The sequence below is a fragment of the Juglans microcarpa x Juglans regia genome, chromosome 2S, assembly GCF_004785595.1.
Source record: "Juglans microcarpa x Juglans regia isolate MS1-56 chromosome 2S, Jm3101_v1.0, whole genome shotgun sequence".
NCBI lineage: Eukaryota > Viridiplantae > Streptophyta > Magnoliopsida > Fagales > Juglandaceae > Juglans > Juglans microcarpa x Juglans regia.
The window spans coordinates 29,216,481-29,360,659 of NC_054597.1; the positions used below are offsets into that span (position 1 = coordinate 29,216,481).

Below are 144,179 nucleotides of genomic sequence, written 5' to 3' on the forward strand. Positions count from 1 at the left end.
TTTGGTGACGGGCTCATGCCTACCACAGCGAGTCCCTCAAGATGGTGACAGAAAATGCTGACGAACTAGACGGTGGTCACTAGCAGCTTCATTCGGGTGTGGAGATCTCCATATTCTTTTGTGAGGAGGGACTAGCTAGCCCAAGGCTGCGGGTCAACCCCACGATGATAGGCAAGCACAATCCATGTGTGTGTGGCGATTTTGAGCTCGTTGTGGGGTGAGGACTCCATGGTGGCAACATAGAACACTAGAAGGTTAGACATCATGCTTGTCGGCTTCTTCACGAGGCCATAAGTGTGTATATAGCTGATGGGTTGTTTGCTTGCCAACTTCTATAGCTTCATCGATGGGGATAGAAACCACCACCAGTGATTTTTAGGATCTCTCATGGTGGGCCCCGCACCTACAGGTGTCCTTACTTGGCCACCGACGTGCATATAGTTGATGGGAGATCTACCCGCCCTGCTTTCATTGGCCGTGCATGTTGTGTGAAGTTAGGGAGGCAAGGTCTCGACCGTTGGTGGTTTCTGGAATGCCCTAAGGCCACCAGTGTCCTTACACCACCACTAGTGAGCTAGATGTCTAACTCACCCACTTTCATTGTGTAGCCAGCGAGTTGTTGGGCTGTTAGCCGGCCTTATTCCATCGCTCGCACATTGCCATGATGTAAAGCCATGACAAGTTTTGTCTTCTTTTTTTCTCTCTATGGTAACAATTCTAATGAAAAATAAATAATAATAGGCGAAAAGTTGTGGCATTCTTATATGTTTCCTTGAAAACGATCTCGTGAGCCAACAAATAACAGGCAAAAAGTTGATAGGATTTTATCTACTTCTTTGGAGATGATCTCGTGAGCCAATGAATCGTTCTTCGTTAATTCCTTTAATGAGAATAAGTCAATCCCACAGACGACGCCAATTGTTGATGCATTTTTTTGGTACAGGTCAAAAAGGAAGAATGGCCATCATCGACAATTAATCGGCCCATGATAGTGGCTTAAGCATCAATACGGTGTCCCTTCATGCATCCATGAAAGTAAATAACAAATGAAATATAAATGAGAGAGATATACATATTTATGTGGTTCAACATAAAGCTTACGTCCACGAGTGTTTGGAAGCAAATCTTCTATATTTGGTAATTTGTACAGTCTCTCATGGTATCTCTCAGTACAATATGAGTAGTACAATGGAGGATGATGGCCCTCTACCTAAAGGGAGAAGATGTCTCTGGAGTCCCCAAGATAAGGGTAGAAGAAGCCCTCCAAAAGTCGCTCTAGAAGTTGATGACCAAAATCCCCCTTCTTTCAATAGGAAATTTCTCTTTTTCTAGACCTCTTGAGAGTGCCTGTTAGTTTTATGTCCCTTTCACCTCTCGCTACAATAGCACGGTTGAGCAGGCCTTCTTCCTCAGCAATGTAGTTAAGTACATCTCCCATCGGAGCTGAGCGGTCGAGCACTGTCTCCTGCTGCAACAGCGCGATGGAGCACACATCTCAACATAATAGTGCAGTCGAGCATACCTCCTGTCGTAGCAACGCAGTCGATCATAACTCCAACCACCTCAGCAAAAGATGTTAATAAGGTGCATGCGATCAAGGGTGACACTCTTGCCATAACCACTGCCAGCGAGTTACCTCTGAGAATGGGCCTCCGAGCCCCACAACTCAACTCATGCGGGGTACCTCAAGAACGAGTCGACTAACTCAAGAACTACCTGAGATGTACTTAGAGAGTCGGCGAGCTCCCTAACTATTTAAGTGCAAGTTACAACAAACACATTCCAACCTTCAAATAATAAATCATCTCCAGAGGATAAAGAATCCATTAGCACTGGAAAAAATGAGAACAGAGATATACGACAAGGATTGTTGAACGTTCACACACAACCACCAATTCACTCAGTTATCCTATATACGTTCATACGAACAAGCATCCTATAGGCCCACCCACTACGACTCTTACCGGGATTTACATGTCTCCTCAAGGTTTGTCCTCGAAGACCCTCGTTGAACCACACAACAAGGAAAAAATGTTGACAAGTTGCTAGTATTTATCTTCTTAGGATGTCCACAAACTATCTTTATTTTGATTAATTGGAAGATTCCCAACGCTATCTTGTTAGACATGTTAGCGTTAAGAATCACAAGCATCTATGAGGGTACAAAATAAACTAGGCCTAGCCCATTATATGGCCATCATCAAAAGCAGGAGGGAAAATAAGGGAAAGACAAGACTAGACAAAACAAGACAGGACAAGAGCTGAAGTAGGAAGCCAAGTCAAACACTTAAAAGGAAAGGTGAAAAGGACATATAGGTTACAACCACTTCTAAGAGGCCTAGAATAAGTGAGTTTTCCTATAGATAGAAGGGGGATCATGGTCATCAACTTCTAGAGTGACTTCTGGAGGGGCTTATGTTACTCTCATCTTGGGGACACTAAACACAGCGTCTTCTCTAAGGGTGAGTAAAAACTCCGACCACTCCGAATCTGTTCGAGTTTCGACGGTACTCTGACTTCGATGGACTCAGAGTTTTTGAAAATCGGAGTCGGGGCCGGAGTTACTCCGGCTACTTTAGTTGGAGTAAGGGTCGGAGTTCGGGTCTAACACTTTTTTTAAAAAAAAATTGGCCTAACCAAAACGATGTTGTTCCCTTTAAAGTAGAACAACGTCATTTTATTCACAAGGGGGTCCAAAACGCAAGACCCCCTTCTTTTTGTTCTCACTTTTTCCCCCCTCATTCTCGCACAGGAACTCTCTCCTCTATGGTTCTCCTTCTCCAACATCTTCTCTCTCCATCTCTCTTTTCTCCCTGTTGTTTGCACCACCATGAGCCATCATAGAAGAAACTCCATCCGCCGTTCTTTCTTGTAAGCCTTGCATCTTAATATTTTATTATAAGGGTGTTAATTATTTGTTAAGAATGATTTAGGGTTAAAAAATTGTTGAAATTATTTGTGAAATTTGTTGTTTTGTGGTTATTTATTGTTTGAATTGGTGGATTTATATTTTTAGGGTTTTAGTAATGAGATTTGTGAGATTTTGTTTGGGAAAAATTGAATAGTGCTAGTCAGACAACGTCTATTGATATTCGCTCGAGTGTGGCTCGAGCAAACATCACAAAGATTGTTTGCTTGAGCCTTCGCTTGAGTGTGGCTAGAGCAAACTTCACATAGATTGTTTGCTCGAGCCGTCACTCGAGTGTGGCTAGAGCGAGATTCACATAAATTGTTCGCTCAAGTGTGTAGCTTGAGCGAGCTTCATACAGATTGTTCGTCCGAGCCTTCGCTTGAGTGTGACTCGAGCGGACATTCAATTTTTGTGTTTTATTTATTTTTAAAACCACAAACACGACTAGACACATTTGTTTTCCTTTTCAATGTATTTCCAATGTGCAGATAATTTTCATTGTATGTTAAATGACGGTTGTTTGTTAATTATTTTAGATTATTTGCATAGAGAATTATGGATGCTACACTATCTCTTCGCGATTCTCTACAAGAGGATGTCACACACCCGTTGGCGTCATCGACTGGTGCTTCAGGCCGCAGACTCCAATCTAGAGCAGCTATATCTTGTGCAAGTAGTCGAGTCCCAATAGATCTAGAAGTTATTGTTATGCTTAATGAGGAGGAGAAGTTGATAAATGTCAAGGCCGATCGACCAGCACGATCTAGTATAAAAGGTCGTAGACATGAGAACATTTTATCAAATTTCCTGGTTAGCATGAGAGCCCACAGGCTCGATGTCACTACTGTGGGCAACTATGCAGTTGTCATTTGAAGAAGTAAGGCATGTCAATTTTAATAGCACATCTTATAAGCTGCCAGCGGTATAAGATACACAAAGGGTTGGTGGCAACTGATTAGATGAAGTTAAGTTATGAGATTTCTATGGCCACTGATGGCATGCATATTAAGAAGTTATCAATCCCTTAGTACAGTGAGAAAATATTAAGAGATGTTCTTATGAAGATGATCATTACTGATGAGATGTCTTTTACCACGATTGACAAGACAGACTTGTGTGTGTTGAGATTTTATCCAAATTGGGGGGAACATATGGATGTAGTAAGGGCAAAGAAAAATTCACAGTCAAGTTTAAATATTTCAACTCCAAATTTAGTAAATTTAGGTGAATAAGAGGATTTGCATACAACATCTACAAATTTGGATCGACCAATTGGCTGTAAAGCTGAGAAAGCAAAACGAAAGAGAAAAGAAAGAACGGATTTGGATTATCTCATGATATTAAATGAGATGAAAGAACATAGAAAGAATAAATTAATATTTATGTAAAAAGCATGTGATCATGACAAACAGATACTTTGTCTTAAGCAAGAGGAATTGCATATTTGAAAAGAGAAGATGTTAGTTGATCAGTAGAAAGTATGGAATGAAGAAAATAAAGAAGAAAACGAATTATGATAATTAATACAAGTGTCATGTCTTCAATACTATAAGAATACTGTCTTCAACGACAAATGAAAATCCTTACAAGTCGTGCCAGGAGAAACTAGTATATTTTGGAATGTATTTTGGGTTAATTGTCATGTATTTTATGTGCTAATTTTTTGTTGGCTTGTTTTTCTTGTGGAGTGACTTTTATTTAATGTTTTGAACCATATATTTTATTTGATATTTTAGGAGTAATTTATGTTGGACATATGAGGTTCTTAATGATAGAACAAAAAAAAAAAAAAGAATATAAACAAAAATTATTACGATTTTGAATAATCATTAAAAAGGTCATTGCACGATTTGAGTAAATAAAAAAGAAGACATACTACATTCTTCTGCATGAGAGAAATGGTTACACATTCTTCTAAAAAAAGAGAAGGAAATGATAGTGCAAAGAAAAAATAAATCTTATCGCTGTATAGTTTCTATAAGTGGTCGACGAGGTATGTTTGGAGTTGATAATGGACATTCCTATCTCTAATATCATGATGGCGTTAAATGAACTTACTAAATTTAGTTGTAGGGCAGGGTGACACTTGCTCATGTGTGCTTTCTGCCAACTGTTCATATTCGAACTCTTCAGATCCATTGTCAACCCGTTCATCTTCAATGATCATATGAAGTAAAATTATGCATGCCATCATAAAATCGTTGAGTGTTTCAATGTTTCAGAACTATCTCATCTATGGACAAAATAAGTTTTATGAGTTTCTGTCTCAAATTGGATACAAAGAAAAAGAGAATGACTCATTCAAAACTTCATTCAAAAGTATTTGTGAGAATAGATTGACGAATCAACAAAATAGTTGTGAAAAAGATTTTGGTGGGCTTGCAATCGATCGCACCTGATAAATCTGCATGACTTTTTAGAACAACCACGTGAACTTGGTCATTTTTCTTCAATAAAAAGTTGTCTTGCTGCCTGAATTTCTTCGTCAGAATCTGAATCGAGAAGTACCATTTTCCAAAAAGATGAACGATCCATTGGGAGAAAATGAAAAAATTATTTTACAAAGAAACTTGAGTTGAACTGAATAAAATTGCTGAGTAAATGTTTTGTTTTGTAGTGAAAGAATATAACCATTGGAGAAATATTTTCGCTAAAAAAGATATCTGTTGGAAGAATAAGACTGTTGGAAGAGTATGATCGTTGGAAAAATAGGACGGTTAGAAAATTATGTCTTTGGAATAATATGAATGTTAGAGAATTAATGTTTGCTTTTTTTAATAAGGAATAAATATTCCAATTACCATTAGAAGTATAGAGTATAAATGAAAATTGTAAATAGATATTTTAATAGAATAGAGATAGATTTAGAGAGTATGTTATTTTTTTTTATATAAGAAACATAATTCATTCATGTAAAATGAGACATGTACAACATACTACAATTACACTGCAACATCTAATAATACTCGAGACATGAAATTGAGGACATTGATGCCACCATTGAATTGTATCTTCCACAAGCCTAGCATTACAGGCAAACAAATGAGCAGCTTCATTACCCTGTCTACCAACATTGAGTCTCGTAATCTTGAAATATTCTAAGCAGAATTTGAATTTCCAAAATCAAAGGGTCCTACATAGTGAGGTTCAATTCTCTAGAATTTACAGATTTAGTAATAGAGAAAGAGTCACCTTCCGATATTAAACTAGATATACCAAGATGAAGAATCATTTGCAAACACCATAAAGCAACTAGAGCTTCAATCTCATTCACTTCAAACTCTCCCATTTCCCTCCTACTCAATGACATCAACACTCCACTTTTAGCATCCCCTAAGATATCTACAATTCCAGCAAATGAAGAATGTTTAAATAAGGCCCCATCAAAATTTAATTTAACCGAGCTTTCAAGAAAGTACCCACTCCACATGCACAATAATTGATTAGACTTTATGGTAATAAAACTGTCAACATATCCAATGCAATTATTTACCATCCCTTGAATAGCACAATTTGAATTTTCAAATAACAACATATTCCTATACTTCCAAATACCCCAAGAAATATAATGATGAAATGGGAAACCATATACTTAGTTGTCACCAATCACATTAGATAGAACACCTTTATGCTATAAAAAAAATTTTGGTGGGCAAGCTATTAATACATGCTCTCCAAGCAAAAGTTTTCACTTTATTTGGTAAATTCAAATTTTATAACCTTCGCCAAAAATCAGAATTTACTGATGCAAGGGAACTTTTTGCTCTATTCTCATTAGTCAGCAAATTAATGACAAAGTGGTAACTTGACTTCACTGAATACACACCATTTTTATTCCCACCCCACACCAACTGATCATCAATTCTCTAAGTTAAAGGAATATTTACTATCTGGTCAGCAACATATGGAGGAAACACAATTTGGATTAGGGTCTCATTCCAAGTACAAAACTCACTATCAAACAAGGCATTAACAATGGAATCTTCTTGTAAATTTTGTTCAACAATTGGAAGATAAGATACTAAGTTTATTGTAAGCCATATGTCATGCCAAATATTAATTGAATAACCTCACCCGACTTTCCAAATACATCCTTGTGAGAAAATGTTCTTGGCTAGAAAATACTTCTCCAAATAAAGGAAGGATTATTGCCCAAAGTCGACTTTAAAAATGTAGAATGAGAGAAATACTTCACCTAAAAAACTCAAAAAAATAATGAAGTAGAATCATGCGTAAGCCTCCATTCTTGTTTTGTTAACAATGCTAAATTAAAGATTTTCAAATTTTTAAAACTCATACCACCTTTAAAATTGGAGGTACACAATTTCTCCCAACCTACCCAATACATCTTTCACTCCATACCATGTTGACCCCACCAAAACTGAGCAAACATCTTCTCCACTTCCTGACAAAATGATTTAGGTAACTGAAAACAACTCATTATGTAAGTTGGTAATTCCTGCACAACTGCCTCGATTAGGATTTCCCTACTAGCTTGTGAAAGTAACTTCTCTTTCCAGCCTTGCAATTTATTCCAAACTCATGTCTTCGGGTCCCTGAAAGTATTATTTCTGTTTCGACCAACAAATGACAGAAGACTCAAATACTTTGCATGATGTTGGACAGATTGTACATCCCAACTCCGTTTTCTCTAAATTCAGTTGCTAGTTGGAAGTATATTCATATGTGCATAACAGTTGCCAGAGGCATTCACTTTTAGACTTTGTGGCTTGACAAAAACTATCATGAGCCAAAAACCGATGACTAGTGATTGGTGCACTATTACAAATCTTTATACCTCTAAGTAAACGTCGTCGTTCAATATCTTTAATTAACAAAGATAACACTTCAGCACATAGTACAAATAAATAGGGAGATAATGGATCCCCTTGTCACAATCCTTTCGATGCACCAAAAAAAGAAGTAGGAGTACTATTAAGTAGAACTTTATATGAAACTGAATTAATACAAGATAAGACCATATCCATCCATTTTGCATCAAAACCCAATTTAAGCATGACTTTTTCAAAGAAACGCCATTCTACCTTATCAAAAGCCTTGCTCATATCAAGTTTCAAAGACATAATACCCTTTTTATCTCTCGTTCGCTTTCGAATAGAATGTACAACCTCAAACATGACGAAAACATTTTTAGTAGTAAGCCTACCTGGGATAAAAGCACATTGATTTTCACTAATCACTTTTGGCAAAATAAGCTTCAACCTATTAACAATAAATTTGGTTATGATCTTTTAAACCACATTATGCAAACTAATTAGTCCAAAATCAGTAACCTTTATAGGCTTTTCCTTCTTTGGAATTAAAACAAGAAAAGTCTCATTTAATTCTTGAGGTATTTTACTTGAATGAAGATAAACCAACGTGCTTTGACAACAATAACCTCCACTATAGACCAATATTTTTTAAAAAAGACAGGAGGCCCTTGGATTAAATGTAGTAAACAGTCCTGAGAAATAAGAGCTTATAACTTCTTCCAATTCTCGTCCCTCTTTCCACAAACCCATATCATCTTGAAGTTGAGTTATAGTATTTCTAGTCCTTCTATGTGAAGCTTTGAAATGAAAGAACTTAGAGTTTCGATTCCCCAAGTGTAACCATAATTCTCTAGAGTCCTGTTTCCACATTAACTCTTCTTTTTATAACAATAAATTGATATCATATTTTAAGGCTTGCACATCAGATATAAAAGTCAATAAATGATTATCAACGATTAAATTGTTCAACTCTCTCCTTTTATTTCTCAACTGGGTCTGAATATTATCAAAGTGGGTATGCTTCCATTCATCTAAGTTACGACTATAAAGGCTCAATGCAGATTTCAATGTCTTAACAGTATCAGATTCAACTCTATCAGACCAAGACTCAGATATAACATCAGCACAACCATTAGCCTCTATCCACATTGCTTCAAATCTAAAAGGTTTCTTACCTTGCCTTGAATCTTCAACTAAAACAATTATGTTGAGTATTAAGCAATTATGATCAGAATAAGAGGTTGGCAAACTTAAAACTTGTGGTGATGGGAATAAAGTTAGCCAATCTGTAGTTGCAAAAACTCAATCAAGCCTCTAGTGAATATTTGTGTCCCCTTTCCGCATATTAGACTTTGTAAAATTTGAATCGTCCGTAAGTAATTGTTGAATGAGGCAATAATCAATTACCTCTCTAAAAGCTTGCATATGTCCTTCATGTCGAACCCAACCACCCTTTTTCTCTGAGTTAGACACTATCTCATTATAGTCACCAAAACATAGCCAAGGGCAATCAAAGAATTCAAATAAATACTTCATTAAGGACCATACTTCCACCCTACACCCTGCCTCTAAATGACCATCAATCCCAATATTTCTCCATCTTCACAACTTATCCATATCATGAATCCATGCGTCAATATGATGCTTCGAATATGATAGGACTTCTAAACCAACTTCTTTCTTTCAAAATAGTGCCAAGCCTCCACTCCTTCTAAATTAACAGTCAAACAAGCAGAAAACCCGAAATAAAATTTCAAAGTGGACATACAACGGATTGTGCTCTTGGTTTCCACAATGAAAACCACATCAGGATCTTGTCTCAGAATTAAATCCCGAATAACCTAAACTCCCCATGGGTTCTCAAGCCCACGAGAGTTTCAACTTATGATTTTCATGGTGTTTAGCGGGGTTGAAAGTCAGCCTTCGCCAATAACACTTCCACATCCACCAAATCAGTATCATCTGATTCTTTAACCCGTTTGAAAATATACAAATAAGATGAAAAGTCAAGAGCACTTACCTCTGGTAGGCATTTAGATGGAGTTAAAGAGACAGCTTTACCCTTGAACCACCAACTTGCTTAACCATATCGCAGCCCAATGAAACATCCCACAATTGTTAGAGGGGGATGACGAAAAACCGATAGTTTGAGAAACATCTTCAATTTGAGAAACAACTACCTTGCATCGCTAGGATCACTTCTTCACCCGTGGGACAAGTTGTTGCTTCCGCGAACCATACAATAATTTCTTTGCACTGAAATTAGGCAAAGAAGCCCTAGAGTGAATGCTGAAATCTAGAGCGGGCCTAGGAATATCAGACTTATCAGAAGGACTAAGGCCTTTCATCACCTCCCTTGTCCCTAATGATCCTACCCACCATCAAGGGTCTGGCCCACAATGATAATCTTTTTCTTCCTCTCCTGCCCTTTACCTTCAATTGACTGTACTGTCATTAAATTCGATTCCATAATCAGATTCTCAAGAATCTTATCAGAAATTCTTTTAGTTGCATCAAGCGGTTTTGAATTGAGTTCTTTATCCCCTATCTGAGACTCAACCCTTCGTGTAGTCCCAGAAACATCCTTGGAATGATTTGGGAAAGTAGTCTTATGGTTCCAAGTAAAAAAATCCCCTTCGTCAACTCTTATCCATGCCTCGTAAGGAAGGCATTCTTTCTAAATATCTCTCATTTCTCCACCCATAAAATAATCTCTATCAGAATGACCCAATTTACTGCAACAGTAGCAGAAATTGGGTAATTTTTCATATCTCAGACTTGCCCAAACTATCTCTCCATTTAACTCATGGCAGTGGATTTATGATATCCAGTCTAACACGAATTCTTGAGAAAACACCTCAACTAGGAGACTCAGCAGGCAAATCAATATCCTCTACTATACCCATGGAATCCCCAATACCCCAGATTGTCTCACCATTCATCCCATTCAGAGGAAGATCATATATCCTTACCCAAAAAGAGACAAAGTACATAGAAATATTAGACTGTTGCATATTCCCATCATATTCCTTAAGAAACACCATACTCTTATCGAACGACTATGGGCTATGACGTTACATGTGCTCTTTATCCCCTTCGTCAATGAATTGGGCCAAGAACCGATTTTATCCTAAATAAAAAAATTTCACATCCTTGATCGGATTCCACACAGTATGCATCATAGTCTTAAACGCTTCATTGTTGAAGAATTTTCTAGTGTGAAGTTTGAATAAAAGGCACTGAGAGGAATAATGCAACATAGAATCCTTATTCATGCAGGGTAAAGAAACCTCAGACTTCTCCACTTCAAACAGAGACATTTTTTTTTTGGTAAGTCACTTCAAATAGAGACATTTTCTTCCATCTGTCTATAATATCTTTAGCCAACCCTATAAAGGACAAAATTACGCATAAAATCACATTAAGCCAACTCCCAAGTATCAAAATCACTGAAAATCGTCTACTGAGAGAAAGCAAAACTGACAATAGAATAGAAAAATAAGAATAGTTAAAAAAATTCCATAATTGTCGAAGGGGTTTTAGTGAGTTTGTTATTTGATATCAATAAAAAGTAGCTAGCTAAAGTGGAAAAAAAAAGTGTGGATTTTCCGGCCAAAGTTTACACAGCCTGTTACTAATGCTCTAATGCTAGATACAGTCTTAATGTGTATAAGTCTCGCACACTCTCTTTGAAAAAGGTAGAGTCTACTAATAAAAAATAATTTTTTATGTAAGTCCCAATTTTATCTACTTTTTTTCAAAGAGAGTGTTCAAGATTTGCACACTCTAAGACTGCAAATATCATTTTCAAACAAGATTATAAGTGAGTGATCTCATTGATCTAAATAAGCCATTTACACTTACAACTCTTCCTACAATCTATATGAATAAATTCATGGGCCTAACTTATCCAATAAAATCGATTCTATAAGAGATGATTGTTCATTCCTTATAAATATACCCAAGACCTTATCCACAGGCAATGTGAGATTATTCCTCAACACCCTCCCTTATGTGCAAACCAGTATTTTTCCGGGTCCTTGTCATGGGATAAGTAGTGTAAACTCTCATTCGTCCTATGGCAGGCTCTGATACCACGAAGAAATTCATGAGCTTAATTCATCTCATAAAACCGGTTCTACAAGAGATGATTGTTCATTCCTTATAAACATGTCCAAGACCTTATACACAGGCAATGTGAGATTATTTCTTAACACTATATAACTAGAATTTGTGTTCAAATGAGTCAAAGGTAAGGATTTGAATAATATGAAATTCTTGATCAAATTTTATTACTTTATCAAGGAAAGTAAATCCTATAACATTCATAATTGTCTGAATGAATTTTCCAAACACCATTAAATACTTAATAAATATCATAAGTCACTTTATATATTTATTTTTCTTAATCCAACTTTAAGGGAATGCTTGAGAATTGAGATGAGATGAGAAATTTGTGAATAGTAATGAAATGGTTTGTGAATAGTAGTAAAATAGTTTAAGTTATAATGTTTTATGAGGTTTTGAAAAATAAGAGAAAAAACTAAATAAAAATACTATAAAGTTAAAATATTGTTATAATATAATTTTTTAATATTATATTTGTTTAGGGATTTGAAAATTTTAAATTATTTTTTGTATTTTATTTGAAAGTTTAAAAAGTTGTAATGATTAGTAGGGGTGCAAATGGTCTGGTCTGGCGATGGACTGAATATTTTCGGATCATCATTTTTCCGAACCGAACACCCATAGAGACCGGACCAGACTGATAGCTATCGATCCGGTCGGGTCGGGTCGGTCCATTTGGTCCGGCCTAATTTTTTTCTTTTTTTAAATAATTAATAAAAAAGATTTATTTAAAATACTAAATTAAATTAAATGACTTATTAATGTGGATTATGTAACAAACTCAATAAAAAAAATATTTTATTTGGTCAATGATAATAAATTAGATGAAAATTAAATTATTAATTTATATAATTACTATATAATTAACTAATTGATATTATATATTAGTTAATTCATAGAATATTAATAAGTGTTAATAACATATTTAAAATTTTATATTGTTAATAGTGATAGGTTAGATGAAAAAATATATAAAATATTGTTAATTTATAGAATATTAACAAGTATTAATAACATATTTAAAATTTTATATTGTTAATTGTACAATTATTATATAAATAATATATATAAAATATATATTTTTTGTAATTTTTCATTCAGTCCGGTCCGGTCTAGAAAAACATTGGAGCGTGGACCGGACCGAAACTTTTCTGTCCTCTAAAAGGTAGACCAGGACCGACCGGTCTCAGTCTTAGTCTAGTCCAGTCAGGACCGAAACGGTCGGTCTACCGGACCGTTTATCACGCCTAATTATTAGTTTAAAAAAATTATAATGATTAGTGTGAAAATATTTATGTTTGAGTGATGTTACACCTAAGTAGCAGAAACAAGTAAAATGCTCACTTAAGATGAGTGTCCTCTAAGGGTGTGCAATCGGACCCTTTTTTTTACCAGTCCGGTCTATAACCCAGAAATCTAGGTATATTCGAGTGTATCTGTCTGGATTACACTCGGGTTGTAGGAAGAATCTGAATCTGAATCCGGTTGTTTAAGTTAGATACGTAACCGTTTGTTTTCTTTATCGAATTAAAAATTAGAGGACATTTTCTTTTTCTGCACAAAGACTAGGCCGGAAAAGGATCAAAATAGATATCAATAAATTAATTAAGTTGGATTTCATGTAAGTAATGAGCTTAATGCACTTTTACACAAAGAGTGCCCTCTTAGATGAGGAAGGAAAGAAAGAGAGAGAATAGAGGAATAATTCAGTTGTATTGATTTTGCATGAAATGGGAAAATCCTTTACACCGACGCTTTATCCTTCTGACTTGTAACAACCAAAAGAAGAGAGAGTTAGTGTGCTCAATACCAAGGAAAATGACAGACGCCCAGCATGGGCTTAACTAAAGTTACTCAACTGGAGAATCTGATGGGCCTATACAGATACAAAGAATAACCCATATCCTTTTTATTGGACTCAAAGCTATAATTAATCCCCCAACTGCAGCTCGCCGTTTATAGCATTGACAATGATTTATGTATTTTTATATTTATCTTTATATTTATATAATATCTCTTTAAATTGATTTATATTAGATTATTTATTTTTAAAATTTTGTATAATTATGAATAATATTTCTTTATTATTCACTCTCCAAACATTATTTTACTATTTTTTTTTGCATACCGATTAAAATTAATTTTATGAAATTTATATTAAATTGATGATACAAAATATTTTTTAGTACATATTAATATTTATTGATAAAATTAGTCGATATATGAAATTGATAATATTTAGATATACAGAATTGGTACGGTATTAATTGTAAAATATATAAAAATAATAATTTAAAAATAATATATAAAAGATACTAATATTTTATATTTATTATTTAATATTTATATATAAAAATATAATTTTAAAGATGTATCTTTGAGTAAATGAGATGAGATTAGCAATCACCAACCCGTCCGCAAAAAACGGTAATAATAAAACGACATTTATCAATGCACCAAAACGCTTCGTTTCGTTGCGCGTGTTAGTGCCTACCGGGAACACCCCGCGTATCATAGCAGAATCGAAACAAAACCTTACCCACAACGCAAACCCTAGGACCTCACTCGACGCCTCTCTATAAGTAGCAGCAGCAGCAAGCGTGACTGTCATCTAGCCTCCAAGCTACGGGCTGCATTTCATGGGATTTCGGATGCGATAGCTATCTCTGTACTCTTGTAGTCGTTAATCCTCGATTCAGAACGTCTCTGTTTTTCCCTAATCTTTTTGTGTTCTTGTGATCTCGTGTTTGATAGCTCAGGGGACGATGATGATTCTTTGTGATTTAAGGTCTCGTTCGTCGTAATTGGCTCTTTGGGCCTTGCCGACCATCCTGATATATCACCACCCATATTCTGAGCCCCTTTATATAGCAAAAGATTTTGTTTTTCCTCTTTTTATTTCCTGGTATCTTAGTATTTGAAAGTTGTTGATCTGATTGGTTTTGTCTTGTTTCTGTGTTTGATTTTATTTTGCATACTGGGTCGGCCGATGATTAAATAGATATTTTAAAGACAAGCATATGTCTGAATCAATCTATGTTGATCAATCTAATCTTCTCTCTGAGGCCTTCTTTGTTTAACTGTTCTTTTTTTTTTCGCGTAAATTTACATGTTGTTTGGTTACCGAGAAATCTCTGGAAGAGACATCCAGTTTTTGCTTTTATTATCATGGGTTTGTAATGCGTAAAGTTCACAGCTGCAGTGAACTAAAAGCTGATTCTTTTTTATTAAGATTTATTTCTTTTGGTGTCTCAACTTTTACCGTCCTCTTTATACAATCAAAAGAAACTAATTGTTGGTCAAATGAACTGCTGCCGATGATGAAACAAACGGTATTTGCGCAATGTATGAAAGTTCGTGATTACATTTACAACTACTGCCTTCCTTCTGAGGCGTTCATATTATTCCTTGCATGATTAATAGTTCAGTTTTTTGTTTAAATGAAGGTTGATTAGTCGGTTTCTAGTTTTCTATGTTGTATACGGGTCGTGTGATGAACAGTAGCATAGTTCAGATGATACTCTGTGATTATCACATCTCAAGTCTTTCGCTCCTATCTGATGACCCAGTTCATACTTTATATTCTTATAGCATGGTTATGTGCTACTTTTGTCTCCGTGGTGTGTTGTTGTGCTAGTCTCCTCAGGAATTTAGGTTCCCGGAGGTAGGTTTTATGTGCGAGTCCTAAGGGCTCTGTCTTGTGGTGGTTCCTGCCATAAAAATTCTATTTTCGCCTCAGGACAAGAATATCAGTTGTGTATATTCCAGTACCATTTAGAAATTTCGTGCTTTATGCTTTTTTCTGAAAGGTAACTGTGTTTAATGTTTATCTGATGCCCTTAATCATATGTAAGGTAAAGGAAACCGTGATTTGCATTTGCCTTAAAAACAACAATTTATTTTTTATGGACGAATTTTGATTGATGCTATGTTCATATGAGGGTTGCTCTGCCTATGTTTATTTGGTTGATGTCAGCCCTTCAACAATTTGTCAAGAACGCTAGCTGGACATGGCTGTGTATATATTTTTCTTTTAAAATGTGTTCTAATGATTTTGTAAGTTATTTTTTAAATGTTATGGGGTATACCTGTGGGACTGTGACGATTTGTGTGAAAGGTCTCGTTCGTCGTAATTGGCTCTTTGGGCCTTGCCGACCATCCTGATATATCACCACCCATATTCTGAGTCCCATTAAATTGTAAATTGAACAGCATATCGAATTAAATAAATGTAATCCGTCTCTGCATTCTTTGTGAATAACATTTTTCTATCTCCTTTCCTTATTATTATTTTATTTTGCTCCTAAGCAGTGAGAGTTTGCCGCAAGCTGTTATCTTCGCCATGTGAGGGCTCTTTGTAGTTTGATATGGTATCGTGGTGGTCTGTTGCATGTGTGGACACAGGTGGAAGCACCCCTCATAGTCACTAATTTTGGGGGCCTGTCTTGTGTTTTGGGTCTGTGGAAGATGATGTTTACCTTTTTCTGTGGGATGGCATAATGTGCACCAAATTTTTCTTAAAAGAAAATGCCATTGTCTCTGCGTTCTTGGAAATATAGAAAGTCGAGCTTATGGCTTGAACAAAATGTATAGATGATGATGATGATTTTAGGTAGCTTGGTGCGGTAATAAGTGAGTGAGTTGAACTCGTAGTGTGATAAATTAGAGAGCTTTTGTAGTTTAGTTTTTGAATGGTATAAATTATAATCTCTAAACTCGCAGTGTTTGCGATGGCTGTGCATGCAGTTGTAGAAATGAAATACAACTGGCCCTTCCTCAGATTTGAAATTAGTGGTTTGGAGGGCACTTGTTGGGTTGAAGAAATTTTATGAAATATGGATCTAGTTGTTCGGATGCCAAAATGCCGAGGAGCGTCCTCATGAGTTCATTCATCATTGATTTTACAAGTCTAAACTGGAATGTAAACATCTTTTCTTATAAGATTTTTCTAGCATCTTAAATTATTTTCCGAATGTTGTGATTCTTTAGACAGCACGTGACATTAATTGATTGTCTGAAGTATCAACGAGGGTTGATACTCAATGTTCACGACACATACATCACTGATCTCGGCTTCTAGCTATTACACGTTTCGACTCCGTTCTGGAAATGACCAAACAGACACCAACTTGTGTAGACTTCTCGATTCCAACTTCAACAAAACAGAATCGGAGTCAGTTTTTTTTAATTTTTCAATAGAATCGGAGTTTACACAAGTTGGAATAACTCCGACTCTCATTTTGCACCCCTAATTAATCTCACACATTAACATTTTCTTGTCGTTCATCGAAATATAATTGTTTCAACATGCATTTAGATATATATACTCACATTTTACATAATTTTTTTTTTATTTTTTCTCGTCAAATATAGTGTATAAGTGATAAGCAGAAAAATTTTAAAAAAAGTTTGGTGTGTAGTGTGTACTCTTCAGATAATCTCTTGAAATTCACAACTTGATATCCTCAATTTTGGAATCGATTTGATGTAAAATTCCAAACCACAAGATGAAAAAATGATTTTGGTTATAGCTTGACTGCATAATTTTTACCTGAATTTCAGTCTAATTATAGGGAATTACAAGGAATCCTAAGGAGGAAGGATCAGACTCCGTCCCGACGCCCGCCAATCTTATGTAAATTAATAGTTTCCGGTAGCAAAATTATCTGCCTGTCAACGCAAACTGACAAGTGCTCATTACTCCCAAGTCATAACCCCTCCAGCTATTTGTTCTACCCTTTCTATCAGGCAAACACATTACTTAGGTTCATCACTTGTGTTGATCTGAGCAAGTCAGCAATTTATATCAATATTGAAATTTAAGATGCACATCGATTCAATGTGGTTTTACATCATCTACGATTGAGATCTGGAGCTTTTGACAAAAAAATAAGCCCATCTAATAAAAATATTACCCTTTCTTTTTAAGGAAAGAATGTGCTAGTGCACAATGAAAGGAGATATTAAGAGGGTGAAAAGATAGGATAATCACAAGAGTCATAATCCAATCGTAGAGGTTCCTTGCAGTGGGTGTGATCCTTAGGTTGGATTTCATTCGGTCGCTGGACCGCTCTCCTGCATGTCAACAGCGCAGCCAGCCTCAAGGACCGTGCCACCAATCCTGTTCGGGGGCCAATACCGAAGTACTGATCTTCCTATTATATTCTTGGCTGGCAAGGGACCCCTATCAAAATATCATTCATAAAACAAGCAAGAATTTAGAAGAGAAGAAAATAAATCCAGGGGTGTCGAAAGTAATGATTTAGAAGTTGAGATTAAAATATATTACCATACGTGTGAATCGTAGCTATTATTACGGTTGTCACCCATCACAAAGACATAGTTCTCAGGTACACGCTGCAAAACAAACTCACAACTTCAATAAGTGTTTTTGAAATCAACGGTGCCGGCAAAAATTTAAGAATTTAAGACTCAAAATATAAGAAACCACCAATTTCTTGCTCAAATGGCTATTTACTGGGGGCTTATAATTAAGTTTGATTCAAATCATAGTTATGGATCCATGTTGTATGTGTAAAAAAGTGGAGAGTCGGTTGACCATCTACTATACTTCATTGTGAGATTGCTAGGACATTGTGGAATGATGTTTTGCTTGGGTGGGATTAGCTTGGGTGTTGCCCAGATGGGTAATAGACCTTCTAACTTCTTGGAAAGCCATGTAGGGCAACTCTCAAATAGCCTCAATTTAGAAGATGGTTACAACATGTTTATGGTGTTATATTTAGAGGGAGAGGAACGAAAGAAGTTTTGAAGAGCAGGTGCGGCCAATGGATTGGCTTAGAAGTCTATTTTTCAACACTTAACTCCATTGGTCGTTTGTAATTGATTTTATGGCTTGTCATTTCATGAATTCCTTGTATCTCTAAACTAAGCACACTTAGATGTTGCTCTTGTATATGTCTCGTATACTTGGGCTATTGCCTATTCTTTCGATCAATAAAATCTTGTTTACCGATAAAAACAAAGATTGGTTCAAAATTTCCAAAACTGGAGATATTATAGTAATATGATTTTGTAGATCCAATCAGACCAGGAAAAGAAGTGGGTGGAGGGGTGGGGGCAGGAGGCAAAACGTGAAGGGGGGTACTTACAATTGGTGCCATGTCATAAGAAGGCGGTTCATTGATGAAATTTTCTTGTCTCTCGATTCCATTAACTATAAGCTTCCCTTTACAAACCTGCAAGCAGACAATTACCCATGGTTAGATTCTTCCGATCAAGATATCAAAAGACAGTAGTGCCTGATTTAATAAGGACTCGTTCTAAATATTCTCCTGAGTACATTAACATTCAAGATTAAAGTCAGAGCTAAGGCCTGACTGATGACAAGCTTTATGTGCAGGCTAAAGGGGTTCCCTAATTTTCTTATCAACAGCAAGATCTAAGCTACAGGTACATGCAGAGACACAGATACACACATACACAAGAACATGGAGACAATGTACGGAAGTAAGGCTTCACATGTGGATTCATTAATATACAAAAATAGCAAAAAGGAAACAGGCAAACAAAAGTAACATGTGATTATTTAAACATGTCCACAAATACACACACTGCAAGAGATAGAAGCATATGTGCAACTTCTAATACTTAAGATATCCTGTGGACCTAAGGTAAGATGAAATATTCTGAAAAAAAGGATGAAAGACATACTCTGCACTTGCTTTCTGATTTCGTTAGTTTCTTTATTTTCTAGCATAACAAATTGCTATACACAACAACAATTTTTCAGAGTGATGTGAATTGCAGTAGCAAAATTTATTAAACAAAGAAGAAAACTACAGAATGTTATGCATAAAAGGCCTTGTCCCTTGATCTCACCTCCACCATGTCACCTTCCTTGGCAACAACTCGTTTAATAAATACATCATCATCAGTATATCCCACTTCTTGAAGGACTGGTGGACTTTTAAATATAACTATATCATTTGCACATGGCTTTCTGAAATAATATGAAACCTGTGAATGCCAAGACATATATTTTCATTAGGTGAATGTACTTCAAAATTAAATATCTCATCAATAGTCAAAGTACCACTATAATTAACAGCATATTGAGTACAATGTTTGAAATAAAGATGGAAATTTACAATCTACATAGTACTTTCACTTTTAGGCCTGGTTTGGATAGCAAAGTCCTCTCAACTCATCTCACATCCCATCTCATCTCATCTCAATATCCAAACACCATAAACACAAACACTTTTCAATTTATTTTTCATCTAATCATTGCAACTTATCCAAACTTCCAAACAAAATACAAAAAACAATTCAACTTTTTCAAATTCTAAAACAAAAATAATATTCTAATAATATTTCAACTTTATAACATTTTTATTCAACTTTTTTTCTCTCATTTTCCAAAATCCCATAAAACAAATTAACTCAAATCATTTCACTATTATTCACAGATTATCTTATCTCATCTCATTATCCAAACGAGATGAGATAAGATTCTCATAAAACAATTCTACACTCAATCAATTCTTTGCTTCTTCTTCCAAGAGCATCCCCCAAACTCAACTTTCATACATCCCATCACCTTAATCGATTTCCTACTCCAGAAACTAGACGACTAAACTATGTCAGCGGAGCCTATCCGTTCATCGCAACTTCAAAACTCCAAGATTATTTTTTTTCAGCGAAAGTATCAAGCTAACATTACCGTCGTCAAACATAAACTTCACATTAGACTTCTAAATTGTAATATTGCAATCCAAATCTCAATCCAATCACACGCATGAATATAATCGAAACCTCGTCACCAAACATAAAGTCCAAAAAAATAAACGAAGCTTCACCATATTAACAAACCACGCCTACCTTTTCTGCCACAATTCGATCTCCGACGTCAAATGTAGGATACATGGACAACGAAGGAATGTACCTCGGCTCGGCCACGAAAGACCGGAACGCTAGAGATACCGCCAGTGCCGCAAACACCGTCTTCGCATCGTCAGAAGTGAGATTCAACCAGTCTGGCAAAGGCCCAGAACCCCCACTCTTCTTCTCCACCTGCCCATCATCCCCACCTTCCCCACCACCCCCATCTCCTTCACCCCCTCCTCCTCCTGCTCCTCCTCCACTTCCAGACTCCAACACAGCATTTGTATCCTCTGCAGAGTCCTTAAAAGCATAGCAGTGGAGACTTTGGAAGTGGGTTCTGTGGTTTTGGAGCCTAAACCCCAGGAAATTTGGGGTTTTGGAAATAGAGGCGAAGTAGGTGGGTGAAAGTGGGCGGAGGTTGAAAATTGGAAAATAAAGACATTTACTGGGTTTGAGGAAACCGGTTGAGGGGAAATTAGGGTTTTCAACGGAAGGTGATGGAGGGAGGACATGAAGACATTGAAGAGATAGCATGCCTTTCTGTCAGGCAATACAGTCGGATTTCTGTTTGGGATAATTGAAGTCACAGAATTTATATTGTTGGGTTGGATTTCAATGTTTTGAATATCCCACGGGTAACCGTTTCGGTCTAGGTATTAAAATGTGATATTTTGATATGAGATTGAGTGTACACCAGCGTACACTCTTCACACATTTTAAGTGGCATCACTCTTTTTTTTTTTTTAACCTACATACTGCGGCTGCAGCACACAATAGACTGTTGTAAATATTTTCTCTTTTAATATTGATATCGTTTTAGATATTATTTCGAAAGACTTTATATATGAATAAATTATATATAATCTGATTTGAATTGAGGGTCAAAAAATTAGCTTGTAAATTGAAGAAATAATTAAAAAAAAAGTAAAGACCGAAATATTGACCAGTACGGGCCTCAACGGTTGAAATTCTTATCGACGTGAAACTATATCCTTCTTTGTACCGGCTACTCTACAGAAACGAAATATTTCGACTGTACTGACCGATACGAGATGAGATTCAAAACATTGGTGTATCTCCTGCGTCAGATGTGGTGGCGACTTTTACTTTTTCAAGACGAAGCTAATCACCGTGACAAATGCCTTTTGGTAAACTCAAGAACCCAGGTGCTGCCCACTCGCTGCCCTGCCCGCATTTGCAGCCACCAGCAGAGGCAAGGGATGGAGGGGGCCCAGTTCCACTCCGGGTTTCTCCCGCCCCGCACCCATATATCTATAGAAAAATGCTAGAACGCACAAACAGGAGAGGCATGAAAAGTAGAAAACCATGTCAGCAGTTGAAAACTCCCTTTTACCCTTGCATAAAACAACAGTACTCCATTTTACCCATGTCAGCAGTCTCATTACCTATCGTTGTCATCGACCAGCAGCCCCTTAATCACGTCAATTCGGACTTTAACTCCTTAGAAAAAGACTTTCTACAATTTTTCACTAATCACATCTCTTGCCCGTAGAATAGCAAATGTAATCACGTCCCTATGCAAAGGTATGTTGCCCAAGAGTCCCATTATTTTTCTTTTTTTTTTTTTCATTTATCTTTTAATCATCATACACATTTTAAAAAAAATCTCACAACATCATTAAAAAATACTTTCTTAATCATTAAGTAAAAAAAAAATTAAAAACAGTATCGAGAGAAATGCTCGGGACCTATTGTTGTGATCCCAAGCATTTCTGTTTATTTTATGTTTGTACTGCTATTAATTTCAATTAATTTTTGACAGGAACATTCTTCATTTTTGCAAGCATCTCTAGCTTAACCAATTGTGTTCGTGGCCATCCATACACTTTGGCCATGGCTGCTCTCATTTATATTATGATTGCACCTGATACTTGGCCATCCATACACTTTAACCACGCTCGGCCATCCATACACTTTGGCCATGGCTGCTCTACATTTTTTTTTCAATTTTTTTTAAGCTATAGAAGGTCTAAAGTATACACATATAAATGAAAATAAAATGGATGCTATCAATTTAGTTAAAAATCATCAAGTACATATACAAGTGAAGATAAAATGCAAAGAGGGTAATCTCGGATTTTTCAAAAAAAAATGTTTACAGATCACTTACACACGTATTTTATCCAAGAGAAGAGAAATGCTACAAGCCTACAATGTTGTGGATGGAAGAATCGACATTAGTGCAGGAGCAGAGAAGTTTTATTTATTTGTTTTTTTGAAACTCTACGGGAGATGAACTAGCGATACAGAGAGGGAGAAAAGCAAAAAGTATAGAAGCTTCCGTGACTTTTTTGACTTTTTAATTGTTTTAGGCTTCGTTTGTATCCTCAACTCTTCTTAATTCATCTCAATTCATTATTATAATTTTTTTAAATTTCAACACAAAATATAATAAATCATTTAACTTTTTCAAATCTCAAAATAATAATAATATTAAAAAATAATATTTTAACAATATTTTATCTTTTCAACTCAACTCAACTCACTTCAACATCCAAACGTAACCTTAATTTATTTTTTTATTTACTTTCCTGTACTTATCCAACTTAGCACATTTATGCATTTCGTGCTATAAGGGGGCTTCCCAAGCTCTCATATATGTGTGTGTATATATATATATATATATATATATATATTTATATCTCCTTATTCTTAAAATAGCCTATCGGCAAGTGAATTGGAATGAGCAATAACTTTTATTTGACACATTTCATTCTGTTTATATCCCTGTGTGAATAGAACTTTACAGAATAGATGGAGAAGTCGATCTGACCTGTCGTCGAATCTCTCAACAAACAAATACCACTTCTTTTAACGATAGGTTGCCAAAGCAATAGAAAAATCGGCACTTTGATTTCGCTACCGATGCATGATGGAGAAAGAGACAGAGAGAGAATATGAGGAACCGTGAGAGAGAGAGGTCTGGTTCCAACGAATGCAGAGAGAGAGAGAGAGAGAGAGAGAGAGGAAACAATATGAAAGATAGACATGGAGAGAGTGGGTTTGAGGGGGAGGGTAGAAAGAGAGAGCAGAAAGTGAGGGACCGGTTTGTGAAATTTCAAGATGAGAAAGAGAGAATCAGATGAAGAGAAGAAGGTTCGGGAAGGGATGAAAATGGGGAAGAAAAAAAAAAAAAAAAAAGAGAGTGAGATGGGCTGGTAGTACTAGAACAGTAGGCTTGCATTATGAATCTTTTTATACTTAATACACAAAATCTTGACAAGGACCCAAAAAAGAAAAAAGAAAAAAGAACTGATGCAAATAAAGACTTATGATATATTATTAACTCTGTTAATGTCTCCCCAAGCTATGATGCATTACTGTTTTCATACAATGCTTCTGCACACCTAAAATTTTAGTTCATGCATTTATTGTCACGTTTCAAAATAAAAAATAAAAAATGCATTTGTTGTCACGTGGCAGCAAAACAAAATCTGAAAGTACGTTAGTATGACCAAATAATTTGGTAAGGATAATGATAGGCTTACTACCATTCTATTATCTATATATTTTTTTTGAAAGATTTTTTGTTTTATTTAATAGTTAAGAAAGTGACTATTAGTGATCGGTTTAGAAGGATAACCAATAATCAATTTATAGCTGACTTCTAAATTTATTTTTTGGGATTTCTCATTTATTATGCTCTTCATCTACTTTACATTCATCTTTTAAGGTATGAAGAGATTATACTATTCATCCTTTTTTTGATAAATCTAAAATAGTAATAATGATAATTAAACTTATGGCTCTATGGGAGACAAAAACCGTATAGATTCGATTATTATCATAACAATACATAAGTGGTTTCCTCATTAACTTATGTGCAGGTGATAACTATGGTGTCTTCAAAAGTGCTATTTATCAGCAGCGTAACAATCAAAACTACTTTTTGTCATATGTATTTGTGTTTCGCTCTATCATTATTGTATTCTCCTTTATTTCATTGACCAACAAATGAACTGTGGCCTACTTGATTACCTTCCTATGATGTTTTCTATGATGTTCTTGTTGCATGTGGCATCCCAACATATATGATTTGGTTGTTCATTAGAAGTAGTTAATGGTGTCTATGTGTTGGCCCATCAGGTTGATTATCTGTAAACTAACTCTAGATATGGTCAATCTATTTTGTTTGGAAATATTTATCACTTGAAGAAATCCATATATATATATATATATATATATATATATATATTTCTTTCAACCGGACAAATGTGCCTTGCACGTTGGTCCCACTGCTAGTATATATATATATATATATATATATATATATAATTATATAAGAAAGAATTCATAGACAAAACATCATCGTTTTTTCTATGGAGTTTTTTTAAAAAACAGTCCAAACCAAACAAAAACGGGATGTTTAAGTCCTCCACCTCCCGCGACTCCCCCCCCCTCCCCTTCTCGAATCTCACTTCTCTCTCTTTGTTGCTCTTTGTCATTGTATCTGTGACTCCGTCACAGCGTCGCTCATCTCCATCGCTCTCTGTGTTCGTCGCCATCACCGTCGCAATTGTCTTCATCATTGTCGCTGAAGGTGAGCCCCAAATCCGAAAGCTCTTTTAGTATTTTATGTTTTTTTTTTTTTTTTTTTGAGTTGTAAAGATTGGAGGAAGGTTGGGATTAAATGAAGATAGAGGATGAGATTTGTGAACTGTGCTGTGGAGATTTGATTGTACATGTGTTTGATGTTGTGATTTTGTGTGTATTTTGATTTTCGGATTGGAACCCTAAGCTAATTTAGGGTTAGGATTGGAAATTCAGCATTTTCAATTGGAAGATAGAGTATAATCAAGGTTGAACTTAAGGGTCATTGCTATAATACCATGCTTAGACATCAGCTGTCTCAAAAAGCTTAACTGGCTGGTGATTTTTAGGGTTCGTTTGTTTCTTAAACCCCTCTCAACTCATCTCAACTCATCATTACAACGTTTTCAAATTTTAATACAAAATATAATAAACAATTCAACTTTTTTAAATTCTAAAATAATAATAATATTAAAAATTAATATTCTAACAATATTTTTCATCTAAACTCAACTCAACTCAACTCAATTCAACATCCAAACGCAGCCTTAACCTTTTTCCAACCAAAAAGAAGTTCTTAATTTGCTTTCTAATAAACTGGCATTCCAACTTCGATTCTAGCTTACCTGGCCATACGATGGTTTACAACCACTAAAACCATTCAAGCAAAAGCTGCACCATCAAACAGGAATAGACAATGCAGGTACCATAAGAAGATGCCATTCAAAGAAACAAATAAATTACAACTAGCTACATTCCCATCATCGCGGAACTTAGTACATATGTCAACAAGCATTATTGAAGCACTGTAATGGAAAATTACAGGTGACTACAAGCTGCCAGACTAAGGGAGATTAGCAACTTGAAGAACCAACCACAAAGGCCAAAACTATATGGCTACCAGGTCCCAAACTAAATAGGACTGAGCTTAGCAAGAAATATGAGGATATGCAGAGTGTAATTGCATGAAGAGGTCCAGTAGAAAACAGAGACAGAAACACTAAATAAATTCTTTTTTTTTTTTTTTTTTTTTTGTTTAAAGGGTTTTTAATGTACTATTTTTTTTATATGTTTTTCTTTTAGGTTTTTTGTTTGTGCCTTTGTTTAGATCTTGTGTACTATTTGAATGATTTTTTTTGTTTTTTTATCCTTTCTAATACTATTCTGTTTTTTTTAATGTTTTACACTTGCGTCCACTCAAAGAAAGTGTGTTCAGTGATGAATCATAATCGGTGCTAATGTAATATTTGTTAAAAAATTATATTCAACATCTTCATACCACACATTACACATAATTTTTTATTTTTTCACTTATCAAATGTGTAGTGTATGAATTATGCGTAGAAGAACTCGATTAATTTATAAAGAATAAAAAAAAAAATAAGTGTTGTATGTTAGACGATGAGTAGCAAATCTTATATTTTTAACCAAATTTAATGAAGAGATGCATTTAATCATTTTTACAACCACAATAAATAAATAATTTAATTGAGAGGCATATAAACAAATTTGACATTGAGTCAAACCTCCCAAATATGGGTGTACACCAAATATGAATAGGTACTCCAAATATGCCTATTAGTGTAAATATTTTTTTAAAAATATTTTTTAAATATCTTTAATAATTAAAAAAATAAAATATAAGAATAGAATAGGCAAGTTTAAAAATCGTACTAGCATTTTTCATTAATTTTCTTTTTTTTTTTTTGAATTTTTGTTTATTTTTTTTAAAAAAAAAAATTGAGGGTTTTGTGGAAGTTCATTAGGCTCATAAAACACGTCAACGCTGCTTTCTAGATTCAAGGACCAACCGACGACACTTTTTTATAGTGAGCCCACCACAGACCAACGGTCACAAACGAAAAAAAAAAAAAAAAAACAGAAAGAATTATGACAGACACATCACTCATGTGCAGGAGAAGGAAGACGAAAGTTGCATGAGCTGGCGACCACTTTTTCTTCCCCAGCCTGGCCATGAACTCTTATCTTTCCAATATTATAAAGAATAATCATAGCTGTAATAGTTTGAGATTAAGGCTTCGTTTGTAAGTTAAGGGCAGGTTTGGGGAATGGGATGAGATATAAAATTCTCATCTCATCTCATCTCATTATTATATCTTTTTTAAATCTTTATATAAAATATAATAAATAATTCAACTTTTTTAAATCTCAATTCACATTTTTCAAATCTCAATACAATAATAATATTAAAACACAATATTTTAAACTCTCAAACAAAACACAAAATTCTCATCTTACCCCCCAAACCCGCATTTCAATTCATCATTATAATTTTTTTAAATTTTAATATAAAATATAATAAACAATTCAAATTTTTCAAATTTTAAAATAATAATAATATTAAAAAATAATATTCTAACAATATTTTATCATCTCAACTCAACTAAACTCAACTCAATTTAACATCCAAACGCAGCCTAATACTCAATGTAGTATACTTGACTTTATACACAATCAAATTAATTATTTTTATTTAATACAGTAGACAAATAATTCTTAAGACTCATTTGGATGATGAGATGAGATGAGATGAGTTGAATAAAATATTATTATAATATTATTTTTTAATATTATTATTATTTTAGAATTTGAAAAAATTGAATTGTTTATTATATTTTATATGAATTTTTTAAATATTATTATTGTTTTGTAACTTGAAAAAATTGAATTATTTATTATATTTTGTATGAAAATTTGAAAAAATTATAATAATAAGATGAAATGGGTTTAGAGTGTTTCTGTATCCAACTATAAGGTTAATCAGATTAGAAGATTTTTTCTTTAAATTACTTGAAATGCGCTTACGAGAAACTTTTTATCATGTAGGATTAGTCAGATGCTGTTTTTGAACACTCGGTGCTTATAAAAAAAAAATACACCAGTAAAAAAAAAATAATAATACTAAGCACAAACTCCAAATAGAAAAGTCGCATACAAACACTTTGTAAAAAAGTGAATCCTACTAACAAAAAATAACTTTTTTTACACTTTCAAAAAGTATGATCTATTTTTTTTACAATAACTTATATAAAACTTATATATTTGAGATTTATACAAATTATTTCCCCTGCTATAATCTGAATGATGAGTGAAGCCCAAGGGAAGGAACCTATCCCGAGCTAAGAGATGTTGTCAATTGTCACCAATCAGCATGATACATAATGAGACCAACCCAAGTAATGTCATATGACAGCCATAACACAGTTGAAGACAGAATAAATTGAAAAAATATATATATAGAAATAGCTTACAGTGCTTTGCCAACACCTCTTCAATAACCCACCTAATTGTCGTTACTTTTCAATACAAGCATAACCGACACAACAACAAATTAAGGTGAGCACCAACCATACCTGGTCAACACACTGAAGCAACGAATTAAAGAATTGAACAAGTTTCTGCGTCATTTTCTCGTATAAGCACTATCGATACATACACCAAATAGAAAAAGAAAATGTGTTAAAACTCGTACAGAACATGGCATCCTGCAATCAATTTCACACGTGTAAAAAATACTTTGGTCGGTTTTTACACGAGAAAAAAAAGGGTGGTGTCGTCGGTTGTCAAGAGCTTCCACTGAAACCTTGGCTGCTTTTCTTCATCTTTCTCATCTCCGTTTCTCGGGTGGTTTGCCCTTCGCTGCTTGAGCCAGAAGGGTACAAACCATACTCACTAGTTGCTCCACTGTATTCGTTACTGGCACCGTACTCCTGGCTTCCCAATGCCATCTTCCTGAATTTTTTCATGTCCTCATTGTATTGGCTGGTGTCATAGTCTGAGCTTCCATGAGAATTGTATAGAGTGCTGTGTCCAGGTCTGATTCCTTCATTAAGATCTGATAAAGATGCATCCCCTTCCAAAGCACGAACAATCTGTATAGTTTTGAGTGATACTTACTGGTTAGAAAACTTCCAATAAATAGCAAATACACGGTGAACTTAATAATCTTGCTGACGAGCACAAGATCCCACTGGCATGGCTTTCACAAGTACAATCTGCTCCAAGTACAAATACTATCTGCTTGCTTCAACAGATTTAACCACTGCATTCAGTAAGCAAAGGAATAGGGCAAGCAAACATGAAAATGTAAACTCTACCTGGCTCATTCGTGGCCGACGCCGTGCTGAATGTCGCACACAAGCTGCCGCACAAGCAACCATGCTGGCCATCTCATTGGGGTCAAAATCATTTTGCAGCTTTGGATCAATAAGTGCATCAAAGTTTCTTTCTTCCAGAGCTCGTGCGAGCAAAGGCCTTGCCTGTAAAGTCAATAGAAGTTTAGTTTTTCTATATGACATTTGAGATTTTAAAAATTGTGTTCGGTAATTACATTCCTCTGCCCCCAACAACTTGAAAGGAACCAGGAAAAATGTAAATAGAAATACAAGACTCCTCTCTCTCTCCCCCTCTGTGCACGCGTGCACACTGATAGCTGTCAGCCCTTATAAGCAACAATATATAACTCACCCAGTCTACCAAACTATCCTCGATGTAAGAATGGGTTGTGTCAACAGGTCGGCGTCCGGTGATCAACTCCAGAAGCATGATCCCATAGGAGAAAACATCTGATTTGTCTGTGAGTTTCCCACTTGAAGCATATTCGGGAGCCATATAACTGCCACAAGAGAGCATGTGAGAACTCGAGGAGCATGTGAGAACTCGAGGAATATAACTTGACTTGGATACATAACAACGTCAATCCATAATAAATATGGCGATGAGCATAAAAGTTGACTATCACGACAATTTTGAGAACCACAGACTAGACAGAAGAGCATCAGGCAAACTTGACATGAAGATAAATGGCTATCAAAACCCCGAAGCAGGATTCACATAAAACTTTCTGTAACATAAATTGCATGCAAAAACAGCTCATGCATCCAGGCTCATTTTTTTGTAACAAGGAATCTCAGAGACCGTGCAAACACAACATGTCTCTAAACCAGTTAATCCCCAGACCCGTGTAGCACGTCCCTATCACATGGATTAGGTAAATCATTGGCTTTCACCGATGGGACGTGGCCCCTAGAAATTGTTTGTACCCAAGGGTTCGAACCTTAGACGTGGAGGAAGCATACCACCAAGACCAAGGCCTTTACCACTTGAGCCAACCTTTAAGGGTTTGCATCCACGCTTATTAATTTATAAAGAGTTAACCGTCAAAAGCAAAAAAATAATTAGAATATGAAAAAAGTTAGTCTCACCCAAAAGTTCCCATCACCCGAGTGGAGACATGAGTATTGGTATCAGAAGAAAACTTTGCAAGTCCAAAATCTGCAACCTGAGCAACAAAATCGTCAAATTTTCCTTATTAGTAATAACTAAAACTAATCAATCGTAATGATCAAAATCATAGAAGTATGCGATCTTCCATTTATATAAGGCACAACTTCAATTTATTACAATGCAAAAGGAGACAGGTGTCAAGAAATCAATATTGAGATTGATACCTTTGCTTCAAACTTGAAATCTATAAGTATATTAGCAGCTTTGATGTCACGATGGATAATCTTAGGATGACCTACACAAATAATTTTAGGACGTTAATTGAATAAACCAGTAATTGCTCAAACAATCTGTGAGGGTGAGGGGGAGAGAGAGAGAGAGAGAGAGAGAGAGAACTTACAATCCTCATGAAGATATGCCAGTCCTTTTGCAGATCCTAAAGCAATTTTATGTCTGGTGGGCCAATCCATTGTTGGTCGCCCCTTCCCTGCAATAAGCATTCTCTATCAGGATCTCGGCTCCAGCAAACAATGAACACCTCAACAGTGTGTAAATGCATGAAGAATCTAGTGTCCAGGCTGGTTGATATTTGAATTGAAATAGCGTTTCTAAAAGATTCAATGTTGAGACAAAAAGCCAACAAAAGAATCAGCAACGAAATTTTATTCGTACCAAAATAAGCAACACTCGATTAAGCCAAATGCAAGAAAAGCTAGGAAAGAGAAAAACATTTGGTGCTTAACAATGAAGCTTTATATATTAACATCCAGAAAAAAGTGCTGAAGAAACAAACTTACCGTGTAAGTGGAACTCTAAAGTATTGTTTGGAACAAACTCATACACCAGTAGTCTCTTGGAACCAGTGATACAGTACCCAACCAAAGAAACAAGATGTTTGTGATGTACTCGGCTAATAATCTCAACCTCTGCCTGAAACTCGCGCTCCCCCTGCCCACTTCCAGCTTTCAACTGCTTGATAGCTACTTCCTTCCCATTTGGGAGGACTCCCCTATGCACATATCCAAATCCACCTTGTCCAAGGAGGTTGGCATCTGCAAAGCCATCCGTTGCCATAGCTAATTCATCATAGGTAAAAGTGCTCTTTGAGAAACCTAAGACCATTCCTGGATGAGGTGGTGGCAGTGGATTTTCTGACCCTGAATAATTGGAACCGGAACCTCCACTGCTGTTCAGGAAAGGTGGTGGTGGTGGTGGTGGCGATGGGGCCTGTGGTGTCGTAGGAGCTGGTGAGTACGGTGGTCGTGATGCAACTGCTGGTGGAGGAGAGGGGTTTGGAAAAGCTCCAACAACTTGATCCGCAGGTGCCGGAGCATTGTGTTGCCATTGCTGTGGTGGACCACCGTAAGGGCCACCTGGCAATTTCAACAAAAACTACAAATGAGCTCACTATATTTTTAGGCCTTTTTATTTCACTCAAATGCTAATCAAAATTGAGTTAATCATTTCATTTTACTATTTCCAGAAGGTCCATGACCCTAAGAGATTGCATAGAAAACATAGTAGTAGAGAGGCATTGGTATTGCTCCAAATAGTCAGGTATGGTCATGAAAAGCAATACGGAAGAAAAAAAACTCAACGATAACCAAAAACCAACACGAAAAAGCAAAATCATTTTACTAGAGTAAAAGCTTATATTTCAAAAATAGGACAATAAAACAGCTTCCTCTATGATAGCTGAAGAATCGTCCAAATGATATAACATAACTATCTTCATCACATTCACCAGATCTTCATCCAAACCCAAGAAAGCGAACATGCATGACCGTCTCGGAAACGAAAGATAAACCACATTAGATCCTCTAGTTTTTTTCAACAAAACGTTTTTCAGGCCTGTGACCGGACACATTATTTAGCAAACATAAAAAAATAAACAAAAAGTAATAGGTAACTTCTTTTTTACCAAAAAGGGAAGCAAGAAAAACTGTGATTCATAGACGAAACAGAGAATATCGAGTCGAAACTAAAAATTTTCCCCAAAAACAAAAAAATGATAAACTTCCAATTGATGGAGTTAAGTCAGACCCCACAAGATCGAAAATGAAATCAAAGCACATTTACGAAGACATGATTAATTTAAAAAGAAAAAAAGAAGAAGAAAAGCCTTTACCTTTAGGAGGTGGAGGCGGATAGTAGTCCTCCTCGTCACGGCGCTTCCTCTTCTTCTTGGTGCAACACAAGCACAATATACTCAGCACCGCCAGAACCAACACGCCACCGATCGCTATGCCGACCACGACCCCAGTAGACATACCACTCGGCGATGACGCCGGAGGAGACGAAGATTTAGAAGGCGGCGGCGGCGGGCTCCTAACGGACGGGGTGTTGCCAGAACTCGACGGAGGAGGCGGGCTTCTCGTCGAGGAGGGTGGCGGCGGGGACCCAGTGGTGATCGGTGGCGTAGATGACGACGGAGGTGAAGGAGAAGAGGTAGGTGGCGGGGAAGAGACCGTGGACGGTGGTGGAGGAGACGGCGTGGAAGGTGGGGGTGCAGAGGGAGTTGCTGGAGGCGGCGAGGTGGTTGTTGCGGGAGGCAAAGCAGAAGGAGGGGTGGGCGAAGGCGGAGAGGTGGTTGGAGACTGAGACATGGCTAATAAAAAAGAATGCTTCCACTTCAGCGCGAGAGAGAGAGAGTAATTGTGGCAAGTAAAAGCGGGTTGGAAGAAGGTTTGGAGAGGATCTTGTATTCGAAGAATGTGAATCAACCCTCTCAACTCTTTCTTTGTGAAGGAAGGATCGTCTCCGGGACAGAATTACTACTTTACTACAGCACAGAGACAGACAAACCGAGACAGAAAGACGCAGATAGCTGGGGCTTGAGTGTGGGACCAACGCGTCTGGACAGTGGACCCTCCCCTTATTCGTTTTCTGTTGTGGTTTGATCATTTTTTATTCTTTAATTAAATAATTGATTTTTTTTTTTAATATAACTCTTGTGTGCTGTTTGTGTTTGGCGTTTGGCAGACGAAATGAAGATGATTTGTTCTTTTAATACCCCGTTACTTGCGGTGTCTTGGACTGACGTAAGGTACGTTTACATAATCCATTCATCTCAATTTATTATTATAATTTTTTAAAATTTTAATATAAAATATAATAAATAATTTAATTTTTTTAAATTTTAAAATAATAATATTAAAAAATAATATTTTAACAATATTTTATAATCTCAACTCAACTCAGTTCAACATCCAAACATAACCTTAAAATTTCTTTTATAGAAATGATTTGTATAAATTTTAATAGACAAGTCTCATGTAGATTTTTTTATAAAACAGTAGATTCTATTATAAAAAAGAGTAAGTTTTTTTTTTTCTTTTTTAGTGGGACCTATATTTTTATAAAAGACCTGCATAAGACTTGTCTATTTAAAATTAAGTAATGATACTCATCATCTCAACTTCCATCATCCTTCCATCATCCTATGATATGGTATTAAGTGATTAGAAATTATTTATTATATTTCACTTATAAACATATCATCTAATATCAAATCATGAGATGATAGGAGTTAGGATGATGAATAAATTTTTCTTTAAAATTTATACTTAGCATTACTCTTTTTTATAATTTTTTAATTTTCAAATTTAAAGGGCTATAGATTTTAATATAAAAAAATTAAACAGGGTGAGATGTACCTATTAAATTTAAAATAACGTTACACACATACAGGTTTCAAGAATGTAAATCCAAAGCATGTTTTTTTTTAAAAAAAAAAAAAGTAGTCGCATTTTTTTAAAAGATATATACGAGACTTATACAAATAGACTGATATAAATCATTGTTTTTATATTATAAAAACTATTACATACTAAACTCTTATTTCTACACTCTTATTTCAAGAAATGAAATTGCTTATCAATTTTTAATTTTTTTTTTAAAATAAATTAGATGATGAAAAGTACATCATTTATATAGTATGATATGTAGCATCAGCGATGGAAGCAATCGTCCCTACCGACGTAAAATAAGAGCATCTAACTATGCCCATTCACAAGAACTCGATTTTCTGTCTAAATATCACATGCCAGCTCATGTAGTCACAATCATATGTTCAAGACTTTGGGTATGGAACCACCGTCGAATATGGTATAGCTGTGAAGGATGTCATCGGCCTATAGGGGGCCACCACGACGGATCCGATGTCCCTTAAATTATAGTAAGTATTTGGGTTATAAATTAGAGTAAATCTTAATGGATCTTGGTAAACGCTTCCATTTTCATTTTCTCTTTTTTTTATCAACTTGACTTTTGGAGTTTGGTTCGTTATTATCATCAAACGCTATTGGGTTTGATTTTGGTGCCGATGGAAAGGAAGGGAAAGGAAAGGAAAGGCCACTCACTTTAGATGATTGGCTGAAAGCGAAGTTAAAATCGTGAAATTCCAAAATAAATGTTGGTAATCTGACTATTTCTTCTCTTATTGGTACACCAATCTTTCCAAATGCCTTGGCTTTTCTTTATTCTTCTTTTTTTTTTTAAATAATAATAAATTAGATGGTTTAATTTAAAAAAGATAAACACAATACATGGACAATATTCTACTTAATATTAAGACAAACTGCACGTGAAGATAGTAATTACTGTTATATATTTATTTCTAAATTAAACCAAAATCAGACAAATAATTCTAGAGGATGCAATTATAGCCACTCCTCACGTAAAGATTAAATTCCATTTAAAATGTATTAATAGGCAAAACCATGAAAAGTTTCTTCAATGTGAAAGGGGTCCCTATATATCCTTTTCAGAAGGATCATTTTTTAATCAAGAAATAAGGGAAAAAAAAAAAAAAATTCCCAGCGGGAGCTGGAAAGATTAGTATTATCCTTTTCAGAAATAACAAAAGAAAAAGCATTTTTTCATTTGTGAATGGCCAGTCGAAGAGTTGGTACTATAGGGATAGTAGGCTGTAGCTGTTACTCTAACTAAAGGGAGATCGGCCGGATCTTAACACCTCGGTAAATGATGTCGACGTGTAATTAATCTAAATAAATGGTGAGACTAAAGTAACCTTGATAGGTAAAAAGTCAAGACAAAAATATGAGAAAAATCTAGTTTGATATTTTATATATTTTTATTTTTTTATTTAATAATTAAGAAAGTAATTATTAGTATATTAATTTTTTTTATATTTTTTAAAAATATTTTAAAATATAAATAATATAAATAAAAAAATTTTAAAAATAAATAAATTTATACTAAGCAGCACGAACCATCAATGATGGGTAGCTGCCTAACACTACTCAAAATATAAATATATATATATATATATTATATTGCTATTGGTAAGATAATAATACAATTTATGATTCTATCACAGCTTATATTCTCTTTATGAGAAACGATTTGTCGTAAATAATTCCTACAAAAATAAATTTACATATGATGTGGTGTAATATGATATGTTAAGATGTAAAGTTATTTTTTGTAAAGTAGATACATATCATATAAAATAACTTTAGGTATGATTTTATTTTAATGAGATTTTTGTAGTTATAACATTTATCTATTTTAATATAAAAATAATTAATTATTTAATTAATTTTGAATTATATATATTTTTATTTAAATAAAAGTATAAAAATAAAAATAATATATGTATCATCAACAAGATTACTTGGTTTGTTTTCATAAATATTTAAAATCATCTCATCTCAATATATAAATATCATTCAAATACAAATATTTTTTAATTTTAAATTTTTAACTTTTTAATTTAATCATTATATAATTATTACAACTTTTCCAAACTTTCAAATAAAACATAAAAAAATAATTTAATTTTTTTAAATTTTAAAACAAAAATTATATTATAATACCCTTTTAATTTTATAATTTTTTTTAATTTTTTATTTCTTATATTTTAAAATTTTATAAAAATCTTAACTCAAACTATTTCTTTATTATTTATATATTTCTCGCCAAACCAAAATCTCGCAAGGGAGGGATTTGAGTTTGCAGCTTCTGCCGGCAATCGGCATGAATATCCATAATATGTAGCTATCCATGAGCGGCGGGGCAGGCCGTTTCGAACACGGGCGCATTTGACTTGACGGTGTCATCCTTCAATAATTTTTTGCCGTTTTGGCCACCAATTTAGTAATATATATGTTTGATTGGGAAATTATTGAGAAGAAAACAAACTCATTTTTCATCCACGTAAATTGAGGTAGCAGCCTTTGATACTACGCAAAGCATAAGATTTTAATTGATTTATTAGGTAAGACCAAACACGGAATATAATTAATCAATGCGGCTTAATTCTCTTACACATTTTCAAGATGTTGCCCGGATTTGCCGCAATATATTTTGATAAATGCAAAATTTTCCATACACATACACTTGTGCTTTTAATAGAGCCCAACTTCTATGCTGGCAATTCTATGGTTTCTTGGTGTGAAATCTCGTTTGAGGTCATTTTTGCTAATATTATTACATGCATATATTTCCATTCTAAGAATTTCATCTTGTGTTACTCTCGTGAAAGTTCTTCATATCTTTATGTCCAGTCTATCATTTTTGAAAAGAATAACATCTCTTATTCATAAATAATCACAAATGGTGAATATAGTGAGGAATGTCCTCCAAAGTAATGCTCTCCTCCGAGAGTTTCAAAGCATCCCGAGCAAGATTATGTGCCATACAAGATCTAGGAATAAAATTAACAGACCAACTAGACATCTTTGTTAGTAGCTCCTTGATGTCTCTAACAATCATACCAACTGAACTCCAATTCTCTTGACTGCTTTGGATATCCTTGACCACATGTTGAGCATCACTTTCAAGGATAATATGTGTTAGGCTAAGCTCCTGACAAAGAATTACTACTTTAAGGGCTGCCATTGTCTCGGCCAAATAAGCATCTGGAAATGAATCCTTTGGAGACTTTAATGATCTATCCACTCGAGTTTCTGAGCACAACTCCTATCCCAATTCTACAGTTGACCTTATCCATAGCTGTATCTCAGTTTGCTTTGATGAAATTGGACGGAGGGGCTATCCAATGAAGTTCTGTAGTGGTGACTTGTGCTAAGCCAGCCTCAGGTCTCATATTGGCTTCCTTAAACTCATTAACTGTCTGTTGGGCCAATCTTACCACTACTTCAGGAGACCAAAACCTTTCCTCAAAAACTAGCTGATTTCTCCTCTTCCAGACTTGATAGACAGTAGCAGCTACTTCATCCATTGTTTCTTCATCCAAGATTGAAAACATATCAAATAAGACATCAAAGAAAGAGGTTTCTGACAGTTTAAATTTTTATAATCTCCTAGAGCAAACCCCCCAGACATCTTGCACTGATTTGCAAAATCAAAGCGCATGTGAAACAGTTTCCACCTCAGTCAAACAAACTAGACAGAAACGGGAATCCACAATTTTCTTTTTGAACAAATTATGCTTGGTGGGGAGGGACTCATGACAAGCCCTCCAAAGCATCATCTTGGTAGCATTGGATACTCCCAATTTCTAGATCTTAGGCCATAATTCCTTTTGATAATTGCCCAATGAAGTCTGCCCCTGGACCTACTTTCAACCTCTTGAATAAGAGAGTAGGCACTCTTGACAGAAAATTTTCCATCCTTAGTACACCTCCATATGAGCTTGTCAGGGGCACTATGAATACTTAAAGGAATTCTACAAATCAAATCAACTTCCTCTTGCTCAAAAATCTCAGAAATCCTAGCAATCTTCCATGAGCAACTCTGTCTAGTCTATCATTTGAGTTAACTTTTGATAGTTTTTGTTTGAATTCTTGGCACTAAAATAGACTATAATCATATTTACATTATTAGAGTGTGCAAGTCTTACACAGTCCATTGATTTATTTCAAAGAAAAGTGAGACGTATCTGATACCTATATGAAAAAATCTATTTTTTTCTGATGGACTCTACTTTTTATTTTTTTTTATTTTTTTCAAATGAAATGTACGAGACTTATATACCTTAAGATTGTGTCTAATATTATTCGAGATATATTTATAAAATTTATTATGATACTTATGAGTACTAGATAAAAAAAAATGATATCTATTTTATGTAAAGTTTATTGTATTTAATATATATTTTATCTTTCTATCTTTCCCTTATTTTAAAATCCTAGATTTTAAGGAGACATTCTAAAAAATATTAAACCCGTTGAATATCTATTATCCATCGAGTGCAATGTTTATTCAGGAGGAATAACAAAAAAGTGAGCTGCTAGTTAGGGTGATAAAGTAATCTCATGATACTCCATTATTATTTATTATTATTTTTTACTTATTTTTTATAATTATTTACTATTATTTAATATTTAATTATTATTATTTTATTACTATTTATAAAATATCTCACTTCATTATCAAAGACAACCTTAATCTCATATTCTTTAGCACCAAAAATGATATGCTTGGATATTGTAGGCCCCAGGAATCTTTTTGTTGTTTTGGTTAGTGTTCCTTTGATCATTTGTGTATGTGATTGTTGACACTGAATTCGGATATCTATTAGAATCAAAGATTTGGGAATAAAATACAGAGAAAAGCTATTCTGCTACCTCAATCGTATCATTCAAGTGTACTGTTTGAAATTTTTTTTTTCATTTAATAATTAAGAAAGTGATTTTAAACTTTTAGTATATTTTTTTATTTTTTTAAAATTTTTAAGTATATTAAAAAAATATGAATAAAAAAAAAAAAAACTCAAATGAAATGTGGACAACATGGTAGCCCGACTCTAAAATATATAGATAATAGATGTCGTATTGGTTTGTAGATTAACAGAGGTGAGGGGCCACTAAACCTCTCATCACATGGTAATTATAATATTCTTCCGCATAATTAGGGGCATGACATTCGGTGCTTCACCACCACAGCCAAATGTCCCAATCAATCCAGCTATCAAAGTCCAATTTTTAATTTCTATTAATTCAGAGGCCCGGTTAAAAAATAAAAGAAAAATAAGACTTCCCATCTCTTTTATTTTTCTTCTTTCTTTTTTTTTTTTTTTTTTTTGTGGGATTGGTCCAATTTAATAAATTGATATAATTTTATATAATATTTTAAATCTATTTTATAATAAAAATAAATTTATAATCTAATATATCACATTAAATCATATCAATTTATAAATTTATTTTTATAAAATTTATTTATGATTAAAATATCTATCTTTGCTGTATAATAGAGGGACCAAACCGCGTTCATCCAGAAAACGGTCTAATTTGTCATTTGGTCCTTTTTTGGCCTTTTTAGGCTTGGCCTTATATGGGAGTAGATCATCGTAGTTAGTCGCCAGTTGTCTTGAAGATCCAATCTGAAACCAAAAAAAAAAAAAAAAGGCAGTGGACATATATTGTCACTAAAGTAAAGGAGTGAAATTTAATGGTTTATTCACCTTTAGTCGACCATGACCCTGTTGCATTGTCTCGACCCTCTTTGATTGCCACAGGCCATTGGATCGAATGGAGGAGCTCCGGCTCCTCTCTTTCATCCATCACTCAAGCCATACACGTAGGGGCAGAATTAGGATTTGGCATTTAGGAGAATGATTGACAAAATTTATAGTATTTGTGAGTATAAGTAATATACGTTTTTTACACGTGATTATATAAAAAATAATAATCACATATCATAAAATTGTATATAAAAAATACATGTCCATAAGTCATCTAATAAGATAATTTTTTTTAGAATTTGCATAGTTTGCTAGAGATCATTACAAAAAGAAAAGAAAATGAAATATCAACTTAGGATTTCCCTTTCAAATTAAGCTCGACGACGATCTTTCATGGAATAAAATTCATTTATTATCATCTCTGAAGTGAAATTTTTGGCAATTTATTTTTAATATAAACTAGCAAATTATCTACAAGAAACTCATCTTCTATTCGAGTACGCATTCTAGTTTTTTTAAGTTTTATGGCAGAAAATTCTCGCTTAGTAGTAGCAGTAAAAATTGGAAGAGTTAATACTAGATGAATGAACTTGTCAATCAAATAATAAATCTTTGACTTTTCTGAAATTGCTAGTCCTCTGCATAGCTCGGATAATGTAGACATATCTTGAAAATCTAGATGCGTCAACACATCAAGCTCATAATGCTGCAATTGAATTCTCAAAAGGAATATTTCTTGCTGCAGTAAAATCATGTGGATAAAACTACTCAACCAATTTGCATATATCATCAATTTTAAATGATTTATATATAGCTTTAAGGTTTAAAGCAGCACTAAGAATGAGAAGTTCCATTTTATGGTCGTTAAATCTATTGGTCAATTCTTGCAATTGGAAGTTTATTGTAGCAGTAAATATATCAATCTTAAAATGATGCTCCATTGTTGTCAATGACTTGTCAACTTGACAACAAGATTTGTCTCGAGCTCTAGTATATTGGCCATTCATATCAGGAATATCAATTTGGTAGTTTTCACAAAATGATTTAACATCAATAAGTAAAAACTCCCACCCATCATCTCTCAACTTTTGAATGAGTACTTTTTGTGGTTGAAACTAGGCTCACAACATTCACAATATCTTGCAAATTTTGTTGCAAAGATTGGCAAAGTGCATTAGTGATTCCCATGTTTTTTTCATCATATGTAATATCAGAATAAATTCAAAAGATATTAATACCATTTAAGCCGCTTCAGCATCACCACGTTGTGAATAATTTGATCCCTCATTTGAGATAGTATTGATAACTGAGTAAGTAGCATTGAACATCCTGATCAAGCTACAAACAAATTGAAAATGAAATCTCTATCTAGTATCTCCAGCTCGTTGTAACGTACCAATTTGATTTGCCCATTTTCCAATCTCAATCTCATTGGGAGCAATTAAACTTTCAATTTTAGTAGCTTGAGTAGATTGTAATTCAACATTACATTTAGAAGAACCAACAACAATATTTATAATGAATGTCAAATGAACAAAGAATTGATGAACATGTTTGGATTCTCTAGAGGCTGCAACTAAAGCTAATTGTAGTTTATGAGCACAACAATGCACATAATATGCATAAAGACAATTTTTAAGAAATAAAGCTTGTAATCCATTCCAATCACTACACATATTACTTCCTCTATCATATCCTTGACCTCGAATATTCTCAATTTGAAGGTCATAACGATAAATAATAACAAATCTCATTTTTTAGAGTTAGAGCCATAGTATCTTTGACATGTACAATATGAAAAAACTGCTCTCTAATAAAACCGTCTTTATCAACAAATCTCAAAATGATAACCATTTTGTCTTTTATACTCATCCCAAGCTTCGTCAGCAAGAATACAAAATTTGACATCCCTGATTTCTTCCCGAATCACATTTCATACTTTATTTGCAAATATATACAAAATTTCCTTTTGAATTTTGGGTAATGTATATTTAGCATTCTGTGGAGCATTTTCCATGACAACTCCATTAATTTGATCATTATAACTTGTCAGAAGTTTTATCAGTTCAATGAAGTTACCTTATTTTTTGAGTCAGAGCTTTCATCATGACCTCTAAAGGCACAAGTTTGGAATGTAAGCCATCGAACATTATCTATCGAAGTTTTGAGCCGCAACCGATTATTCTTCATCTCTTGTGATACTTATTTTTCAACTAACTTGTCAATATGTCTTTACTGATTTATTAGATCTTCATAACATTTTACAGTATTTTTATGTGGTGAATTTGAATCTTTTCCACATATCCTATTAAAGGACAATTTATTTTATCAATCATTTTTTTCCAATTGTCAAAACATTTTATTAAAGTGATTTAGAAATTTGAGTTTAGCCAGACATTGTTTTTCATAAAACCTAGATGCATTTGAAATAAAAAGGAAGCAGTGTTTTTAGTTACAACGATGTGGAACTAGTTTATATAATACTAACCCTAAATGTTGTGTATAAGTCATATTTTATAGGCATGCTACCCGGTCCCTAGCGGATGGGCAGCCGACCACCCTGCCCCGTGCACCTGCATGGGCAGGTGGCCGCATATGGACCTCGACACTCGGTCTCGTCCAGCTACCAGGCAGACAGATGACCATGCAAACCGTCCAAAATCCTCTAAACAATCAAGATTTCACAAATCCCTTCACCAAATCCACAAATCTATCCCTCAAATATGCTGATCAATCATCAAAACCCAAATACACAAGCACAAATCTAGAAAATATCACCTTAAACAAAAAAAAAACATTGCAGCAACGCAAGACCACGATGTAGCTTTGGGTTTGCGCAGAGACTCACGTCTTGTAGTGGCCATGGTCCTCTGAGCAAACCCATGGCCATGTCGTGGCCTATTGCTAGAGAAAAAGAACCACAACCACAAATGGTTGCGAGTCTCTTCACAAACCCACAACCATTCATGGCCTTATACCCACAACCACGTTATTGCCCGTAGGTATCTCGCAACCTTTAAGAAGAAAAAGTGAAGGAAGAGAAGGAGAAGGAGAAGGAGAAGGAAGAGGAGGAGGAGGAGGAGGAGGAGGAGGAGTAAATGTTATGCCTGATGGGGGGATGGGGCGGTGACATAGGAGAATATGAAGAAGAGAGAAGAGATTGAGAGGGGGTGAAGAAGAAGAAGAATAAGAGGAAGAAGAAGAAATAGATGTTATGCCTGCTGGGGGTTGGGATGGCGACAGAGGAGGAGATGAATAAGAGAGAAGAGGTTGAGAGAGGGGGGAGGGGTCGAAGTTGAACGGCAGAGGAAGAGAGAGAGGAGAGAAAAGAATGAAATTTGACTTTTTTTATTCTTTCTTTTATACTAGGGTACCTTAGGTGGGCAGGTGAAATCTAGGCTGGTGGGTAGTCCCACTTACATACCCTTTCTATTTAAATGCTTGTCTGCTTGGGTTGGGCTGATTGCCTACTTGGATGTAGGGCACGTCCAGCAACCCTTATATTTTATGTGAGACTTCCATATTTTATGCAGCTATGGTAACAAAATGCTTACAGAAATAACAAAAAGTAGGCTTTTACTTGGCTTAACAACTTAGCGTACCAATATTTAATTTTACATTAAAGAACCAAAATAATGAAATGTAATAATTTTAAAATTAACAGTAAAATGATAGAAAACCATATATTTAATTGCATGATGGACGAAATGAATAAAAATGTATATGTATAAGAAATAAATGTAAGGAGTAGAAGCTAATTGAAAGCATGAGTGCAGCAAAACATGTTTTGACGAAAACATGTTTTGATGAATAAGATGTTGGAGCTTCATTGTATTAGACTGATTATAGTTAGGCTATACACATCGTACAAAATCTTAGCATTTTGGAACGATGTAAAAAGAATTTTATAATCTAGAATTTTATAATCTAGCTTGTCATATCAAGTTACTTCAATTTACGAATTTATTTTTATAAGATTTGTTTTGTGGATTGATTATTTCTCAACTAGAATAAATTTAAAGAGTAAGTAACAATAACGCGCTAACTAATCAAAACCACCCGTTGAAATGATCCTGAGCACGTGTCAACATTTTTAAAAACACTGGATTGGAATTTAGAACACTCTATAATTGTGTTAAATCAACCGTATTTATTTTGCAACGTTCACTTTAAACTACCAAAAGTTATAATAATGTGCATTGTGAATTATTATTAAATATATATACACATATCATTAGAATCAAATAATTAAATTATCTCCTTTAACTTATTATTATTTGAGCTTAAGGTCCCGTTTAGATGTTGAGCTGAGTTGAGTTCTGAGTTTCGCGTGTAAAGTTGAAAAAGGTTTTGGGTCCCACATGTAAAGAGATTTTGAATTGAAATGAGTTTAGTAATTTGAAAGTTGGATATTTATATGTTAGACTCAACTTAAAATTAGATTGAATTGATCTCAGTTTAATCCAAGTTCTAAACAAACAGCTGAATCTTAAATAAGAGTACTCAATATTATTTTGTGATACAAAGCCTAATTTCGTCTAATTAATCTTATAACAAGAAGTAAGGTGTGAAGAGTTTATAAGCTAAATTCAAAATACATAATTTTACGTTTTGAGTACTTGCTATTTGTAATTACAATTTTACATATATGAATCATTTTGTTAGTTTTCTTTTAAAATTTAAAATTTTATTATAGTTATTATGTGGAGAAATAAGTTTTTTGTAAGTTTTTCTTAAATATAGTTAGTATTTTTCTTTATCTTTTTATTTTTATTTTTCTAAATGTGGGTTTTTTAATCAATTTACAAGAAAAAAAGAAATGCCGCCATTCTCTCCGTTGTTCAATTTCCGCTTATAACACTGTTTATTTTAAAATATTTTTTTAAAATAAAACACCGTTTATAGCCGTTCTTTTCTTCCCATTTTCCAATTTGAATTTGAACGATAAAGATTTTGAAAAATAAAGCGCAAAACATTCCAGCAACGGTAAAACAGAAAACCCCAAAGTATCCAGATGGTGAAATCGTTCGCCATTTGAATGGAGAGAGAGACTTCCGGTGGAATTCCTCTTTATACCTGCGTCGGTAGTTTTTGCCCTCGATTTTGCTCAATCGGTGTACGTCTGGTGCGAAACATTGCCTCTTGATTAATAGTTTTCAATGGTAGCGATGAGTTCTAGTATGAGCTAAGGTCGTGAGAATCATTTAAATTAGACAAGCTCGAGCACGAAGTCATTTGTCTGCTCGAATTAAATATTAACGGTATGCACGCCTTTTTCTCTCCACTTTGTCTGCTCGGGATTAAAGATTTGCGATATGCTCGCCCCTTTCTCTTCTCCTTTTCGAATTGGGCATATGCTTCTTGTTCTTTTGCTAGCTATGTTTTTCTTGCCCGGTTCTTTCTCTTAGTTATGAGTATTCAGCCCACACCCTTGTTTGTGAACGTATTCCTTTAAGTCTACACTATTTTAATGTTTCTTTGTCATCTCACCAGGTCCTCAGCTATCCGGCAGTGAGAAGCACCTCAAAGATTTCTCACGGCAAGGCAGACCTACTGCGATCGTTGGCCTCCAAGGCCTGTGCGGTTTATATGTAAGTGAAGGTGATAGGGGGGAAATTTTAACACTAATGATTTGCAAGTATCTTTAGTTTTGTTTTTTTGTTTTTTTTTTCCTCTATATCTTCAAATAAATTCGTATCTGAAACGAATGCAATCATTATTTTACCTTTTCTTTTCCCCCGATCTTTCTACTGAAAATTGATTCATATAAGTTTATAATTCTCCACGGGGTTATCTTGATTTTGCAGTTTTAATGCAGATCCACTTCTAATTCTTTTCTGGTTTGGCTTATCCTCTTGGCTAGGAATATTCAGCTCATCTACACCCTTCAATGAGAACGTATACGTTGAGTCCATACGATTTTGAATTTTTCTTTGTGATCCTACCTGGTCCTCAGCTATCACGCGGTGGGACTCACACCGAGATTATTGAACATCATGTGCGTGATTTGGCCACTGTTGTGTATCCAGTTAAGAGTGTGAAACAACCATGCTTCAGTGGCTTCCATCATGCTTGTTACTGAAATTGCGTACAACCTTGTAAGTGAAAGTAATGGGATGCTTATTTTGGCATTAATGATTTGCCATAGTTCCTTTCCTTCGCCACCCCCAACCTGTGTGTTCGTATGTGAAATGAATGCAGCCATTGTTTTAATTTTTTTCCCCCGATCAGTCTGGTGAAGATTGATTTATTGTATGCTTATAACTCTCCTCATGGGAAGATTCCAATTGGTAAGCTTCTTTGCAACAGAGTCCTTTTTGCCTCATTTGGTATGTTATTTTCCATATAGTAGTAGTGTTTTTATGGTGACTAAATATTTCAATTACTTAAGACAAAATTATTCGTTCAAATCAGTCTATTTTTGTAACGCCCCAATGGAAGGCTCAAACCACATGGCCTATACTCCAAAAGGACTAGTCAATGATACAATTGGAGTTCCACTAGAACCTTATAAAGAGCAAGAACTTCTCATTCCCAAGCAATGTGGGATCCCATACACCACCTACCCTTATCCATATCATATGGGGTATCACAATCTACCCCCCTTAAATTCCCGACGTCCTCGTCGGGCCTGTCCATTGTAGGTGGCACGGCTCAAGTCCCACATTTCTGGTTGGGATAGTCTCTGATACCATTTGTAACGCCCCAATGGAAGGCCCAAACCACATGGCCTATACTCCAAAAGGACTAGTCAATGATACAATTGGAGTTCTACTAGAACCTTATAAAGAGCAAGAACTTCTCATTCCCAAGCAATGTGGGATCCCATACACCACCTACCCTTATCCATATCATATGGGGTATCACAATTTTATCAGAATATTTGCTTTGATCTGGATTCATAGAAAAGTAGATGTTGAAAATGTGGTAGGTAACCAATATATTGCCCGCAGAGTTTAGCAATCCTTAAGCTATATTGTGCCACCTGTTGTGTACTAGAATGTTGTAGATGATGTCATTCCTGATTGTACTGCTATGACTTTTTATATGGGTTTAAACTTTAAAAAAAGTCTTAAGAACCAATTATCATAATTTGTTTCATGTTTGGTGATTCTCTATCACGGAATAGCTCTTGCTAGTTCCTTTTTGTTTGTTGTTGAGGTACAGGGGTTGTTTCTTTATTGCTTTTCTTGTTTAAACAAGAAAGTTTTCATGTTTCATTTACATGGAGATGACACTATTAAGAATTTTTTCAACCGATTTCTTGTTTGGATTGATGGGTTGTTCCCCCCTCTATCTCTTTATGTTTTTTATTAGTGAAAAATTAAAATTTTCTTTTGTTCTTCAGAGAATCACCTTCAAAAACTCTCGAGCGGTACCTGGATATAATCAAAGAATTGCATAATCAATACTTCTATGATTTTTTTTTTATATTCATTTTGATTCAGCTACTTCTTTTCCCTTTTCATCTGACTCTTTTATTTTTAAAATTTTTGTACATGTTGCAAAGTAAGAGATCCTTGATTGACGAAGCCTTACTAGATACTGAACAGAGATGAGTTAAGGTCCGAAGTCTAGGACTTCTAAACCAGGAAAAGAAATCCAATCTTCCAATATTAAGGTATCTGTTCAAAAAACAAGGCTACAAATTTATAGAAGATGAATACAATATGTTCTTTTTGTCTCATTGAATACAATATGTTCTTAACAGTTCAATAAAAGTGTTTTTTGTTACGATGTGGTGTTTGCCATTATAACTGCAGTACTTGGGAGTTAAATTACAAAGAGCAAAGACTTTGAGTTTGAATACTATTCTTATTTTTCAAACTTATATTCCTTGGACTTTGCATGAACCAAAACTTGGAAAGCTATAAATGGAACCAAAACTTATATTAGATTATTGAGAGCAAAGGCTTTGTTATTATATGTGTGAGTGCGTTGTGACTTTGGCAGTGAACCCTCCTAATGATATGTAGAGCTACTAGTTATATTATTCATCAGTTCATCTTTCTACCTTGAGTTATATAATCTTTTAGGGTATGAAGATAGGAAAATTGAAAATTGAGTCAAAAGTTAATTATAGCTGTACTAAATCAGTGTGCATGGTTTTGGTATCCTGGAGAATCAAACTTTTAGGACTATCAAAAGCTGAATGCTTTGTTTAACTGTTGTATTTAATTTATTTTTAAGCAATTTGTTTACACGTGGATTTATCATGAACTCATGCCTATGAACTTTATTTTTGTTTGTCTATCTGACATATACATTTTTAGAGGCTTATCCCTGCAGTACTAGGGATTTAGATTACTGGGAGCAATGACCATGGGTTTGAATATTATTTCAAACTCATGTAATTTGGAATTTGCATGAACCAAAACTTGGAAAACTATAAATTAAACCAAGACTTATGTTAGATTACTGAGAGCAATGACTTTGTCATGATGCGTGTGTGTATGTGAGTTTTTCAATGATCGTTCCTAATGCTTTATAGAGTTACTAGTAATATTGTACATCTGTTCCTCTTACTTTAGTTCATTTTCTTTTAGTGATGGTTCCTAATGTTCAATTGTCCTTGACTTGACTTTCTTGTATTCAATTCAAAACATAAAGTTTTAACTATCATATGATTTAAAAGTACAAATTATATGTTATTGCAAGCTAATGTTGTTTAGGAGAAGACCATTGAATGAGTCCAAGCACACTTTAGTTGCCTCATTTTATCATCATAATTGCCTAACTTCTTCCCTGATAACTATCACTAATGTCTCTTGGATCCGACTATGTTAATCCATTTCTTAAGGAACTTTGGATTGCTTGCAGCCACATTAAGATGCAACAAGGTGTTGTTAGGACTATGTCCGTTGCCATCATTGTAAAGCAAACAAAGAGCAGAGAGAACTTTTTGTCATCGTTGAGAGTGTGGGTATATAAGTATATTCATTATTTCTTTAGGAGATAAAGAATGGGTTTCAAAACCCTGTGCATGTGTGCCTTTTTGGGTGTAAGTGTTCTTCTTAACATTGATATATGAGTTAACTCTGCGCACGCGCACACACACATACACACATGTTTTTCATTCAGTATCAGGGATTTCTACATCCTTCCAGCATCTATTTGTGCCACTTGATTTTAGAAAGCAAGATAAAGGAACAATGCTTTGCAGAACAATAGCTAAATATGGGGGTAATAGCATTTTAATTAATTTGTTCTTGCTCTGTTATTTGATGGTTCCATAGGTGCTTTATATGACTAATCCTTTTTTGTTAAAGACTTAAGTATATATGCTTTAACAAGATTATGCTTGTTACTATTATAATCCACTTATATGTTACTACTGCTAATAACTTTTATAATTTCTTTTCTTAAATGTAATCTTAGCGAGTTCATTGGACATAATAACACTCATACTCTCTCTCTCTCTCTCTCTCAAAATGATACTGAAACAACAAAATTTCCAATAAAGTCTTTCCCTGAAGCCAAATTTATAATGATGCATTTCTTAGCATACCAAAATAAAAGTATTCTTATCTTTAGATTAGGTCTCTACTAATTGCATGGTCCTATTCATTTTCTCTATGTTTCTTATGTGATATATATTTCTTCTAATTTCATGTGATGTTAGGGGGAGACTTGAACGCACATTATATTCATTCTCAATGTGAGATCTTTCAAAATTACTTTTTTCATGTTTCTTCTATTGTATTTGAGTTGTCCTTGAAAAATGGCTTTTATTACTTCACTGGAATTAGCTTAACGTTTAGGATTAAAGTTGCTTCATTGTATATTACTTATATTATTAGAATTCTCTTTAAGTCATTATTGGTGGTTTACTCTACTAACCACGAGTATGCATTGACTGTGTTCTCTCTGCCTATTTGAAATGGAAGCATGTGACAAGGTGTGAGTGCCTCCCCCTTTACATCATTAGCATTGTCCAAATCTATTTGGCTTTTTATTCTTGCACAAAAACTAGTGGGATGAAAGGGCATAGGGGTTTTCTTCTATCCTCTTGCAAGTAAACTAAGGGATCATCTCTCCATTGTATACTAGGACTAGGTCTCATGCTACCCAAACTCAATCTGCCTATATCTCATTGTCTTGCCTCATCCTCCTCCCCCACCTTTTTTTTGCTCCTCTTCCTCATCTATTCCTTACCTTACCTTCCCCTCCTCCTCCAGCCCCCTCTATCTATGCACAAGTCTGTGCACAGACCCACATGTCACGAGTCATAAAGTGATGTGTGCACACATTTTTAACCTATAGATCTTTATAGTCCAGAATCAACATGGTCACAGTTATAGGTCAATAAACTCGCATACCCGTAACCCTTGGTCATAGTTGTGGGTCTTGGAATTCAGAAGTTGGCTTAGAGGAGTAGGAGAAGAAAAGAGAAGAAGAAGGAGGAGACATTGGAGAGAGAAAAGAGGATACTGGCCACTAAGGAGTGAAAGCTTGAAAGGAAGGGGGAGAAGAGGAGCAGAACGACTAGGAAGGAGAGAAATAAGAGGCGAGACAAACAATGATAAAATGACTTATATTATTATATTTATATTTATATAAATTAAGGGTCAGGCGGACGGTTGAAACTTCGGAGGCCTAAGGCCTAGCCCGGCACCAACGCCTACGGCTTTCAAAGGGTGGAGGTCCCCGCTTGCCCAAGGCGGGGATGGAAGGAAGGGTCAGGGAGGTCAGATACGGGGGCTCACCCAATAGCCCTACTCTCCTTCTCATAAAATCCATTTTTATGTAAAATTTGAAGAAAAGTAGTTGAAAACTGCCTCCAACGGATCATGTATTTTCAAATCTATTTTACATTTTACTACAGTGTTTAGCTAAATGTAGTGTGAATTGTACACAAATGTAAACATATTTTATTTATTTATTCTCTTTTCATGCACTTTATCTCTCACAATAGTTTCTCTCTCCTTGTACTTTTTTTCCAACAAACTATTAAATAATATATTATAAAGAAAAAATAGATAAACTGATGTATGGTATATTGTAAAAATCAGTATGTAAAATAGAAAAAGTAGGTTTTGGTGATGTATTTTAAAGGATAATATACAACCATTGGGAGTGCTCTTAGGTCACCCATATATCTCTTTCTCCTGCTTAACTTAGCATTTATAATCTCATTATCTGTTCATATCATTTATCATTTTTTTTTAATTTTTATTGTTTCATCACATTCTCATCTTCATAATCATCACGATTCATCTCATGACATCATTATCCATACTCATCATCATGATCATCTCATCGTCTTTTCATACCATTTATCATCTCATCATCCTTATATATCATCATGGTCTCCTAACACCATCATCTTCATAACCATCACAATCCATCTCATTACATCATTATCCATGCTATTCATCATCTCATTATCTTTTCATATCGTTTATCATCTCATCATGTTTTCATGTAATCACGATCTCATCACATCCTAATATTCATAACCATCATGACCCATCTCATGATGTCATTATCGATATTCATCATCATTGTCTCATCATAGTTTCATAAAATTGATCAACTTATCATCTTTTCATGTCATGATCTAATCTCATCCTCATCTTCATAACCATCATCAATCTCATTACATCATTATCATATTCATCATCATCTCATCATCCTCTTAATGACAGGTTATTAAGAGATGAAGTTATAAAATTACAGGTTTGATCTACTATTTTATTAGCATTATCTATTATTATCATTATCTGTTTGGTGTATTTTGCCTCTTACATTCTTGTGCAGATGGAAGAATTTGACCAAATGTGTAAGCACCTTTGAATTTAGATACTAAAAACTATATGATTATGTATTTTTTTTTTATATTGCATAGAAATTAGAGATAGAAATAGGTAAAAGGATTTACTACCATATTGCAGAAGCATCAGTCTCTGTTAGGGTTGCAGCCTGCACCCTAGAAGGGTGATCTCAGACTCCAAAACTCACCGCATGGGCCGAGGGGGTTGAGTTGGGCCCTAGCCTGTATCGGCGGCTGCCTTATTTGGACGACGTGCGGTAGATTAGCGCCACCACCGTCCAACCATCCTGTCTAACACCAAAACAATCACACAAATTGAAGTTATAAATCCTACAAATCCAAATAAAAGCAAAAACAAACTTATAGTTGAGAAAAATTTCACAAACCTAACAAAAAACCAATTCGAACTTAAACAATTAAGAATCAACTTAAATAAATAAACAAAATCAAGTAATAATCACACAAATCTGTGCACAGACCCACATGTCACAAGTCATAAAGTGATGTGTGCACAGATCTTCAACCAACAAATCTTTATAGTCTAGGGTGACCATGGTCGCAGTCATGGGCCAATAAACTTGCAAACCCAAAACACTTGGTCACAGTCGTGGGTCTTTGAATTTAGAAGTCTGCTTAAAGGAGGACGAGAAGAAAATGACAAGATGAAGATGAAGAGATTGGAGAGACAGAGTATGCTTGCCACTAGGCGTGAAAGCCTGAAAGGAAGGGGGAGAAGAGTAGCATGAAGACAATGACTAAGAGAAATGCAAAGCGAAACAAACATTGGTATTTATAGTTAGGATTTTGTTTTTATATTATTATTATTATATAATATACATATATTATAACTTATATATATTTATATAAATTGAGGGCCGGATGGATGGTTGAAACCTAGGTGGCCCAAGGACTAGCTCGGCACCAGAGCCCTAGCTTTCAAATGGGAGAATTAAAGCCCTTATTGATGGTATGCGGGGTGGAGGCCCCTGTTTGGACAGGGGGGGGGCAGGGAGGAAGGAAGGGTCGGGTGGGTCAGATGCAGGGGTTCGCCTAGTAGCCCTACTCTCCATCGCATAGTGGGTTAAGGTGTTAGGTCACCCTAGCTCTTTGTTCATATCATTTATCATCTCATCATCTGTTCATATCATTTATCATCTTTTCATATTATTAGGATTTCATCAAATCATCATCTTCATAACCATCACGATTCATCTCATTACATCATTATCCATATACATTATCATGATCATCTCATCATGTTTTCATATCATTTATCATCTCACCATCTTTTCATATAACTTATCATCTATCATTCTTTCATATCATCATGGTCTTATAACATCCTCATCTTCATAACCATCACGATTCATCTCATTACATCATTATCCATTCTAATAATCATCTCATTATCTTTTCATATCATTTATCATCTCATCATCTTTTCATTTAATTATGATCTCATCTCATCCTTGTCTTCATAACCATCACGACCCATCTCATCACGTCAATATTGATATTCATCATCATCGTCTCATCATATTTTCAAAAAGTTTGTCATCTCATCATCTTTTTGTATCATCATGATCTCATTTCATCCTCATCTTCAAAACCATCATCCATCTCATTACATCATTATCATATTCATCATCATCTCATCATCCTCTTAATGACAGGTTATTAAGAGACAAAGTTATCTTGAAGTTGTTATAAAATTACAGGTTTGATATACTATTTTATTTGCATTATCTATTATTTTCATTATTTATGTCGTGTATTTTGCGTCTTACATTCTTGTGTAGATGGAAGAACTTGACCCAAGGTGTAAACACCTTTGAATTTACACACTAAAAACTATATCATTATTTTTTATATTGCATAAAAATTAGAGATAAAAATAGTCATAAGGGATTTTACTATCATATAGTTTTCGTTAGGGTTGCAACCTGCACCCCAGAAGGGCGGTCTCAGACTCCAAAACTCACTACATGGGCTGAGGGGGTTGAGTTGGGCCCCACCCCTATCGGTGGCTGCCCTATTTGGATTACATGCAGTAGATTCGCTCCACCAACGTCCAACCATCTTGTCTAACACCAAAACAATCACACAAATTGAAATTATAAATCTTACAAATCCAAATAAAAGCAAAAACTAACTTATAGTTGAGAAAAATCTCACAAATCCAACAAAATTAAGTAATAATCACACAAATCTATGCACAGACCCATATGTCATAAGTCATAAAGTGATGTGTGCACAGATTTTCAACCTACATATCTTTATAGTCTAGGGTGAATGTGGTCGCAGTCGTGGGCCAATAAACTCGCAGACCCAAAATGCTTGGTCATAGTCGTGGGTCTTTGAATTCAGAAGTCTACTTAAAGGAGGACGAGAAGAAAATGACAAGACGAATGGGAAGAGATTGGAGAGAGAAAAGAGTATGCTTGTCACTAGGCGTGAAAGCTTGAAAGGAAGGGGGAGAAGAGTAGCACGAAGACCCATGACTGAGAGAAATGCAAGGCGAAACAAATATTGGTATTTATAGTTAGGATTTTGTTTTTATATTATTATTATATATAATATACATGTATTATAACTTATGTTAAATATATATTTATATAAATTGAGGGTCGGACGAATGGCTGAAACCTAGGTGCCCCAAGGACTAGCCTGGCACCAGCGCCTCCAGCTTTCAAATGGGAGAATTAAAGCCTGCATTGATGGTATGCAGGTGGAGGCCCCTTGTTTGGACAAGGCGGGGGCAAGAAGGAAGGGTTGGGCGGGTTAGATGCGGGGGTTCGCCTAGTAGCCCTACTCTCCATCGCATAGTGGGTTAAGGTGTTAGGTCACCCATAGCTCTTTGTTCACATCATTTATCATCTCATAATCGGTTCATATCATTTATCATCTTTTTATATTATTACGATTTCATCACATCCTCATCTTCATGACCATCACGATACATCTCATCACATCATTATCCATTCTAATCATCATCTCATTATCTTTTCATCTCATTATCGTTTCATTTGATCATGATCTCATCTCATCCTTATCTTCATAACCATCACAACCCATCTCATCACGTCAATATTGATATTCATCATCACCGTCTCATCATATTTTCAAAAAGTTTATCATCTCATCATCTTTTCGTATCATCATGATCTCATCTCATCCTCATCTTTAAAACTATCATCCATCTTATTACATCATTGTCATATTCATCATCATCTCATCATTCTCTTAATGACAGGTTATTAAGAGACGAAGTTATCTTGAAGTTGTTATAAAATTACAGGTTTGATCTACTATTTTATTTGCGTTATCTATCACTATCATTATTTTTGTTGAGTATTTTGCCTTGTACATTCTTGTGCAGATGGAAGAACTTGACCAAAGGTGTAAACACCTTTGAATTTACACACTAAGAACTATATATGATTATGTACTTTTTTATATTGTATAGAAATTAGAGATAGAAATAGGCATAAACAATTTTACTACTATACAGTTTTCATTAGGGTTGCAGCCTGCACCCCAGAAAGATGGTCTCAGACTCGAAAACTCACGGCATGGGCCGAGGGGGTTGAGTTGGGCCCCAGTCCTTATCGGCGGCTGCCCTATTTGGATGACATGCAGTAGATTAGCGTCACCACCATCCAACCACCTTGTCTAACACCAAAACAATCACACAAACTGAAGTTATAAATCTCACAAATCTAAATAAAAGCAAAAACCAACTTATATTTGAGAAAAATCTCACAAATCCAACACAAAACAAATTCGAACTTAAACAATTAAATATCAATTTCAATAAATAAACAAAATCAAGTAATAATCGCACAAATATCTGCATAGACCCATATGACACAAGTCATAAAGTGATGTGTGCACAAATCTTCAACTTACAGATCTTTATAGTCTAGGGTGAACATTATCGCAGTCATGGGCCAATAAACACGTAGACCCAAAATGCTTGGTCACAGTCGTGGGTCCTTGAATTGAGAAGTCTGCTTAAAGGAAGACGAGAAGAAAATGACAAGACAAAGGGGAAGAGATTGGAGAGGCAAAAGAGTATGCTTGCCACTAGGCGTGAAAGCCTGAAAAGAAGAGGAGAAGAGTAGCACGAAGACTATGAATGAGAGAACTATAAGGTGAAACAAACATTTGTGTTTATAGTTAGGATTTGATTTTTATATTATTATTATATATAATATACATAAATTATTACTTATGTTAATATAAATTGAGGGCCGGATGGACGGTTGAAACATAGGTAGCCTGGCACCAGCGCCTCCAGCTTTCAAATGGGAGAATTAAAGCCCTCATTGATGGTATGCGGGTGGAGGCCACTCTTTGGACAAGGTGGGGGCTGGAAGGAAGGGTCAGGTGGGTCAGATGCGTGGGTTCGCCTAGTAGCCCTCCTCTCCAACGCATAATGGGTTAAGGTGTTTGGTCACCTCTAGCTCTTTGTTCATATCATTTATCTTCTCATCTTCTGTTCATATTATTTATCATTTTTTCTTATTATTACGATTTCATCACATCCTCATCTTCACAACCATCACGATTCATCTCATAACATCATTATCCATACTCATTATCATGATCATTTCATCATCTTTTCATATCATTTATCATCTCATCATCTTTTCATATAACTTATCATCCATCATCATTTCATATCATCATGGTCTTAGAACATCCTCATCTTTATAACCATCACGATACATCTCATTACATCATTATTCATTCTAATCATCATCTCTTCATCTTTTCATTTAATCATGATCTCATCCCATCCTTATCTTCATAACCATCACGACCCATCTCATCATGTCAATATTGATATTCATCATCATCGTCTCATCATATTTTCAAAAAGTTTATCATCTTATCATCTTTTCATATCATCATGATCTCATCTCATCCTCATCTTCAAAACCATCATTCATCTCATTACATCATTATCATATTCATCATCATCTTATAATCCTCTTAATGACAGGTTATTAAGAGGCGAAGTTATCTTCAAGTTGTTATAAAATTACAGGTTTGATCCACTATTTTTTTTTTGCATTATCTACTATTATCATTATTTTTGTCGAGTATTTTGCCACGTACATTAATGTGCAGATGGAAGAACTTGACCCAAAGTATAAACACCTTTGAATTTACACACTAAGAACTATATGATTATGTATTTTTTTATATTGCATAGAAATTAGACATAGAAATAGGCATAATGGATTTTACTACCATACAGTTTTCACTAGGGTTGCAGCCTGCATCCCTCCAGAAGGGTGGTCTTAGACTCCAAAACTCACTACATGGGCCGAGGGGGTTGAGTTGGGCCCCAGCCCCTATCGGCGACTGCCCTATTTGGATGGCGTGCGGTAGATTATCGCCACCACCATCCAACCAACCTATCGAACACCAAAACAATCACACATACAAAAGTTATAAATCTTACAAATCCAAATAAAAGCAAAAGCAAACTTATAGTTAAGAAAAATCTCACAAATCCAACAAAAAACCAATTCGAACTTAAACAATTAAATATCAACTTCAATAAATAAACACAATCAAATAATAATTGCACAAATCTATGCACAGATCCACATGTCACAAGTCATAAATTGATGTGTGCACAGATCTTCAACCTATAGATCTTTATAGTCTAGGGTAAACATGCTTGCAGTCGTGGGCTAATAAACTCGCAGACCCAAAAAGTTTGGTCACAATCGTGGGTGTTTGAATTTAGAAGTCTGCTTAAAGGAGGACGAGAAGGAAATGGCAAGACGAAGGAGAAGAGATTGGAGAGAGAAAAGAGTATGTTGGCCACTTGACGTGAAAGCCTGAAAGGAAGGGAGAGAAGAGTAGTACGAAGACTGTGAATGAGAGAAATGCATGGGGAAACAAACACAAGTATTTATAGTTAGGATTTTGTTTTTATATTATTGTTATATCTAATATACATATATTATGACTTATGTTATATATTTATATTTATATAAATTAAGGGCCGGACGGACGATTGAAACCTAAGTGGCCCAAGGACTAGCCCAGCACCAGCGCCAAATGGGAGAATTATAGCCCTCATTGATGGTATGTGGTTGGAGGCCCCTGTCTACATAAGGTCGGGGCAAGAAGGAAGGGTCGAGCAGGTTAGATACGAGAGTTCGCCTAGTAGCCCTACTTTCCATCATCTAGTGGGTTAAGGTGTTAGGTCACCCATAGCTCTTTGTTCATATCATTTAACATTTATCATCTTATCATCTCTTCATATCATTTATCATCTTTTCATATTATTACGATTTCATCACATCCTCATCTTCATAACCATCACGATTCATCTCATTACATTATTATCCATACTCATTATCATGATCTCTCATCATGTTTTCGTATCATTTATCATCTCATCATGGTCTCATAACACTGTCATCTTCATAACCATCACAATCCATCTCATTACATCATTATCTATGTTAATCATCATCTCAATATCTTTTCATATCATTTATCATCCTTTCATGTTTTCAAATGATCATGATCTCATCAGATCCTTATATTCATAACCATCATGACCCATCTAATGACGTCATTATCGATATTCATCATCATCGTCTCATTGTAGTTTCATAAAACTTATCAACTCATCATCTTTTTCGTATCATCATGATCTCATCTCATCCTCATCTTCATAACCATCATCCAGCTCATTACATCATTATCATATTCATTATTATCTCGTCATCCTCTTATTGATAGGTTATTAAGAGACAAAGTTGGCTTGAAGTTGTTATAAAATTACAGGTTTGATCTACTATTTTATTCGCATCATCTATCATTATCATTATTTGTGTGGTGTATTTTGCCTCTAACATTCTTGTGCAGATGGAAGAACTTGACCAAAGGTGTAAACACCTTCGAATTTTGACACTAAAAAGTATATGACTATGTATTTTTTTATATTGCATAGAAATTAGAGATAAAAATAGGCATATGGGATTTTACTACGATATTGCTGAAGCATCGGTCTCCGTTAGGGTTGCAGCCTGCAGCCTGCAACCTAGAAGGGTGGTCTCAGACTCCAAAACTCACCGCATGGGCCCAGGGGGTTGAGTTGGGCCCCAGCACCTATCGACGGCTGCCCAATTTGGATGATGTGTGGTAGATTAGCCCCACCACCATCCAACCACCCTGTCTAACACCAAAACAATCACACAAATCGAATTTATCAATCTTACAAATCCAAATAAAAGTGGAAACAAACATATAGTTGAGAAAAATCTCACAAATCTAACAAAAAACCAACTCAAACTTAAACAATTAAGAATCAACTTTAAAAAATAAACAAAATCAAGTAATAATTGCATAAATCTATGCACAGACCCACATGTCACAAGTCAGAAAGTGATGTGCACAGATCTTCAACCTAAAAATCTTTGTGGTCTAGGGTAAACGTTGTCGTAGATCGTGGGCCAATAAACTCGCAGACCCAAAACGCTTGGTCATAGTCGTGGGTCTTTGAATTCAGAAGTCTGCTTAAAGGAGGACGAGAAGAAAATGAAAAGACGAAGGAGAAGAGATTGGAGAGAGAAAAGAGTATGTTGGCCACTAGGCGTGAAAGCCTGAAAGGAAGGGGGATAAGAGTAGTACGAAGACTGTGAATGAGTGAAATGCATGGGGAAACAAACACTAGTATTTATAGTTAGGATTTTGTTTTTATATTATTGTTATATCTAATATACATATATTATGACTTATGTTATATATTTATATTTATATAAATTAAGGGCTGGAAGGACGGTTGAAACCTAGGTGGCTAGAGGATTAGCCCGACACCAACGCCAAATGGAAGAATTAAAGCCCTCATTGATGGTATGCTGGTGGAGGCCCCAGTTTGGACAGGAGGGGGGGGACAGGAAGGAAGGGTCGGGCGGGTCAGATGCGGGGGTTCGCCTAGTGGCCCTACATTCCATCGCATAGTGGGTTAAGGTGTTAGGTCACCCATAGCTCTTTATTCATATCATTTATCATCTTTTAATATTATTACGATTTCATCACATCCTCATCTTCATAACCATCACGATTCATCTCATTAAATTATTATCCATACTCATTATCATGATCTCTCATCATGTTTTCGTATCATTTATCATCTCATCATGGTCTCATAACACTGTCATCTTCATAACCATCACAATCCATCTCATTACATCATTATCTATGTTAATCATCATCTCAATATCTTTTCATATCATTTATCATCCTTTCATGTTTTCAAATGATCATGATCTCATCAGATCCTTATATTCATAACCATTATGACCCATCTAATGACGTCATTATCGATATTCATCATCATCGTCTCATTGTAGTTTCATAAAACTTATCAACTCATCATCTTTTTCGTATCATCATGATCTCATCTCATCCTCATCTTCATAACCATCATCCATCTCATTACATCATTATCATATTCATTATTATCTCGTCATCCTCTTATTGATAGGTTATTAAGAGACAAAGTTGGCTTGAAGTTGTTATAAAATTACAGGTTTGATCTACTATTTTATTCGCATCATCTATCATTATCATTATTTGTGTGGTGTTTTTTGCCTCTAACATTCTTGTGCAGATGGAAGAACTTGACCAAAGGTGTAAACACCTTCGAATTTTGACACTAAAAAGTATATGACTATGTATTTTTTTATATTACATAGAAATTAGAGATAAAAATAGGCATATGGGATTTTACTACGATATTGCTGAAGCATCGGTCTCCGTTAGGGTTGCAGCCTGCAGCCTGCAACCTAGAAGGGTGGTCTCAGACTCCAAAACTCACCGCATGGGCCCAGGGGGTTGAGTTGGGCCCCAGCACCTATCGACGGCTGCCCAATTTGGATGATGTGTGGTAGATTAGCCCCACCACCATCCAACCACCCTGTCTAACACCAAAACAATCACACAAATCGAATTTATCAATCTTACAAATCCAAATAAAAGTGGAAACAAACATATAGTTGAGAAAAATCTCACAAATCTAACAAAAAACCAACTCAAACTTAAACAATTAAGAATCAACTTCAAAAAATAATCAAAATCAAGTAATAATTGCATAAATCTATGCACAGACCCACATGTCACAAGTCAGAAAGTGATGTGCACAGATCTTCAACCTACAAATCTTTGTGGTCTAGGGTAAACGTTGTCGTAATCGTGGGCCAATAAACTCGCAGACCCAAAACGCTTGGTCATAGTCGTGGGTCTTCGAATTCAGAAGTCTGCTTAAAGGAGGACGAGAAGAAAATGACAAGACGAAGGAGAAGAGATTGGAGAGAGAAAAGAGTATGTTGGCCACTAGGCGTGAAAGCCTGAAAGGAAGGGGGATAATAGTAGTACGAAGACTGTGAATGAGAGAAATGCATGGGGAAACAAACACTAGTATTTATAGTTAGGATTTTGTTTTTATATTATTGTTATATCTAATATACATATATTATGACTTATGTTATATATTTATATTTATATAAATTAAGGGCTGGAAGGACGGTTGAAACCTAGGTGGCTAGAGGATTTGCCCGACACCAACGCCAAATGGAAGAATTAAAGCCCTCATTGATGGTATGCTGGTGGAGGCCCCAGTTTGGACAGGAGGGGGGGGGGCAGGAAGGAAGGGTTGGGCGGGTCAGATGCGGGGGTTCGCCTAGTGGCCCTACATTCCATCGCATAGTGGGTTAAGGTGTTAGGTCATCCATAGCTCTTTATTCATATCATTTATCATCTTTTAATATTATTACGATTTCATCACATCCTCATCTTCACAACCATCACGATTCATCTCATTACATTATTATCCATACTCATTATCATGATCTCTCATCATGTTTTCGTATCATTTATCATCTCATCATGGTCTCATAACACTGTCATCTTCATAACCATCACAATCCATCTCATTACATCATTATCTATGTTAATCATCATCTCAATATCTTTTCATATCATTTATCATCCCTTCATGTTTTCATATAATCATGATCTCATCATATCCTTATATTCATAACCATCATGACCCATCTAATGACGTCATTATCGATATTCATCATCATCGTCTCATTGTAGTTTCATAAAACTTATCAACTCATCATCTTTTTCATATCATCATGATCTCATCTCATCCTCATCTTCATAACCATCATCCATCTCATTACATCATTATCATATTCATTATCACTCGTCATCCTCTTATTGATAGGTTATTAAGAGACAAAGTTGGCTTGAAGTTGTTATAAAATTACATGTTTGATCTACTATTTTATTCGCATCATCTATCATTATCGATATTTGTGTGGTGTATTTTGCCTCTAACATTCTTGTGCAGATGGAAGAACTTGACCAAAGGTGTAAACACCTTCGAATTTTGACACTAAAAAGTATATGACTATGTATTTTTTTATATTGCATAGAAATTAGAGATAAAAATAGGCATATGGGATTTTACTACGATATTGCTGAAGCATCGGTCTCCGTTAGGGTTGCAGCCTGCAGCCTGCAACCTAGAAGGGTGGCCCTACATTCCATCGCATAGTGGGTTAAGGTGTTAGGTCACCCATAGCTCTTTATTCATATCATTTATCATCTTTTAATATTATTACGATTTCATCACATCCTCATCTTCATAACCATCACGATTCATCTCATTACATTATTATCCATACTCATTATCATGATCTCTCATCATGTTTTCGTATCATTTATCATCTCATCATGGTCTCATAACACTGTCATCTTCATAATCATCACAATCCATCTCATTACATCATTATCTATGTTAATCATCATCTCAATATCTTTTCATATCATTTATCATCCCTTCATGTTTTCATAAAATCATGATCTCATCATATCCTTATATTCATAACCATCATGACCCATCTAATGACATCATTATCGATATTCATCATCATCGTCTCATTGTAGTTTCATAAAACTTATCAACTCATCATCTTTTTCGTATCATCACGATCTCATCTCATCCTCATCTTCATAACCATCATCCATCTCATTACATCATTATCATATTCATTATCACTCGTCATCCTCTTATTGATAGGTTATTAAGAGACAAAGTTGGCTTGAAGTTGTTATAAAATTACATGTTTGATCTACTATTTTATTCGCATCATCTATCATTATCGTTATTTGTGTGGTGTATTTTGCCTCTAACATTCTTGTGCAGATGGAAGAACTTGACCAAAGGTGTAAACACCTTCGAATTTTGACACTAAAAAGTATATGACTATGTATTTTTTTATATTGCATAGAAATTAGAGATAAAAATAGGCATATGGGATTTTACTACAATATTGCTGAAGCATCGGTCTCCGTTAGGGTTGCAGCCTGCAGCCTGCAACCTAGAAGGGTGGTCTCAGACTCCAAAACTCACCGCATGGGCCCAGGGGGTTGAGTTGGGCCCCAGCACCTATCGACGGCTGCTCAATTTGGATGATGTGTGGTAGATTAGCCCCGCCACCATCCAACCACCCTGTCTAACACCAAAACAATCACACAAATCGAATTTATCAATCTTACAAATCCAAATAAAAGTGGAAACAAACTTATAGTTGAGAAAAATCTCACAAATCTAACAAAAAACCAGCTCAAACTTAAACAATTAAGAATCAACTTCAAAAAATAAACAAAATCAAGTAATAATTGCATAAATCTATGCACAGACCCACATGTCACAAGTCAGAAAGTGATGTGCACAGATCTTCAACCTACAAATCTTTGTGGTCTAGGGTAAACGTTGTCGTAATCGTGGGCCAATAAACTCGCAGACCCAAAACGCTTGGTCATAGTCGTGGGTCTTCGAATTCAGAAGTCTGCTTAAAGGAGGACGAGAAGAAAATGACAAGACGAAGGAGAAGAGATTGGAGAGAGAAAAGAGTATGTTGGCCACTAGGCGTGAAAGCCTGAAAGGAAGGGGGATAAGAGTAGTACGAAGTCTGTGAATGAGAGAAATGCATGGGGAAACAAACACTAGTATTTATAGTTAGGATTTTGTTTTTATATTATTGTTATATCTAATATACATATATTATGACTTATGTTATATATTTATATTTATATAAATTAAGGGCTGGAAGGACGGTTGAAACCTAGGTGGCTAGAGGACTAGCTCGACACCAACGCCAAATGGAAGAATTAAAGCCCTCATTGATGGTATGCGGGTGGAGGCCCCAGTTTGGACAGGAGGGGGGGGGGGGGCAGGAAGGAAGGGTCGGGCGGGTCAGATGCGGGGGTTCTCCTAGAAGCCCTACTCTCCATCGCATAGTGGGTTAAGGTGTTAGGTCTCCCATAGCTCTTTATTCATATCATTTATCATCTTTTAATATTATTACGATTTCATCACATCCTCATCTTCATAACCATCACGATTCATCTCATTACATTATTATCCATACTCATTATCATGATCTCTCATCATGTTTTCGTATCATTTATCATCTCATCATGGTCTCATAACACTGTCATCTTCATAACCATCACAATCCATCTCATTACATCATTATCTACGTTAATCATCATCTCAATATCTTTTCATATCATTTATCATCCCTTCATGTTTTCATATAATCATGATCTCATCATATCCTTATATTCATAACCATCATGACCCATCTAGTGACGTCATTATTGATATTCATCATCATCATCTCATTGTAGTTTCATAAAACTTATCAACTCATCATCTTTTTCGTATCATCGTGATCTCATCTCATCCTCATATTCATAACCATTATCCATCTCATTACATCATTATCATATTCATTATCATCTCGTCATGCTCTTATTGATAGGTTATTTAGAGACAAAGTTGGCTTGAAGTTGTTATAAAATTACAGGTTTGATCTACTATTTTGTGCGCATCATCTATCATTATCATTATTTGTGTGGTGTATTTTGCCTCTAACATTCTTGTGCAGATGGAAGAACTTAACGAAAGGTGTAAACACCTTCAAATTTTGACACTAAAAAGTATATGACTATGTATTTTTTTATATTGCATAGAAATTAGAGATAAAAATAGGCATATGGGATTTTACTACGATATTGCTGAAGCATCGGTCTCCGTTAGGGTTGCAGCCTGCAGCCTGCAACCTAGAAGGGTGGTCTCAAACTCCAAAACTCACCGTATGGGCTTAGGGGGTTGAGTTGGGCCCCAGAACCTATCGACGGCTGCCCAATTTGGATGATGTGCAGTAGATTAGCCCCACCACTATCCAACCATCCTGTCTAACACCAAACAATCACACAAATCGAATTTATCAATCTTACAAATCCAAATAAAAGCAAAAACAAACTTATAGTTGAGAAAAATCTCACAAATCTAACAAAAAATCAATTTGAACTTAAACAATTAAGAATCAACTTCAAAAACTGAACAAAATCAAGTAATAATCGTAGAAATCTATGCACAAACCCACATGTCACAATTCATAAAGTGATGTGCACAGATCTTCAACCTCCAAATCTTTGTGGTCTAGGGTAAACGTAGTCGCAATCGTGGGCCAATAAACTCGCAGACCCAAAACGCTTGGTCATAGTCGTGAGTCTTTGAATTCAGAAGTCTGCTTAAAGGAGGACGAGAAGAAAATGACAAGACGAAGGAGAAGAGATTGGAGAGAGAAAAGAGTATGTTGGCCACTAGGCGTGAAAGCCTGTAAGGACGGGGGAGAAAAGTAGCGCGAAGACTGTGAATGAGAGAAATGCATGGGGAAACAAATACTGGTATTTATAGTTAGGATTTTGTTTTTATATTATTGTTATATCTAATATACATATATTATGACTTATGTTATATATTTATATTTATATAAATTAAGGGCCGGAAGGACGGTTGAAACCTAGGTGGCTAGAGGACTAGCCCGACACCAACGCCAAATGGAAGAATTAAAGCCCTCATTGATGGTATGCGGGTGGAGGCCCCAGTTTGGACAGGAGGGGGGGCAGGAAGGAAGGGTCGGGCGGGTCAGATGCGGGGGTTCTCCTAGTAGCCCTACTCTCCATCGCATAGTGGGTAAAGGTGTTAGGTCACCCATAGCTCTTTATTCATATCATTTATCATCTTTTAATATTATTACGATTTCATCACATCCTCATCTTCATAACCATCACGATTCATCTCATTACATTATTATCCATACTCATTATCATGATCTCTCATCATGTTTTCGTATCATTTATCATCTCATCATGGTCTCATAACACTGTCATCTTCATAACCATCACAATCCATCTCATTACATCATTATCTATGTTAATCATCATCTCAATATCTTTTCATATCATTTATCATCCCTTCATGTTTTCATAAAATCATGATCTCATCATATCCTGATATTCATAACCATCATGACCCATCTAATGACGTCATTATCGATATTCATCATCATCGTCTCATTGTAGTTTCATAAAACTTATCAACTCATCATCTTTTTCGTATCATCATGATCTCATCTCATCCTCATCTTCATAACCATCATCCATCTCATTACATCATTATCATATTCATTATCACTCGTCATCCTCTTATTGATAGGTTATTAAGAGACAAAGTTGGCTTGAAGTTGTTATAAAATTACATGTTTGATCTACTATTTTATTCGCATCATCTATCATTATCCTTATTTGTGTGGTGTATTTTGCCTCTAACATTCTTGTGCAGATGGAAGAACTTGACCAAAGGTGTAAACACCTTCGAATTTTGACACTAAAAAGTATATGACTATGTATTTTTTTATATTGCATAGAAATTAGAGATAAAAATAGGCATATGGGATTTTACTACGATATTGCTGAAGCATCGGTCTCCGTTAGGGTTGCAGCCTGCAGCCTGCAACCTAGAAGGGTGGTCTCAGACTCCAAAACTCACCGCATGGGCCCAGGGGGTTGAGTTGGGCCCCAGCACCTATCGACGGCTGCCCAATTTGGATGATGTGTGGTAGATTAGCCCCACCACCATCCAACCACCCTGTCTAACACCAAAACAATCACACAAATTGAATTTATGAATCTTACAAATCCAAATAAAAGTGGAAACAAACTTATAGTTGAGAAAAATCTCACAAATCTAACAAAAAACCAACTCAAACTTAAACAATTAAGAATCAACTTCAAAAAATAAACAAAATCAAGTAATAATTGCATAAATCTATGCACAGACCCACATGTCACAAGTCAGAAAGTGATGTGCACAGATCTTCAACCTACAAATCTTTGTGGTCTAGGGTAAACGTTGTCGTAATCGTGGGCCAATAAACTGGCAGACCCAAAACGCTTGGTCATAGTCGTGGGTCTTTGAATTCAGAAGTCTGCTTAAAGGAGGACGAGAAGAAAATGACAAGACGAAGGAGAAGAGATTGGAGAGAGAAAAGAGTATGTTGGCCACTAGGCGTGAAAGCCTGAAAGGAAGGGGGATAAGAGTAGTACGAAGACTGTGAATGAGAGAAATGCATGGGGAAACAAACACTAGTATTTATAGTTAGGATTTTGTTTTTATATTATTGTTATATCTAATATACATATATTATGACTTATGTTATATATTTATATTTATATAAATTAAGGGCTGGAAGGACGGTTGAAACCTAGGTGGCTAGAGGATTAGCCCAACACCAGCGCCAAATGGAAGAATTAAAGCCCTCATTGATGGTATGCTGGTGGAGGCCCCAGTTTGGACAGGAGGGGGGGCAGGAAGGAAGGGTCGGGGGGGTCAGATGCGGGGGTTCGCCTAGTGGCCCTACTCTCCATCGCATAGTGGGTTAAGGTGTTAGGTCACCCATAGCTCTTTGTTCATATCATTTATCATCTTTTAATATTATTACGATTTCATCACATCCTCATCTTCATAACCATCACGATTCATCTCATTACATTATTATCCATACTCATTATCATGATCTCTCATCATGTTTTCGTATCATTTGTCATCTCATCATGGTCTCATAACACTGTCATCTTCATAACCATCACAATCCATCTCATTACATTATTATCTATGTTAATCATCATCTCAATATCTTTTCATATCATTTATCATCCCTTCATGTTTTCATATAATCATGATCTCATCATATCCTTATATTCATAACCATCATGACCCATCTAATGACGTCATTATCGATATTCATCATCATCATCTCATTGTAGTTTCATAAAACTTATCAACTCATCATCTTTTTCGTATCATCATGATCTCATCTCATCCTCATATTCATAACCATTATCCATCTCATTACATCATTATCATATTCATTATCATCTCGTCATGCTCTTATTGATAGGTTATTAAGAGACAAAGTTGGCTTGAAGTTGTTATAAAATTACAGGTTTGATCTACTATTTTATTCGCATCATCTATCATTATCATTATTTGTGTGGTGTATTTTGCCTCTAACATTCTTGTGCAGATGGAAGAACTTAACGAAAGGTGTAAACACCTTCGAATTTTGACACTAAAAAGTATATGACTATGTATTTTTTTATATTGCATAGAAATTAGAGATAAAAATAGGCATATGGGATTTTACTACGATATTGCTGAAGCATCGGTCTCCGTTAGGGTTGCAGCCTGCAGCCTGCAACCTAGAAGGGTGGTCTCAAACTCCAAAACTCACCGTATGGGCTTAGGGGGTTGAGTTGGGCCCCAGAACCTATCGACGGCTGCCCAATTTGGATGATGTGCAGTAGATTAGCGCCACCACTATCCAACCATCCTGTTTAACACCAAACAATCACAGAAATCGAATTTATCAATCTTACAAATCCAAATAAAAGCAAAAACAAACTTATAGTTGAGAAAAATCTCACAAATCTAACAAAAAACCAATTTGAACTTAAACAATTAAGAATCAACTTCAAAAAATGAACAAAATCAAGTAATAATCGTAGAAATCTATGCACAGACCCACATGTCACAATTCATAAAGTGATGTGCACAGATCTTCAACCTCCAAATCTTTGTGGTCTAGGGTAAACGTAGTCGCAATCGTGGGCCAATAAACTCGCAGACCCAAAACGCTTGGTCATAGTCGTGGGTCTTTGAATTCAGAAGTCTGCTTAAAGGAGGACAAGAAGAAAATGACAAGACGAAGGAGAAGAGATTGGAGAGAGAAAAGAGTATGTTGGCCACTAGGCGTGAAAGCCTGTAAGGACGGGGGAGAAAAGTAGCGCGAAGACTGTGAATGAGAGAAATGCTTGGGGAAACAAATACTGGTATTTATAGTTAGGATTTTGTTTTTATATTATTGTTATATCTAATATACATATATTATGACTTATGTTATATATTTATATTTATATAAATTAAGGGCCGGAAGGACGGTTGAAACCTAGGTGGCTAGAGGACTAGCCTGACACCAGCGCCAAATGGTAGAATTAAAACCCTCATTGATGGTATGCGGGTGGAGGCCCCAGTTTGGACAGGAGGGGTGGTGGGGGGGCAGGAAGGAAGGGTCGGGCGGGTTAGTTGCAGGGGTTCTCCTAGTAGCCCTACTCTCCATCGCATAGTGGGTAAAGGTGTTAGGTCACCCATAGCTCTTTGTTCATATCATTTATTATCTTTTCATATTATTTCGATTTCATCACATCCTCATCTTCATAACCATCACGATTCATCTCATTACATTATTATCCATACTCATTATCGTGATCTCTCATCATGTTTTCGTATCATTTATCATTTCATTATCCTTACATATCATCATGGTCTCATAACACTGTCATGTTCATAACCATCACAATCCATGTCATTACATCATTTTCCATGCTAATCATCATCTCAATATCTTTTCATATCATTTATCATCCCATCATGTTTTCATATAATCATGATCTTATCCGATCCTTATATTCATAACTATCACGACCCATCTAATGACGTCATTATCGATATTCATCATCATCGTCTCATTGTAGTTTCATAAAACTTATCAACTCATCATCTTTTTCGTATCTTCATGATCTCATCTCATCCTCATCTTCATAACCATCATCCATCTCATTACATAATTATCATATTCATCATCATCTCTTCATCGTCTTATTGATAGGTTATTAAGCGACAAAGTTAGCTTGAAGTTGTTTTAAAATTACAGATTTGATCTACTATTTTATTCGCATTATCTATTATTATCATTATTTGTGTGGTGTATTTTGCCTCATACATTCTTGTGCAGATGGAAGAATTGGACCAAAACTGTAAACACCTTTGAATTTAGACCTTAAAAACTATATGATTATGTATTTTATTATATATTGTATAGAAATTAGAGATAGAAATAGGCATATGGGATTTTACTACCATATTGCATAAGCATTAGTCTCCGTTTGCATTGTAGCCTGCACCCAGAAGGGTGATCTCATACTCCAAAAATCACCACATGGGCTGATGGGGTTGAGTTGGGCCCCTGGTAGTGGTGTAACTGGTTCGGTTCGGTCCGGTTTTGGACAAAATTTTGGACCGAACTAGTATGTACCGGTTTTGTATTTTTCAAAACCGATTACGCACCGGTTACCCTCCTAAACCGGTACTGTCAGTTTTACCGGTTTCCCCTCCGGTCCGGTCCGATTTTCCTTTTTTTTAAAAAATAAAATTTAGACAGTTTATCATTAAAAATCTGTTTATAAGAAAAAAAAAACTGGTTTAATTGTTGAGCTTCACAGTTTATTGAAATCCTCGACCCTAATTGATAAACATTAAACAGGAAGATGTTATTGAAGTAGAAAAATTACAAAATCCTATCAATGTAATTTCACAAACCCAATCACAAAGCACAATTTCACAAACCCAATCAAAGTAAATTTCGGATTCAAAAAACCCTAATATCACAAACAGAATAATAAATACAATCACAAAAAATCCTAAATTTCATATTCAAAAATCCTAATATTACAAAACTCAATCACAAAAAACCTAATATCACAAAACCAGATCACAAAAACTTTAATATCACAAAACCTAATCACAAAAAGCTTAGTATATAATTTAAAAAAAAAAAAACCTTTGTGGGGGCACTGGGCAGACAAGGCAGAGAGACAGAGTGAGGCCGAGAGAGTTGAGACTTGAGAGAAGAGAGAGTGAGGGACAAGAGAGTTGAGAGAAGAGAGAGTGAGAGATGAGAGACTTGAGAGTGAGAAGGGGCGAGGCCGCGAGGCAGAGACGAAGACGAGAGAGTGAGCCGTGAGCGGACGAGAGAGAGAATGACGCAGAACGAGATGGGAGGGAGAATAAGACTTGAATTAGGGTTTAGTTATAGGGGAAATGGCGCCATTTCCGATGGAGTTAATATTTTCAATGTGATTTTTTTTTAATTGGTAATTAAAACTTTTTTTGATGGTTTGGAAAATTGATTTAATATACTATAGTCTAATATATTAGACTATATAATAGTATTAACTATTAATATTAGACTATTAATATAGTTATATATTAGTATTAGTTATTATGATTTAGTATAACTATATTAGTATAAGTATAACTATAGTCTATAATAAACTATTAGTCTATTAGTATTAGTTAAATAGTTATAGACTTATATATTAGTATAGCTATATAATATATTAGACTATATAATAATATTAATATTAGACTATTAGTATAGTAACTATTGTTATATATTAGTATTAGTTATAAACTATATATTAGGATTAGTTATAAACTTTTAGTGATTTAGTATAACTATATTCGTATAAGTATAATTATAGTCTATATTAGACTATTAGTACTAGTTATAAACTTATATATTAGTATAGCTATATAAATTATTAGACTATATAATAGTATTAATATTAGACTATTATTATAGTTATATATTAGTATTAGTTATAAACTATATATTAGTATATCTATATAATATATGATCAATTAAATTTTCATTTTTAAGATTAAACTTTTATTTTATAATAACATTATCTTATATATAATTATATTAATAGCATATGATCAAACAAATTACAAATGTTCACATTTAATATTAACATTTTATGTTAAAATTTATAAATTATAATATGAAATTATTTCATATATGATATATAATTATATATATTGTATATAAAAATTCCACATATAATTATACATTATATATAAAACTTATATATATAAAAGATTTTGTATAATATTAATTTTGTATAAAACTTATACATAAAATATTATTTTTATGTATTTTCTTTCTCAACCGGTCCGGTCTGAAAAATCATAAAACCGGGACCGGACCGGTTTTGGCTAGTTTTTACATTACAAGAACAGGTCCCGGACTCGACCGGTTCAAAACCGGTCTAGTCCGGACCGGTTTTCTGGTTTAAATTTACACCCTTAGCCCCAACCCTTATTGGCGGCTGCCCTATTTCGATAATGTGTGGTAGATTAGCGCCATCACCATCCACCCACCCTGTCTAACACCAAAAAAATCAGACAAACCGAAGTTATCAATCTTACAAATCCAAATAAAAGCAAAAACAAACTTATAGTTGAGAAAAATCTCACAAACCCAACAAAAAACCAATTCGAACTTAAACAATTAAGAATCAACTTAAATAAATAAACAAAATAAAGTAATAATCGCACAAATCTGTGCACAGACCCACATGTCACAAGTCATAAAGTGATGTGTGCACAGATCTTCAACCTACAGATCTTTATGGTCTAGGGTAAACATTGTCGTAATTGTGGGTCAATAAACTCGCAGACCCAAAATGCTTGGTCACAGTCGTGGGTCTTTGAATTCAGAAGTCTGCTTAAAGGAGGACGAGAAGAAAATGGCAAGACGAAGGAGAAGAGATTGGAGAGAGAAAGGAGTATGCTGGCCACAAGGCATGAAAGCCTAAAGGGAAAGGGGAGAAGAGTAGCATGAAGACTAGGAATGTGAGAAATGCAGGGCGAAACCAACACTGATATTTATAGTTAGGATTATATTTTTATATTATTATTATATATAATATACATATGTTATAACTTATGTTATAGATTTGTATTTATATAAATTAAGGGCCGGAAGGACGGTTGAAACCTAGGTGGCCAAGGACTAGCCCGGCACTAGTGCCTCCAGCTTTCAAATGGGAGAATTAAAGCCCCCATTGATGGTATGCGGGTGGAGGCCCCTGTTTGCACAAGGCGGGGGCAGGAAGGAAGGGTCAGGCGGGTGAGATGCGGGGGTTCGCCTAGTAGCCCTACTTTCCATCGCTTAGTGGGTTAAGGTGTAATGTCACCCATAGCTCTTTGTTCATATCATTTATCATTTATCATCTCATCATGTTTTTATATTATATATCATCTCATCATCCTTTCATATCATCATGTTCTTATAACACCCTCATCTTCATAACCATCAGAATACATCTCATCACATCATTATCCATTGTAATCATCATCTCATTATCTTTTCATATTTCGTATCATTTATCATCTCATTATCTTTTTATATCATTTATCATCTCATCATCTTTTCATTTAATCATGAACTCATCTCGTCCTTATCTTCATAACCATTACGACCCATCTCATCACATCAATATTGGTATTCATCATCATCATCTCATCATATTTTCAAAAAATTTGTCTTTTCATCATCTTTTTGTACCATCATGATCTCATCTCATTCTCATCTTCAAAACCATCATCCATCTCATAACATCATTATCATAGTCATCATAATCTCATCATCCTCTTAATGCAGGTTATTAAGAGATGAAATTATCTTGAAGTTGTTATAAAATTATTGATTTGATCTACTATTTTATTTGCATTCTCTATTATTATCATTATTTGTATGGTTTACCTTGCCTCTAACATTCTTGTGCAGATAGTAGAACTTGATCGAATGTGTTTACACCTTTTAATTTACACACTAAAAACTATATGATTTTGTATTTTTCTTATGTTGTACAAAAATTAGAGATATAAATAGGCATAAGGGATTTTACTGCCATTTTGCCAAACATCTGTCTCCATTCGGGATGCAACCCGCACCCCAGAAGGGTGGTCTCAGACTCCGTCACTCACCGTATGGGTCTTGAGGATGAGTTGGGCCCTAGCCCCTATCGGCTGGTGCCCTGTTCTAATAACGGGCAGTAGATTAGGGCACAAATATGTGCACAGACCCACATGTCACAAGTCATAAACTAATGTGTGCACGTATCTTCAACCTACAGATCTTTATAATCTAGGGTGAACATGGTCGCAGTTGGCCCACAAACACAAAACGCTTGGTCACAGTCATGGGTCTCCGAATTCAGAAGTCTACATAAAGGAGGAGGAGGAGAAAATGGCAAAAGAAGGTGAAGAGATTGAAGAGGGAAAATAGGATGCTGGCCACTAGGCGTGAAAGCCTGAAAGGAAGGGGGAGAATAGTAGCACAATGACTAAGAATGAGAGAAATGCGAGGAGAAACAAACACTGGTATTTATAGTTAGGATTTTGTTTATAAATTATTATTATATATAATATATATAACTTAAATTATATATTTATATTTATATAAAATTAAGGGCCGGACAGACGGTTGAAACCTAGGTGGCCCAAGGCCTAGCCCGATAGCAGCACCTTCGGCTTTCAAATGGGAGAATTAACGCCTTCCATGATGGTATGTGGGTGGCAGCCTTTGTCTGCACAAGGCGGGGGCAAGAAAGAAGGGTCGGGCGGGTCAGATGCGGGGGTTCACCTAGTAGCCCTACTCTCTATCGCATAGTGGGTTAAGGAGTTAGGTCACCCATAGCGCTTTGTTCATATCATTTATCATTTATTATTTATCATCTCATCATCTATTCATATCATTTATCATCTTTTCATATTATTACGATTTCATCACATCCTCATCTTTAAAACCATCATGATTCATCTCATTACATCATTATCCATACTCATTATCATGATCATCTCATCATCTTTTCATATCATTTATCATCTCATATTTTCATATCATTTATAATCTCATCATCCTTTCATATCATCATGGTCTCATAACAATGTCATCTTTAGAACCATCTCGATCCATCTCATTGCATCATTTTCCATACTAATCATCATCTCATTATCTTTTCATATCATTTATCATCTCATTATCTTTTCATATAATTATGATCTCATCACATCCTTATCTTCATGACCATCACAAACCATCTCATTACGTCATTATCGATATTCATCACCATCGTCTTTTCATATTTTCATACAATTTATCAACTCATCATCCTTTTCATATCATCATGATCTCATCTCATCCTCATCTTTATAGCCATCATCCATCACATTATATCATTATCATATTCATTATCATCTCATCATCCTCTTAACGATAGCTTATTCAGAGCCAAAGTTATCTTGTAAGTTGTTATAAAAGTACAGGTTTTATCTAATATTTTATTGCTTTTATCTGAAAGATATATATATATATATATTTATAAAAAATTAAAATAAGTATTGTGAACTTTTTTTTATTGTCATTCGTATTCTCCATTATTATCATTATTTGTGTGGTTTATCTTGTCTTTTAGATTTTTGTGTAGTTGGAAGAACTTGATTGAAAGTGTTTACACCTTCTAATTTACACACTAAACACTATATGATTATTTATTTTTCTAATAACACCAAAAAATTAGCGGTAGAAATAGGCATAAGAGATTTTACTACGATTTTGTGAAAGCATATGTCTCCATTAGGGATGCAATCCGCACCCCACATGGTGGTCTCGAACTCCATCACTCATTACATTGGTCGGGGGGCAGGGGTGAGTTGGGCCCCGCCACAGGCTTTAAAACATAAATTCTGGAACTCTAAACTCAGACTCAGACTTTAAAACATAAAAACTCTCTACTCCAATTAAGAACTCCCTAACTCAGACTAAAACTAAAACTAAGATTAAGAACCAAGACTACTTATTCATCTTACAAGACGAGATTAAATAGATGTCAAAACTCAAATCTGGAAACAAAATAAATGCGGCTACAATCTAGCCTAAAAATCCTGAAAATAGTTTCTAAAGATAGATGTTAATATAAAAGGAAATTATCCCAAAACTATCGAAGTTATCTAAAATGGAAGATTCAGTGATATGCGGCTTGAATTGCGGGGTTTGGGAGGATTTGGTCACCCACAGATTGATCTTGGTCGGGAGGAATTATCTCACCGAGTAGATGCTGTGTGCGATGAATATAACTGGTGTGGAGGTCACAAAGACCACAAGGCCCTCTCCTCGCCTACTGAGTTGAAGACTCTCGACCGGGATGAAAGACTCCTCTCACCTTTTCTAGTTGTTGCCTACGATGTAGTTTAGGTTAGTCTCTTAAGTTGGTCGTTTAGACAAGTCGCCCAATCTAACCGCCTAGAGCCTTGTCACCAAATCTTCGCGCCTTCAGGTTGCACCATCTGGTCGCGAGTCTCCGCTCCTACCAAGAGGTAAGTCTTCTCGCATTTAGGGAAGAGAAATTTATTTGCTGCCCACGGGACAAGGCTCATCTCCCAAATCTCATCAGCTATCTTCAGATCTCGCTGTGTCTCATCGGTCTGGATCCGTAGTCTCTTCTTTTGTACCAAAATGGTCTCATTTTGCACTAAATCTTCTCATTCCTTCAAATCCAAGAAAATAAATAAAAATATGTAGAAATAAAATAAAATCAATAGTATTGAATGGAAAATGACACTTTTCATAAATAAAAAAATGATAAAAATCACATAAAAATAACATTTATCAAATATCTCCAAACTTAAGCTTGGCTCACCCTCGAGCAAAGAAGAAGAAATACAATTAAAACAAGTATTGGTTTGATTCACAAAATTTTTTGTCTCGAAGGAATCAATCAAGATCAATCAAGTCCAAAAGTTAATTCAAAACTCAATTGCACCGCATTATCCATCCCACATTCATGCATACCCATCATTCTCACTTCATAATTAGTTCCCTGGATAGTTTTATGCAAACAAGTAAATAATGGATCTCTAAAAACTCCATAGGCTTGCTTTTCAAATCACTCTCCACTAATGTAGAACATAAACTATCACCAGAGATCAATAGGTTTTTATTAAGTTTGTAATGTAAGGTTAGGGTGAGGGTTACAAATAAAAGATTCAAACAAAGCAAGAGAACTTAAGTTTGAACATTAACAGAATAAAAAGAGCATTCTCACATCTAACACATCTCTTCTCAATCATTGTAAATCTCTCAACATACCTCTCTCTTTACCTCTCTATTTGGCAGATCGGATTCTTTTTTTTGAAATATTCCATACTTTTTTGACTACTTTTGTGGATGACTCTCGTTAGCCTTTTCTTGTTGGCCACACAATAGACAAGCTGACTTTTCACACCCCCAAACTTATGATTTTGATAATATTGCTATAATTAATTTACTTGTAGACCTTCTACCTCTCTTGCCTTTCATGCTCTTATAAGTCTGTGATTTTGTGTAAACTTAGTTCTCTTGAAAGGTAAGGATATCAGTGTTTAAGCTCAAATAAGGTAGGCAATATGAGGTTTACAAGAAAGAAAAATATAAGGTCAACATATATTTCAATAAAGCTCAAATGGGCGACTAGAGATAAAAATAATAAACAGGTAAGCTTGAATGACTCAATCGATCCAAAGAATGCCTTAATCATTTCCCCAATAATATTCTGCCTAGGATTTTGCCTCGAGTGTAATCAAATAAGTTCTAGAGTAAGTTGAGACCATATAAATTCATAAAATTCACATAAAATCTCTATAGGTACTCAAAACAATTAATGATAATATGAAGCATTCATTGAACATAGAAAATATCAAATTAAGTAAGATCATGTAAAGAATTAACAACTAGACTTAAGCAATGAGAATTTTTCCTAAAAATTATAATCAATTTCAAGCATATTCTCATCATAGGCTTTTTATTCATCAAACCATGCTGTTTTTATCATCATCATCATTATTATTATTATGATTATTATTATTATTTTAAAGAAAAAACGCATGCCGGGAGGAGGGCATGAAACGCACACCCTCCATGTCATCAATATTAAAATGTCCATATTGCACTTATTTAATTGAATCCTTGGTTTTCTTGCTCCATCGTTCTCTTTTCTTTTGTGCATTCGTTCTTTCTTCATTTTTTCATGGCAAAACGTAGCGACCATGCGGGACTGCTTAAATGTGTTCGGCAAAAAAAGTTCAAGAAAAAAAAAAAGGCTCGATAGAAAACTCCAAGAGGTGCTCCATAATCTCTGGGCACGTTTTAACTTCTCCACAATTACTTGTTGGGTCTTCTTCACTGCCAAAAAATGCCAATGTATGAAGATATAGATTGAAGCTTTTTTCTTTATCATTTTGTGAATTTTTTCTGAATTGGGAAACTTCAAAAATATTATGGTTGCGATAGGCATTCTATTGTCATGTAGGGGACTCGTGCGATTTTCATTATTTTCGGCAACCATTGAAAACAAGTTGAAGGTTTGCATGAAGATCTTTACAAGGTAGATCAAAATTCACTATTAGACACATGGGAATTCCATGTGCAAGGGCTCTTGAAACCCAAGGAATATGAGAGATTAGCCATTCCCTTTGAGGGTTTCAAAGTCCTTCCAAAAGTCCCGAAAAAGTTTGTCTTCGAGTTCTTCCAAGAAGTTTATATTTTACAGTTTTCTAAGTATCTTTCGATGTTAGTTTCTTGAACTTACTTAGCTTAAAGAATCTGTAATGCTCACCACCAACCTGCTCTACATGCATTAAATCCTCCACCATCCATTTGTCACTCTGATTTTGTCCTTCACCATTGCATTCACTCAAAACAAGCTCTCATAGTAGTGCATGCCCAGTACTCTGTTTTTCTAAATGGTTTTTCTCTCTTTCTTTCAATACCCTATTTCTTCTAATTTCATGGCTATAAAAATCACTAGTGTTTTCTCAATGAGGCACTTGTTCCTACTTTCGTTGGGAGGAGGGCAGCAGGAATGCAGAGAACAATTTAGAAAGCTTCGTTGGGAAGTTAATGACCATGGGAATGTAGAGGAAAAAGAGCTTTTGTGTTTTACAATTTTAACCCAACTTATCCACGTGGGATTTCGTGCATTTCGTGAGCCTCAGGGGGCTTCCCTGTAGCACGGCTCTATTTTAAATAAATAAAATAATATCCTTTCATCATCATCATCATCATTATTATTATTTTTCTTATTATTATTTTAAATAAATAACCCGAAACTTAAATATCACATTGTGCTCAATGAGAAAAAAGGAAGAAAAATTAAAGCAAATAATGAGAGAAGGTAAGAGATGCTCCCCTAATTTTTTTTTTTTTTTTCTAGTCTTTCAATTGAATATTTTCCTTAAAGGTGCAGCCGTGTACTCCTTGGAGATCTTCCCGGTCTCTTCATTCCTTAAATTTAATGGAAGCGGTTTGAGTTCAAGCTTGAGTGGTTCTTTACGTGGTAGCTTTGGGAATTCAACTCCATAAGTCTCGCCAACCATGACCACGTCTCGGTCGCTTATTTGAAAACAAGAATGTGCATTTGAAGGAATTTCATAGATTTAAATACGTCATAAGCGACCTGCTCCTCTTCGACCCTCAGAATGAGTTTCCCTTTCTGGACGTCAATTAAAGTTCTCTCCGTTGCAAGGAAAGGTCGGCCTAGTATCAAAGAGATCTCATTGTCCTCCTCCATATCGAGTACAATGAAGTCAGTTGGGAATATGAATTTATCAACTTTCACTGGCACATCCTCAATGAGTCCTCTCAGGTATTTAGTGGATCTATATGCCAACTGTAGAGAGATGATGGTCAGCTTTGCTTCTCTAAGACCTAGTTCCTTAGGCGGTAGCTTCTTTTGTATAGTTGCACTGCTCTCCTCGATTGCTAACTATAGAGAGATGATGGTCGGCTTTGCTTTTCCAAGACCTAGTTCCTTAGGCGGCAGCTTCTTTTGTACAATTGCACTGCTCTCCTCGGTCGCCAACTGTAGAGAGAACTGATTATCAATCTTATTTTTTCTTAATCTTTGCGAAAAAGGAATTGGTGGATCATAAATTGAAGGAGAATAAGTTTTAGAAATAAACTCCTAGGATTTCTTGGGTTTTGCAGCTCTTTTATTCTCTCTGATTTTCTCAGCTTGCTGGTCGGTCGCCTCCCGATCAATTTCTTTCACCTCGTACTTGGTTTCCTTCTTCTCGAACTCCACATTTTCGACAGCTTCTTCATCTCACTCGGTATTTACCAACTGTGGCTGGTCATATGTCCACCCACTTCTCAACGTTATGGATTTGGCATGTTCCTTTGAATTGGTCACAATGTTGTTCGGTAAAGTCCTTGTTGTCCTCTTAGTAAGCATGTTTGAGAGCTGACTGATTTGTGCCTCAAGATTCCGGATTGAAGCTGAGTTGTTTTGGATCACCACATTAGTCTTTTACATGTACTGCATGATCATATCTTCAAGTGTCGGCTTATTCTCTTGCTGTGAAAACTGTAAAGGTGGTCTAGCCAGCACTTGGTTATTGTTCCATGAAAAATTAGGGTGATTTCTCAATCTTGGATTGAACGTGTTTGAATAAGGATTATTTTAACGTTGAAAATTGGACACGCAATGGGCTTGTTCATAACTCGGCTGGGCAAAATGATTCCCCACTTGGCAATCTACACTTGAATGATTTCTTGCGCAATGATCACAAACAACATTAGTTTGTATAGCATTAACGTTCATTTTACCTATTTGTTTGGATAGATTTGCTAACTAAGCCGCAATTGCAGTAATAGCATAATCTCTAAATGTCTTGTTCTCCTGGTCGACCATTTTAAATTTAGAGGCGGTGACCTCTTTCTTCTTCTTTTATTGATCCGACGTAAAGTTCTTTCAATTTCAGGATCAAAAGGTGTATGCTCTAATGATTTAGATCGGGGCATACACTTCTGATTCCTGAAAAGAAAAACCAAATTGAGATCTAATTTAAACCAATTTTTTTATATAAATAAAATAAAATAAAATCTAAAGTAGTAAAAATCTAGCTGGTATCAATATCAATAACAAATAACTATTCCCTGGCAACGGCGCCAAAAACTTGTTTGCATAAAAATATATCTGCAAGTGTATATAATCGTAACAAGTAGTAAAGTGTTTTAAAGAAAACGGAGATCGAACCCACATGAAATAATTATGCTATTGAGTATTGAAATTAACTAAATTAATTACTATTTAGAAAACTGGAACTTAAAAAATGGTTTATTCAATTGAAGAAAAGAATATTAAAATTAAGATTTTAAAAATAATAAGAATAGATCTAGAGCGTTTGACTTCACCTAGCAAATCACACATAGTTTATTCTTCCTTGTTATAGAATCTCAATTATCCCAAATTGATAATAAAAATCCTTTAACTATTCAATATTTTCTCTTGAAAATATTGATGATAACAATTATCTCAGATAAATATTTTATCATCAATTATCCAAAGTTGATGATAAAAATCCCTTAATTATTCAATATTCTCTGACAACGGCGCCAAAAACTTGTTCGCATAAAAATATATCTGAGTGCACATAATCGTAACAAGTAGTAAAGTGTTTTAAAGAAAATGGATATCGAACCCACATGGAATAATTGTGCTATTGAGTATTGAAATTAATTAAATTAATTACTATTTGAAAAACTGGAACTTGAAGAATGATTTATTAAACTAAAAAAAGAACATTAAATTTAAGATTTTAAAAATAATAAGAATAGATTTAGAGCGTTTGACTTCACCTAGCAAATCCCACACCGTTTATTCTTCCTTGTTATAAAATCCCAATTATCCCAAGTTGATGATAAAAATCCCTTAACTATTCAATATTTTCTCTCGAACAATATCAAAAATACCTCCAACTAATAACTACATATCTCTATGTGAATTTAACTAATTGGAGACACTTATTAAGTTCTTTAGATTTTTCTTGAAAATCACACAGTCGCGGTAAAACATCTCTACTTTCGCTCAACTAATAGTGTTTAATCCTAGAGCTTTAATCACAAATCACCTCTCGATCTCATTGCAATCCAAAAGATCGAACAATAGTTAGAAAATTGTAAGCATTAAGAATAAGGAATATACACTCAATCATGGAAATATTAAAAATAAAATAACGTGAAATATAAATTATGTGTTCAATGTTAGGCTGCATCCAAATTCTAGAAAATAGAATTAGTTCATGATGAAATTAAAAAGAAAAAAAAATAAAATTGGTGTTCTTCGTTTAAATTGGTTGATGAAGCATGTGGTTCTCGCCTCTGCCCTCCAGTTCCACCTTTTCGAAAGAACACTTCAAGAATAAATTCTAGAACTTTAAACTCAGATTCAAACTCTAAAACATAAAAACTCTCGAATCCGATTCAGAACTCCCTAACTAAGACCAAAACTAAAACTAAACCTAAGATTAAGAACCAAGACTACCTATTCATCTCACAAGACGGGATTAAATAGAAGTCAAAACTCAAATCCGGAAACAAAATAAATGCGGCTACAATCTAGCCTGAAAATCTGGAAAATAGTTTCTAAAGATAGATGTTAACATAAAAGGAAATTATCTCAAGAATTTCAAAATTATCTAAAATGAAATATTCAGTGATATGCAGCTTGAATTGCGGGTTCTAGTGGGATTTGGTTGCCAACACAGATTGATTGCGAAACTCGGATTTGGGGGCCAACAGCAGATTGATCTAGTCGGGAGGAATTATCCCACCGAGTAGATGTTGTGTGCACTGAATATAATTGGCGAAGAGGTCACAAATGAACAAGCGTGGAAGACCGGAGGTCACAAAGACCACACAGCCTTCTCCTCGCCTACCGAGTGGAAAGACTCTCGACCGGGATGAAAGACTCCTCTCGCCTTTTCTAGTTGTTGCCCACAATGTTGTTTAGGTTGGTTTTTTAAGTTGGTCGTTTAGACTAGTCGCCTAATATAACCGCCTAGAGCCTTGTCGCCAAGTCTTTGCGCCTTCAGGTCACTCCTTCTGGTCGCGAGTCTCCTCACCTACTAAGAGGTAAGTCTTCTCACCTTTGGGTAAGAGAAATCTCTTTGCTGCCCATGGGACAAGGCTCCTCACCCAAATATCATCTGCTCTCTTTAGATCTCGCTGCCTCTCATCGGTCTAGATTCATAGGCTCTTCTTTTGTACCAAAATTTTGCACTAAATCTTATCATTCTTTCAAATCCATACTAATCATCATCTCATTAGCTTTTCATATCATTTATGATCTTTTCATAAAATCATGATCTCATCACATCCTTATCTTAATAACCATCACGACCCATCTGATTATGTCATTATCGATATTCATCATCATCTTCTCATCATATTTTCATAAAATTTATCATCTCATCATCTTTTCACATCATCATGATCTCATCTCATCCTCATCTTCATAACCTTCATCGATCTCATTACATCATTATCATATTCATCATCATCTAATCATCCTCTTAATGACAGGTTATTAAGAGACGAAGTTATCTTGAAATTTTTATAAAATTACAGGTTTGATCTACTATTTTATTGCTTTTATCTAATATATATATATATATATGTATGTATAAAAAATTAAAATAATTATTGTAAAATTTTTATATTGTCATTCGCATTCTCTGTTATTATCATGATTTATGTGGTTTACCGTGCGTCTTACATTCTTATGCAGATGGAAGAACTTGACCAAATGTATATGATTATATGATTATGTATTTTTTTTATATCACACAAAAAGTAGAGATAAGGGATTTTATTACTATTTTGCAAAAGCATCAGGCTCCATTAGGGATGCAACTAGCACCCTAGAAGGGTGGTCTCAAACTCCATCACTCATAGCATGGGCCGGGGGTGTGAGTTGGGCCCTGTTCGGATGACGGGCTGTAGATTAGTGCCACCACGGTCCAATCACCCCATTTAACACCAAAACAATCACACAAAGTAAAGTTATAAATCTTACAAATCCAAATAAATGCACAAGCAAACTTATAGTTAATAAAAATCTCACAAATCCAACAAAAAACCAATTCGAACTTACACAATTACAAATCAACTTAAATAAATTAAAAAAAATCAAGTAATAATCGTACAAATCTGTGACATACCGACATGTCACAAGTCATAAAGTGATGTGTGCACAAATTTTTATCCTATAGATCTTTATAGCCTAGGGTGAACATGGTCGCAGTCGTGGGCCAATAAATTCGCAGGCCCAAAATGCTTGGTCACAATCGTGGGTCTGTCAATTTAGAAGTCTGCTTGAAGGAGTAGGAAAAGAAAAGGGCAAGACGAAGGAGAAGAGATTGGAGAGAGAAAAAAGGATGCTGGCCACTAGGCATGAAAATCTGAAAGGTAGGGGAGAAGAGTAGCATGACGACTAGGAATGAGAAAAATGCGAGACAAAGTAAACAATGGTATTTATAGTTAGGATTTTGTTTATGTATTATTATATAATATATATATATATATGATATTATGACTTTCATTATATATTTATATTTATATAATTAAAGGTTAGATGGATGGTTGAAACTTGGGCGGCCCAAGGCCTGGCTTGGCACCACTGCCTTTGGCTTTCAAATTGGAGAATTAAAGCCCTCCCTGATGGTTTGTGGGTGGAGGCCCCTATCCGCATAAGGTGGGGGCAGGAAGGAAGGAAAGGGCAGGTCAGATGCAGGGGCTCGCCCAGTAGCCATACTCTCCATCGCATAGTGGGATAAGGTGTTAGGTCACCCATACTTCTTTGTCCTACTTAACTTATCATTTATCATCTCATCAGCTGTTCATATCATTTATCATCTTTTCATATAATCACGGTTTCATCTCATCCTCATCTTCATAACTATTACGATTCATCTCATTACATTATTATCCATACTCATTATCATGATCATCTCATCATCTTTTCATATCATTGATCATCTCATCTTTTCATATCATTTATAATCTCATCATCCTTTCATATCATCATGGTCTCATAACACCGTCATCTTCAAAGCCATCATGATCCATATCATTACATCATTATTCATACTAGTCGTCATCTCATTATCTTTTCATATCATTTATCATCTCATCATCTTTTCATAAAATCATGATCTCGTCACATCCTTATCTTAGTAACCATCATAATCCATCTTATTACGTCATTATCGATATTCATCATCATCGTCTCGTCATATTTTCATAAAATTTATCATCTCATCATCTTTTCATATCATCATTATCTCATCTCATCCTCATCTTCATAACCATCATCGATCTCATTACATCATTATCATATTTATCATCATCTCATCATCCTCTTAATGACAAGTTATTAAGAGTTGAAGTTATCTTGAAGTTGTTATAAAATTACAGGTTTGATCTACTATTTTATTGCTTTTATCCAATATATATATATATTTATAAAAAATTAAATTAGGAATTGTAAAATTTTTATATTGTTATTCACTTTCTCTATTGTTATCATTATTTGTATGGTGTATCTTGCCTCTTACACTCTAGTGCAGATGGAAGAACTTGACCAAAGGTGTTTACACCTTATGGATGATATGAGTGAGGAAAGAATTGAGAACGGAAAGAAAAAGGGAGATATGAATTTTGATGAAGCATTAATAGGGAAAATTTGAAGGAATTACCTATTTGGGAAAAGGGAAACCAATCTGGTTTGCAGGAAAAAAGAATTCCTCAAGTGGGCCTTGCCAATGGAGGGCCCAATCCAAATGCTCGATTAACTGTTAGCCCAATAAGTGATATGATCTCTGTTCAAGCTAGTCTTTGGACGTTCAGATGCTAAAACCAAATTTTAATATAGAGGTGTGGAGGCAAAAGTAGAAATTGGAAGAGAAGAGCGCGAGCTCAAGGTATGAATTTTGTATCTGTTACAAGGAGTCTGACAAGAAAAAGAAGTGTAGTAGAAGAGGATGATATGACTCTATGTGACAAAGAAAGAAAGAAGGTAAAGTAGACTCAGAAAGATGTTCCATATATGGATACCCACAGGAAAAGGAGAATTACTTGCATGTACATATAGAATGTACATGTACATATATAGACTTCTTTTCTAAGCTGGGTACTTCTAATTTCACTAAGTGCAAACAATCTTTTCAAGGTTACGCTCCAAGATTTAGTAGAAGCTCCAAGATTTAGATGGAATCTTGAGTCAAATCTTTTTTATTAGGGTTTCATGGCCACTGCTGCTGGCCTTATGGCTTGGGCGTCAGTGTCAGGACTTTGCTCGCGATCTTTTGTGGATATGGTACTTGATCCCCCGCAACCTCTCCCTGAGGTGAAGGTTCCTCTTCTTGCGCCACAGATGGTGGAGGGAGAAGTTTGCATCATTTTTTCTAAGGAAGAACTTGATAGATATGCCTTACTGTTTCAGTTCTCCTTGGTGTTGAAATTTCTACGGCAACGACCTTCATTGGATGCAATCCGGTCGTTTATCCGAGCAAGATGGGGTCTGAGTAAGCAACCGATTGTTTCTTCTATGATAAAACCTAGAAATGTCTTTGTGCGCATGACAACTGAGGAAGATTTTGTGAAGGTGTTTGCTAGAGAAAGTTGCAAAATTGATGGCATTTCTTATCAACCTTTTCACTGGTTTATTGATTATCATGAGGAACAAGAACCTGTTAGGGCACCTGTGTGGTTAAACTTACCAAGTTTGCCACTAAATTTTTATCATGAGGATCTCCTGAGAAATATTATGTTGCCAATTGGAAGGTTCCTTAAGAGAGATAATTCTACCAGATGCGCGACTAGGACGGATGGGGCCCGGGTTTGTGTGGAGATGGATGTTTCGAAAGATCTGCTCAAGGCAATATGGATTGTTACCCCTCATCATTCTCTTAGTTTTTATCAAGAAGTGAAATTTGAAACCCACCCTGCATATTGTGTACACTGTAAAGTGCAGGGTCATAATGATCTAACGTGCAAATGGAAAGCGAAGCAAAAAAAATGTGTTAAACAGGGGAAGAAAGATGGGGGTTTCGCTAGAGTGTGGGTACAGAAGACTAATAAAGAAATTCCATCTGTTTTTCAGTTAGGTGAATCCAGTAAACAGGGGAATTTGGGTCCTCAAGATGCAGAGTGTAATGCTCAAAATGCAGAGTGTAATGCTCAAGATCCAGTCAAAGAACATGCTCTGATAGGTAATGCTATGGATGTGCAGACAGAGCCTACTGTCATTGAACTTATTATTTCAGAGCCGTTTGGGATGAATTTGGAACCAGTGGTTTCTCCCGGGGGTTTGAGACAGGGATTTGAGGTGCAGATTGGAAGGCAGGGGATGGAGGTCTCAATGGGGGCGGCCTCGGTTGAAGTAGCTTATCTAGAAAATGGGGAGATCACACTGCAACAAAATTGAGGGAAGTAGGTTCATGTTCCATAGCCCAGGAGTTATTGGGGAAGTACTGCCTGACCGTGTTGATAGTCAAATAGGTGGGGTTGATTTTCCGGTAGCAGAGGCAGAACAGATTGTAAAGGTTGAGACTTGCTCGGAGAATGAAACTGATGGTGAAATGGAGCACTTGGCAAAAAATAAAGTGGTGGTCTCTGATTCTGAGATTGTGAAGGAAACTGATGATAACCAAAAAGCAATGAAGGAGAGAAGTTCTAAGAGCGTGATTCGTAAGCCCTCTAAATTAAATATTTGATTATGTCTTTTATTTATTGGAATGCTAGAGGTTTAGGGACCTCAAGAAGGAGATTAAAATTGTTAATAAAGAAGTACAAGCCCAAATTTGTTGCAATTACTGAACCCATGTTGCAGGAGTCCCGTTTGGTTTTATAGAAAGAAAGATTGGGATTTGAGTACTGTCTATCAAACGATTCTGCGGGTGGTAAGCTTTGTTTTTTTTGGAATCAAGCTTTGAACCTCTCAGTTTTGTGTATGGAAGACCAATTTATTTTCGTTAAAATTGGTTATAATCTGCAAGAGTTTTTTATTGACAATTGTGTATGCGAGATGTTCTTATGTGGGAAGACGCAGATTGTGGGATTCACTAACTAATTCACGGTACTCTCAGATGCCTTGGATTGTGGCTGGTGACTTCAACATTATTCATATGGACCAAGAGAGAGGGGGGGGGGGTCATCCTCGTTTAGCTTTGGCTATGGAAGAGTTCAATGAGTGGATAGAAACTAATGGTCTTATGGAGATGCCTTTCCCTGAGAATTTGTTATCTTGGTGTAATGGTCAATATGGTTTGTCTAGACAATGGGCGAGGTTGGATTGGGTCCTCATGAACATTAATGGTTTAAATGAGTTCTCGGAGGCAAGAGTGACTTACTTATCTAGATCTTCTTCTAATCATTCTCCCATGGTTATAAAGTTAGAGCAGGATAATATTCGGTATGGCTTCCCATTTTTTAAATTTCAACAAATGTGGGTATCTCATGAACTGTTTTTTGAATGTGTTATGAGGTCTTGGCAAGCGGATCTGGGACAAGAGGTTGGAGGCCTATTGAAGCTTATGATTAAACTCAAAAGATTAAAAGTTGTTTTCAGAGATTGGAACAAGAGGATGTTTGGAAGAACTGAGCGTCATATAGCTGATCTTGAGTTTCGTATTGTAGTTGAGGATGAGCTTATCATTTCTAAGGTAGAATTATCAATGTGGAATAAGAGAGAGCAAGTGTGATTGTCCCAAATGGTTAAGCAGCAATGGATTACTAAAGGGGAGGTAACTTTAGAATTTTTCCTTGTTGTTTCTAGAAGGAAAAATCAAGAGATTTTTTCAATGTCTTTACAAGATGGTTCTGTTCTTTCTACTCCCAAGGATATACATAATGGAGCTGTCCAATACTTTCAGTCTTTCCTTTCTGAAACTGGGAGTAGTCGTGTACTGCTTGATTTTTCTGGTTTGGTGCATCCAATTGTTTCAGAACTTGAGAACGAGGGGTTATGTAGCCTCCCTTTTGCCCAGGAAATTTTTGAAGCTCTAGATTCCATTCCGGTGGATAGTAGTCCTGGCCCTGATGGGTTTGACACAGGATTCTATAAGTCATGTTGGCATATATTGGGTCCGGATGTTATTGAGGCAGCTATGGAATTTTTTAATGGGACTCCATTACCACGGTTTTATATTGCAACATTTTTTGTGCTTATTCCTAAAGTAAGTAATCCTAAAAGTTTTGAGAAATTTAGGCCAATCAGTCTATGTTCTGTCTTCTACAAGATTTGTTCAAAAATCTTGGTGAATCGTCTTTCGCCTATTCTTCATAAGATTATATCTCCAGAGCAGGTGCGTTCATTACAAGACATAGCATATATGAAAATATTAGTTTGACTCAAGAATTAGTTCATGGAATCCACAAGCCATGTCACAGAGGGAATATTGTGTTGAAAATTGACATGGCAAAAGCGTATGATAGTGTGTCTTGGGATTTCTTACTGAATGTGTTGAAGGCCTTTGGTTTCTCTGATTTTTTTTCCCTGGATTATACGACAATGTTTAGCGTCATCGTGGTATTCTATAGTGCTTTATGGAATCCCTAAAGGTTTCTTTAAAGGAGGGAGAGGATTGCGCCAAAGGGATCCAATTTCACCTTATCTATTCATTTTGATGGAAGAGGTCTTGACTAGGTTGATAAAGAAGCAGGTTGAATTAGGCAAGATTGTTCCTTTTTCTCATCCAAGAGGTACTCCTGTGATTTCACATCTCCTTTATGCGGATGATATTGTTTTGTTTTCAAATAGAGGAAATGCGTCATTGAGGGCAATTTCAAATTTCTTCAAAGTATATGAAGGGTGGTAAGGTCAGGCTGAAAGTAAAAGTAAGTCTTCTATCTATTTCTCTAAACATATTACAGCATCTCGGAAGAGAAGCCTGCTTAGAATCTTGGGATTCTCAGAAGGAATCTTTCCTTTTGTGTACTTGGGAGTTCCGATTGTTTCAGGAAGATTATTGGTCAGGCAGGTCTGAGTAAGGCTGGAAGGTTGGAAGGCAAAAATGCTATCAAACGGGGCTAGATTGTTGCTTATTAAACATGTTATCCAAAGTATGTCAATTCATTTGCTTTCGGTGTTGAACACTTCGAAACAGGTAATTAATAAACTTTATTCCATAATGAGCACCTTTTTTGGGGGTAGCATTGATGGCAAGCCAAAGAGGAAATGGTACGCTTGGAGGGAAATGTGCAAACCAGAATCGGGAGGCTTAGGCATTTAGAATTTATATGATGTCCAATAGTCGTTACATATGAAATTGGCATGGAACTTACTTTCTCAATCATCTCTTTGGGCATATTTTTTTTCAAAAAAATATGTAGCAGGTAGGCATGTAATAGAAATTGATTCGAATAAAGGAACGAATTTTTGGAGAATGATTGTGAGATGTATTCCTTTAGTTTTGGATAAGTCTAGATGGAAGGTTAGAGATGGTAAGATCTCATTTTGGAGGGATAACTAGTCGGGTTTGGGTTCTTTGGCTTCTACACAAGAAATATCGAAATTGCCAAATCTGTAGTTGGAGGCATGTAAGGATGAAAGAGGATGTAATACAGAGTTGTTTTCTAGGTTGTTGGGTAATGAGCAACCTGCAGTGATTGTTGAGAGGCTTGGTAGAGTTAAACCAAGTGTTGATGCCCTTATTTGGCTCCCAAACAGTAATGGTAAGTTCTCAACTAGTAGTGCACTGGAGTGCATCCATACTCGGGTTCCAGAGTTTGCATGGGCAAAGTGGATTTGGCATTCGGCATTGCCAAAGAAAATCTCAGTTACAATGTGGAGAGCTTGACATAATTGTTTACCAGTTGATGAGGAGGTTCGACGATTGAATATCCCCATGGTATCAAAATGCAACTGTTGCTTAACTTGGCAGGAGGAAAATATAGATCATATATTAGCTAAAGGTGAGCTGCCTAAACAGGTTTGGGTGAGATTTGTTTCAGTAGTTGGACTGCCTTCTTTGCAAGGAAAGCTATGGCGGGGGAGAGTTGAGTTCTTCCACAGAAGGGCAAAAATGTCTGTTAAGGGAGGTCAACTGATTGGTATCTTGCCTACCATTATTTCTTGGCGATTGTGGTGGAGAAGATGTCAAGAAAGAATGGAGGATAGAACAATTTCTCTTGACTCAATAATTGCAGCAATTAAATATTGGTTGGTTTGGGTGGCCTTGAAAGTTAAGGAATCAAAGAAAATAAGTGCATGCGATGAAACTGTTTTGAGGAATTTGCAATAACGCGGCTGAGGTGCGAAGCATCTTGCATGGACTTCGAACTGTTAATCTTATGGGGTTTAGAAAGGTGGAAATAGAAATGGATTCAAAACTGGTGGTGGACTGATTGAAGAAGAAACGTTGTAGTTTATGGTATTTGGAGGATTTTTGGGAAGAGATAATGGAGAGATTGGAGGGGATTCAGTTTTCTATTAATCATATTTTTAGAAAGTCTAATGCCGTTGTGGATGTTTTAGCAAAAATGGGTGCAAAAGGTTTGAATAAGTTATGGGTCGGTAATATGGGATTCCAGCTTCAATCAAAGGTTTAATTAGACTTGACATAGGAAGTGTTCCTTATATTCGTGTTTGTTCATAATTATTCTTGTAATTTGTTTCATTGGTTGTCATTGTCTATTTTAGGGGTAAATATGTTTTCCGTTGGGTTGATGTTTTTTTTTTTTTTTGGTTTTTTATTTGTAAGTCCCCAGCATTGATGAACTGTGTATATGGTATTCTTTAGCCACAAGTAAGGACTTATTAATAAATTTGGGCAGGGATCACTCATGGACATGTGATCACTGTCTCTTTAAAAAAAAAAAAAAAAATTGGTGGAGGCTAGGAGCCAACCCCACCGGAAGCTATGAAAATCTTAAGTTGGAATTCCCGTGAGCTTGGGAACTCATAGGGAACCGGAGCACTCAATGATTTAGTCAGGAGTGAAGCTCCCTTTATAGTTTTTCTTATTGAAACAAAGTTGACAATTAAGAAAATGGAAAGTGTTGAGAGAAGGCTAGGGTTTGAAGGATGCTTCGCTGTTAATTGCATAGGAAGAAGTGGTGGATTGGCATTACTTCGGAAAGAAGTTGTTAACTTGCAAATTCTCAACTTCTCTAGATTTCATATTCATGCATGTGTAAAGAGAGATACAAGATGAATGGTTTTTAACGGGGTTCTATGGAAACCCTGAGGTGACTAAAAGACATGAATCATGGTCCCTCTTGATGAGATTAAAAGGTACTCAACTTGAGGGATGGTTGCAGGAGCGGAACTAGGATTTGGTGTCTGGGGACGATCGGCAAAGTGTGCAGTATGTATCAGCATAAGTAATATGTACTTTTTACACATGATTATATAAAAAATAATCATACGCCATAAAATTATACAAATTTTCTCGATTTACTCATATTTTTCTAAGCTTTAAGAAAAATTTATAGATTAAGAATAAACCTGAAAAAGTATCTAATAATATAAAAGTCGTTAGATTTTTTATTGTATAATTGTATTACTATTAATAAGTGAACAAAAAAAAAAAGCATGTGAATAACTAATAAATTCTTCACAAAAGAAAATAAATTCTTCACATACTCTCTATCTCTCTAGACACATCTCATCAATCATCTAGCTATATAAATTTGCTACCTCTCATATGCCAGAATCTTCCAGATTTATTTTAACTATTAGATAAACTCTCTTGAAACTTCTACCTATTTAACTAATTAATATATGGTTAAAAACATCTCAAAGGTTGTAAAGGAAAATTATGTACAGGTGATAGGCAAGAAATTTAATGAAGTTGAGAATGACCCAAATGAAATAAATAAATAAATCGTGTAACTATATATGTTAGCTCAAAAAGACAAGAAAAACTTATATAATATCATTGATATGAAACTAAACAAACCGCACAATGCACACCAAAGGCAAATAAAGAGAGAGAGATGTCAAATCAAGGCTATTATGTTAATGGACTTAAAAATATTTGAGTGATATATTTTGTGTTTGAGTGTTGGGGGAGGGGGCAATCTTAAATATTTTAAGAATATTTACACTTAAAATTATAATTATATAATATATAAGACTAATTTTTAAATTTTTTTTTGGGGGGGGGGGGGGGGGCGGTAGCTCCCCCAACCTACAACATAGTTCCGCCCTTGGATGGTTGGCTTTTGAGGATTTCAATGAGGTGTTATGCAATCAGGAAAAAAAAAAATGGTCGTAGAGACAGACCTGAGAAGCAAATGATGGATTTTAGACTTGTTCTAGATGATTGTGCTTTATCTGATATGGGTTACCATTGCTCAAAATACACTTGGTGTAATGGGCGAGTGTCTCAGAATAGAATTAGTGAAAGAATTGATAGATTCTTAGCAAATGACAGTTGGTCAAATATGTTCCCCACATCAGTTGTTAAGCGTGGACTGGCTACCCATTCTGATCATATTCCAGTTATTTTGCATGTAAATGAGGATGATTTCTATAGAAGGGGAAAGAGGCCATTTAGATTTGAAGCTATGTAGGTAGAAAATGAAGAATGTGAGAAAGTGATTTCTGATTCCTGGCAGGTTTGTGCAGGGGCAGATGATATGCATGGGATTATGGAAAAGATCTCTAGATGCAGTGAAAAGTTGAAAGTGTGGAACATAAGTAGTTTTGAAAAAGTTCATGTGAATATAAAGAAGGCTAGGCTCAAACTACAACAGATTCATAATGAAGATCCTCATAATCAAAATGTGAATTTGCAGAAGGAGGGTAGAGTGGAGTTGCAGCAGTGGTTAGAGAAGGAAGAGATCATGTGGAGACAGAGATCAAAAGCCTTATGGCTCAAGGAGGGGGATCTCAATGCCAAATATTTTCATAGGAAAGCTTCCCAAAGAAAAAAGAAAAACTTCATTATTGGAGTACAAGATAGAGAAGGAAATTGGCATATTAAGGAGGGAAGGGACTACATTATTGTGGAGTACTTCAAAGATTTGTTTACTACTCCTAATAAGTGAAAGAATTTGGACTTCCTGGATGGCCTAAAAGGTAGAGTAACAGAAGATATGAACCAGGTGCTGTCCCCAAGGTTCACAGAAGCAGATATACAAGAGACTCTCCAGCAAATGAATCCAACCAAAGCACCAAGCCCTGATGGGATTGCTCCTATATTTTATCAGAAGTATTGGCATATAGTGGGAAGATCAGTAACAAATGCTGCTCTCAAAGCTCTCAATACTGGTCAGTTTCCTCATTCCTTAAATCACACTTTTATCACTGTGATCTAGAAGAAAAAGAATCCTATTTCTGTTGCTGAATATAAACTCATAAGCCTCTGTAATGTGATTTATAAGCTAATATCTAAAGCTATTGCTAGTAGGCTTAAGGGTATTCTCCCTCATTTTATTTCATTGTCTCAAAGTGCTTTTGTTCTTGGTGGTCTTATTACTAACAATGTATTTGTAGCTCGTGAGATTATTCATTTTTTGACGAGGAAAGAGAGAGTAAAGATGGGTTCATGTCTCTCAAACTGGACATGAGTAAAGCCAATGATCGAGTCAGTTGATCTTTCCTTGAGGCTACTATGGTTAAGATGGGTATTAGCAGAAAATGGGTTGAGTTGATTATGAATTATGTAAGCATTGTATCTTTTTCTGTTCTCATAAATGGTGAGACTAAAGGTCCCATTATTCCTTGTAGAGGTCTTCGGCAGGGAATCCTTCATCTCAATATCAGTTTTTACTTTGTACTGAAGGACTTATCTGTCTACTTCAACAAGCTGCAACTGAACATCTTATCAGAGGCATTCAAGTATCTAGAGGGGCACATCGGATAAATCATTTGATCTTTGCAAATGATTGTGTTTTCTTGTGCAAGGCTGATATGCAAGAAGATTTGAGGATCCAACATCTACTTGAAGTGTATGAGATAGCATCTAGACAACATGTCAATAGAACAAAGACAACCAAGGTTTTCAGCAGAAATGTTTCACTTATCCAACAAGGCGGCCTTTTATCACTGTGGGGAGTCCAAAAGCATCATCAATATGATAAAACCTGGGACTGCCACCTGTTGTTGGGCATGCAAAACATCAAGTCTTTTATAAGATTAAACATAGAGTTTGGCAGAAGTTGAAGTGCTGGAAAGAGAAACTCCCTAACCATAGACAATTGATACATAGTGTTCATGAGGTCGAGATGGATGTGAATCAAAAGGTTGAATACCTTATTATAAGAATACTCGTTGGTTGGATGTTGAGAAGGTGAACCAGATGTTTCCAGCAACTATTGCAACAGAGATTTTCAGAATCTTAGTTAGTCCAAGTGATAATCAAGATAAGTTAATATGGGAACAGAGAAGAGTTGTGAGTATAGTGTGAAGAGTGCTTACAAACTTTTTAGAACTTTGGAGAAGGATTTTAGACAAGAAGAATCTTCTAATGCAGCAGAACATAAGCGTTTATGGAAAGTTGTATGGAAGCTAAACCTTCCTAACAAGATAAAGGTCTTTGCATGGAGAGTGTGTAAGAATGGTCTCCCTGCAATAGTTAACTTGAAGAAAAGACAAGTGTTAAGGGATGACTCATGTATTTTCTGTGGAAATGGAGAAGAAGATGTGTTACATGCTTTATGTAAATGTCCCAAGCTGATACAATGTTGGGAGAGTCAAGAGTTATAGGGGCATCTTACAACAAATTTTTTAGATTTGGCTGATCTTGTTAGACATGTCCTTTCTAATAGCAGTAATCAAGTAGTGGAGAAATTCTTCATAATGGCTTCGGGATTTTGGTACAGTCAAAATAAAAAATTGTATGAAAATAAAGATGTTTAGCCTGCTATTACAGTTCAAAATGCTCTTTCATTATGGTCTGATCACAAAGTAAATGTGTGGACAAGAAGCATAAAGGAACATGGCTGCCCCCTCCACTTGGATTTCTAAAGCTTAATGTGGATGGTGCTATATTTCAGGATCAACAAAGTTCGGGGATTGGTGCTATCGTTAGAGATGATAAGAGAGAGGTGCTATTTGCAGCTAGCAAGAAGAAGATAGCTGCTAATGACCCTATTGAAATAGAGTTATTGGTAATCTTAAGAGGTCTGCAACTTTGCATCCATGGGGGAATTACAAACTTGGTGATTGAGAGTGACTCTTTAATAATGGTCCAAGCCATTCAAGATAAAGGATCTTCCAAGTCTCTCCAGGAAAATATGGTTAAAGACATTCAAGAAATGATGAGAATCTTCAACCAATGCAGTATACAGAATGTTGGTCGTTTAGGCAATGAAGGGGCACACAAATTGGCAAAGCATGCTTGGAATCTTCTAGATATAAGTGTATGGGAAGGGTTTGCTCCTGATTTTATTCAATCTGTTATATGGGTGGATAATCATCGTTTGTATTTATACTTTTGGTTTAATGAAATTGTTTCTTATAAAAAAAAATGAGAGTATTTATATAAAGAGTAATGCTAGATCAACAAAAAATTATACAAAAACAATCTTACAAATTGATGCAACTTCATCTGATCCATTAAATTTACTTTACAGTAAAAATAACTTTATAATCTGACAAATCACGTTAAGCCACATCAATTTGTAGGATTACTTTTGTATAATCTTTTTGTGGCTAGAGTATTTTCCTTGTGTAAAACGATGTTACTTTTATAAGTTATTTTACAAAACATCCTTTATTTATTTTTTTATAAAATAGATTGACTGTCTATCACTTTTATATTTTTTTAAATTGTGCGGCTTATATACTATTTGTAGGTGTTTGCTGAGAATCTTCACTCCCCCTTCTCTTTATTAATAAACTTATTTAAAAAAAAGTAAAACTCTAAACTGCTAAAACTAGGCTACTGTTGTGAACGCTCCATTCTTTTTGAAAGAGTTCCCAATAACGGTATAAAACCATATATATTGCACGCAAAGGTGTTTGAAATAACATATTCCTTAAACAGTTCTTCCGGGTACAAGTGATATTGCGTACCGATTGCCTACGTGCGGAGTTGTGTCAGATGGCTTTGTTATATGGAAAAAAAAAGTAAGAGAAAAGGAACCAACGCAAAGAATAGAAAGAGAAAACATATTTAGAAGGAAAACAACGCAGCCCGCATTATCTCCTCCAAATCTCTTCCTCAATGTAGACATCTCCTCTACACGTGACGGTGATAGACTCCTTTGTGTCGATGGTCTCAGCTACTCCATCCCCATTATCGAAATGACTTCAATGCCTCTTCCTTCTATTTTCAGATTTTCTTCTATGCCTTTTCCATCCTCTCCATTATTTTCAGATTTTCTCTCCTCTTTCTGTTATGGTTTTCACATGTCTTGAACGAAAAAAAAAAAAAAAAAGACCTCTCTTTGATGGCTTTCTCCTCTCTGTGATGGCTTTCTCAAGTACGTTATTTTCAAAAATGAAGAATTTTGGATTATGTTATTTTGATTTTCTGTAAAAAAAAAAAAAAAAAAAAAAAAAAGGAAAAAAAAAGTGTTTCAGAGTGAGGGACATCGGCAAATATTGACCAAGGAACTGGAAGGTGTGGGCTTGCGTCTTGACAAGAGCCTTCCTCAAGTGTGTTATTTTCAAGAATATTTATGGAATATCTCTCATAACTTTCTCGAGTTTTTGTTTGAAGCTTTTCACTTGCATGGATTATCAGCAGGGGCCCCACCCTGCCCCGCCCCTCCCCGCATCTAGGGCCCTTAGCGGGGGAGGGTGGCGGGGAGGGCCCAACCCCATCCCGCATTTCTCCGCCTTCCCCCGCTTAAATTTATTACAATTTGTTAGACTTGTTCACAAAATATGCATTGGCAAATTTAAAAATTACATAATTTAAAAACTAATACACTATAATTTACACAAAATATATACTAGCAAATTTAAAAATTACATAGTTTTTAAATTATAGTCATATTTAAAAAATTTAAATTTATAATTTGGATCTAAAAATGTATTTTTAATTACTTTTGCACTTAGAAATAATTTTTAAATCAAATAAATGTAGTATTTTTTTTAAGTAAAAAGAGGCGGGGCGGATTGGGAATCCGTCGCGCACCCCGGCCCCGCATCCCGGGGGTGGAAGACGGGGGTGAAAACCCCAGCCCCCCTCCTCATGCGGGGCGGGGTGTGGGGAAAGGGTGCACCCGCCCCGTAAGGGGCGGGTAGCACCCCTACTTTTTTCATGTAACAGTTATATTTTAAGTTTTTAAGGAATAAATTAGAACTTATGGTTCACATTGGTTAGGTAACAATATTGATAGGGCTGGTTGTGTGATACCATTACTGGTTGAGGCAATAGGAGCCTATCAAGCTGTCAAATTGGCATCCGAAATGAAATTGGAATCCGTGATCTTTGAAGGAGACTCTCTTCAGGTTGTTCAAGCAATAAATCTGCACAAAGAGAGATGGGACAGCGTGGGACTGGTACTTGATGATACCAGAATGTTATTAGCTCAAGTAGTACATTGGCAATTTAACTTTGTTAAAAGAAATGGAAATGAATTAGCCCACTGTCTTGCAAAGAAAGCTTTAGAACTCACGGTGGAAACTTCCGAAATGGTTGTTATTCCCAACTGTAATGAAATACCTCCTATGTAATTGAGATGAATGAAATTGTTCCTTTTACAAAAAAAAATATTGATAGTTTCTTAGTCAAATTACAAAAGGCGTTATATCCTAAGCTGTAAAACATGATTTAATGTAAGATGTAAAATCTTATTAGTTTGAGTTGTCATGAAATAGCCACATGGAAAGAGTGTCATGTTGAGGGTCAAAATATGATAAATATACATTTTCGGAAATGTGAGAATATTTTTTTGATAGTGAAAAAAAAAAATCACAACTTATCAGTGAAAAAGACTTGATTTGAAGGCCTCTAGCGTTTAAACGAAAGACAGAGAGACGCGAAATAAACCCTGCAACATTTATTGCCTCAAATTAGAATAAGAACTTCAGAGAGAGTCTTGATCCATTTACCATAAACCATCTAGATGAGTTCATGATCGAATGGAAAGAAAGTTGATGGGAACATTTATTGAATGCATCAATGATGACATTCGATGCCAATTAGTTTAGGCATACAAACTCTGCATACCATGGTGGTCGCTATTTCGTTCACAGGCATGCAAAAGGAGAGGCTTAACAAGAAGAACCTCCGAACTAGTAAAAGAAATAGGCTAATACAGCCCACTAAAGTGGCTATAAGTGGCTTATGTCCTTCCCAATTTCATGAAAGCTCTTACACAAACGCTGAAGGCAAAGAGAAACTCAAGGAATGAACATCAAGAAATCTACGACATTGGAAGTGACGAAAGGGGCATCAATGCAAGCAAGCAAGGATTATTGCTTATGATTGAACATGTTGTAGAACATGAAGAGACAAACTACGCTTGGATGTTGAGATAAGTTAAATTGAGTTTTAAATAGTAGTATTTTGTGAGACCCATTGAGATGGGTTTAACTTTTTTAGGTTAAAATGAGTTTAACTTTTTATGTTGAAATGTATGAAATAGGTTCAAATGAGTTTAATTTTGTTTTTGAAAAGTTGGAAAAGTAGTGAGTCTCATCAATGATTGGTTTAAGATGAGTTGAATTTGGTTCAACAACCAAACACAATCTTAGAGATGCTACAATTTGAAGACTTCACTGCCAAACCTCATGATAAATTTGTTACAAAGAAAACTATCCCATAATTTTTAGGTCTATTTAGGCAACACTTTGCTATTCATACTTATGGAATTATATATAATTAAACCTTATTAATCAGCACCAGAGATAATAATTAATGCACTTAATTTTGGGATACTTCCTTTCTGGACTCGTAAAGAGTAATCAGATTTTTCTCATCCGGTGAGAGTATCAACATAGCGAGAAGAGACTTTAAGTCTCATATAATTTGGTAGATGAAAGGTAAATAATTCGAGTCTCATAGGCACGATTCCAAGGAGTCTAGTATCAGTATGTATCCTCGGTGGGACTAAGATGTAACACGCTAGCCATAAAAGGTAAAGAGAGATCTAAAGAAGTGTTCATGTCATAGGAAGAAGATAGGTTTTTGAGTTGAGATGTACTTTTGTCAGGATTGGTACTTCTTGTTGGGGAAGGAAGAGTTACGAAGGATATTCAGGCCTGGCATGGGCCAAGCCAACGGGCCTCATCCCTATTTTATTTTAACCTGTTATCTTTTAGATTTATGGTCTGTAATGAACCTTAGGCCTTGGCCCGTAACTTTGAGTACTAGCATACTAATTTCTCTTTAAATTTGCCCAGTTTGGGGCACCAGTATGTAAGAGCAACTTTTGCTCAATATCATCTATCAAAAAGACTAGAAATTTCCTATTTTTCCTCCCATATATCTTTTGGAGATACTCACCCTCGAAGTGAGATTTGCAAAATACACTAGTTTGCTTTACAAATCTGTTATATTTTTTGTATCAAAGAGACTCGATCTCTGTGCAAATACTAGCTTTATTACAATGGCAGATGGGACTAGGCTGAACCAATTGCAGGAGGGTTTGGTAGCTTTAAAGAAGTCCACTGATGCTCAGTATAACAAGGTGGAAAGTCAGTATCACGGCTTAGAGACCCAATATCACCACTTGGAGACTGAGATGATAGCCCTAAAAAGACAAAGAGACATAGTAATGCAGTAGTTAGCAGCCTTAACCATGGAAATGAGGGGAAAAAAAATGCCCTCGCCAGGGAGAATCGTCCTCTAGACTACACAACCAAGATGAAAGCAACCATTCACTGGGAGAGGTGCAAACCAAATCTGTACGCCTGGACTTCCCCATCTTTCAAGGAAAGGATCATGCAGGTTGGCTATACAAGGTAAACCATTTCTTTGCTTTTCACAACATACTACCCCACAATCGAATTAGACTAGTTTCTTTTCACATGGAGGGGCATGCTTTGATCTAGTTTCAAGGGTTGGAAGAATCTAGTCAGTTAACAGATTGGGATGCTTTTGTGAGGGCAATATTGGTCAGATTTGTCCCTAATGTGTATGGCAACCTGATGGAGGCATTAACTAAGCTGAGACAAGTGGGGTATGTGGAGGGGTACAAGGCTCAATTTGAGACTTTATACAACAAATTAAGGGGGTTATCTGACACCTATAAGCTTAGTTATTTTCTAAGCAGGTTAAACGATGAAATCAGGCTTCCTGTGAGGATGTTTAACCCCTCAAACTTAACCATAGCCTATAGTCTATCCAAACTACAAGAAGAAAATTTTAACTTGTCCAAAAAACCCAAAAAACCAATCCTTAATACCCATCCAAAAAATAAATCAAAACCAAATAAAAGAGAGGAGAGACAAAGGGTTATGCTACCACTGTGATGCTAGAATCCTGGTCATAGGTGCCTAAACCCTGAGATGTACCTGTTAGAGGAAGTGTTACAATGCTAGGATCTTGGTCATAGGTGCCTAAACCCTAAGATGTACCTATTAGGAAGTGTTACAAGAAACTGAAAATGATACTGGCCAGGAAGGGGTTTTAACCGAGAAGGAAAGGGACATGGAAATGCTGAAATTAGACCTCACCCAAGAAAATCCAAAAATATCATTACATGCCCTCATGGGTTCCCTTAACCCCAAAACCATGAGAGTTAAAGGAAAAATAGGCACCACCTGGGTTACCATATTGATTGACATAATGTCAACCCACAACTTCCTAGATCCTGCCATAGCAAAGAAAAATGAACTACCAGTGAACAAGATTGAAACTGTGAAGGTGAAAGTGGCTAATGGGACATTATTACCTAGTGAAGGTAAAAGTGAAGGGGTTGGAGTGTGGATGCAAAGGGTGAAATTCCTCTTGGATGTGCATGTACTAACCTTAGCTGGATGTGATATGGTTATGGGAATCTAATGGTTAAGAGAGTTGGAGCCGATTGTGGGGAACTTCAAGGAGCTTTCCATGAAGTTTTCCTATGAAGGGAAATCAGTAGAACTGAGGGGGCTTGCTTCTACTTAGCTCATTGATGAAGGGTCATTACACTAAGGGGACAAGCTAGAAAAAAAAAGGGGGGATACTGTTACAATTGTTGCCAGGGACAAAATACTATGAAGTAAATGTTGATGCAAAACCTATTACTGAATTACAACTCCTACTGGAGGCTTATGCTGATGTTTTCAATGAATCAAAGAGTTTACGCCCCTCAAGAGCTAAAGATTATGCCACTAACTTGGTTCCAGTTGCAAAACCTATTTCCATTAGACCTTATAGGTACCCCTATTTTCAGAAGGATGAAATAGAGAAGATTGTGAGAGAACTTCTCGCATTGGGAGTCATACAGCCCAACCAAAGTCCCTTTTCATCCCCTGTTTTGCTGGTAAGGAAGACCGATGGCATGTGGAGGCTTTACGTGGACTATAGGGGACTCAACAAGGTCACCATTAAAGATAAGTTCCCTATTTTAGTAGTGGAAGAACTAATGGATGAGTTGGATGGGGCTACAATATTTTCTAAGTTGGATTTACGATCCGGGTACCATCAAATTCGGGTAAAGCCCGAAGACGTGCAAAGAACAACATTTCAAACTCATGAGGGACATTACGAGTTCTTGGTCATGCCCTTTGGATTACCCAACACCCTTTCCACCTTTCAAAGTCTCATGAATGAGATTTCCAGGCCCTATTTACAGAGGTTTATATTGGTTTTTTTTATGATATCTTAGTGTACAACAAGAGTGAAAATGAGCACTTGGATCACCTAAAGTAGCATTGGAGGTTTTGAGGCAGCATTTTATGCCAAAAAAACCATGTGTAAGTTTGGGAGTCCTGAAGTGGTTTACTTAGGCCATATAATTTTTGCCCAACGTGTGCAAGCTGACCCAGAAAAACTACAGGCAATGAGGGATTGGCCTTTTCCCAACTCCTTTAAGGCTCTAAGAGGGTTTTTGGGATTAACGGAGTATTACAAAAGGTTTATCAAGGGCTATGAGGAATTGTTGCCCCACTTACATAAATGTTGAAGAATGATAAATTTAAGTGGACTGAGGAGTCTCAAGAAGCTTTTCAGAAACTGAAGGAAGCTGTAATGCAACCACCTGTCTTGGCCCTACTTGAGTTTTCCCTACCCTTCACTATCGAGTGTGATGCTTCGAGGACATCTATTGGTGCCGTTCTAATGCAAGGGGGAAGACCACTAGCTTTTTTTAATCAGGTTCTCAAGGGTAGGACTTGGGTCATGTCCACTTATGAGAAATAATTTTTTGCATTGGTTTCAGCAGTGCAAAATTGGAGGCCCTACTTGCTAGGACAACGTTTTATGATTAAGACTGAGCAGCAGAGTCTAGAATACTTATTAGACCAGAAGGTGGGCAACCCTCTCCAGCAAAAATGGCTCACTAAGTTGTTGGGGTACGATTTTGTGGTTGAGTACAAGAAGGGTGCAGAAAATAAGATGGCAGACGCCTTGTCCAAGAAAGACAGTGAAGAAAGTGTTCTCTAACTCTAATATCATTTCCCTTCAAAGACTGGTTTGAGGAATTGAAGACAATCTATGATGGTGATGACAAAGTACAGGCATTAGCATCCCAGTTTAAGGGTCAGCAATTAGGCTCTGATTTTTCTATGAATGGAGACCTGTTGTTGTACAAAAAAGACTTTACATCCCCAACCAAGAAAATTTTAAAAATAAGTTGTTGGAATTCATGCATAGCAACCCATGGGGAGGTCACGCGAGGTTTGATAAAACCATTCACAAGGTCAAGAGGGAGTTTTATTGGCTCGGTTTGAAAAAAGATGTCAAACAGTTCATTAGGAACTGTGATGTATGCTAAAGGGTAAAAATAGATAGCACCCTCCCTAGTGGACTTTTACAACCTTTTTCTAAACCAAACCAGCCCTGGACTTATATCACAATGAATTTCATGGAGGGTCTTCCTAATTCCAATGGATTCAACAACCTCTGGGTCGTGGTTGATAGATTGACTAAATACAATCACCTTATGCCCCTCAAACACCCATATTCAGCTAAAATAGCAGCTGAATCGTTTCTAAGGCCCATCTTCAAGCACCATGGCCTACCCCTATCTATTGTTTCAGATCGTGACAATGACAGCACCTTCACCAATAAATTCTGGTAGGAGCTATTCATTCTACAAGGAGTCCAGATAAGCATGAGCATGGCTTACCACTCCCAAACGGTTATGCAAACCAAGTTAGTCAACAAGACCATAGAGAACTACTTGAGATGCTTCACCAGTGACTACCCTAAGATATGGTCCCAATGGATCCCTTTTGTTGAGTGGTGGTACAATACCACTCAACACCTATCCACTAAACTAACCCCATTTAAAGCTTTGTACAGGCACCCACCACCCTGTATCCTAAATTATGTGCCTAGCACAGCTCACTTGGAGGCAGTGGAGGCCTCCTTGAAGACCAGGGACCATATTTCTATATTACTAAAATACAACCTACAACATGTCTAAGAGAGAATGAAGAAGTATTCTGATCTAAGGAGAAAAGACTAGAACTTTGAGATTGGAGACTGGGTGTACTTGAGGCTCCAACCATATTGGCATATCTCAATCGAGCACCACCACAACCTCAATCTCGCTCTAAGGTATTTCGATCCCTACCAAATCTTACAAAGGGTTGGTTCTGTAGCCTTTAGGTTAGATCTATCCCCTACCTCATGGATCAATCTACTTTTCACACAATTGAAAAAGAAACTGGGATCCAGAGTTATTGTGGTTCCATCGTTGCCGTCTGTTGACCAATCAGGGATTTGGAAGCCAAAATCGAAGCTAATTTTGAACCACCGCATGTTGAAGCTCAGCAATCGCCCAAATGTTGAGGTATTGGATCGGTGGCAAGGTCAAAGTGATGAGGAAGCCACTTGGGAGGAATTTTTGAAGCTGAAGGAAGCCTATCCTCACCTTGTGGGCAAGGTGCTCTGAAGGGGTGGGACTGTAACATGCTAGTTGTAGAAGGTAAAGAGAGATATGAGGAAGTGTTCATGCGACAGAAAGAAGACGAGTTTCTGAGTTGAGATGTACTTCTGTCGGGATTGGCACTTGTTGTTGGGGAAGGAAGAGTTATAAAGGAGATTCAGGCTTGGCATGGGCTAATTAGCCAACGGGCCTCTGTGGGCCTCATCCCTCTTTTAATGAACCTTGGGTCTCGGCCCGTAACTTTGAGTACTAACATACCAATTTCTCTTTAAGTCAAGCCCAGTTTGGGCCACCAGTATGTAAGAGCGACTTTTGCTCAATATCATCTATAAAAAAGATTAGAAATTTCCTATTTTCCCTCTCAAATATCTTCTAGAGGTACTCACCCTCGAAGTGAGATTTGCAAAATACACTAGTTTACTTTACAGATCTGTTACATAAGATCAATTTATGGCTCGAGCTCATTTCCCCTCACATCAACCATCTAAGCCCCACTTGAGTAGCTCCTAATGGATAAGGATACTACTGTTGTCATTCTAAGTAAAAAGTATTAACCTATGGGTCTCTTACCCATTTTGCATAGGATTTTTTTTTTCTAATTTTCTCAATTTTTAATTGATAGCACTTTTAGGTCCTATAATTCTGTTCCAAATATGAAGCAAACCAAGCCTTGTCTCTCTAGCAAGAGCTGGTTGTGACGTCCCAAGGAAATCTCAACTCTAGTAGGAAAAACATCTCCTAAAGTTCTTATCCGAGCTTGAGTGAGGGAGATAGATATATAAAGTATATCTTACAATATTTATTGTTCATTTGATATTTTGAGCAAATATTTATACAAGCATCAATAAATACTATAAAATCCACTTTTTGTGTATTTTACTCTCACTTGAGGAAACATTGATCCACTATTATATATGGTTGACCCTTGAGTGGTTACGGGAGCATTTATGCCCATGGGAATCTTCTTTTTCTGAATGGGTAGCTACAGGTAGCTTGCTTTACTTCATAAGGTTGATGGACAATTCAACAGGCAGACTCAAATAAAACCAGAGATCAAATATTTTATAGGCAAAGAATGTCATTGGTAGACATGCTAAGATAAATATAAATGATTAAATCTATCTCTTCTTATAAGGTTAAGCTTTTAGGATAAATAATGATTTCATATGGTATTAAAGTAGATATCCTGAGTTTGAATCCTGACTTTATACTCTATCCTATTTAATTAAATATTTCACTTGTTGGGTTCACTCACTAAGTAGAAGTCTAGCCCACAGGTGAGGGGAGTGTTAAAATCTACCTATTCCTATTAATTTAAGCTTTTGAAACAAGTGGTGATTTCACAAACTCAACAAAGATTTATCTGAAGTCCCTAATTTCAACAATGATGTCATTGGCAGCAGATGTTGAAATGATTTCTTTAATAGGTCATGGTGCTTTGGATTAAAATCCTCTACAATTCTTCTATCCGAACACTTTCTAAGCTTCAGAGAGAGAGATAAAGTGGTTGTGGACCCCACAACACGAAATGCGGCCTATAAATAGTGTAAATACAAGATTTTGGCTAGGACTAGGTGACTAGATGGATAAAGATTATTTGATATTTTTGTAAGTTGGATGAATCTAAAACACTTTGATTTTATCTATAAACATTTGAAGTGTATCTAGAAGTTATTAGATAATATTTTTAGGGGTGTAATCGGTCTGGTCCGGTCCGGTTTTGGACAAAATTTAGGACCGAACCGGTATGTACCGGTTTTGTATTTTCCAAAACCGATTACGCACCGGTTGCCCTCCTAAACCGGTATCTCCGGTTTTACCGGTTTCTAGTCCGGTCCGGTCCGGTTTTCCGGTTTTTTAAAATGTAAATTTATCATTAAAAAATAAAAATCTGTTAATAAAAAAAAAACTGCTTCAAAAAATCTGTTTTAGTAAAAAAATCTGTATTAATTATAAACTTATATATTAGTATAGCTATATAATATATTAGACTATATAATAGTAGTAATATTATACTATTAGTATAGTTATATATTAGTATTAGTCATAAACTTACATATTAGTATAGCTATATAATATGTTAGACTTTATATAATATAATTTAATATATATATTATGTTTAAAGCATATGATCAATTAAATTTTTATCTTCAAGATTAAACTTTTATTTTATAAATTATAATAACATCATCTTATATATAATTATATTAATAACATATAATCAAAAAAATTACAAATGTTCATATTTAAGATTAACATTTTATGTTATAATTTATAAATTATAATATGAAATTATTTCATATATGATATATAATTATATATATTATATATAAAATATTAATTTTTATATTTTTTTTCCCCAACCGGTCCGACCGGTTTTCCGGTTTCTCGGTTTAAATTTACACCCCTAAATATTTTAGATAAGTCAAGAGTATAGGTATCTAAATTTCAAGGAGTCTGAAATTATCCTGAGAAGAGTTTGAATGGAAACTACATCTGCTGAGAAGACTTAGTGTCAGGTGTCAATAGCTGCTTCAGCAAAGTTTTTTGCAGCAGAGTCCTTCCGTCAGCAAAATCCTTCTATGACTCAAACTCCTAATAGACTCATTCCATCAGCAAAGTTCTACTACAGTTAAAACTCTGACCAGATTATTTATGATGAGGATTTCAATTGGATGAATACTTAGTGTTAGACTTGGAGACATTGGAGGGTGGTCTGAGTACTTGAGAATTTTCTATTGTTTCTCTCTCTCTCTCTCTTTGAGTGCATCCATACTCCATGTTTGAGATTGATTGAGTGATTCAGCCATTGGAGTTCCAGTAGATCCAGTAGAGAAGTAAACATTTGAAGATCGTCAGAGGTTTTGGCTACTACTATGGTAGAGGGAAACGAGACGTTTGTCGGGTAAAGTAAGAGAGTAAATTAGCAAAGGTTTTGTAATTGAGATTTACTTGTACATGATTTTCAAATGAATAAAATTGACTTTTTTGGGTATAACTGCCCTATAGGGTTTTACTTTTAAAGCGTTCTTTAAATAATTTTCCTTCGTAATCAAATTTGGTGTAACACACTTTATTTACTTTTTGTATTTAATTGATTATCAAATTATTTCATTATTGATCATTAACCAATTTGTTGATTGAATTGGTAGAACGTGGTAATACAATACATGAGTACTTGGATAATTTCAGTGTAGACCACAACATTAATTGCAATAGAGTTCCACATGTTGTGTCTATCTTTCTCCTAATTATAGAAAGTGCATGGGTCAGAAAATTAGAGGAAAATTAGATTCGTTTTGGTTGCCAGGAGATCATTTTTAAGTTAGATGCAATAACAGAAACACATCAAAGAAAGAATGGCTTTGAAAGTGATTGTCAAAGCATTGTATGAATGTACAAAGATGCTGAAAGGGAGCACAATGAGGTCGTAGAAACATTGCATGCTACACTGGAATGCTTCATTAATGACTTGAGAAGCGTTCATCTCTGTCTACACCACTCAATCTTTACAGGACTCTTGTGCATGGGTGTTTAAAGGAAGTGTCTGAAAGGATGCAGGGTACAACTGAACTTCCTAATTGTTAAGGAAGTGTCTGAAGGATGCGGGGTATAAAAACCGCTAACCGGCTGGAAGTGTTGTGTACTTACTTTTTGATCTATGAGAGGCGGTTGACAACTTGACATCCTTCAAGAAGAGCATTGGTCTGTTCTACAAATATTCCTGATTCTTTCAGGTTGTGCTGCCACTGGTAGAAAGGATTATGAAGGCACAAACTACAGAAAGTGAGAAAACTGACACCCAAGTGTTTTCTGTGTACATCTCCATTGCATCTGTAAAAGAAAATCGAGTGCGGTTTTCAGCCCAATTTCGGAGGCGATCTGCCTCTGCTGCATATAATGCCCTTCCCTGCAATATGTGTCGAAATCAGCTTTTACTAGATCACAGACATAATTAGCTTAAAGAAATAAGTAGTTTTCACAATTGCCATTATCCTCAAACTAAAAACTGTACTGATAAATATTCAGCTAAAAGTTCAATAGGATATTACCCTCTTTAATATAAGAATGCAAATCTAACATATGAGGTACTTCATAAGTACAGGATGAATTATGATGCTTACATGACAAAATTATTTCATTATATGATTTGAAATATCTATTTTTTTTTAAAAGAAACAAACCTTACATATCTCTATGCACTATATATGTGTCATGTCATATGACACATCATTTCTTTTTACAAAGTCATATATATATATATATATAGTTCTAATAAATTATATGCACCCATCATCAGGTTGGAGAGGGTTATATATGGCAACTCACAAATTGCAGATGGTCCCTATCTGCCTAGTGTGGTGTATTTGGAGAAAATAAATGATAGAATTCTTTAGGAACACATGAGAAGATCCTCTGGATGTTAGACTAAACCCATGGAGGAGCACTTGAGCTGCAGCAGTGTAATGCATTCACGAAGTAATGAAGATTACCTGTGCATCAAACCAGCGACCCTGTCGAAGCCATGCGGTGACTAAAGCAAGCAACATCCTAGGAGGAGTCAAGTAATTTATTGCCTTCCCTGTTCCCTTTACGACCCTCATCCTCGGAACTAAAGTTCTAGCAACTGTTTCGGGAAGCTCACAGATTATGTTAAACATCTGCTTATTCTGCACACTCGAGCCACTGCAAACCATAGAAAGCCATAGACGGTATATAAGGTAAGCGCAAGATCTATAGATGGAAGAGCAGAAGCAACCTTTGAATCTAAAATTAAGTATACAAATTTAATTAGAAAATAGACGTGGATACAACAAAACATTGAGGCCTGTTAGGATGACATCAGAGAGGAAACTGAAAGGAATTATAAGCATTGCGAAAGGTAAGGATGCTTCTTGTGCACCTCAGGAGCAGATCTGTAAGAACCATGCCTGGAGATGCTGTGTGCACCCCAACTTTGGATCGCTTGCACTCTTTCAAAAGGGATGCTTGAAGCTGCCGAAGACCACACTTTGTTGACCCATAACTGCAAGTCAAAGGACATAAACTAATGAATATCAACACCAACCATGAAAACTTGAAATAGTTTTAACTTCCACAAGCTCACTGCAGAAAAAGCTCAGTTCTGAGTGTAATAAAATACGAAAGAACTTACACAGCTGTAAGAGGGGTACTAGATCCCCCAGAGCCTGCACCATCCATGTTAAAAATGTGGCCCCCCTTATCCTGGTTCTTCATCACTTGCATGGCTTCTCGAGTGCACAGAAGAGAGCCAACCAGGTTTGTTGAGACAATCTAGCATCAGTTGGAGAGAGACAAGGAAAATCAATTCAAGCTCGAAGGTAAAACACCTCTTACCAGAATGGGTAAACTATTGTGACTGTTGGTAGGAAAACTAGGCAAACTATACAAGATATCTCAATAAGAAGTTTGAACCATAACATGAGAGGCAAGCAAACGATCCATGTCTTCTTCTACTCATACACAAGCATCCGTGTGCACCCTTGGGAGTTGGGGGTTAAAGATAATTCTCGACATTAATTCATGTATAGCAGTTTAAAGCTTGTCTAACGACTAGTCATTCAAACAACGAATACTAGCAATGTTTAAAATCAAGTCCTCTATCATTAAAGAGGCGATTCAATACCATAGCTCCTATTACTTTCAGAGAGCTAGCTTGGTTGCTGAAAGGAGATCCTGTTCACTTAAATACAGCTACATAATAAAGGAGAAAGTGAAACTTCTCAAATAACAGAACTTTTGTTTTTTTATAGGCAATACCAGAACCTATTAAAAAAATTCCTAACCAATTCATATACGAATACCTGTTTAATATCTTCATCAGAAAACTGCAGCAATGGTCTAAAACCTTTATTTGTGCCAGCATTGTTTATCTGCCGAATAGTACAAGTACAAATTGGAATATATGAGTAATTGATGGAACGGTACACGGTACAAGAAATGCCACATTACATAAAAGAATCTACTTAACAAGGAATACACAGGAATTGTGCTGGCATACGATAAAGACAAGGACAAATGATAGACAGTATTGTCAGAGGCAATAATGAAAGATAGGCAGTATTATCAAATCATCATCACCAATTCCACAAAATACAGGAACCTTATCATAATAAGATGTCCATATCCAATTAATTGGCTTCTCATAACTGTAGTTTGTAGTTCAATGAAAAACGAAGTATCATTTCATACCACTTTTCATCTCATTCAAGTCTGGCATCTTGACTACACAGGAGATGGTTCCAAAAAGCACGAGTTTTGAGTCAGAATAAAGATAACCATCTGATAATTGAGAGCTAAAACTCTAATGCCATGAGAAGTTTCTATGTTTTAAGGTTTGAACCAACAATCTTTTGCAAAACCAACAATAAAATGGAAGTATGGAAGTATAACTAGTGACATGAAATGAAAATTCATAATATTAATAAAATGCTACTGCTACATCTGTCTTCCGCAACAATAGCTGCTAGTGACGGGTTAGCAACAAGCAACAATTGAAAAAGGTTACTTACTCACCCAAATGTTGATTGAACCCAGTTCATGGAGAGAAAATTTTGCCAATTTCTGTACATCATCGGGTTCACAAACATTACATGCGATGCCTACCACTTTTGCATGTTGCAGCCTTCTCCTGGACGAGTCACTTGCTGTGGCCATGCATTCCTTTAGGTTCTCCTCAAGCTCTTTGACAGTCATATCGACAGACTCAGGGCTGCCATCACAAGATCCATGAATGGAAGTGACCTTTGTTAGTGATAACAATGTTGGAATTAAAGGTGCATTATATAATAAAACCAATATCCTAGTTCTGAAGACCACCTGCGAGAAGCAACAACCACGCGATCTCCTGAAAGAAGAAATTCACGAGCAAGAGCTTTTCCCAGTCCTCTTGTGCTGTACAAGACATTTAAAACATACAAAATCATAGACTTCTTACTTTTTCATTAGTGAAAAGCAACTGGTAGCCCATCTGGCCAAATTGTAATCACACCACCCTATTATATTATATTGTCCCAAGCCACAAGATCAGGTGATTTAAAAGTTGGGAGAAGGAAACGTCTACTCATACATTTTAAAGCATTAACACCAGATCAAATATAACATAGGTTTCAATCTCTAACTTCTTGACAAAGGGATACAATGACAAAAGTTCATGATAACACGTCATTGTTGAGCCATACCCCTCCACACCAACATCAAGTGCACAAATGAATGGCATATAAGGACAAGCTTTGGGAAGGGACCGGGTAAGGCATTAAGCATTTATTATAGGTTACTCCATTTAATCAAGCCCAGGGAGGGGGAGAGAGAGAGAGAGAGAGAGAGAGAGAGAGAGAGAGAGAGAGAGAGAGATAGAGATTACCTTCCAGTTATGACAACATTACGTGGACCAGCACGACAATGTTCCTCTAGAACCATATTAGCTCCTATCATGGTTCCAGTCACAATTCCCCCAAGCCAGCTATACCAAATCAAAGTGTCCATCTGACTGTCTCCACCTTCACAAAATTACACACAACTCAATTCTTGTATATGGAGCATCTACAGATGCTGATGATCACCTTATATTAACGCATGCATTCTAAATCAGAATGCATGTTCGCTAACCTGACAACTGAAATCCAATTGCAAGTATTGCTCCCGTGCTCATCATGGTTACCATATACCTTCCAATTTGGATAGCAACCTATGATAAAGCAACCAAACAAGCCTCTCAGTAAGTTTTACATCCGCGGTTAATTTTTTTGGCAGCCGATATAATTTCTTCACCTCATCTACGGCTTGATCTTTTTTCTCTCTCTCTTTTTTTCTTTCCCAAGCACATGTACGCTTTGATTGTTATGCAAAACCAGTTGGCTCTTACACCAACGAGCCAGTTCTTTCAGTCGGGGAAATAAAACTTTCCACACAAATTTGTGTATTTCACTAACACAAGTTAATCAAATTTACAAGTTACTTCGTAAAAACTCTTGTAAATTTAAACAGGAAAGGGATAGCAACAAAAAATAACATTCTGATTCTTAAGATTTCACTCCCTTTTTGTTACCAATAATGGAAGGTTTACCTTTAGTAAGTCCAGTCTCTTTTTAATTATTACCGCCAGAACTGAGAAAAGTTTCACAAAACTCACGAATTCTATGATTGTTAGTAAAACAGAAACATCTTTTGAGTCATGTGCCTGTTGTTGTTCAAAAGGCTGAATAGCCGAGCAAAGAAAAGCATTAACGTTAGGCGCCATTAAGTGGGAAAGTTTCGTTTTCCAAGTCGCAAGTACTGAAGTTTCGGGACTTGAAGGGCTATTCTTAACATTTTCTTAGCAACCAACAGACTGGAAACTCAATCTAAAATAAAGACTCGGAAAATTGCCAACTTTCAAATATCATCTCACCAAATAAGAGAAGAATTTTAAAACAAAGATAACATAAAGCGTATATAACTTACCAAGGAGAGCACCTTCTCCACCTTGGCCACAGCCGTGTTATAATCATCACCATGAGCCAAACCAAAACCATCCAAAATAGAAGTCTTGAAAGATCTCCAAAACCCAGTTCCGGTTTCGAGCTTACCCTCACTTTCCTTCAAACTCCGACCCTTTCTATCACTTTTCACCACCCTCTCTTTCTCCTTATCAACTTCTCCCTCCTCCCTCCTAAAAGACCGGCACTGTTTCGAACACATCCCATTACCCCGAGCGGATTGTCGCAACCCGTACAGGCATAAACCCGGTCGGAGCAGGACGGGTTGACAACTCCTGTGGTGGTGCTTGAAGCAGTGCTCGAAGCTTTGTGGGAAAACGTGAAGCCTAGTTACTGTGGCCATGGCTACTGTAAACTGAAAATAATCGATCGATGGTTCATATAACAGCTAGCGTTCCGATATTTTCTGGGGTGCCTTTGATATTTATTATGTATTGGACAGAACGTTTTCCTTTTTCTTGGGATAAAATTTGAAAAAAGAAGCAACAATAATGATAAAATATCTGAGAGAGAGGGAGAGAGATTCGGAGGATATCTGGAGGAAGGAGACGAAGAGAGGACTGTGATGACCACACGTTAAAGCAACCTCATCAGTATGTGTAATGACTGACACGTAGCATTGTGGGTCTCTGACTCTCTAATGTCATCGTGCCGCTTTTGTTCTGGTACGGTCGTGCGATCGGGAAGTGACGTTTCCTCTCGTTTAGATTCTTTTTGGAGAAAAAATTATTGCAGGGGTCGTTGGCTTGATACTTTCGAAACTTGTTATAGCCAATGCTGTCATGAAAAAGAAATAGACAGCGATTAGTGGGTAATAAGAAAATAATTATCTTTAAATTTTATATTAAATTAAGTAATTTTATAAAATTCAAATTGATGTTTAATAAAATGACATGTTCACATGGTTTAATTATAAAATAAATTATAAAGAGTTGTAATTGTATTATATAGTAATATGCTTTTTCTTTCATCCCAATTTAATTAACTAATTAATAAAGTTAATTAATAGGATATTTACTTATCACATTCCTAATGAATAGAACTTTAAGGAAAATTATTTAGTACATAGACTCTATAAAAATAAACTTACAAACTGATATAATTTGATATGGTACGTTAGATTCTAAAGTTATGGTCTTTTATTGTAAAATGAATATAATATATCATATAAAACTGTATCAACTTGTAGATTTGCTTTTATAAGATCACTGTGTGGTTGTGTCGATTTTTTTATTGGGCCTAATGTGATATTAATATGGTGTATCGGTTCTCTTGTTAATAGAAAAAATCTCATACATTCCTCGCGAGAGAGGAGACCATTAGCCTCAAGTTTAAGCTTTAAATTAAGATATTTTTTTAACGTTGAAATTAACGAAAGAGAAATGTTTTAGTCACAAATAGATTACATAAAAATAAATTCATAAACTAACATAATTTAATGTGATATGTTATATTGTAATATGGATGCTACTCGCATGGTACGGGGCAGGGTGGATCCACCCCCGCACCCCACCTAGCACCATGCAGTAGGAGGGTTTCCAACCCCACCTCAGGAGGCGGGAATGGGCCCCCATCTCGATATCGAGGGGTGGGGTTGAAACTTGAAACCGTACTCCGCCCCTCACCCAACTCAATGACCCATTGGGTCGATAAAATATCTTATTTTTGTTGTATTATTTACATGTCCATATATAAAATTATTATTTATTATAAATACATATATATATATATATGCATATAAATGTCCTCCGCTTGGCACTTGCAAAAATATCAATATTAAAAACAAAAAATATATATATTAAAAAATATTATTGATTATAAATATTACAAAACAAAGATTTTTTTTGTAATAAATATTAAAAACAAGGATTTTTATCCTCCACGCGGGCACTTGCAAGTTGCAATGACTTTATTCTCATATGTGCCCAACATTGAGTAAATTTGATCATCAACTATAATTTTCTCAACAAAAAATAAAAAAAAAATAAAAAATTGTTTATTAATTTATCCATTAAACACGCTAGTAGTTAAAAAAAAAAAAAAAGCTGTCTATTAAACATAATAACTAGTACCTAAGATATTTATATTTTTTGTATTTAATATTTATAATAAATCATATATTTATATACAAACAAGTAAATATTATAAAAATTTCAAGAAAATTCTCATTGGTGTCTTTAAATTTGGTGTCCTTAAATTTATTTGCTATAAAATTTTAGCAAAACCTAACAAAAGAATAAAACATGAGACTCTCCAAATTAAGACAGCTGTGTTTAGATAGTAAGAATACTTAAGAAGTGTTGAGAATGTTTATAAATAATAGTAAAAAAAATAATAAAAAAGTAATAATATTAAAACATAGTTGGACTTTTAGACAGAATTATGGTTTTTTTTTTTACCAAATGATGAAGGAAGTGATTTTAAATGTATTGATATTTTTTTTATTTTTTAAAAATATTTAAATACATTAACAAAATATGAATAAAAAAATGAAAAAAAAAAAGGTTATTTTTGCAATTAGCGGTAACACCGAGCGGTGCTACTTGGACGGCAGAGTAGCACTGCTCAAAACTAAAAACTAGAGATGGGAGATAATGCAAAATGAATGTAATCATAATTTCCCAAACACACAACTTCATGAGTACCAATCTTCAATAATATTGGCATATATATACTATCTTTCTTAAAATGGTCATGAGGAACTTTATATATCTACTAATCAATCCTAATCAAATACGTACATTTGAGTCCCAAAAGCTTGAAATACTATATATTAATTATTGTTTTCAAAAGACAATGGAGGCCGTGTGGATCCAGAAGAAGTTCATTCCCTTGTAGTCATGCATGCATCAGTGGAGTTTGATTACTAATCATAGCCGTCCACGCACTGCAACGTACGTATATAAGTCTTTGAGAGATTCTATTACGTGTCAAAAATGAAACTTGATGAAGTTACATTGATTGTTGGCCGAAGGTGATCACGTAAAGAAGAGGACTAGTGCATGGAGTTGCATGTTCAGAGGATTGTGGTTGTTGCGTGTACAATTATCCTACTGCAAGCATACGTACGCTTTTGAGTTCGATCTACACCCTCTTAGTTTAGGCTGCGTTTAGATGTTGAATTAAGTTGAGTTGAGATGATAAAATATTGTTAGAATATTATTTTTAATATTATTATTATTTTAAAATTTGAAAAACTTGAATTGCTTATTATATTTTGTATTGAAATTTAAAAAAATTGTAATGATGAGTTGAAAGGAGTTTAAATTCCAAATGTACCACATATCACTAAGCACCGCGCGCACAGCTACCACACGCAGTCTCTCATCCCTTTGTGCACTGCTGCACAACCCACCAAGCACGGCACAATCTTGCCATCCTTTGTGCCATTGCAGCATAACCATGCTGCCCGGCCACCACCCCTGCATATCCTCCCTCCTATTCACTTTCAATCTCAAACCAAATGTAAATCTTGAATTTAATTTCTCTTAGAGTTTCAAATATGATGAGTCACTACAAGAAAACTGCTTATTTGTGGTCAGTTAATTCCAGCGAAATGACTATTTACAGTTAAAATAAGTCTATTTTGATCACAAATAGTCTTTTCACTGTAATTAAATGGTCACAAAAACTCATTTTTCTTATAGTGAGTTTGTGATATATATCATGGGTTATTCATAAATTTGGAGTTCTTCTGTTTTCTTATTTGGATTGGGTTTTATTTTTGGAATGGGTGGCTCTACTCCCCCCGCTAAGGGCTCCCGCTAGTTGATTTTGGTTTTTCTTTTTTTTTTACATGTATTTTTTTAACAGTTTTAAATATTTTATTTTAAAAAAAATACTATATTATTAAAAAATACTTACTTAATCATTAAGTTAAAAAAAGAAAAACCAGTAGTAGCCCCCAACGGGAGCTACTAGCGGGAAGAGTAGCTTTTTCCTTTTGGAATTTCTATGCATGGGTGAAAGAATTGGAATTTCACTGGCGAAACACTTTTGTATATTGATTTTAGATATAAGCTCTTGGAAGAGAATTTCTGCAAGTGCACATGATCAAATACTTAAAGGAAAAATTTCTTTAATCAGATAGCTCCACATCTGATTTATAGGATTTCATTCCATGATCACGGCCTAGAACTACCGCAAAAGAAAGTTAACACCATAGTTGGTGTAAGTGTATATATATGTATCTTAGATATTTATACCTAATATTCTTAGAATATTATGATAATATTCTTAGTTTCTAGTAATTATGCTAGGTTAGAATCTTTCATTCTTTATTGTATTTTCTTATTAATTACTTTGGCCATATTCAATTATATATATGCCTACTTTGTATAGTTTTATACACACAAAAATGATACACATATGATTCACCAAAACCCTCTCTATTTCAACATGGCATCAGAGCCACCATCAACCTGGTGTCTATGATTTCTTTGTCCGTGCAAGCCGTCCTTTTTGGTGTTTCTTTCTTCCACAACAGCACTTGGCTTCCTCTACACTTGACAGTGGTTTATCATGTGTTTACGTTCGTTTCTAGCTTAGATTCTCATCAAATCAGATCAAAAACGGAGTCCTAACAGTTTTCTCGGCATCTATTAGTCAAGCAATTCTTGTTTTGTTGCCTTACGCCTCGCTACTTCAGTCAGCGCATCTAACGACGAGCCACACGCACACACCTCACCCAATTAAGCCTGGTCCAACCCAACTCAAGCCTAGTTTCGCCCAACCCAAGTAAGATTCTTCCATGTTTTTTTTTATTTGGCCCACTTTGGTTCAAGCCCAGTGCAGCTCGGCCCACTTGTTCCAACCCCTTTGACAAGTTGATTGTTGACCTGTTTACCAACAATCGTTGATTGTTTACCATTGACTATTGACCATTTGGAAAAAAAAAAACTACAACATTATGCTTCACACCTCTCCCAACCTTGACAACATTGTTCGTCCTATTGATAATATTTTAGATGGCTCTAATTATAATATGTGGGCCTAAAATATAGAAGTAATTCTTAGATGATGAAAATTGTGGCGCTGTGTATCTAGTGATATTATTGCACCCAAGCAACAAGAAGGTGAGAGTCTTGATGTTGTTGCATGCCACCTTGAAGATTGGCATAGTGTTCACTACAAAATCTAGTCCTGGTTTATCAACACTTATTTTCCATCCATCCATAGCTTGCTCCCCAAGCTTGGTAATGCTAAAGCTGTTTGAGATTTTCTTGCTAAAAGATATTATTACACTCATGATGTTTCATTGCAGTTTCAGCTTGAGACTATAAGCTTTATCAGATGCATAAGGAATCAGGTCAATCTATTGTTGATTTCTATTCTCAAGTTAATTTTGGGAACAATTGTCTGCTGCAGATCCTCAACTCAAATGTTCTGAGGATATGAGTTGTTTGCAACATATCGTGATTGTCGTAAATTTATGCATTTTATGATGTTATTTCGTGAGGATTTTGAATCTACTCGAGCATCTCTTTTACATCACACACTCCCTCTCTTGAGGTTGTAGTTGTTGAACTCATCTTAGAAGAGTCGTCGTTCAACCATGAAGATACAAACTCTAGATTCAGTTATTGCTGCCATCCCTAAGACTACATTTGGGTCTTCCACAGCCTTAACAGTTGGATTTAAAAGAGTTAACACCATAGTTGGATTTTATGGAATTACACTTTGTCTGGCACAGTCATTTTAAAAGAAAAAAAAGTAAGATATATTTGAAACTTATATAAAAAAAACTTTATTTTTCACGTTGAGCTTTACTTGTTTTAGAAAGTACAAAAAGTATTTCACGAGATTTAGGCTACATTTAAATATTGAAATGAATTGAGTAAGTTGTAAATAGTAATATTTTATAGGTCCTATTGAGATGAGTTGAACTTTTTTAGGTTAATTTGTATTTAATTTTTTATGTTGAAATATATGAAGTAAGTTGATGTGAGTTTAACTTTTTTATGAGAAATTAAAAAAATAATTAATTCTATCAATAATTGATTTTAGATGAATTGGGTGGAGTTGAATTCCACAACCAAACACAATCCACGTCCCCATACCACATGTAAGATTACACCTTTAAGCACTCTCCACATTAAATTTTTTTTTTTTTTAAATGTAACACAGGGTGCTGCAGCACAGTAGGCTGTAATAAATATTTTTACTTAAAAAATAGGTCAATCCAACAGCTATGGGATGGGGTTAGTGTTCTAAGTGCCAAATGAAGTACATTTCATTGCTTGGCAAAATCGCAAAAATTAATTTTCTAATGTCATGTCGGTGCTTCTAATGCACCCAATGAATAGCTAAAACTATAATCAATCAATGGGCGAGAGTCGCACGATAAAACCAGGGGACAGTCCCAGCTGTGGCAGTTTCGGACGTGAGAGTCGGACGCGGGGTGAGTTTCGGCTTCATTTCCGTATTGACCGCCAGTGACCGGAAACGACAATCCTCGAGAGAAAGGTAGAACAAAGAACAGAAAGAAGAAGAAAACAAAGGGAAAGGGCGCAGCCTCTGCAATCTCTCTCCCCCGTTTTCTTCTTTTTTCGCCTACTGGAGAGAGACATTAAGACCCAATCATAGGGATGCAGAGGCCACAGGATCAACGGTCGAGATCTGCCAAGCCGACCACCATTCATGGCTGCGCCCAGTCGGGGACCTTATTGGGGTTCAAAGGCTACTCCGAGACCGCCCTTCTCTTCTCAATGAAAGAAATCCCGTCGTAAAGATTTCGTTCTCTCTATTTATGTTAATTAAGTTTTTTTGGTTTTGCCCAAGATTTCAATTCTTTTTTTCACTTCCATTTTCACAGTTGTTATTTCAAGGATGTGAACTGTGTTGTGTAAATTGAACGAACCGAACCCATATGACCATATGGATTGACTACCCTATAATTTTTTTATCCCCGCCTCCCCGCCGCCCGGGGGGGGGGGGGGGGGGGGGGTGGGAAATAAGCCAGAAAACTTAAAAAGCATTGTTTCGGTGGTACGTGCGTTTGGCGGGGTCTATATAGATATAATGTGGTTGAGTTTGTTGAGGAAACAAGCACCAAGTTGGTGGTTTAATGAGATCAAGGACAGAGATGGAGATGGATCTATTAGCTTGTACACAATTGGGCTACATATGAATAATTTTCCTATGAGTGTGCATTGAGCCTTCATCTTTTTTATCTAATACAAAGTTATTCTTATTTAATTGTGCATTAGATAGGTAGTTTCAAGAAACGGTTCCATAATGCGATGGCGTAGACTTGGTTTAATTTGACCAGAGAAACTGTCAATGATATAGAGGTGGAAGAATGAGCATGCTCTAGAACAGTAGGATGAGCATAGAAAACATGCATAGTAAGTTCAGCAAATGTTGGAGTGCAAACAACGGGAGTGGGAAGGAACCTGTTAGTAAAATGATAAAATGAGCTAGCATTTATTTTGTACTTAGATTTTTCTGTACTTGTATGTGCATCTGCTTCTAGTTTTAGAATTAAAATGAGTGAGATCTACGTTTTATTATATACATTAATGGATTCCTAAATCTACATGTTATATGGAGTTGCTTATTTATTATCTATGCACCTGTTTTGCTTGCCTGATTGCAGATGGCACAGACACCGCTTCATGTTTCTGCTGGTTATAACAGGGTTGAGATAGTCAAGTTTCTTCTTGATTGGGAAGGGACAGATAAGGTTGAGTTGGAAGCCAAGAACATGGTACGTATTTTTCCTTTGGCTAAAATGTGAATATAGATGTGGATATTCTTACAGTTATGACGCTTGGGGATTTGTTTAAGCTTGTGTTCGTGACTTATTGTGGTTTGCAGTATGGAGAAACTCCGCTGCACATGGCAGCAAAGAATGGGTGCAATGATGCTGCACGCCTGCTTCTTGGCCGTGGTGCTTTTATTGAAGCAAAAGCAAATGTGCTTTTCTTTGCCTTATGATCTGTTTTTTGAAGAGTACAAATTAAAACTGGGATTTGAATTTTGATGATATGTTATGTTGTTGTGCTGTCTTATTAATGCAGAATGGAATGACACCTTTACATCTTGCTGTTTGGTACTCACTTCGAGCTGAAGACTGCTCGACTGTCAAAACATTGCTTGAATACAATGCTGATTGTAGTGCCAAGGATAATGTATGTGGACTGCAATTGATTGGCATAATCTCAGCTTAGTAAAAGATTCTCCCTAGGTAAAGAATCATATTTGGTGTAACATTTGAATTGCAGGAGGGCATGACTCCTCTAAATCATCTCTCACAAGGCCCCGGAAGTGAAAAGTTGCGGGAACTCTTGCACTGGCATCTTGATGAGCAGCGAAAGAGAAGAGCAATTGAAGCATGCACTGAAACAAAATCTAAAATGGATGAACTTGAAAATGAAATGTCAAAGGTAGTAGGATTGCATGAGCTTAAGATACAGCTCCGGAAATGGGCAAGGGGTATGCTTTTGGATGAGAGACGTAGGGCCCTTGGGCTGAAAGTTGGCTCAAGAAGACCCCCACATATGGCTTTCCTTGGCAATCCTGGAACAGGTAGTTGCTGGCAAGATTCTTTCTGTCTTGTCACGATGGTTCTATATTTTCCTTCAACATTGGAAATCCATTTGATCTTTTCTTGGTACTTGCTTTTTGCGTTTGGAGCACAATCTTTTTGTAAGTCACTAACATTGTTAAAAAAATAAGGTGTTCTTTAGGCCTCAGTTTTATTATCTATAATCACTAGGTTGCCTATATATCTAACACCTCCTTGTAGGGTTAAGAATGCTACATTATAACATTACGTAGCAATAGGTAATAAGCAATCCATAAACATTAAAACCTCAAAACCAATAACTTAACTATTCTCAAACTATAAGGCAGGATGTAACACAGCTCAATAAACTGAAATTAAACAATATCCTTGATGTAAATATATCTTCTTGACCCAAAAACACTTTTGATGAACACTTTCTAGAACTTGATTAAGCCATGGTCCCTCCCTACTGGTCTTGGCCTGCTAGCTCATCCTCATCTTCTTCACCTGGGACATTTTAAAACATAAAAAGTAACTGAGTTGAATACTCGATAAAAAAAGGTTTTGAATTAGGATTTACGGTTGAAAAACATTATTAAATACAATTAAACATATGCACACATATAATAAAACATTTACATTTAAATAGTTACCTACATAATGACCAACACATTGACCCTTGGGTGCAAGATCATGCACCAGTTCCACAGCCCATTCACATAAGGGGTACCACATTCATGTTGGATGTGAACACCTCGGGCAGGCCACATCTTAACATCTTCAGTGTGGTTTGCACATCCGTCATAGCATAGCTTTGGCACCAAGCATCATCATATGGCCAAAATAAACATTCAATATTGCATTCATTCACCATTTCATAACTTTCATGACATGAGCTTTTAAATAACACTCATCACATGAGAATAATATTGAATTTTCTATAAAAAAACATTGGCATAGCCTTCATAACATAAATATATTCATGACATAATAGATAGCACATGAATCAGGTTAAAGCGTTTGCAAAACCTCACTTTCATAACATATCATATGTACGAGTAAAGGCTAGTATCATAATAGCATATAGCTTGAAACTCATTTTTGGGGTTTGACCTCTTACAAATCCAAAGTTTTCCCTCAATACTTAGGAGGTTTGAGTCACTGCAAGGGTGACTCATTGGGGTTAGAACTAAATTTAGTCCAAACAGCAACCCCCTTTTATGGTTATGGTGCTGCAGTTTCTCTGCAGTAGCCAACTCTCACCCTTAACTACATGTATGACAATTATACAACCAATGAAATGCATCACTCATGGATTCTATGATCTATGTATGATGTGTTCATACCAACATATAAATCTTGTAAAACTTAAAGAAACCAGTTTATTTCATTCTTGGACAGCATGTATAAATTCTAACAGTCAATAAAAGCCTTAGGCCATTCTTGGTTTGAGACATTTTGAGAAAATTTGAAAATTTTTTATGGTTTTCGTGAAAGGAGAGGGAAAATTTTGATTTTTTTAATTGGTAAATAAAATTTTATTGATCATAAGAGTAGGCAAAGCCCAAGTACACAGGTCAGGTCATATACAAGAGCAACACCTAGGAGTGATGTTCTAGTGATACAAGAAATTCATGGATGGTCATGCCACAAAAATCAATTACAATCGACCATTGGAACAAGGTGTTAAAAAAGAAAGTTCTAAGTTCATCCAATGGCCGTTCACGATCTTCAAAGTTTTGCTTGTTCTTCTCCCTCCAAAGACACCACCATAGACATATCAGAACCATATTCCAAATTGCAGCAATCTGAGAAGTGCCTTGAAGACCTCTCCATGAAGCTAAGAGGTCAATTTGATTTTTTTTAAAAAGTACGTGTTGTGTTGAAGTTTGTAAAAGTGAATAGTTACAGTTGTTTTAAGATTATTTTTCTTTTGGAGTTTGTAAAAGTTGTTTTTTTTTTGGGTTTAGATAATGATTGGGTAACAATGGGATCAAAAGTTGATTCAAAGATGTTTGATTTTGTTTTTTAAAAAAGAAGGCATTTTTTGTTAAACCAAACATGGCCTTTTGCACTCAATCCATCATACATCTATCATGGGATCAGTTTTATAAAATAACCTCGCCTTAATATCCGTAGTAGTAAGAAAATCAAGTGGCGAATCTGCTGTCCGCTTGAGTTTCTTTGACTGTTTCAGTTTCTGCTTACTTTAGCCTTAAATTTCTGTATATTGTCATAAGGGAATCGGAGATTGTTCCATTTAAAAGTGAAGGAAAAACTTTGTAGTGGCAGCAGCAAGGGAAGGAGGGTTGCAGTCTAGGGTTTTAAATCTGAAGTTTCTGATCTGAACAAACACATGAAGGTCCCATTCAGCAGCTATTCCTTGATCAACTCATGAACAAGTGTTGAATTTTCTCACCTATGGGCTGCAGCAGACTTAGACCTCGAGTTGTTGATGGAAAATTAGGGGAAGAGTGGCTGCAAAAGGGATGGCAGACTTGAGAGTAGAAAATGGGCACTTTCTAGCAGCCTAGCAGTGTTAAGAAAGAAGCGAGGCTGACCCTAATTATTCCTAAGAGGGGTGGCAGACCTTGGGTTTCTAGAAGTCCCATTTTTCCTTAAGTGCAGTTAATGAAAACTTACAGCCTATAGGCACTCGACAGAAATTGTTTTTAGGGCTTCTAGGAAGTCTGAAATTAGGTAAGTTTTCCTATTTTACACAGAACCTTGTAGTCTTAAATTGAAGGTTTCCTGATTGCCTTTCAGAACTTTTCAACATTTAATGAAGTCAATCGGCACCTAAAGCAATTCATTTAAAACCTTAAAACAGTTAAAACTACATCTGGAATTTGTGAAGTTAAGGCATAATTTGAAAATATTCGAAACAAAATTAGAAACCCTAGTTTCAAAATGCAAATGATTGCTTTTTTATTATGCTCATTTGTTTCTTATATCCCAATAATATCTCTCAAGGGGTTTTAACTGCTGCATTGAGGAGTGAATGAAAATTAAAATTTGATATATACCATTGTCATTTTGCTTTATGTGAATGCATCACTTTGTTGTATCTTGTTGTATCAATTTGTAAAGCAAGGTTATTATTAATATCTTCTACAGGTAAGACTATGGTAGCTCGAATCCTTGGAAAATTACTCTATATGGTGGGAATTTTACCGACTGACAGAGTAACAGAGGTACAGCGAACCGACTTGGTTGGAGAATTCGTTGGTCATACTGGGCCAAAAACTAGGAGGAAGGTATATACTAGGCTTTCCTTATCTTTGCTCTTAGGTTCTGCGCCTCTCTCTCGTAGAGACAGGCTTGTGTGCTTTACTGTAACAAACTAACCATAGAATACTGTGCACAGATTAAAGAAGCAGAAGGAGGAATTCTTTTTGTTGATGAAGCATATCGACTGATACCTATGCAGAAGGCAGATGATAAGGACTATGGATTGGAAGCTTTAGAAGAGATTATGTCCGTCATGGACAGCGGAAAGGTGGTTGTCATATTTGCTGGGTATAGTGAACCAATGAAGCGTGTGATTGCTTCTAATGAAGGCTTCTGCAGACGGGTGACCAAATTTTTCTCTTTTAATGACTTCAGTTCTGAAGAACTAGCCAAGATTCTCCATATCAAGATGAATAATCAAGCGGAAGATAGTTTGTTGTATGGATTTAAGTTACACCCTTCTTGCACTGAAGAAGCTGTGGCAGCACTGATACAGAGTGAAACAACGGAAAAGCAGCGCAAGGAGATGAATGGTGGTTTACTGGATCCAACTCTAGTCAATGCTAGAGAGTATTTGGACCTTAGGCTAAGTTTTGACTGTATAGACACAGATGAACTTTGTACCATTACTTTAGAGGATTTAAAAGCTGGTCTACGGCTGATATCACTGTGAGACACGAGAATGGATAGATTTAGTTAGGAAAAACTCGGCGACCATTCTTTTGCCAGCCTGTCTCATTTTATATCCTCTCTAATTGAAGTTGAAGATTTCCAATAACTGAGACAGGAATGGATAATTCAACTTGAAGAAATCCATTACCAGTCATTCTATCCATATGCCTTTCATCCTTTGAGGATGAGTTCCAACAATCTTTGATTTTTTTAGTTGGAAACTTCACTGTATCCGTCAATGGCGCTTGAGATATTTTCTGGGGCGGGGTTTTGTACTAATTCATTGTATTTTGATTTATTGATTGGAGTGAGCAATAAATGTCGCATGCAGTATGTGATTATCTTTCTGTTATTTGATGGATGGCTAATTCTCCAACTTTGGATGCGCATTGTTCTGTTTTCACCCCTTTTTTTTTTTCAATCAAACTTGCATTGTTCAATCAAACTTGCATTGAATTAAAAAAGAGAATACAGGAGAAGGCGGGGGACTCTTACAAAAATCCCTTCACAGAAATTGTGGTGCATACGATTGAAAATAAAATAAAAATGGGCGATGAGACTAATAAATTGGACCCAAACCTAGGAGACCGCTGCAATAACGGTTTTAAAATCCAATTATTGGATTTGTGGAATGCAATTGTGATATGCATCCATGAAAGCAACATTGCAACTATCTAATCCAGAGTTGTTAACGAAGGTTTTCACGTTCTTTTCCCCTAGATTCTTTATTATGGAAAGCTGTAACATAGTCTGATAGTTAGAATCAAACAGTCCGAGTTGCTGGCGGTCTTACGGAGGTACCTATGGTGGAGCCAACGTCTATGCTACATGCGTCGATGCAGACGGAGCCTGGGGATTGAGGTCCGAAGGATCCAGAGGTGGGGAGTCTAACTGTGCCACACGTGTGGTGGTAGGGGGTAGGAAAATGGGCCAACGCGTAGGAAAGCCACACAGCTTTGGTGGCGCATGCAAATCACACAACCGTCATTTGGCGGCTCCTTCACCGGAGTTCTGAAGATCAATGGCATCCATTTACTTGTCTTCTACTAATTCATGTTCACTTACATAGTCATATGTTCAGAAGAATGAAAGGGGAAATTAAAAATAGTCATAAGCTTACATTCTTTGGGTCAGAGACAATTTATTTGAATTAAACCATTCAGAGGGTATATGCCACAGCCATATTTTATTTTTCTGAAAATTTATTTGAGTGATCAGATGATTCTTTCTCCCGTACTATCATAATCTTGAGAGCTCTGAAATATATCTTTTTCATTGCATTGCCAGTGTAACGATCATTTTGATATTCAAATGAGGTCAAAATAATCAAAAGAAATATACCATTTAAAATATAAAAAATAGAAATAAAAATAAAAATATTCATCCTCCACGACCTAATGGCAATATATAATCCAAAAGCAATTCTTCAAAGTAACGCCACTTTTGACGTGCAAGCAACACGCAACTAATTTTAACACTAATCTATTAAAGTTGCGTTTGGATATTAAAGTGAATTGAATTGAGATAATAAAATATTATTAGAATATTATTTTTTAATATTATTATTATTTTGAGATTTGAAAAAGTTGAATTGTTTATTATATTTTGAGTTGGAATTTAAAAAAATTATAATGATAAATTGAGAGGAATTGAGATGAGTTAACCGTCCAAACGAAACTTAAAAGTTGGTATTGAGAGTTGACTTGAAACAAATCAGTCCAAATTGAAAAGAAGATATACAAAAATAAAAGAATTTTGGATTTTCAGATTTTTTTTTTTTTTAGGGCATAAGAAAAAGAAAAATAGACTCATCGTGCATAAATTATGTTTTTTGTTTTAAGTTTTTTCATATTTAGTTATGAAAATATATTTGATACGTGTTAACACGTATCTTGTGAACAAACTTAAAACAATTTAACACGTATAAGCCATAAATTATGAAAATTGACTCAACGGGTGATTTGATACGTTTTAAATGGACACTCATTTAAGCCATAAATATATAAAATCAATCAAAATATATTAAAATAATAAAACTTTAGATGAAGTGTAATAATATTTTCAAAAAGTGAGTGGTATAATATTTGTTATTATTTATAAAATTAAATTTTAAAATATATATTTATAAGATTTTGAATACAAATAGTATGGAATTTAGTTAACAAAGACATATAAAAAGACATGAAATTCATAATCTACGTACAATATTAAAAGGGATTTGTTACAGACATAAAGAGATCTCACACACTGATATGATACACTGTCGTGAACCATCGACGGTCCAAGCAACATCGTCCAATAGGGACATGGGAGCTCACGACAGCACCGGCCCTGAGGTGGTCCCCGACCATCATGGCAAGCACGGGAAGGACGGAGACAAAGAGGGAAAGGGGAAGGAGGGGAGGGGAGATGCATTGAAGAGAGGGAGAAAAAAGAAGGAAAAAAAAAGGGAGGGGGGAGACGTGGCACACTCGCACATCATTATGTGTGATGTTTTTGTGAGATTTCTTTATATTTATAGTATTTTTATTTGTAAAAAAATATAATCTATTATTAAAAAAATAATTTTTTATATAGATTTTAAATTTATCTTTTTTTTTAAAAAAAATTACACCAAACTTGCACTTGTTATAGCGGAAAATATCATCGTCGTTTGTAAAAATTTTCTTTGGCAGAAAATGAAAATGTATATCTAATAGTCTATCTTCTTTCAACATGTTAAGGTTCGGAAATGAATGACGTAGGATGGGGTCGGGGAAAAAGAAGCAGTTTTTTTTTAAGAGATAAGATGAGATTAAAGTTAAAAAATTAAATAAAATATTGTTAGAATATATTTTTTAATATTATTTTTATTTTAAAATTTAAAAAATTTAAATTATTTTATTTTATTTTATGTAAAAATTTAAAAAAATTATAATGATAAAATAAGAAGAGATATTTCAAAATAAATTAGGCCTGATTTGCGGTACGAAAACTAAAATAACTGCAAAACCAGAAGCAGGGTGTCGCTGGAAAATCTCCCGTTTTCTGGTTATCCAAATAAGCACAACTTTCTATCTCTCTCTCTCTCTCTCTCTCTCTCTCTTGAGAGAAGAATGGTCGCAAGCTCTTTGTCAATCCTCTCTTCCACATCTTCATTTCCATCTAATTCCAGCTCGCATCCATCTTCCGCTTCCACTTCCACTAGACCCAGACGCTTCTACACCTCCAAACGCAGCCTTAATTTGTCCGAACCCCCTAACTTCGCAATCCCCAGGGCCTCTTTGAAACAATCCATCGAAGATGGTTCGACGGAGCAGTTTTTGCAGAACAATTCCATTGCTGACTTCATGAGGTTCAAGAGGGGTGTTGATGGAGGCTGTGCGGAGTTGCAGACTGCTGTGGTCAGGTACAGGAAGAGGTTTCCCTGGTCTCTTTTGCGGCCTTTTCTTCAGGTACAAGCTCGGTTTCTTATTCACTTCAAGTGGGTATGTATGTTTCTTATTTGCGGTTGTTTGATTGTGGGATTCTTGTTCTTTTGGCGGTGTAGGTCGATTTGGTTTCGACGATTCACATTGCAGATAAAGAGTATGTCTACTCTATAGAGTTTCAATTACTTTTTTTATTACATTTATTTTTTTTATCTTGATTGAATCACTGATAAGCCTTGCATTTTCTTTCTTTGTTTTATGTAATGTATGCCACTGGTTCTAGGTGTTATGAAATGGGCTTTGGAAGTTTGGATAGAAAAGCGTCTAAAAAAATAGGATGGTAGCGGCATAGTGATGAGTTCTTATAATGAAAGATTGGCTGATCGTGAAACATGCAATAGTTATTCTGGAAATTGAATTATCCACAAGTAGTGGAGACTTTTGTCAAAATAGTCAGTAGCATAGCGACCCTTGTCTAGAAAACTTCTACCCTGAACACATGCAATGTAATTGTAAACAGCAAATTGAAATCGAATCCCAAGGCCTTTACCATGTCTCAGGGGCGGCCTGATGTAGATTGAGGCCTTAGGCGAAAAATTAAAATGAGATATTTTTATTTTGTATTTATTATTATATTAAATGTTAAATTGATTTATTTTAGTTTTTTAAATTCTAAGAAGAAAAACTACTTAACAAAGATGTCTGATAATATATGAATCAATAATTTCTCAATATATGAACGTATGGGAGATAATTTAATTTAAAAAACAGAAGACATGGAAAAATTAAAATAAAAAAGTGTTAGTACAAGTAAAAAATGATAATAATTAAAAAGAAAAAAAAAATAAACTGACGATAGATTAAGTAAGTTTATGATCATTTTTCTCCCACGTTTGGATCATTAATTCACCAATTTTCTCTTCACCTGCATGCATAGCGAGTCACCATCTATTTGTTTTGTGTGTAATTTGTTTCTCTGTATATAACCTTCTCTCCTTTTTTGGTTATTTTGTGCCATTTGTTTTTCAAAAGTAAAAAGTTGGAACTTTTTATATTTTGGGGCCTCACATGGGTTGCCTTAGGCAACTGCCTAATTTGCCTAACCCATGAGCCGGCCCTGCATGTCTATTGATTGAGATCAATGGTCTATTTCCAGATGCGTTGATACTCTCCCCCTCCCCCCTTTTTCTTATTAAATTCTAGTTGTAGTTACCGACATGGGGAATTTTAGAGATATAATTTAATATCTGTGACGTTTTCCTCCCCTCTTTTGTTTCCATTTTTATTTTTTATTTCTTAGGAACAATGGATGATAGTACACATGGTCGTCAAGACCATTTTTGAAATAAGCTTTACAACAAGATTAGTAGGCATGAGATGTGAATGTGCAAATCATTAGGCACAGGATGGATTTAAAGATTAGAATGTTCTAGGAATAGCAAGTTTTAAAGGGCAGAAATTAGATCATATGAGTAGCGCGGTGAGAGTGCATAATTGAAGGAAGGTTTTGAAGAGTTTAAACTACAAGCAAAATTAACATTGGGGGAGAGTCATCAGGCACTTTGGTTGGGTGAAATTGAGAAAATGACAAAAAAAGAGGCCCTGACACTGTCTGGATTGGTAAATGTGAAATCTTGATAGTACCCGGCCAAAGTATAAGAAGGGGTGGTAAAGAGTTTTCATTAGTTAACCAAATTATTCAGTACTAATTTAAATATGTGGAAGATGATTTCTAATGTAGAATTTTCGTTTTATTTCTTTTATTCTTTAAAAAACCGACATTTGAGAACAAAGGGAAAAAAAAAAAGCTGAAAGAAGATATTAAATCTGGATTGTTTATCCTTAACATTATGTTTATCAAGAGGTGGAGCAAATAGCCTGAATAATCTGTTCAATGCTACAATCCTTTGTGCCTGTATCCTAGTAAAAGTTGGCTTATGATTATCTCTCATGAGAAGAGAGGTGAAATTGTGCGGTGGGGACAAGGTGGGCTATACAAAAAGGGACATTAGATTCTTCCCATGAACTTAAGTTAGAGTGGAGTTTCATTAGTTTGGGTAATCTATTTTTGCCATTGCTTGAGAGTCGGGTGATATCCTTAGTTGCCTTTTGTAATTTTGATTCTACTGATTATTTGGCCTATTTTTGTTTACTTGTGACCTGATGTTCCACAGTTATAGCTTTATGATTAAAATCTTGTGCTTAATTTGTGTTTAAGTTCATAGGAAAGGTTTATAGATGTTTGGGGAAACATGATATATTCTTGGCATGCTTGAAGCTTTGAGCCCTTTTTGCATTCTTTGTATTGCAACTCCCAAGAATTTTTTACTTAATAAAGTATATTTTCCCAAATAATACCACTTTTGATGATTTCGAGCCATATGTGCAGGTACTTTGCAACCCTACAGAAAGAACTTGAACCTTATGATTGTGTTCTCTATGAAATGGTGGCTAGCAGAGAAATTTTAGAGAATAGAAGGATTCCTACTCCTGAAAAAAGAGACAAAGGATCACGCTCGCGAGGTTTTAACATCTTGGGATGCATCCAGCGACAGATGGCTCGAGTTCTTATGCTTGATTTTCAATTGGACTGCCTTGATTACCAATCTGAGAATTGGTACCATGCAGATCTTGACTATGAAACCTTTAAATTACTTCAGGTCTGTTCTTTTACCCGCTCGGCTTAAATTGTTCTGATATACAAGTGGTATTATTATGGAAGTCGACGAAGTGATTGACATTTTCTTGGTGTTAATGCTTTCCATTCTTCGGAAATTTTATCAGTGAGATAGGTAATCTAGAGATGCTTTGCTACTAGGTGGGGTGGTACTCTAAGTATGGAAAGGGACTTGTCTCCTCCTTGTATGTCATACAAACCATTCTGCTCTTCGAAAGTTCAGCATGTTGGTTGTGTGGATGTGTCGTTTGTGTTGTGCTTGGTCAATAAACTTGCAGTGATGGCATTTTATATATTTGTAATATAGTTACAGTGTTTCTTCCCTAATGTGGTTTATAATTCAAGGTTCACTGCTACAATTGGAATGGTAATAACTCCTATTTATTCATTTTCCATGTTGCGCCATCTGTTCTATGCATACAAGTTTTATTAATGCTTCAAACTCTTTTTTCTTTTACTTTTTTTATTCTGGACTGAGAGTTATTTATTTCAATCTTGATCCTTTTACCTGTTATAGGTATTGGTATTTATCCTGATTTCGTTTTCTCACTATCCGTTAAAAAATACCAATATCATACAGGTTGGTGCATGTTTTCAGTATCTCCGTAATGTTATTTTTGAAATTTCAATTTACCATGAATCTTTTCCATTCTTTGGTTATGTATGGAAAGATAGAAATAAAATGACTACAATTTTGGGTATTCACTTAATTTTGTTAGGCATAGATTCACTGCTGTATTTATCAATAACCTGCAACTTCTAGATCTGACACTATCCACTCATTACTTTCCAGCTTGAAAAAGGTGAAAGCTTTTTCACTTTTGCAAGAGACATGACCCTTAGATCAACAAAAGCTTTGGTGCAGCCTGCTTCAATTCCAGGAGACCTTGATCCTTGGCGATCCAAGCTTCTATGGGCTTCACGTGTGCTTCCTATGCCACTTGTGGGCCTTCTCATCATTGGAAGTGTTTGTGATGTGGGGAACCAGGCATCAGAATTTCCTGAACTGGAAGCCTTGTCTAGGCTTGACTTTGGGGCTGCAATGAAGGTCTTCTTGGCAAAGCGACTGACGTCTGAGTAAGTATCTGCACCCTTCTTTCATTTCTCTGTTTTTAGATGTTTGATGTAATGCCCAACTGGTATGTAACTTTTAGATGTTATATTAGTATTATTATTATCAAGTGCTTTCACGTATACACAAAACTATTTATTAATTAGCTTTCGAAGTCCAATGGAGAACGTATAATGCATTGATCTACAATCTTTGCATTTGAACCACTAATTATACCTGCTGTCACCTGCTCCAAATGACTCGGCAAACTCCCTAGATTGTTTTTCTCCTTTCCATTGTACCTTTTTTATCCAGGACAAAAAAAAAAAAAAAAAAGTGTTGCATTGGCACAGTTGTAAAGAAAAGGAAACCGCATATGGGCCCTCTAGCATAGGATGGGGGTGGTTGGTGCAGTCGCATTATATTTGGGAAAAATCCTGTTAATATGGGGCTCATAAAAATTTTTTTTTCCCCTTCATTTTTTTAAGGTTCACACAGGTGACAACAGATGTAGAAGAGAGTTCTGTCATCATTGGTGAAAGGAATAGAGCTGCGGTGGAGGCTCTTGGAAGAGCCATTGATGAGGGCCATAATAGAATTGCTATACTATATGGGGGTGGCCACATGCCTGACTTGGGGAGAAGGTTAAGAGAAGAGTTTGATATATTCCCTTCACGTGTGCAGTGGATAACAGCATGGTCTATAAGCAACCAGAGTCTACATAGTGATTCGCTTCCATTTCTAAAGACACTCGCCAAAGTCTCGGGTTGGCCATTGAACCGCTACCAGACTTTGGCGCTGCTCATCTTTTCCTCAGTACTGGCATTGGATCTTTGGTTTTGGGAGCTCTTTTTTGGAACTACAGTGAGCTGGATATCAGAAGTTGTTTCTGAGGCTTTGCAGTATGTTGATAATGCGCAGGTGATGTGATAATCATAATGCATATGGTTCGTTAACAAGGTGACATTCCGTATACGCCTGTGTAAAAATATTTAAACTACACTGATTATAAGATAGTAAAAATTACTTGGTCAATTCAAGATTAAAGAGTAATTCTTGATTGACATGATTTTATTGGAGATCAATGTGGTAGAATATTATTCTTACGGTTAATAACATTTATTAATTCTATTTATATGGTTAGTCTTCATAATGGTTGCTTTACTTCTGCTACGGACATGTCATCAAAACAAGATGTCATGAACCGGCGGCTGGCATTGGGACAAGAAGCGAAGAACCCTAGAGTAGAGAAACTGATGGGCGTCGAACTGGAAGTGAGAAGTGGAAGTTGAAGTGTTAAGTGTTAAGTGCATAACTCGGAACGACGACGTAAGAAGGAAAGGGAAACGGTGCGTAGCGAGGTCTTGAAGGCAGAGTCGGTGTGCGTGCGTTTTGAGGAGAAATCGTGAATGGGTGCGTGCGTTTCGGGTGGAATTTGAGCAGTGTGCGTGCGTTTTGAATTAAGCATGGGTTGCGTGCGTTTTGGGTGGAATTTGAGCAGTGTGCGTGCGTTTTTGAATTAAGCAGGGGGCGTGCGTTTTATGTTATATTGTCAGCGTTTAATAACTGTTAAACGCACCGTTTGAGTTGGAAGACTTCAAACGGTGCGTTGGGGCAATACTGGGAGTCAAAACCTGGGCATCACAGAGTAAAGGGATATTGAGTGTCATTTTGAATATCATAGTCAGTAAGGTTAGTTTATCATTCTGAGAGTTAGTTACAAGTGAGAAAATGTAAGCATAAAGGGGAATGCGAGTGGAGAGGGACGGCATTGAAGAATCTTATTGTAAGGGAATTTTATTGTAAGGAGGTTGGGAGCCCTCGAAGCACTCCCGTAGCAATACAAACTCTCATAGTCTTTTTATCAAACATCTTCTGTGCACTCTGCTCTTTCCTTTGCAGCAACCATCTTCGGCATAGTCATATTCCTCCATTACATACACTCATCTTCCAGGTTCCTAACAAGTGGTACAGCAGCCAACCGATCCTACCAAGCTTCATACAAACAGCCCCAACAGCAAACCCAAACACCCAGAAAATTCATCCAAACGGCCACAGATCCAAGCCTTCTACTCAGACCATACCATAGACTAACATGACAGAAAACACTCAATCAAAACAAAGCAGCAGCAACAGGTTGATGCCCTACAAGTTCAGATGGACCAAACTAAACAGGAGCTCCATGAAGTTAAGACAGATGTTCAAGAGATTAAAGACATGCTAAAAGCCCATTTCGCCCAACAAAACAACCCCTCACCGCCCCCACCTCCACCCCCACACAATCCATTCCAACTGGAATTTGACAACACAGACCCAAGAAGATTTAACCCCAGGGGTGTCAAGTTAGAATTTCCTCATTTTCAAGGAGCTAACCCAGCAGCTTGGCTCTTTAAAGCCAACCACTACTTTGATTTCCACCAAACTCCACTACCTCACCGTTTGTTGATGGCCTCTTACCACATGGAAGGCGACGCTCTTGTTTGGTTCCAAGAAGCTGAAAATGGTAGATTATTCCGGGATTGGGAGATGTTTTCCAGGGCGTTACTCCTTCGCTTTGGTCCCACGATGTATGACGATCCAATGAAGGCTCTGACGAGGTTGAAATAGTCTGCCACTGTAACTGCTTACATGAGCCAGTTTGAGGCTTTGGCAAATCGTGTGAGAGGTCTTTCCGACTCTCACAAGCTGAGTTGCTTCCTCAGCGGCTTGAAAGACGAGGTTCGCATTCCAACCCGTATTTTAAACCCTGTACATTTACATGTAGCATATGGGTTAGCAAAAATGCAAGAGGAGTATTATTGCAGCACAAAAAAATTTACTAAATCTACGGGGGACAAACCAAATAGGGGGTAGTAACTCCTTCCAAAGCTCTTACTCGGGTGAGGCGTATCACAAATGGAAAAATCCGACGGGGGTACTAAACCTGTTTATTCAACTCAAATGGATGAAAAACGTCGCAAAGGCTTGTGCTACCATTGCGATGAGAAGTGGAACCCGTTGCATAAATGTAAGAGTCCAAAAATCTATTTGTTACAAGGTAGTGAGGATGAGGGTGATGAGCAGGAGGAGCTGCAGGGTGATGAAAATGTGGAAAAAAACTCAACCCGAAACACTGTCCAGCAGCAACGAACAACCCGAAATTTCCTTGGCAGCCATTGCTGGAACCCCCACATCAAAAACCATGCGTGTAGTTGGAAGTATTTTCGGTAAACAAGTGATTATATTGTTGGACTCAGGCAGTTCACACAATTTTATTGACACGGCTGTGGCGTCGAGATTAAAATTACCAGTGGATTACTCAATTTGAGGGTGCGAGTAGCCAATGGGCAAGGACTGAGCAGTGAAGGAATCTGCCAATCAGCCCCTTTAAAGGTCCAAGGTAACTTGCTAAACCCACCTCTTCATTTATTGGACCTTGCGGGTTGTGACATTGTGTTGGGTATCCAATGGTTGGAAACATTGGGCACTATCTCTTGGAATTTTTCGAAATCTCTTATGAATTTTGTTTTGGATGGAAAACCTATAGAATTCAAGGGATTAAAGTTAAATTCATCGGTAGTGGAGGATGGGGATAAGTTGCTTAAGGCGACTATGACTACCGGAAAGGGCATTTTATTGCAAATCATGTGTGAGGAGGTAACAAATGAAAAATGTGAAGATGTGAACGGGCAAATTTCTGATCTGTTGGAGGAGTTTGAAGGGGTATTTAATGAACCCCAAGGGCTGCCACCACCCCGTAGCCATGACCACCATATAGTCCTCAAAGAAAGCACTCAACCAATTGCCAATAGACCCTACCGGTATCCATATTACCAGAAAATTGAGATTGAGAAGATTGTGACTGAATTGTTGATGTCGGGGGTGGTTAGGCCTAGTTCTAGTCCATTTTCATCCCCTGTTTTGCTGGTTCGTAAGGCCGATGGTAGTTGGCAACTTTGCGTGGACTATAGGGCACTCAATAAGGAAACAATAAAAGCCAAGTTTTCGATTCCAGTTATAGACGAGCTGCTGGATGAACTCTTTGGGTCAGTGATCTTTTCTAAACTCGATTTAAGATCGGGCTATCATCAAGTGAGAGTCGTGCCTAGTGACATTCCCAAAACAGCATTCCGTACTCATGAGGGCCATTATGAATTTTTGGTAATGGCATTTGGTCTTACTAACGCACCGGCCACATTCCAATGGCTCATGAATGATGTTTTTAAACCTTTTTTGAGAAAATTTGTGCTTGTATTCTTTGATGACATTCTAGTATATAGCAAATCTATGGGGGAACATGTGGATCACTTAAGAGAGGTTTTAAACACATTGAAACAGCACTGTCTGTTTGCAAAAAAATCTAAGTGTCAGTTTGCGGTTAATGAAGTTGACTATTTGGGACACATTATTAATGATAAGGGAGTGATGGCTGATCCTTCTAAGATTGTTTCAATGATAGAGTGGCCCGAGCCTAAGAATGTGAAGGCCTTACGAGGATTCCTTGGACTCACCGGTTATTACCAGAAATTTATCCGGAATTATGGTCTCATCACTGCACCGCTTACTTCCTTACTCAGAAAAAACAGTTTCTCTTGGAACCCGGAAGCCTGCGAGGCTTTTACAGCCTTAAAACGGGCCATGTCTCAACCACCGGTCCTTAAACTTCCTGATTTCAGCAAGCCATTTGTAATTGAGTGTGATGCAAGCGGAAAAGGGATAGGGGCAGTGTTAATGCAGCTAGGGCAGCCCATCTATTTCTTAAGTCAGGCCCTTAAGGGTAAGGCCTTGCTACTTTCGACATACGAGAAGGAATTATTGGCTCTTGTGACAGTAGTACAAAAGTGGAGATCCTACCTCCTTGGGCAGCCTTTTATCATAAAAACTGACCAACAAGCCTTTAAGTTTTTGCTAGAACAGCGCGTGGGGACTGAGAAGCAACAGAAATGGATTACAAAGCTAATGGGTTATGATTTTTCCATTGAATACAAAAAGGGTAAGGAAAACAAGGTGGCGGATGCCCTTTCAAGAAGAGAGGGGGGAAGACTAAGAATCGGTTTGCTAAGCTATGATTTCGTTTCCTACGCCTCTTTGGATTGAGGAGTTGAAGAAAAGCTACCTAGATTCTACGGAGTTAGTGGAGTTACTTAAAAATCTGCATCAAAATCAGAACATTCCTCAAGGGTTTTCTGTGCAACAAGGGCTAATTATTAGGAAAGGAAAGGTGGTTTTGAACCCAGATTCTGATTTTAAGTTAAAAGTTCTGCAGTACATTCATAATAACCCCCAAGCAGGTCACTCTGGGTATTTAAAAACATATCACAGAGCCAAACGAGATTTTTATTGGAAAGGAATGAAGAGGGACATCAAACAGTTGGTGAGAGAATGTGAAACCTGTCAAGCTGTTAAATATGAAACAACTTATCCAGCAGGGTTGTTACAACCCTTACCTATTCCAGATCAGCCTTGGACCGACATATCGCTGGATTTTATTGATGGGTTATCGAATTCTAAGGGATTCAGTGTTATTTTTGTGGTGGTGGACCGTTTTTCGAAGTATGGCCACTTTATAGCCTTGTCCCACCCCTACACAGCTCAAGTAGTCGCCGATGTGTTTATGAAAAATATCTTTAAGCTGCATGGGTTTCCTAGGTCCGTGGTGTCGGATAGGGATCCTATTTTCTTGAGTTCTTTTTGGCAGGCTCTATTTCACTCCCAGGGTTCCTCTCTTGACTATAGCTCGGCCTACCATCCTCAAACCGATGACCAGACCGAGGCACTTAACAAGGGTTTGGAATGCTACCTAAGATGCTATGCAGGGGTAAAACCCAAGTCCTGGTCAGTTTGGTTACCTATGGTAGAGTGGTGGTACAACACCACTTATCACACATCAACAAAAATGACCCCTTTTGAAGCTGTATACGGGCACCCTCCTCCCACCTTACTATCTTATGTTCTGGGAACAAGCATGAATAACATGGCAGACCGAGTTTTAAGGGATAGGGATCAGGTGATACAGTTGCTTAAGAACAATTTGAGTGAAGCCAGTAATCGAATGAAACACTTTGCTGATAAAAAAAGGACTGAGAGACAGTTTGAGATAGGAGATTGGGTCTATTTGAAGTTACAACCATACAGACAGAAAACCCTAGCAATTCGACACAACATGAAATTAGCCCCCAAATTCTATGGGCCTTTTCAAATTGAAGCTAAAATAGGTGCAGTGGCTTACAGATTAAAGCTTCCAGAATCTTCCAAGATTCACCCGACCTTTCATGTGTCTTGCTTAAAAAGAAAAATCGGCTGCCAAGTTCCAATCTTTCCATCACTACCACCTACAGATCACACAGGGGAATTAAGACCAGAACCAGAAAGAATCATTGAAAGACGCATGAAGAAACAAGGTGCAAGAGCAGTTACCGAGGTCCTTGTGAAGTGGTTGGGGTTGCCGACTGAAGAAAATATTTGGGAACTATTATGGCGTCTGCAAGGCCTTTACCCTCACCTTGTGGGCAAGGTGCTGTGATGGGGGAGAGTTGTCATGAACCGGCGGTTGGCATTGGGACAAGAAGCGAAGAACCCTAGAGTAGAGAAACTGATGGGTGTCGAACTGGAAGTGAGAAGTGGAAGTTGAAGTGTTAAGTGTTAAGTGCATAACTCGGAACGACGACGTAAGAAGGAAAGGGAAACGGTGCGTAGCGAGGTCTTGAAGGCAGAGTCGGTGTGCGTGCGTTTTGAGGAGAAATCGTGAATGGGTGCGTGTGTTTCGGGTGGAATTTGAGCTGTGTGCATGCGTTTTGGGTGGAATCTGAGCAGTGTGCGTGCGTTTTTGAATTAAGCAGGGGGCGTGCGTTTTATGTTATATTGTCAGCGTTTAATAACTGTTAAACGCACCGTTTGAGTTGGAAGACTTCAAACGGTGCGTTGGGGCAATACTGGGAGTAAAAACCTGGGCATCACAGAGTAAAGGGATATTGAGTCTGTCATTTTGAATATCATAGTCAGTAAGGTTAGTTTATCATTCTGAGAATTAGTTACAAGTGAGAGAAAATGTAAGCATAAAGGGGAATGTGAGTGGAGAGGGACGGCATTGAAGAATCTTATTGTAAGTGAATTTTATTGTAAGGAGGTTGGGAGCCCTCGAAGCACTCCCGTAGCAATACAAACTCTCATAGTCTTTTTATCAAACATCTTCTGTGCACTCTGCTATTTCCTTTGCAGCAACCATCTTCAGCATAGTCATATTCCTCCATTACATACACTCATCTTCCAGGTTCCTAACACAAGATAATGGTTGCTCTTATGTGTCCCTTAGCCGAGTTGCAGCTAATGTAAAGTGCCAAGATATTCTTGTGGTACATCGAGGATCCACAGGTGGAACAGATGCTGTTCTATGAGACCCAAAAACCTTGCCATCAGTCGATAAATCCACTTTATATTTTTAGTGCCTATAGTCAGCAGATGTAGTAATAATATACCCAGAACATCGCTATGAATCATTCACCTATTTTGTCTCCACGCATTTAGTGATAAACACACGCTATTCGGCAAAAACCAAAAACATTCCCGTCTCATCCCTCCCTCTCTATTTCTCTGATTGATGATGGAGAATTCCATTTTGATCCTAGCATTTTTATATTCTGTTGCCAAGAAAAGAGTTGTTTGAAGCTTTGATCCTCTCTCTCTCTGGTACTCTGATTTATAATGGAAAAAAAAAATCCCTCCTTCGGCCCCTGTTTATTGTTGACAGAGGCACTTTTCATGAATTTCATCCTTGATTGTATTGCATGGGATGGTTTCCCTTTATACGCAAGTAACAGAATCTTTTATGTTATGGTAGAAAATAAAAGAACAAAATAAAAATTAATCTACAATGTACTATTCTGACCCTAGTGTATGTATAATAGAATTGTCTAGGTTAATATGCCCTCTCGAGTCCAGTGGGGTATTTCAACAGTGAGACTCAGCCTAAAAAGAGAGAATTTGTCTGAAACCTATCACGAACAAAGTGATAGTCTACATCCATGTGATTGGTTCTTGAGTGATAAACATGATTGGCTGAGAGGTAGGTAAACTCCTATATTGTCACACCAGAGTGTAGGAGGCTTGGATAAGAAAGTGCCCAATTCTCTAAGTATGATTTGAAGCCAAATTAATTCAGCAGCTATGGAAGCAAGAGCTTTGTATTCGGCTTCTGTACTGGACCTGGCCACGATTTTCTACTTTTTGGAGCTCTATGATATAATATGGTTGCCTAAGAATACACAAAAGCCATTAGTGGACCTTCTATCATCTGGATAACCAGCCCAATTTGCATCTGAGTATACTTGTAGTGTTAAAGAAGATGAGGACTTGAAAAACAAACCATAATTGATAGTTGATTTTAGATACCTCAGTATCCTTTTAACAGCTGACCAGTGTGTTAATTTGGGTTAATGCATAAATTGATACACTTTATTTACTGCAAAGGATATGTTTGGTCTTGTAAAAGAAAGATATTGCAACCTACCAACAATACTTCTAAATAGTGTACTATCATCAAATGAAGGATAATCAGATTGTGAGAGTTGAAGAGAATCTGCCATGGGAGAGGTCATTGGCTTGGCACCCAACATATTGCTTCGAATAAGCAACTCTTTAATATATTTTTGTTGGGACATGAATAGCCTAGATTTAGAATAGTCTATTTCAATAACTAGACAATAAGACAATCTACCAAGGTCTTTGATAGGAAAGGCCAAACCCAAATCATGAATAAATTTATCAATCATATTTGGTTGTGAGGAAGTTATGACCATATCATCAACATAAATGAGTACGAACATATGCAGATCACCACTATGTAAAATAAATAGGGAAGGATCAGACTGAGATGCCAAAAAACCATACCCATTCAGCCAAGATGTTAACTGAGCATACCAGACCCTCAGTGGTAGTTTAAGGCCATATATTGCCTTGTGCAGTTTACACACATGATTTGGGAATTTAGGATCAATAAATCCTTGTGATTGCTGCATGTAAACAGTATCAGATAACTCTCCATGTAAAAAGGCATTTTGGATATCCAGTTGACTCAGGGGCCAACGAGAATTAAAAGTAATAGATATGATTAATCGAATAGTGGAGGGCTTCACTACAGGACTAAATTTCTCATTGTAGTCCAAGCCAGATTGTTGGTGGTAACCTTTGGCTACCAACCTGGCTTTTCTACGCTCAAAAGAGCCACCAGAATGCAATTTCGTACAATAGACCCAACGACAACCAAGTATATTAAGAGAAGGGTTAGAGAGTACCAAGCTCCAAGTATTGTTCTGGATGAGAGCAGTGTATTCAGTGCGTATGGCATCTACCCATTCAGGAAATTTTGATGGAGCCGAGTAACTTGAATGTTCATTTAGAACCATATGCATGGTGAGCAGACAATGTCGTTGTGGATAAGGTACAGTGCCATCAGAAGGAACTCAAGGTGAGAGGAGTTTGTAAGACTGTGGGTAATAATAGGGGAACGGGGAGGCTGGAGAATGGGTGGTGAGGAGGTGGGTTGCGTCGGAGATGAGGAAGATGGATACAAAGAATTGAGAGAAGAGGCAAAGTTACGAATGTTAAGGTTAGAAGAGTCTGGAACAGAGATGGAAGGTGAAGGATTAGGCTTAGAAGGGATTGAGGATGTATGAGATGTATTAGATGGGCTTGGTCTAGGTCCAAGAAGTGAAGAGGAAAGTAAAGGGAGTTAGACCATGGAGGCAGGAGGAATTTGGGCTGTAGAGATGTTGGTGGGCTGGCATTTGGGATATAGGAAGGAGGCCTCATTGAAGAGGACATCTCTAGAGATTTATAATCTATTGGACTTGAGGTTCAGACATTTGTAACCCTTGTGGACTGGACTATATCCAAGAAACAAGCAAGAGACTGATCTAGAAAGAAGTTTGTGCTTATTATAGGGCCTAAGATTGGGCCAGCACTCACACCCAAAGGTTTTGAGAAAATTAAAATCAGGTTGACGATTGTAAACCACAAAATAAGGAGATTTATATTGCAAAGTTTTGGATGGAAGAAGATTTATTAAGTATACTACAGTTTCAAAAGCATCTGTCCAAAATTGATTAGGAAGTAAGGCATGAGCTAAGAGGGCAAGCCCAATCTTAATAATGTGACGACGTTTGCGTTCAACGATACCGTTTTGTTGATGCGTATGAGGACATGAAAATCTATGAGTGATACCGAGTTGTTGGCATATACTCGAAAAAGATGTAAATTCACCACCTCCATCAGTTTGGAGGGTAATTAACTTTGAATTAAATAAACACTCAACAAAAGGTAAAAAAAAAAAAATTGAAAATATGGATATTGCATCAGATTTAAGCTTTAATGGATATATCCAAGAAAAATAGTAAAATGATCCACAAAGGAAATGTAATATCGATAACCATTTCGAGACATTACAGGGGGTGGGCCCTAAAGATCAGCACTAACAACTTCTAAGAGCCGAGTATACACGGCCCTACTTGAGACAAAGGGCAATTGATAGCTCTTGGCCATTAGACACTTAGAATAAACAAAAGGGACTTTATTGGGGCCAAAACGCAAACAATTGTCATGCAAAACATGAGTGACAGTAGCTTGAGAAGGGTGACTAAGTCAACGATGCCATTGAGAAAGGGTTACTTGTTCACCAAGATGAGCAAACGATGGCAACGTCGAAGGAGCCAGAGAAGGAAACACGTAAAGGTCATTACGTGTTGGTCTAATGAGGAGGGTGGTTTTGGTCCGTTTGTCCTTCACATAAAAGTGAGTAGAATGGAATTCAAAAATGCATGAGTTGTTAGCACAGAATTGAAGGATAGATACGAGATTTTTTGTGATGTTTGGAACGTGAAATAAATTTTGTAGTAGAAAGGAGGAAAAATTAAAGATAAGAGCAGAATTATCGTGATGTTGAATAGGGAGGCATGTACCATCGCCAACAAGAATTGCTTCACTTCCACTATAAGAGCACTAGCAGTGGCTTCTTCATCTTCATCTTCATCTTTAAATTTGAAGAATATATCTTTAAAATCATCCACATTGGTTTATCTATCTTCATTTTTATCCATAGCTATAAACAGTGCTTCTTCAAATTTGAAGAAGCACTGTTTCAGTCTTCAAACATTAAAAATAATATTTTTTCTCTCTCTCTATCCGAACGACTCCTCTCTTTCGCTCGAAAAGTCTCCCTCCATCCTCTCTCTTGCTCTTTTCTCTTCGACAAACCCATTTCCCTTCACGAACCTGTCTTCCTCCTTCTTCTTTCCGCTCTCTTCTCTTCAAGAAACCGGATTTATCTCGAAAAGTCTCCCTCCTTCCTTTCTCTTGCTCTCTGTTGCTCTCTCTGCTCTCTTCTTTTCGACAAACCCATTCCCTCGAAAATCTTCCTCCTTCCTCTCTCTTCTCTCTGCTCTGCTACACCATTGCCCAAAGCAAAGCTCAAGTGCATGACGGGGTTGTTCCTTCATCAACGACGACCTCTTCTCTTGCCCAGTACTCGATTTCGTGCCACTGTTTTGAAACCCTAGAGAAGGTGATTTTGTGCAAGCCACTTGTTTTGATTTCACAAATAATGTTTGTGTGATTTTCTCTCATATGTAACGTGTGATTTTCCCTTATTAGAGTTTTTTTTAGGGTTTTTTTGTGTGATTT

At 36.0% G+C, this 144,179-nt stretch overlaps 6 protein-coding genes, 1 long non-coding RNA gene and 4 other non-coding genes across 14 annotated transcripts; 8 read left to right on the forward strand and 3 right to left on the reverse strand.

The window, feature by feature from the left end:
* The first annotated feature begins 14,574 nt into the window (after positions 1-14,574).
* LOC121253724 lies at positions 14,575-14,675 on the forward strand. Its single transcript, XR_005938448.1, has one exon. It is a non-coding gene; the product is annotated as a small nucleolar RNA Z43 (small nucleolar RNA).
* Positions 14,676-15,126: 451 nt separating this feature from the next.
* Positions 15,127-15,209, forward strand: LOC121253736. The gene has a single exon (XR_005938460.1). It is a non-coding gene; the product is annotated as a small nucleolar RNA U83 (small nucleolar RNA).
* An 86-nt stretch (positions 15,210-15,295) lies between these two features.
* On the forward strand, positions 15,296-15,383 carry LOC121253720. Its single transcript, XR_005938444.1, has one exon. It is a non-coding gene; the product is annotated as a small nucleolar RNA snR60/Z15/Z230/Z193/J17 (small nucleolar RNA).
* A 524-nt stretch (positions 15,384-15,907) lies between these two features.
* On the forward strand, positions 15,908-16,004 carry LOC121253723. Its single transcript, XR_005938447.1, has one exon. It is a non-coding gene; the product is annotated as a small nucleolar RNA Z43 (small nucleolar RNA).
* Positions 16,005-17,788: 1,784 nt separating this feature from the next.
* Positions 17,789-21,827, reverse strand: LOC121251574 (chloroplast processing peptidase-like). 2 transcript variants are annotated; one of them, XM_041150855.1, is made up of 6 exons: positions 21,732-21,827; positions 20,659-21,273; positions 19,657-19,794; positions 18,927-19,013; positions 18,109-18,171; positions 17,789-17,998 (listed from the first exon to the last, which is right to left on the reverse strand). In XM_041150855.1, the coding sequence occupies exons 2-6, from the start codon at positions 21,193-21,195 to the stop codon at positions 17,915-17,917; spliced, it is 909 nt and encodes a 302-aa protein (XP_041006789.1). In that variant the 5' UTR covers positions 21,196-21,273; positions 21,732-21,827; the 3' UTR covers positions 17,789-17,914. The 2 variants fall into 2 exon arrangements, with proteins under 2 accessions (XP_041006789.1, XP_041006788.1); XM_041150854.1 differs by having other exon boundaries at positions 18,104-18,171.
* A 6,622-nt stretch (positions 21,828-28,449) lies between these two features.
* Positions 28,450-33,250, reverse strand: LOC121251576 (proline-rich receptor-like protein kinase PERK1). Its single transcript, XM_041150857.1, has 8 exons — positions 32,588-33,250; positions 31,257-31,832; positions 30,860-30,946; positions 30,684-30,754; positions 30,438-30,514; positions 29,701-29,848; positions 29,331-29,492; positions 28,450-29,105 (listed from the first exon to the last, which is right to left on the reverse strand). The coding sequence occupies exons 1-8, from the start codon at positions 33,063-33,065 to the stop codon at positions 28,797-28,799; spliced, it is 1,908 nt and encodes a 635-aa protein (XP_041006791.1). The 5' UTR covers positions 33,066-33,250; the 3' UTR covers positions 28,450-28,796.
* An 11,563-nt stretch (positions 33,251-44,813) lies between these two features.
* On the forward strand, positions 44,814-65,210 carry LOC121251577. Of its 3 annotated transcripts, none has more exons than XR_005938061.1 (4): positions 44,814-45,114; positions 45,347-46,207; positions 57,449-57,462; positions 65,200-65,210. It is a non-coding gene; the product is annotated as an uncharacterized LOC121251577 (long non-coding RNA). The 3 variants fall into 3 exon arrangements; XR_005938060.1 differs by lacking the exons at positions 57,449-57,462; positions 65,200-65,210 and adding an exon at positions 47,364-47,483 and having other exon boundaries at positions 45,347-45,444; positions 45,717-46,143; XR_005938059.1 differs by lacking the exons at positions 57,449-57,462; positions 65,200-65,210 and adding an exon at positions 47,364-47,483 and having other exon boundaries at positions 45,347-46,143.
* A 27,626-nt stretch (positions 65,211-92,836) lies between these two features.
* Positions 92,837-93,589, forward strand: LOC121253551. Its single transcript, XM_041153554.1, has 2 exons — positions 92,837-93,052; positions 93,158-93,589. The coding sequence occupies exons 1-2, from the start codon at positions 92,837-92,839 to the stop codon at positions 93,587-93,589; spliced, it is 648 nt and encodes a 215-aa protein (XP_041009488.1).
* Positions 93,590-107,827: 14,238 nt separating this feature from the next.
* LOC121251578 (probable chlorophyll(ide) b reductase NYC1, chloroplastic) lies at positions 107,828-113,531 on the reverse strand. The gene is made up of 10 exons (XM_041150858.1): positions 112,943-113,531; positions 112,109-112,187; positions 111,864-111,999; positions 111,320-111,394; positions 111,017-111,212; positions 110,305-110,373; positions 109,635-109,774; positions 109,383-109,505; positions 108,973-109,165; positions 107,828-108,389 (listed from the first exon to the last, which is right to left on the reverse strand). Exons 1-10 carry the CDS (start codon positions 113,318-113,320, stop codon positions 108,213-108,215), a joined length of 1,566 nt encoding a protein of 521 aa, XP_041006792.1. The 5' UTR covers positions 113,321-113,531; the 3' UTR covers positions 107,828-108,212.
* Positions 113,532-119,248: 5,717 nt separating this feature from the next.
* LOC121251579 (protein CfxQ homolog) lies at positions 119,249-125,708 on the forward strand. Its single transcript, XM_041150860.1, has 7 exons — positions 119,249-119,701; positions 120,575-120,685; positions 120,796-120,894; positions 120,999-121,109; positions 121,203-121,506; positions 124,604-124,743; positions 124,854-125,708. Exons 2-7 carry the CDS (start codon positions 120,575-120,577, stop codon positions 125,388-125,390), a joined length of 1,302 nt encoding a protein of 433 aa, XP_041006794.1. The 5' UTR covers positions 119,249-119,701; the 3' UTR covers positions 125,391-125,708.
* A 2,644-nt stretch (positions 125,709-128,352) lies between these two features.
* LOC121251580 lies at positions 128,353-133,670 on the forward strand. The gene is made up of 5 exons (XM_041150861.1): positions 128,353-128,823; positions 128,919-128,956; positions 131,189-131,459; positions 132,270-132,553; positions 133,016-133,670. Exons 1-5 carry the CDS (start codon positions 128,485-128,487, stop codon positions 133,455-133,457), a joined length of 1,374 nt encoding a protein of 457 aa, XP_041006795.1. The 5' UTR covers positions 128,353-128,484; the 3' UTR covers positions 133,458-133,670.
* The last annotated feature ends 10,509 nt before the right edge of the window (positions 133,671-144,179 follow it).

What these genes read in the sequence shown, in the direction of transcription:
- LOC121251574 (XM_041150854.1), bottom strand. Translation starts at nt 21,195, where the DNA reads ATGCTATCTCTTCAATGTCTTCATGTCCTCCCTCCATCACCTTCCGTT. An exon ending in CTTATGACATGGCACCAATT is followed by an intron (nt 18,172 to 18,926) that starts GTAAGTACCCCC and finishes TTTGTTTTGCAG; the next exon opens with CGTGTACCTGAGAACTATGT. An exon ending in AGCTACGATTCACACGTATG is followed by an intron (nt 17,999 to 18,103) that starts GTAATATATTTT and finishes ATATTTTGATAG; the next exon opens with GGGTCCCTTGCCAGCCAAGA.
- LOC121251576 (XM_041150857.1), bottom strand. Translation starts at nt 33,065, where the DNA reads ATGTCTCAGTCTCCAACCACCTCTCCGCCTTCGCCCACCCCTCCTTCT. An exon ending in TTTAGAGTTCCACTTACACG is followed by an intron (nt 30,947 to 31,256) that starts GTAAGTTTGTTT and finishes TGCTTATTGCAG; the next exon opens with GGAAGGGGCGACCAACAATG. An exon ending in GTCGGCCACGAATGAGCCAG is followed by an intron (nt 29,106 to 29,330) that starts GTAGAGTTTACA and finishes AAAACTATACAG; the next exon opens with ATTGTTCGTGCTTTGGAAGG.
- LOC121253551 (XM_041153554.1), top strand. Translation starts at nt 92,837, where the DNA reads ATGGATTTTAGACTTGTTCTAGATGATTGTGCTTTATCTGATATGGGT. An exon ending in ATATTCCAGTTATTTTGCAT is followed by an intron (nt 93,053 to 93,157) that starts GTAAATGAGGAT and finishes GATTCCTGGCAG; the next exon opens with GTTTGTGCAGGGGCAGATGA.
- LOC121251578 (XM_041150858.1), bottom strand. Translation starts at nt 113,320, where the DNA reads ATGGCCACAGTAACTAGGCTTCACGTTTTCCCACAAAGCTTCGAGCAC. An exon ending in CTTACAGATCTGCTCCTGAG is followed by an intron (nt 109,166 to 109,382) that starts GTGCACAAGAAG and finishes TATGGTTTGCAG; the next exon opens with TGGCTCGAGTGTGCAGAATA. An exon ending in GTCGCTGGTTTGATGCACAG is followed by an intron (nt 108,390 to 108,972) that starts GTAATCTTCATT and finishes CACATATTGCAG; the next exon opens with GGAAGGGCATTATATGCAGC.
- LOC121251579 (XM_041150860.1), top strand. Translation starts at nt 120,575, where the DNA reads ATGGCACAGACACCGCTTCATGTTTCTGCTGGTTATAACAGGGTTGAG. An exon ending in AGTTGGAAGCCAAGAACATG is followed by an intron (nt 120,686 to 120,795) that starts GTACGTATTTTT and finishes TGTGGTTTGCAG; the next exon opens with TATGGAGAAACTCCGCTGCA. An exon ending in GGCCAAAAACTAGGAGGAAG is followed by an intron (nt 124,744 to 124,853) that starts GTATATACTAGG and finishes TACTGTGCACAG; the next exon opens with ATTAAAGAAGCAGAAGGAGG.
- LOC121251580 (XM_041150861.1), top strand. Translation starts at nt 128,485, where the DNA reads ATGGTCGCAAGCTCTTTGTCAATCCTCTCTTCCACATCTTCATTTCCA. An exon ending in TTTTGCGGCCTTTTCTTCAG is followed by an intron (nt 128,824 to 128,918) that starts GTACAAGCTCGG and finishes TTGGCGGTGTAG; the next exon opens with GTCGATTTGGTTTCGACGAT. An exon ending in GCAAAGCGACTGACGTCTGA is followed by an intron (nt 132,554 to 133,015) that starts GTAAGTATCTGC and finishes CATTTTTTTAAG; the next exon opens with GTTCACACAGGTGACAACAG.